This window comes from Natator depressus, chromosome 15, assembly GCF_965152275.1.
Source record: "Natator depressus isolate rNatDep1 chromosome 15, rNatDep2.hap1, whole genome shotgun sequence".
Lineage (NCBI taxonomy): Eukaryota > Metazoa > Chordata > Testudines > Cheloniidae > Natator > Natator depressus.
The window spans coordinates 13,589,318-13,729,744 of record NC_134248.1 but is presented as its reverse complement, the minus strand read 5'-3'; the positions used below and the strand labels follow the sequence as shown (position 1 = coordinate 13,729,744).

The 140,427-nt window shown below is 48.9% G+C and overlaps 7 protein-coding genes across 10 annotated transcripts; 3 read left to right on the top strand and 4 right to left on the bottom strand.

Annotated features, from left to right (window-relative positions):
- Positions 1–13,432: 13,432 nt before the first annotated feature.
- Positions 13,433–14,056, bottom strand: VPREB3 (V-set pre-B cell surrogate light chain 3). The gene is made up of 2 exons (XM_074973078.1): positions 14,008–14,056; positions 13,433–13,761 (listed from the first exon to the last, which is right to left on the bottom strand). Exons 1-2 carry the CDS (start codon positions 14,054–14,056, stop codon positions 13,433–13,435), a joined length of 378 nt encoding a protein of 125 aa, XP_074829179.1.
- A 7,141-nt stretch (positions 14,057–21,197) lies between these two features.
- Positions 21,198–33,791, bottom strand: LOC141999274 (uncharacterized). 3 transcript variants are annotated; one of them, XM_074972513.1, is made up of 9 exons: positions 33,233–33,791; positions 32,606–32,776; positions 30,091–30,223; positions 29,396–29,565; positions 27,521–27,883; positions 25,852–25,902; positions 23,210–23,299; positions 22,072–22,223; positions 21,198–21,361 (listed from the first exon to the last, which is right to left on the bottom strand). In XM_074972513.1, exons 4-9 carry the CDS (start codon positions 29,454–29,456, stop codon positions 21,242–21,244), a joined length of 837 nt encoding a protein of 278 aa, XP_074828614.1. In that variant the 5' UTR covers positions 29,457–29,565; positions 30,091–30,223; positions 32,606–32,776; positions 33,233–33,791; the 3' UTR covers positions 21,198–21,241. The 3 variants fall into 3 exon arrangements, with proteins under 3 accessions (XP_074828614.1, XP_074828612.1, XP_074828613.1); XM_074972511.1 differs by lacking the exon at positions 30,091–30,223; XM_074972512.1 differs by lacking the exons at positions 25,852–25,902; positions 30,091–30,223.
- C15H22orf15 (chromosome 15 C22orf15 homolog) lies at positions 33,788–43,138 on the top strand. The gene is made up of 6 exons (XM_074972514.1): positions 33,788–34,097; positions 35,839–35,925; positions 36,699–36,824; positions 37,277–37,351; positions 38,008–38,139; positions 42,435–43,138. Exons 1-6 carry the CDS (start codon positions 33,866–33,868, stop codon positions 42,470–42,472), a joined length of 690 nt encoding a protein of 229 aa, XP_074828615.1. The 5' UTR covers positions 33,788–33,865; the 3' UTR covers positions 42,473–43,138.
- CHCHD10 (coiled-coil-helix-coiled-coil-helix domain containing 10) lies at positions 40,699–46,707 on the bottom strand. Of its 2 annotated transcripts, none has more exons than XM_074972517.1 (4): positions 46,558–46,707; positions 45,142–45,349; positions 41,481–41,628; positions 40,699–40,835 (listed from the first exon to the last, which is right to left on the bottom strand). In XM_074972517.1, exons 1-4 carry the CDS (start codon positions 46,602–46,604, stop codon positions 40,816–40,818), a joined length of 423 nt encoding a protein of 140 aa, XP_074828618.1. In that variant the 5' UTR covers positions 46,605–46,707; the 3' UTR covers positions 40,699–40,815. The 2 variants fall into 2 exon arrangements, with proteins under 2 accessions (XP_074828618.1, XP_074828617.1); XM_074972516.1 differs by having other exon boundaries at positions 45,142–45,352; positions 46,558–46,688.
- Positions 46,708–69,091: 22,384 nt separating this feature from the next.
- Positions 69,092–102,801, top strand: MMP11 (matrix metallopeptidase 11). Its single transcript, XM_074972377.1, has 8 exons — positions 69,092–69,199; positions 84,289–84,539; positions 89,044–89,187; positions 90,226–90,359; positions 94,362–94,609; positions 95,512–95,725; positions 99,295–99,552; positions 101,328–102,801. The coding sequence occupies exons 1-8, from the start codon at positions 69,092–69,094 to the stop codon at positions 101,459–101,461; spliced, it is 1,491 nt and encodes a 496-aa protein (XP_074828478.1). The 3' UTR covers positions 101,462–102,801.
- Positions 102,802–105,806: 3,005 nt separating this feature from the next.
- SMARCB1 (SWI/SNF related BAF chromatin remodeling complex subunit B1) lies at positions 105,807–127,224 on the top strand. Its single transcript, XM_074972794.1, has 10 exons — positions 105,807–106,009; positions 109,229–109,340; positions 109,887–109,916; positions 114,078–114,207; positions 115,311–115,448; positions 117,711–117,838; positions 118,529–118,695; positions 119,182–119,372; positions 125,729–125,860; positions 126,883–127,224. Exons 1-10 carry the CDS (start codon positions 105,917–105,919, stop codon positions 126,920–126,922), a joined length of 1,161 nt encoding a protein of 386 aa, XP_074828895.1. The 5' UTR covers positions 105,807–105,916; the 3' UTR covers positions 126,923–127,224.
- A 2,424-nt stretch (positions 127,225–129,648) lies between these two features.
- On the bottom strand, positions 129,649–138,535 carry DERL3 (derlin 3). The gene is made up of 7 exons (XM_074972795.1): positions 138,287–138,535; positions 136,382–136,447; positions 135,590–135,663; positions 134,850–134,943; positions 131,589–131,784; positions 130,824–130,914; positions 129,649–130,212 (listed from the first exon to the last, which is right to left on the bottom strand). Exons 1-7 carry the CDS (start codon positions 138,377–138,379, stop codon positions 130,110–130,112), a joined length of 717 nt encoding a protein of 238 aa, XP_074828896.1. The 5' UTR covers positions 138,380–138,535; the 3' UTR covers positions 129,649–130,109.
- Between the last annotated feature and the right edge of the window lie 1,892 nt (positions 138,536–140,427).

Sequence of the window (140,427 nt, the reverse complement as noted above, 5' to 3'; positions counted from 1 at the left end):
TCAGTCAGACCTCAAGGGCCAGGCAGTTAGAGCAGCATCCCAATATTCTGAGTGGCCAGGCTGAGGCAGCTCGGCAAGGGAACAAACCCAGGCCTGGCTGCAAGCCCCAGCCTCCGAATAAGCCCCAGGTCTCTGAGATCCCCCGGGAGAATCAGACACAGAGCACGTCGCCTTGAAGCAGTAGAGGGCCGTTTCTGATGCGGTGAGTGAGGTCGAGGAGGGTGGTGAGCCTGTGTTTCATCTGACATCTTAGCTGCTCTTTAACCGAGCCAGTGGCTGGCAGGACCCGTAGCGGCTCCTGGGCTGACTTAGCTCTTCTGAGGGGGATTTCAGCACCCATTGCCACAGAGCAAGGCCCACGAGTCGTGGGGGAGAACCAGGGAACTCCTGGTTGCTCCTGGAACCCTACTGGCAATCCTGAGTCAGAGGGGATTTCAGAGGGCCCTCAAGTCACCAGACTCCTTTCATATGTCTTGTAACGGCAGCCCCCAGAGGCAGCGGGCACTGATCCTGTCACCTGACAGACAGAAGTGTTCAGTCTTCGGCCCAGGGGAGGTGACTGAGGCTTGGAAACAAAGCCAGTCTCTTACCACCACTCCCGTGTGTCACACTGCTCTTGTGTGACTCTCAACCTAAGTCAAAATCCCTGGAGAATCGTAGCGGCCACAGCACCATCCCATAGCAACGGCACTGGGACCCATTCCCTTTGCCTGCGTACTTCCGACACTTCAAGTCTTGGGCAACTGTGAGCCGGGCGATTTATTAATCGCCGTGTCCAAACTGCATTTGTACATTATATTGCAATTTGCTGTGACTCAGTTATGTAGAAACCAGCGGTTGGTTAAGACTCGACTGGGCCCTGGCGTTCGCATAACAGTCAGGTTGCCCACACACACAGCCAGATGCAGGGTGCACCAGCCCAGCAGCCATGTCAGAGTCCAGCGCTGCCTCTCCCAGCCCCGGCCCTCAGACGCTCTGTCTGACAACCCGGGCCTATGGGATCCCACGCACATGGCTACCATTGCCCCCGAGTTCATCCCCCCTCCTGGGGTCCTGTGCCAGTAGCAACCTGCTGTGCACCAGGCCACCGGCACTCAGCGATTCACTGCTGTGTCTGGATCCCCCCCAGCCCCAGGGCTCACACACAGCGATCCTGGCTCAGTGCTCCCTTGTAATGAGAGCAGACAGCAAAACTCCTCCGGGGCAAGCAGCTCCCAACGGGCCAGCAGCCAGCACAGAGTTCCCCTCCCAAAGCCTCATTCCTGAGCTTATTTTCAAAAGGGGCCTCTGAGTTTGGGCGCCCTACCTGAGACACATGTTACAGCCCAGACGTGGGTTGTGGAGTAGGGGGCTGATAGCCTACCACTCGGGTGGGGGCAGAGGGGTCTCCTACTGATCAGGCAGGGGGAGGGGTGCTTGACCCCAGCAGGTCTGCGAAGGCAGCATTGAACACCTGCTTTCAATCCTCTGTGGACCCGAGAGGGTGATCTACCTTACAGGATTTCCATGCCCAGCCTCGTGTTATTGGCCAGTGAAGAGCCACTGACCGCAGTGGATACAGCGTTGTTCTCAGATAGCCTGTGACCTTATGCACAGCGAGCTGTATTGGGAAACACATGGCCCTTCTCCCAGCGGGCTCCCGGGAGTCTGACCCATGAAACCAGATTCCCCTGAGCCGCAGAATTTGTCTCCATCAATGGAGATTCCACCATTTATCCTCCAAGCCAATGAGCTCTGAGATGCTAGAAAGCAAGTGCCCTGGAGGCACGAGGGAAGCGTGGAGGCAGTTGTGTGTGTGATGCCTTGGCGACCGGGATGGGGTTTTGGTCTCAGTTCCCCGTCAAGCTGCAGTGCAGTGTTACTCGCCACCACTCGATGTTAGACAGTAATAACTGGCCTCATCCTCCGCTTCGACTGCAGAGATGGCTAAATAACAGGTGTTAGTGGAGGCCTCTTTGGTAGCCGAGAACCGGTTGGAGGCCCCCGAGGCCAGCCCTTCGCTGGATTCATCTTTACAATAGAGCAGGTATCTGGGAGGGTTCCCTGATTTCTGCTGCAGCCAGCTCACGTGGGCACTACTGATGCTGGTGCCAGCGCTCAAGGTGCAGGACAGTTTAGCAGAGTTTCCTCGAGACACTGACACTGAGGCCATCTGGGTCAATACAGCCTTTGTGTTGGGCACTGTCAGAAACCAAGACACAAGTTAGCAGTGACCAAAGCTGAATTCAGACTGTACTTCATGTGCCCGTTGAGTTGCGAGAGGAATTACCTGCTAGGGAAAGCCACAGGAGACAGAGCGTTAGAGAAGCCAGGCCCATGGTGCAGGGAGGTGACGGAAGGCGGAACGGAGAACCCCGACGCTGTACTTAGGTTTCTGTGGCTTTGCACCCCAGTCCAACCCCTGACTCTGTGCAATTCTACAGCAGCCTTTAGAGCCCTGCGGACAGAGGTGGGGCTGCCCAATATGCAAATGAGCCCTGAGGGGTGGCGCTACTATGCCACAATCCCACGCCGTACCCTGAAGCAGCGCCAGCACCGCCAGTGGAGCCCGGTGTGCTGATGGGCCCTGGGATCCTGACTGCAGACCTGACCCACTCACACCCATCACCAGGGTCCCCTCTGGGCAACGCCTCAACTCCTGGTGTTGTGAGAGGGGTCACTGTTAGCCGATGGCCAGGGATGTTTGGTGAGGTGCCAGCTATGCCCGTTTATACTATCCGTGACTTTAACCGCTAGGACGCACTGTCCCTTCGCGGCGGGCAGCCCGGGCGAGGCTGACGGATGCCCCAAGGTCCTAACCACCCGTGACTTTAACTGCTAGAGCTCAGAGCTCCTTCGCAGCGGGCAGTCAACACTGACTGACAGGTGCCCCAATGGCAGCACTAAGAGCCTCTCCACACCCGTGACTTTAACTGCTAGAGCTCAGAGCTCCTTCGCAGCGGGCAGTCAGGATTGACTGACAGGCGCCCCAAGAGTTTGCCCCGTGGAGGCGGCACAACTCAACGCTAGGCTCTTAGTACTCTCACCTAATGGCCAGGCTTTATAGCCAAAACGGCTGAGGTTCTTTAATTGTGTTGGCTGCTTCACAGTAAACCAGAGAAACAAGTCAGGCTTATGCATAAATGGTTACCAAAATTTATTAAACTAGATTCTAATCATGTGGTTACAAAATTGCTAGTGCCTACTTATTTAAGTGTAGAGATGTTACACACACAAACAAGTTACAAAACTGAAGCTACAATCCCAAAGAAAGAAAACAAAGTATAGAGCTCTATTTCAAAATATGTGTACACTAAAGATAGGAGATCAGGTGTGGGTGCTTCTTACCCTCCTTGCATCTCTCGATTCCAGCGGTGCCAAGCCAGGATCGGTCACTCAATTCCGCGGAAAGACGAATAAGGGACAAGGCTTAGGGACCCTCTTAGCTGCAGAAGCCTTGGGAGGCTGTCACTTATCTGACCAGCAGATAGATGGTGAAAAGCACTCAAAAATCATGGTGCTGTAGGTCCCCTACTTATACCTCTGTACTCCTTTATTCTCTTTCTCCTTTCTTATGCCAAATTGGGGCTGGTCTGTCTGGGCGACGCCAGCTCTCGCAAGAGTAGTTTACACTTGCAAGGGAGAGAAACAATAAGTGTTGACTACTGGACATTCCTTTTATTAGGGTAAATATTTTCCCACCTAGGATGTTGGTGTGTGTGCATCATGCTATTTAGTAGGGGCTAAGAGCCATGTCTGTCACAGTGCCTCTGCCTGCTGTGAGCCTAATCGTTGTATATGTTCCCAGAGGCACATTGTAGCAGCACACCTGTGCTTCTCACAGCTTCAAAGGCTGTGCTGGAATTCATGTTAAGTGCCCTGTTCCGTGTGTTCCCAGCAATGCTGGTCTTGGGGGGGGGGGGGGGGGCTGTCTGTCTGGCTACAGTCACAGAGCTTAATGCAAAGGTCTACCTCAGTACGGGACACAGCAGCGCCCCCCGCAGTAACAAAACCACCATGCAGGGCCCTGGTGTGATGAGTTAATCAGGTGACACATTGGTTTGTGGCCAGAAGTTTACTGAAAGAAAATGCCAAGAGACAAGGTTAAGAACAACTCTTTAATCCCCGATCAGCCGTGTAGGTGCCTTACAGCCCTAAGCACTATGTACGTGTGCAGCATACAAACTGATGGGTAGGGCCCCCTTCCACTACAGCACTTACACACACAACTTTAACCCCGTGCTTAAAATTAAACAGGTGCTTAAATGCTTTGCCAAAATGAGGCCTAATTTATTAAGTGCATATTAGTGTGTGAACTACATGTGTCAGACGCATTTTAATGGTTCTATTTCCAGTTCTGTTTCCATCAGTTCAGTGACTTGTCCACTGAGATTTCCAAATGTGACTGGGGGAATTGTGGCTATGTCATGTATGGAAAGGAGGCTCTCTATAGCCATCCTTTTCCCTCTCCACTCAGAGAGGAAGCAGACAGCTCCTTGCACTGACGCATCTGGCTGTAGGCTCACTGTTCTGTACATGTTTCAAGAGAGAAGATCCAAATGGGCTGGAACAGCACCAAGGCAGCCTCTAAACTGGGTCCCATGCTAAGAAACTTACTAAAACATTACTAGTGCTGCCTATTGAACAGCTGTTCCCATGGAAATTAATTAGTACAACTTGCACATTACAGTAAGTATTTATTTTGTTACATAAAAACACCCTTATCCCATTGCTCTGAATAAATCGCCTCAAATTTCTGGTCAGGGATTTACTTGGCACTATTGAAAAAAGTTCATTAAGAACAAATCACACTACAAAACAAATCATGATTTTATAACTCTAAAGACTTCTTCCCTTGTGCCTCACATTGGACAAGATTGTCGGTAACGTTATTGGGCCTTCTCCTATGCTGCCCTCTGGTGGTCATTATCTGTCTCTCTTCTCCATACAATGGCTCACTAAAGTTCCCGTGTCAGTTGCATGCTTGCAGTGCTGCAGTCCCAGTGACTTTCATGAGAGCTGTGCACAGACAACTGACTGGTGCATCGGGCCTCGGATATGTAAGGAGCCTTGTCTGCGTCCCCTGCTAGTCTCTCTAAATGCTCATCTGTTTCTCAGCATCAGTGATTCTGCTCACAGCTTCTTTGCTTGTAATGACTTTAGTCACAGTGCACAAACACTGGCACTATGAAGGAATCTATGTAAGACATCACTGTCTGCCAGGGCTTCGCTCCACAGGATTTCCCGTTAAACACAGATCATGCTAATTTACAACAGCACATCGTGTTAGCTTGCACCTGGTGGAATGCAGGCAGAGGATACCAATTCTACAAGGAACTTCCAAAAGGGTTCACAATCTGCTTCTTTAGTGTGTATTTCTGTTCTCGGTGATGGCCTCTCTTGGGGTTTCTGTGGTTTGGGCTCCAGGGGCCCTAGGGTGCAGAAGGTTTTTGTCTCAGTTCCCTGTCTCAACGTATCACTGTGTAAAGCATTGTTGTGCCATGTACCACAGCAATAATCAGCATCATCCTCTGCTTGGATCCCAGTGATGGTTAAATAGCAAATGTTGCTGGAGGTGTCTTTGGAAGCAGAGAACTGAGCAGGGACCCCAGAGCCCTGGTGCTTGCTAGATTCATCTTTGTAATATAGCAGATATCTCGGAGGGTTCCCAGCTGTTTGCTGAAACCACCGAATGTATTAGCCACTAATGTTCATTCCACTACTCATGGTGCAGGAGAGTTTGATGGTGCCTCCTGGGGGCACTGACTCTGAGGCAGGCTGAGGCAGGGTTGGCTGTGCGCTGGCAACTGTCAGAAACAAAGACCCGAGTGAGCTGTGACCAAACCAGAAGTTAGCGAAGCTCAGTGACTAGAACAGGGGTCGGGCAGTCAGGACTTCTAGGTCCTGCTCCTTGCCCTTCCAAAGGCTCCTTTGGATCTTGGAGAAATCACTTCTGCTCCTCCGTTGCCCACTGGGGATAATAGTCCCCTGTTTGTAAAGGGCTTGGGGACCCTCGGCTTGAACACAAAAGGACATTTTCAAAAGCACCTACGTGACTTCAAGGCCCATTGAAAGGCCCTGAGTCCTTATCAGGGAGTGTTATCAGCCAGGTAGGGGCGCGTTGGGTATTACAAACCCCTGACCACTCACCTGCCAGGAGAAGCCCCAGGACACAGAGAGTCAGGGTGGACCGGGTCATGGTGCAGGGAGGAGATGGAGGTGGATAGGAAGGAGCCCGATTTGGCAACTCTGCTTATGCCTGTTTGCAGCTTGAGCCCTGGCTCTGGGCAACCCTCCAGGCACCTTTAGAACCCTGAGGGGCAGGGCTGAGACTGGCTCGTATGCAAATGAACCCCAAGTGGTAGGGCTCTGTGAGTCTATTGGATACACTGATCTCTGCTTATTACCATTACATTTTGCAATGCAAATCAGCCATATGGCCCTGCGGGAAGACCTGATCCCCCGTCCTTCCCCTGATCCCCCATCTCCCTGTCGGACCTGCCCAGGTAGGCAAAGGTTAGAAACATCCAACTGGAAAATTCAAATGCAGAGAAGGGACTAACGGCAGCACAGATGGCAACGGAAATGCTGCAGAGCTGCTGCGCCATCTGTATCACAGCAGCACAGCTCCCTTGTCTAGAATCACAGCATATTGAAAACCGGGAACGAAAGGAGAGGAGGAGTAAAGAGAACGGGAACGACTCGGACTGAGTCTCTCAGTGGCCAGAGCTTGCGTGTACTTGCGGGTAAGAATTGTCACGTGGCACCATTGCACCATGGGAAAATCCAAAAGGAATCAGAGAGGCGCCTTTTACAAGCAGCCACCCAAACACACACACCAGTGTGGCTGGAGAGGGAGCAGGGACAGGGCAACAAAGGGGATAAACATGAAGAGATGGTTTCTTATCCAATGAGAGCTGCATTGTAGAGAGAGAAATTCTCTATAAACCCCTCACTGGTGTGTCGGCAAAAACACTTGGGCACTTCTAGACCCCCTGCTACTAATTCTAACACTTGCACACACTCTTTAAATAGCTTAACACCTGCGTGAAGGTAAGGGTTAATATTTGGACCTGCAAAGCCTATTGTCATACGCACAGACACAGACACACACACGCAGACATGGGAGTAATGTCTTGGGAGGTATCTCTTAAAACCTCATAATCTGCTGGTCATTATTGTCCTGGTAAAATATGTCTGGAAACATTGTATGTAAAGTTATAAGATTCCACTGTATGGTGTTATTAACACATGTTCCAAGTCTGGGGAGTGGTCAAACCACTTCCTCAGAGATAAAGGGCAAGCGCACACCTCAGCCAGGTGTAAACAAGACCAATGGGCCATTACCTGCTAAGTGGCTATTCATTGTCAGGAAAAGGGACAAGAGTGAAAAAGAGTGAAAAAATCTACATCTTAGCAAAGAAACAGCATAGAGTTCCCATCCACACAGTCTGCCTGTTGCCAGGCTCCCAGCTGGAGATGCTTCTCAAAGAGGGGAGAGGACTATACAAAGAAAGGGGAGACACCCAAAACACCCCTTCCTCCTCTCTCTCTCTCTGCCCATTGATTCATTACCTCAGAAGGAGCAAAGGGAGCAGCCATTCAACTGGGGATGGGGTCCTGGCCTGAGATGTGTGGCCACTAAGAGTCTGTTGAGAGCCGGAGATGAGAAAACTTTGTTTTACATTTAATATAGTTATTGAGTTAGGCACTAACTGTGTTTCATCTTTTATTTTCTTGTAACTATTTCTCATTTTTGTGCCTCATTACTTATACTCCCTTCAGATCTCTCTCTTTGTAGTTAATAAACTTGTATCTACTCTAGTGTGTTTGAACTGAAGTGTTTGGGAACCTCCATTTAAGGTAATAAGTTGTATGCATATCATCAAATAAAATGACGGACTTTACAGAAGCTTGTATTGTCCAGGAGAGGGCTGGGCAGTGCAGGACATACATTCCTGGGGGGAAATCAGGGACAGGGAGTGTGTTGGGGTTACCCTGCAGTATAATTCAGGCTGGTAAGAGCCTAGGTGTGGCTGGCTGGCTGGCGCACACACAGAGACACAACTGGGAGTGACCTACATGCTGGAGGCTGTTTGTGAGCAATCTACGTTGGAGGCTACAGCAGCAAGGCATTGTACAGGGCACCCCAGGTTGAGGGCAGGGGTGCCACAGCTACTCAGTAGTCTGGATTGTATCCTGGACATGTCACAGATTTATGGATGATAAGTGCTATATTAGTGCTACAGGATTCTCAGTATTCTTCAGCGTATCCCAGCCTTAGCAGTCATGTTTTCTGCTCTTCTCCACCTGTCTCCCACCAAAGGGGAGAGGCTGTTTCTGCTCAGGCAAGAGCAGCAGGTAAATACTGTTTCCGGCTGCCCCTCTCAGTCCTTAGAACTGCCTTGGCCATGCTGCAGTAAGTGTAAAGGATTCTGGGTGTCTTTGAGAGCTAAATGTGCCCCCCATGCAATGGTGCCGGAAGCAGGGCCCTCAGCCGGAGGAAGGTTGAGGCAGAGCCGGGAGGGGTGGTGGGACGAAGGGAGCAGGAAGGAGATGGCAGAGGCTGACTCTCCTTGTTGCCTAGGTGCCCTGCACCAGGGGCCATTTTAGGCCACACGTTATCAGGGGCTTCACTGAGCCTCCCTTGCAATCCACCCCCGCCCTGTCAGGGCCATAGACCTGCAGTAGCTGCGCTCTGCTGCCATCTACTGGGCAGTGATGTGTCCGTGCTCTGTGGGGCTCCCTCGCACATTTCACAGAGGCCCGGAAGGCCTGGTGGACAAGCCTGTCCGGGTCCCATCTTTTCCATGGGGCGCGGACTTCGCTCTTTGTGGTGCAGGAGAATGGACGGTGTTTCCCGGGGACCCTGCCGCCGAGGACGGCTGCCTCAGCTTTTCAGCGACAAGACGACTATTGGAAACCGAGAGACCCGTGAGCAGTGACCGGGCCTGAACTCACAGGGTATTTCAGTGCTAAGGGTGTGTCTTCCGCATGAGGAGCGGTGAGGGGAGCAGGAGCCAACGCCCCCTGTGTAAGAAGCAGGCTGGTGCTCAGAGCAGGTGTAGCCTTGCCGCAGGGCTGCAGTGGAGTGAGAAGGTTTTTGTCTCACTTCCTCATAGGACGGTAGCACTGTGCAAGCACTCCCAGTCCACGTAACACAGTAATAGATGGCGTCGTCCTCTGCCTGTGCCCCAGTGATGGTTAAATAGCCAATCTTATTGGAGCCAGAGCGAGAGCCAGCGAACCGGCTGGGGACCCCCGAAGCCATGCCTTTGTTAGATTCAGTGAAAAAATACAGCAGGTATCTCGGGACGCTGCCCGGTTTCTGCTGTATCCAAACAACACGGTTGGCACTGACGGTGTAACTGCCCTCTAGCGTGCAGGGGAGCTGGACAGTCCCCCCGGGAGACACGAACTCGGAGGGTGGCTGAGTCACCTGAGCGTAGCAACCTGCAGAAAGCAAAGAGCAGGGGGGTGAGCACCGCTATTACTGCCACCTTTTCAGCTGACCTCAGTTTCAAGGCGCGGTCGGGCGTCAATCTGCTGTAGCCGTTACCTGTCAGGAAAAGCCCCAGGAGATAGAGAGGCAGAGTGGGCTGAGCCATGGTGCAGGCAGATGGGGAGAGGTCACAGGAGCTGGGTTTCTGCTGGTTTGCAGCCTGTTCCCTGCCTTTGTGAAACCCTGGGGCAGCTTTTAGAGCCCTTATGGGCAGGGGTAGGGCAGACACGTATGCAAATGAGCCCTCCAGGGTCAAACTGGGGCAGCCCACTATGCAAATGAGACTCAGGGGTGGAGGTCAGACATCACGTTCTTTTCATGATTCAGACTCCCTCAGTTCTCAGATCTGCCGCCCCGGGTCAGACCAACGTTCCAGCCACTCCGGTGTCCTGGCTCCAGAAGTGGCCAGAGTAAGGAGTTCCACCCCCTTCATGAACAATTATGCAACGATCCGGACGGCCTTTTGTTCTGGATGTGTCCCTGGGAATGGATCAAGCCTCCCTCTGAGCGTGTGGGTGTGGGGCACTCAGCAGGATAAGTATCTGGGTACATCTCACTTAACTATTTCCCTGCTACTGGTGCACCTCCATCCCTCCTGTTCTCTGCCTGCAGCACAGACTAGTCTAGTCTCCCGACGGCTGGAATACTTTGGTCTATTTTGGTTGTTGGGCTCCGTGTGCGGGTGCTGGGTGGGGATTAGTGGCCTGTGATGTACAAGAAGTCAGCCTAGATGATCTGATGGTCCCTTCTGGCCCTTCTGAATCTAAGTGAGAGTGAATGACAATGACAGGGGTAGACAACAGAAGGCACCTTGTAGAGAAGGGTCATAGATTCCAGGGCCAGAAGGGACCATTGTGACCACTAGTCTGGTCTCCTGTAGAACTCAGGCCATAGAACTTCCCCACGCTAATTCCTAGAACAGAGCTTTTAGTAAAACATCCCTGACGGAGACTCCACCACGATACTGGGTAAATTGTTCCAGTGGTTAATTACTCTCACCTTAAAAATATACACCTGTTTTCCAATCTGAATTTGTCTAGCTTCAGCTTCCAGCCAATGGATCTTGTTGTACTTTTGCTATATTGAAGAGCCCATTATTAAATATTTGTTCCCCATGTACATTCTTATAGACTGTAATCAAGTCACCCCTTAACTTTCTCTTTTTGGTAAGCTAAATCGATTGAGCTGCTTGAGTCTATCGCTATGAGGCATGTTTTCTGATCCGTTAATCATTCTCATTGCTGAACCCTCTCCAATTTATCAACAGCCTTCTTGAATTGTGGGCACCAGAGCTGGACACAGTATTCCAGCAGGGCCAAATACAGAGGTGAAATAACTGCTCTACTCCAATGCAAGATTTCCCTGTTTTTGCATCCCAGGATTGCATTAGCTTTTTTGGCCACAGCAATACACTGGGATCTTATGTTCAGTTGATTATCCATCACAAATCCCAATTCTTTTTCACCCAGGTGAATGAGGCACTTTGTTTACCCTCTCTCATAATACAAGGGCAAGGGGACATTTAATGAAACTGAAAGGGAACAAACTTAGAACCAATAAAGGGAAACATTTATTTTTATTTTCCACAATGCATCATTCACCCATGGAACTCATTGCCACAAGATACTCCTGAGGTCAAGAGCTTAGTAGGATTAAAAAAAGGATGGGACATTCAAATGGGTAGTGAGAATGTCCACAGTTACATTAGACAGCAACAAATGTAGAAGGGGTATAAACCCTCATGCTTTGGGGCCTAAGGCTTGGCTAGGAAGAAACTTCCCCTCTGGGCAAGATATTTGAGAAACATCCACTATGAGGTTTCTTGCACTTTACTCTGAAGCACCCAGGCTAGGCCAGCATCAGAGGCAAGCTACTGAACATAGGGGGACCATTGGTCTGATCTGGTCTGGCAGTTCCTCTGTCCCTAATATATACAACTGTGACCCTAAGAACCCCTCAGTGCCAACTTGCTGTGTTGCGAGAGGCTGTTGGCTTCAGGCAGCCGAGCTACAGCCGGCACAGACAAGATCACTTCAAACTAAGGGCAGGTAGTAGTGAGGTGCCTCACAACCCCAGGTGCCCCTGGGGAGCGTCACAATAACCAGGCAGTCTTATATTAAGACCAGCATCATCAGTAAAAGAGCACTAACTCTGTGTTGTGTCTGGACAGATGGCAGCGACGCATCCAGCTGCAGTTTTGAAAAAATAACAATTGGAAGAGGTTAAAGAGAGTATGTTCCAAGTGTCCCAGTAAACTCCACACTGCACAGGATACAAGTCACGCAGCTAATTATTAGCATTTATTGTTTGTATTGCAAAATCTCACAAAAGCTTCAACCAGGATCCAGCCCCCATCACGCTGGGTGTTCTGCATAGCAAGTTACACACAAGGGAGAAGCGTCACATCATCAGGACGTTGCTGGACATGCCCTAAGGGCAGGACACAGCTAGATAACACTGACAGCTGAGTCACCCTCCGCGGGTGTCCCATACACCAAACCCCCCAGTGTACAATGCTAGAGTGAAGAATGTATTACAGCAAAGTAAGGCCCCGAAAGCACAGGCAGAGATCTGAAAATCGAGCCCTGGGGTTGTCAAAACAGGCTCATTTTGGCCCCAAACCCGCACTCCCTTAAACACTGGCAAAACTTTCCTCTCCTGAGCAGCCCCGTTGCCGCTAATTCTGGGTTTCATTGATCCAATAAAAGGGGCCTCTTGGTGGGCTGTTTTTCTCTGGTTTGGACTTGGGAATACATTGAATGGAATGCCCCGTGCTCAGCAATTGTGGTGGTGCTCAGAGTTAGCTAATTCCCTGGTACACACCAGAGAGAGCGGTTGTGCCCAAAGATTGGCAGGCAGGTCCGCTGAGGGCCCCAGGGCCAGGCCGACTGTGATGGAATGTTATCATTCCTGTTTATTATTTACCCAGCACCAGAGTGTGCAGGGCACTCGCTCCCCCTGCCCAGCCACGCTAACAATCTGTCTGAATGTCTCAGCTGCTGTGTTGGCCATGGCTCATCAAGCTCTTCGTTCTTCCCGCAGGGTCCTGTGTGTCTGAGCTAAGGCCTTGTGGTTCTACCCCCCGCACCATGTGCATGCTGCTGGCTGATGGCCACGGTTTCATGGTGACGTGCTGCCACCTTCTTGGGAAAAGCTCCCACCAAATTCTCTCTCTCTCAGCCCCATGGGCTAATGGCCTTGCAGAGAGCCGGGATGAGAGACCAGGAATCTATTTGTCTTCCCATTTAAACAAAAACACTTCCTCAGAACCTCAAAACTGAGAAAGAAGGCATCAGCAGCTGGCAAACACTTATGCTGAGTGTAAATCAGAGAAGCCCTGAGTCTGCTCTAACTTACACCAGGCACTGGACAGGGCCCTGAATACAGGAAGTGCACAGGTAGCTTAAAGGGACTGCCTCTCTTCACCCCCAGCAGTACCCTTTGTTCCTGTCCCAAGCTCAGAAGCAGAGTAACTAAGAACCCGGCCCGCTGTATGTAGGAAAGGCATATAACATACTCCTGAACATCAGAACAAGTGCTTTAGAAATCTGTCTTTGATGTCAAGCTGTACTGGGTGCCCCACATGCAGCTGACGGGGATCTGAGCAGATGCATGGGGCCTGCGGGCAGGAAAGACCAGCTCCATTCGGTAGAGTCTCTGTGCAGTGGGAGCTGCAGGTGCCCAGCACCTGGCAGGATCTGGCCCTGCGTGTCTCGTAGCATTCTGAGCTCCACCAGGTGACATCCGTCAGACAGGAAGCCACCATCCGTCACAGCTCTCTGAGCATAACCGACCAGGGGGCCTCAGCTCTAGGTTAATTCAAGGGTGGAGAACGTGAGCCGTTTCTTTTTCCGTTCCTTATGGGGCTGCGGTTCCTTCAGCACGAGGCTCTGCAAGCGGGGGCTCATCAGAATCCCCCTGGGGGCCAGCACAGGTTTTGGTTCCACATTTCTAGAGATAGTAGATGGGATACGCGACCGAGCAGTAATAGTCAGCGTGGTCCTCAGCCTGGACCGCGGCAATGGTCAGAACGCAGGCGTTGCTGGCGGGGTCTTTGGACGCAGAGAAGCGGTCCGGAATCCCGCAGGGCTTGTGCTTGTCCACCTCCGAGTTGTAATAGAGCAGGTACCTCGGAGGGCTGCCAGGTCTCTGCTGGTACCAGAAGACCCCGAACTCCCTGATGTTGTACCCACGATTCAGGGCACACGAGAGTTTCACCGTTTGTCCCGGCAACGCTAAGATGGAGGCCGGCTGAGTCAGCACCGGCTGTGCCCTGGAAGCTGAATGAAACAAGGGCGCGGTTACGGACGGAAAGTGCCGATCCCACCCCCAGTGGCTGAACTGTTACATTATCCCCTCTGGCATCGCCTCCACACCAGCTATGGGTTAACCTCCGGCAGCCCGCCTGACCACGCCTGCCTGCTCCGCCCGTCCCTGTCTGCAGCACAGCGATAGCTCAGCCCAGGAGCCTCGCCCTTCAGTCCCTCCCTCTGCAGAACTCGCCTCCACCTCCCACGAGAACGTACCTGGCACCAAAACCCCTGGGAGGAGGAGAGCCAGGAGGCGCAGCATCATTGCGAAGGCCTTGGAGGGAGCCAGAGGGAAAGGAATCGGCAGCTGCTGTGCAGCAGGGCCCCTGGCTTTCTGCACACCTGCAGCAGCTTTAGAGCCCTGGGGCGCCAGACAAGCCAAGTGGGTCTATGCAAATGAGCCCTGGGGCTCAGGGACTCCATCAGCTGATCAGGTGGCTATCTGCTGCTCTCTGTGCTATTCAGCCACAAGGCCGACACGATGAGGATGAAGCTTCAGTCACCGCTGGGAAGAACGGATTCAGGGCTGACACCTCGGCTGTATTTTGGGCTATGGCATTTGCTGCGGAATCTGGCCTCCTCCTCTTGTCTGCCCCGCTCACACCTGCAGGTGCCGTGCGTATGAGACACGGAGCCGAGTTCTATTCCAGCTCTGGCCACAGACCTTCTGTGTGCCTCTTGGTCACTCATGTCCTCTCTCTGGGTCTCCATTTTCCCACTTATAAAGCAGGGATAATAAAACCCACCTCCCCCACAAGAGCTGGGAGGCTGAACTCGTCCGTATTTGAGAAATGCTCAGATGGAAAGTGCTAGGGGAGGAGAATCTAAGACCAGGCTCCTTTCTGGGCAGAGCAAGCCGCTTTCCTCCAGAGAACTGGAGATCCATCCAGAGCCGGCCCCTGCGCAAGGTGTCAAAGTGCAGGAGCCTTTCCCCAGGCTACTGTCTAATCACAGACACTAACCACAGAAGGAACCCGGGGCTGTTCCTGAGACTAAATCACTGTGACAAGAGCTACTGCTGCTCGGCCGTGGAACACAGGGGCAACCTGCCCCACCTTCTGCCTGGATGCCAGCGCTGGAGCAGCCCTGCGGCAAGTGTCTGTGGGAACAGAAGGTCGGTTGAGGAACCTGGCCTCTCTGCTATGGCTGCTGCTGTAACAATGGCAGCACGTAAATATACCTAGGGGCACCCCCCAGGCCTCCACTGAATCCCTCTGGCTGTGCTGGAGACAGTGACGTGGAGAGTGTCTGCAGGCTCTGGAACCTGAGGAGAAAAGGGGCTGCTGACATCACATATGATGAGACACATCCCCAGGCACATCATGCCCCAGAGGGGAAATCCTGTGTCCTACATGGTACAGGCCCAGAGAGAGACACCACAGCGACATTCTGCAGCAGTCAAAGGCCAAAGCCCCACCGCTCCAATGGGCTTTAGAGTGACATGGGCGATCACTAGGCAAATTAGCTCCAGGCCCGTCAGACGTTATTGGACAGGTCAATCAATACGGGAATGCTCACTATGGTAATTCAGAGGATTGCCCTGTAGCTTCATGCAATGATTTAAAGACCACATCTCAAGTATCAGTGATGCACTCTCTGTACTTGCAGGGTAAGGACCTGGATAGAAATTACTGGGCTTGCAAATCTTTTAAACAAAGGCCTCAGCAGAGGGCATGCCGGCCCGCCAGGGATCTGGATGTAGAGGGGAAGAAGGTTTGATTGAGGGCCTGGCTTGGCCGGACCAAAGAAGCTTAACTGGGGATGAGTAGACCCAGGAGTGTGGGAGAAGGTTCTGATGGACATTCGTGGGGAGAGTATGTTCTCGAGGGAAGAACAGAGGGAGGAGGGATTTTCACAGGTCTGGAGGTTCGGATAAGCACCCACATTTAAAATGGAATCATCCAGCATTTTGGGGTGTGTCTCCTCACTACTGCCAGGAGATGCTGGTCTAGGTCTCTTATGCCACACCATTTGGCACAGCCAGCAGTCTCCTCAGGAGACCCCAAGACTGAAACAGCAGCAGGTGCTGTAGGTCAGGATCGGGGTGCGTTGGGGCAGTTGTATATAGGACGTGTGCGCAGGACCTGCCCGTGTGAGGAGCACGTGGAAACAATCAATGAGCAATAATGCCAGGGGTCAGTGAAGACCATAAGTGAGTCCCGGCTGGAAGGGAGGCTCAGCTCCCATTTGCTGATATGATTGAATCGAATTCCCCTCTTGACATCAAACGAACGTCGGTGAGTCAGTGGCGGCTCTGGAGATCGCAGCGCTGGGACGCCCGTGAAGGGCATCACTGGGGAAGGGAATGGAGGGATTTCCAAGCCTGCAACAGTGATTCGGAGACAGAAAAGAGAGAGGAAAATGTACAGGATGGTGAAATGGGATGAGACGAGGACAGACGCCATTGCTGGTCATGGCTGAGGGGCTGAGCACCGTCCTTCAGGTGTGTACTATGAAGCTTCTAAGGGGTTCCCACACTGGTTCTCTATGGGACTATAGCACTGTGCACTTTGTGGGTATCGTCCCAAAGTGAACAATAATAATCAGCCTCATCCTCGGGCTGCATCCGTGAAATGTTTAAATACCCTTCATCAAGGCTGTGATTTTTGGAGCCCGAGAATCTCTCTGAAACTCCCTCTCCTCTCTTTAAACCACTTTTTGCACAATACTGCAGAATGAAACTGGGGGCACTGCCAGATTTTTGCTGGTTCCAGACAACACAAAAATCCTTGAACTTGATCCCACTCATGACACATTTCAGAGTGACTGATTCCCCGGATGCGATAGACACCGAGGGCTCCTGAGTCAGGACACACTGGGACTCTAAGTCTGCAGGAAGCAAAGACAGTGTTATGGAGGCTGCTAGTTGGCAAGCAATGTTGTCAACTGGGCTTGCAATAGTCACCTAACCAAAGCGTTCTCCAATTTACTGCATCAGCCCCTTAATCTGGTGTAGACCCAAGTGGCATAACTTTACTAAAACTCCATACAGATGGGAGGCAGAGCTGGCTCTGCCCACTGGGAGAGGGTTTCCTCTGCAAGGTTATAGAAAACTCCTGGCATCACTAAGTTAGCAAGACTCAAAGAAATATACCAAGAACTTACGTGCTAAAGAAAGCACCAGGAGTCCCAGTGCCACAGGAAGCTGGGGAAGCATGACAGTCCTCCACCAAAGGATTCGAATGAACAAGAGCAGTGCAAAGTCCTTCTGTCCTTTGGCTCTGCTACTGACCACACGAGCTTTGCTGGGGCATTTAAAGCAGCCCCACAGCAGGAGAGGGCCAGGCAAATCTGCCACTCCCTTGGGAGAATTTACGTGGGGAATTGGTTTTCACCACAGCACCAGAATTGGACCCGAAACCCTCACATACAAACAGAGGGGCCTGAAGAGATCAGCTGGAGTGGAAGCCCAGCAGCAGCGACTGGTGTCAATAAGCCCTCGCAGGAGGCTGCGATGCCCCAAGCAGTGCTGATATACCTGGTCTGGATGCACTGTATTGTATTGTACACTCCGAGTGCCGCAAGGGATTAATAAGGCCAGGAGCTCAGCAGGATTCAGGGTTTAGCCATGTATAAAAGAACGTGAGCGATAACTTGTTGTCTATGTACTATGCCTTTAAGTGAATACTAGTCTATGCCCACAAAGTATTACACCTATAACTGGAAACTATAGAGCATGGTCTCATGCCCTGCGCCCATCCCCTGACCCGTGTACGTACACTGCCAGGCCAGGCCAGACTGATGGTTCATCTAGTCTGGTGCCTTGTCTTTAGCAGGGGCCAGGACCAGGTGCTGAAGGGGAAGGCGTAAAACCCCCAGAATGGGTAATTATGCAGCATTCCAAGCGGCTGCTTGACCGTGATGTCGCCCTGGGATCAGACAGCGCCTAATGAGAGGGAATAACAATGATTGCTGCTTCATCTAGGGTGACCAGATAGCAAGTATGAAAAATCAGGACAGAGTGTGGGGGGTAATAGGCACCTATATAAGAAAAGCCCCAAATATCGGGACTGTCCCTATCAAATCGGGACATCCGGTCACCCTAGCTTCATCAGAGCAGTAAGGGTGAAAATCCCACTTGGCGGGCCCCACTCAATCAGTGCCAAGGGGTTAAATGGTTTGAATTCAGTTTGAAACGCTCGGCATGTGTGTTCACACCGTGCCCTGCACAAGGGGGCTCTGGTCCCGACTGGGTCCTCTGGGCACGAATGCAATCCATCCTCATCATCTCCCATCTCTGAATGCAGCGGGGTTGGGGCACAGCAGCATGACGCCAGGTGTTGAAATGTGCTGCCCTCTAGTGGGGACTGGGTGCTATAGCAGTGCCTGTGTGCAAGCCTTGCTGCGTGAGTGTCCAGTTTATAATTCCAGTACTCTCCTGGTAACAGGAAATGAGCAATCGCCGTAGGGACACACTCGGCCCCTGTGCAGTATGTGATCATTCCGCCTCCTCTGGCTTCTCTCATGCGAATGGGCTGGAAGGGATTTTGCAGATTTAAGGCCAGGCAGCCACACAGACAAACACAAACTGGGCTAACCCGCCTGGATGACGCCTTTAACACCCTGAGGGCAGACATGCCAAACCCGCGGAGAAAACGCAGAAATTGGGCTTGGTTTTTGCTTAACTGGCTTGTGAGTTGCTTGTTGGCTAGTTTTTCCTTGTTTGGCTTGCAGCTTGTTGCTTCTTTTTTTTTTTAATCTTAGGGATTGGCTTGTTTTGGCCTTGTTTTGAAATGGGATTAGCTTGATTTTTGGCTTACTGTGAAAGTCGGGGTACTTATTTACCACAGGAAAGTTGGCAACTGTGCTTGAGGGCCAGACAGTGTTAATTACACTCCTTCCCCTGGTCCTGGCCGCACCGCACCCGAGGAGTCTGGGAGGGACTGTGCCTCCTCCTTCCAGAACTCCTTCCCTGGTGCACAGGGGGACTATGCAATCTGCACCCTCCCTTAGCAAGTGTAGCCTGCTCCCCCCAGCAGGCCTGCCAGCTCTGCGGGCGGGTGCTGACAGGGATTGGGGGTGCATGGAGGAAGCAGTCCCTGTGCTCCCCTGAGCCCATGGACTAATATTGGCCCGCCCTTTGCTGGGGGTGGCAATGCTCTCACCAGTCACCCACACAAAAGCAAGGCACAGTCTGGCCCAAAACATCCCACCTGAAGGGAACCTCCACCAACCCCCACAGAGCATCCAGCCCCCGGGCAGGCCTGCAGCCCACAAGCTGCATCCAGCCTGTACAGAGCACGCAGTCCACAGTGACCAGTCAAGCCGCACACAGCGTTTGGCCCAGATGGAGTCTGACTCAGCCTGAACATCTGCAACACACAAAGGATCAAACCCACCAGGAGCCTCCAACCCAGACTAACTGCCTCTGCCTAACCCCCCTGGGCCAGTCTGGCTCTCCCCCTCCTGCCCCCCAGGTGTTTCTGACCTACTGAGAGTGTTCTGCGGATGTAGCTTCACATTCCAGACCCAGGGCGTGCTCTGTATGAGGGTTTGGACATTTCCTGTTCATGGGAGGTCTCCACTACACACAGCTTGGAGCTGTAATGCAGTTGGCAGGGAAGAGGGATAACCCGATACAGCCAGGCCAACATGACCAGCCTCAGCCACCTGACCTTTTTGTGATGCCCAGTGGTGGCCTCTCAAGGTACATAGGGAAAACCAACATACAAAGATTTGCTCAGAGCCAGTTTTAGAGCAGGTAGAGAACATATAGGGTTTGATCCAAGGCTCATTAAAACCAGTGGAGAAATTCCCATTGGCTTCAGTGGGCTTTGGGTCAGCCCGTGCAGAATAGAAGTAGGTAATGACTGGGGTAGGGGGTGGTCTTGAAACATCCTGATCATGTCTGAGAACTATACACTCATAGTCTGAGGAAATGCAAACTGTGACTCCTCTGCATTTCAGTGACCATCTCTTTTCAGACTCAGACATAAGCTTTGATGTGGGAATAAACAGTGAGCGACCACCAGGTTTGTGTGTGAGAAAGAGATCCACCCTCCCACGCAAACCTAGTGTGAATGTCTGCTCCACACAGACCTGGTACGATCTCCCTGTGCATTGCTCTGATGCAGTATAAGAGCAGAAGAGGTTCCTGTTGCTTGAGCGGCTGAATGAAAAACCATGACTCTCTTTTGCGTGTGTGGCTTCACACTTCATTCTGCAGGGGAAGCAAAGCCGGTGGAGGTGTGAGCACATCTCCCCCAGCAACAGCTCCCGAGCCTCATCACCAGAGCAAGAGGTCTCTGCAGAACCTGCCTCCGCTCTGCATGGTTTCCTCCTTTGTGAGCTCTGAGCTGTTCACACCTTGGAAGGAGCAATGATGTGGCAGCCTTTGGGGGCTACCACAAGAGATCATGGTGCTGTGCAAAGGTGTGATTCCATACTACTCCGTACCAGCTCTTCTTGAGCGGTCACATGCATCGCTGCAGAATTTCACTTTTAGTTTAAATGTACAGCCCCTGTGGGTGGGAAGAAAATCTCTAAACAGGACCCGCTGCAGCACTGTCCTGAGTCTGCAGACAGATAGATTGAAACACTGCCAGATTCTGACCTTAGTGACACTGTGAATAACTCCACCAAAGTCAACAAAAAGCAGTTGAGTTACTCCACACTGATAGCGTAACTGAGATCAGAACATGGGCAGATAGCTGTCAGAGAACTGTGAGCTATGTGGAGCTGTGTTTAGCATTTGGGGATGGGGCAGAGCCTGAGTAAAACACCAGCGCTATTTCTGACCCATGGTGAGTAGAAATTATTGAGAATCTGGGGTGATTTAGGAAAATAACAACTGGCTTTATTGGGGATTTAGCTGAACTGAGCTGAAAGGCCATAGGCCAGCTGTGGAGAGAAAGACTCTTCTCCAAGCTGGAGAGAGACATTTCAGATGAGAAATGCAGGTATGTGAAGCTGGGCATATCCAGCACTGTGACAGTACGAAAGACATCTGTTCCCAGAGCATTCCCAACTCCCTGCGCCACAGATTGATTTCCTTGTGGCCCCTATTTTCGGTCTGTGTCATGTAGTGTTAATGTTAGTACCACACGTTGTGACATTGCACTCCATATACTTTATGAAAATATGCTTATAAATCTGAATATGATGTAACTGGAATATGCTTTATGCAAAAGGTCTCTTTTAAGGTACCATTACAAAGCTTATCATCCCTGGGTGAGTGGCAGAGAGGAAGATGGCAGAGTTTGTTACAATACAGAGACGGGGAGGGGAGAGAGGGACCTCAGACCCTTCTCACTGGGCCTCAACAACAAAGGCCAACTGGACATTTCATAGCAATATTATAGGGGCCTGAGGAATAGTGTAACCTAAAGATCAGCTTCACCCAATCACACGACTTTCATCAGTACATTTATTACATGCCAGAGCCACACCACTGAAGAAAAGGGGTGTTTGCTGGAGACATTTGTGGTACACGAGACGGAGGGGAATACATTCACGGTGCCTGAAGTATGGCATACACAGTGTCCATCCCTGGGTCACTGGTCCCTGCTCTGGGCTTCTTCTTTGTCACTGGCTCGCCAGCATGAGCGCTCCCCGCTGGAGAGGACACCATCTGAAAACAGGCAGAACCCCAGATCAGCACAGGGAACAGTGACATTCAGTGAGCTGTGATCCACAGCTCAAGGCAGAAGAGGCTGAGATGAAGTGAATGAGGCAGCTCCATGTATCAGCCACAGTGAGAGCGGGCTGGGCCCGAATGCTGGGCTGCCCCACGGCCCCCACAACTGCAGCTGCTCTTCAGTGTCTGAGCTGCAATTGCAGCCGCAGTCTCTCCACGCCAGCTGCAGGGAATCCCAGGCCCCTGGATTCATGTAAACATGAACCTGTGTCACTTTCCCCTGCCCTCCAAAAATGGGGCCTTCCAGGCTGGCCTGGCAGAGCCAGTTCAGAGATCTGTCTCATGGTGCATCGTGCTGGGTAGACACCCCCACGCGGCCACTCAGCCAGTGGATCCCCTGCTCAGTCCCTATGTGGGGCTTAGGAGGTGCAGAGGCTTTGCACAAGCCCTCTGCACTGGGGTGAATTTCACTCCATGACCTGGGGCAAGTCAGCTTATGCCTCAGTTTACTCATCGGTAACTATAAGATAGGAATATCCACCTACCTCACAATATACAGTGCGGTTTGTAAAGCACTTAAAAAGCCTCAGATGCTACAGAAGTACAAACAGTTACAGCTATCATCATTTACATTTGTTCTCCAAATGACTCCGCTGGGACTGGAGTGACATCTGAGCACTTTCGATACAGAGATCAGCACTTACACTGCACTCGCTCCACTGCAGTTTTGAATAGATCATTTCATGGCTGACGGGCTGTGTAAAGGACTCTCTCTGGGCAGGGGCAGGGGTGCTGCAAATGGGATCAGACATTTCCAGGGAAACTTCCGGTTTCTTGGCCTGGATTCGGCGCTTTACTAATATAAAATACAGAAGGACACATGCATATTATGGAATGACTTGGAATGCAGGTCTGAGGGGAAAGGCTGAATTCTACCTCAGTGTCTCTATTTATAGGCTGGGTTCTTGCTTTGTAGGGGCTTTCAATTTTTTTCTTCTGTTAATTTATTTTACATCAAGAGGGCCTGATCTAAAACCCCTTGCAATTAAAGGGAATCTTTCCATTGATTTCAGTTGGCCCTTGAGCAGGCTCTCGCAGCTGAGGGGCTAAACACTCACTCTGATCCATGCTCGCAACTCCTGTTAACATCACTGGAAATTCTGCCTGAAGTGTGGAAGCGTATCAGTGAGACCTTGCGCTGGAGATATAAAGAGTGTGGAGACTTGGTGACCATCCCTAGCTGTTAAGTATTAAAACAGGGGTGGCCAAATGGCAGCTCCCAAGCCACATGCAGCTCTTTTACAGGTAACGTCTGGCTCCCGGAGCCCACCAACCCATCCCTCGCCATTCTCCGCCTAACAGGCTGGTTGGGGGGGGAGCTCGGAGCTTCTGCCCTGGGATGGGGTGGTGGGACTCAGGGCAGAAGTCTCAAGCCGCAGCACTGTGCTGCAGGGCTGAAGCCCTGAGCCCCGGCTGGCTCTCAAGGTTATGAAGATTATCATATGCAGCTCAGAGGGTAAGTTTGGCCACCCCTGTATTAGAACATGGCTGCTTTGCTCCTGCCCCAATCACACCCTGTCATAATGAAGAGGTTTCTTATCTTCTCATTCTTTGATTTGAACTTAAAAAATGTTACAGACTTGTTAATAAAGAAGAGAAATAGCATGGCTCCATGCTTGAATTCAGGAAAGACATCCTGAACTGGTCATTTCCCAGAAGATTTGCTGTACCTCACTGAGACAACAACAGTAACTTAAAACAAACCATGGCTGCAAAGTGTATGATGATGCCTAAAGAGAGGCAGGGGAGATTGTTTGCACGTCTTTACTAGCAACTACTTACATGTAAAATACAAGCCCAAAGCAAGGAGGAACAGAAGTAGCCCAGCAGTCAGACTGGGGATCAGCAGAACATTCACTGGGTCTGGGGTGGCTACGAAGGAGAACAAACAATATTTGTGAAAAGTCAAAAAAAGAAAAGAAAGGAAACTGAATCCCTTCCATTTGCTCCTGTGCAAAGCCTCGGGCGATATTGCCCCTTCGATTAAGGATGAGAAAGGTGCTCAGATACTATCGTATAAGAGACACTGAATAGACTAGAAAGACAACTCCAATAAACATGCAGGACTGCAGCAAGTCTCCCAGCCAAACCGTACTTAACATTCCTGATATTTCAAAGGTAAAACACAAGCCAAAAGCCCCTTACAAAAGTCCTTTTTCATACATGTTAAAAGAGGGAAAAGAAACCCACAAACCCACTGCTGAAACTGTCCTTCACAGGACCCCTTGAAGTAGATACTTATCTTTTTTTGGCACTGTTCCAAGACTGAATAGAGCAAGTCCTAACCTCAAAACAATGTGATTTTCACTCCCTGTTCACATATTTACCAGTACAATCAGCTGTGAATCAGATTTACCTCCTCATAAATTCAACCTGCTACCTTCATAACTTCATCCCTTGTCCACAGATTTGTTATGCAGTAAACGCAGTGAGGATTGTCTCAGGACAATCTTTGTTAGTTGGTATCACACATTACTTCACTGTTACCTAAAGGAATTGTAACACTAGCTCTATATCACGAGTAATCAGCAATACTAATCAGCCACCAATAAGTCACCTCACCAGCAGTAAACAGCCTCAAATACACAACATAAATAACAGACACACTTAGGTCAATATCTGTGTGAACAGGTGGTGTGTGTTTGTGGTTTTGTAGATGCTTTAAGTTTTTCCGTTGATTGATCCCCAGCTCTTTTTCTTGATAGCAATCACTGGACTTGCAAAACCCAACATTGCTGCACTTCAAAGGGTTTCTTTTTTCAGCCAGGCACCATAAGCAATGCTATTATACAGCCATGCTGCAAATGGTCTCTGTGTGAATACTGCAAAGCTTTGAGAAGCATTTCCGGTTAGGCTAAAGGCGCTGGCCAGGCAGTCTGTGTGGACAGGAACTCCATGCTGTGTCTTTGCTAAAATGCAGATTCTTTTTGCCCCTGCCCCCTTTCCTGCCAAAACATAGCCACTTAGCAAGCAATGGCCCATCAGCCTTGTTTACACCTGGCTGAGGCATCAGCTTACTCTTTTGTTTCCCTTCCTGCTGATGACTCTGTTTATAGCTTAAATGCAAATTAGGCAGAGCACACATTCCTTGGTTTGAGGACAGACCTGTTTGCTAGCTTCTGTTTGGGCAGGGCTGTGGTTTGGAACATGTGTTAACACCACCATACAGGGGCATCTTACAATGTCACAGTGTTGCCACACATATTTTACCAGGACAATGTTGACCAGACAATTATGAGTTTTCAAATGATACCTTACAAGACATACCTTCTACAAAGATTATTACAATAGTGTGTGGGAGGTGGACGCAGGGGTACGTTCTATCACAGAGAGTGACTGGTTTCTTGGGACTGAGTGTAACCTGAATATGTTGTGATTTTTGGTGGAAGCATGGGCATAGTTTTGGAGGGCGGGGGGGGCGTTGCCCCCCCCCCCCAAACTGCAAGCCTTGGACAGTTGCTGAATTTCCCCCATACACACACACGTGGCCCCATTGGCCTGACTGGAGCTGCCCCCTCAAATATAAAAGTCAAACTATGCCTATGGGTATAAGTGACCATTTATCATATAATCCAGCTTGCCTGGGTGGCAAGATAGACTGGAGAGTCTGAGCCTTAGATTCTTAAGGGGACAGAGAGTGACTCCCTGGTAAGACGGTTACAGTGATCTAGGAGTTCTCATTTGTTACTCATTTGGTGAAATCTAATTATAGAACATACCACCAGTATGGGGTGTCTGCCCTGCTTTTGACAGTCAGCCCAGAGGTAGGCACTCACGATCGTGAGCTGTCATGAGCCACTCCAGACAGTGCGACAACGATCACTGTCCCTACTTCTTCAGACACACAACTGAGTGTCTGTATTTTAAAAGTGCCCTGACGTGTTTCTAAAATATCCAAAGAGGGTAAAGAGCAAAGGTTTTGCTAATATGTAAAAAACAAGAAAATCCTTTGCAGTTTTCTTGTGCAAGGAATCTGAATTCTCAATTGTTTGATACAATCCAGTTCCCGATGCATTAAAGTATGAACATTCAGCCAAAACAATTAGTTTAATATAAAAATATGCTTAAAGAACAAGGGAAAAGAGAGGGAGAAATAAGATGAACATCTTACAACAATCCACAGGAAATGAAATGTTGTAGGGATACTGCTAATGCTGTAATTTTTGTTGTAGTCAATAGTCACTTGGAAATTAATATTAAAACATGCATTAGGTTCAGGAACTGTCATTGAGTTTTACTGGGGTTTAGGTGCCTAACCCTGTTCAGCGCCTTTGAAAATCCAACCCTAAATACTGACTTATTATAACAGTGTTTATTTATAAATTCATACACGCCTTAATGATTATAAAAGAATCTTTGCATTACAGTTAATTAATACAGTTAATTAATTCAATGCATTAAAATAACAGCACATCATTACTTACATTTAAGAGATGGTGTTTTATTTGTGGAAGAAAAATGTTTACCTCTTGTCCCTGAATCATATGTCAGGAAAAAGACAGACGGAGATGCAAGGTCAATAAACTCTACAATGCATAAGGCAGAAATTACGTTTTTAAGGTTAATTCCCATGATTGAGAACTGGGGAATTTACAGATAGGGCCAAATCCTTCTCACCTTACTCATCCAGATAGTGCCTGATCCAAAACCCATTGAAATCAATTGGAGTCTTTGAATTAGATCAATGATCCCTTTGAAAAGCCGGGAAAATATTAAGAGTAAATAAACTCTGTTCAAAATACTGATGGCTCTTTCTCAAATGTAAAAAACCATCATATTTCTGAAACAACTGACAGTGGGCCATGTACAACAGAAGGAGCGCGGTAATTTATTTAAAACCTAGGATATATTAAATATATTTGATGATGATGATGACTGTACCCATCCTGAATTAATAGATCTAACAAACTAGATTCTAGAAAATAGATCTTGTTCCAGCTATTAAAAAAGTCCAATATTAGAAAAATCAGCAGATTTCTATAGACCATTTGTTTTTAGACTAATATAGTTATTCTGTTATAAAAGCAAATTTAAATTCCGTAACTCTGAACTACTTTTTTATTTTTTCAATTTGATTACTATTTTATAATGGCAGGTTTCAGAGTAGCAGCCGTGTTAGTCTGTATCCATAAAAAGAAAAGGAGGACTTGTGGCACCTTAGAGACTAACCAATTTGCCACAAGTACTCCTTTTATTTTATAATTGTCCATTAAAATAGTCTAAGATATTATTATAAATAACAAAGATCAGGAACACTTTTTTTAAAATAAGTTTTTTTATTATGAAAATATTCCATAAATATATTTAGATTTAGCACAGCTAAATTAGCAGGACATTTTTGAAAACAGAGTAAGGTTCTGTATAATGGTATAGGGGAGACAAATAATTACTCTGTCTCATAAATTCAAGGAAGGAAATACAGTAGGTATAATAACTAGAATTTATAGTATACTTTTTGCCTTAGGGATGGAAAGTATCTACTAGAAAGTCTACCATTGCTATAAAATACGGCAAATTTGCCTTTTTGGTCAAAATTTGCTAATTCATTTGCAGAAAATATACACAAGAAGCCATGTACATATATGATTTTTTTTGTAAGCAAACTGCAAATTTTTCTCCCCCAATCCTCAACTATACAGGTTATTATGGAGCCATCTCACACTATAAAATATATATGTATTTTAAATCAAACCAGTGTAAGCTCACAAACGTGTCTTGGAGCACATTAAGCTCAGGGGTTCCAGATAGTCCATGCATGGTGTGACATATTTAAGAGAATTACGACCAATGTACAATTTCCCAGCACTAGAGATGGTGACATGCAAGTGACATGACTGGTTTGATAAATAAGCTAATGTTCCGTGTAATGTTCAACTAAAGTGATGCAATGGAAATATTGACAAGAAAATTGCTATAGTTGAAATATAATTGCATGGTCATATGTTGAAGAAGCTTTTAAACAAGTCATAAACATGCTTGCATCATAAGTCTTATTTCATAGGAAGCAAGAGAGCTAAGATTTCTCATGCACACGCAGCAGAGTGTCCGATAGAAAGAAAGAAACAGGAGAGAGAGAAAAAGAGAGACACTCACCCGTGACAATGAGATGAGTCCCGTTTGTTCTTGATTTAACAGGGAGTGGCACTATGATCACTTCGCAGTAATACACGCCACTGTCATTCACCCGCACCTCGGGGATGAAGAGAGAGCTGGTATTCTTTTCAAAGTCTAACTGACCCCTAAAATGGCCTTCAGTGACTGAGACCGGGACACTGGTATTGGGACGAGTCATCCTAAAGGACAGGATCCTCTTGGACACATTTTTATGGGTCATCTCATACATCCAGATTATCTCGTAGAATGGATTGCCAATAGCAGGGGATCCATCAAAGGAACACTCAAAGGAGATGGGTTCCCCTTCAGTTACCGAGATCATTGGAGGGTTTTCCCTAGAACCTAAAACAGAAAAGTGTAGTTAAAAGCAGGCGTCTCAGCAAACTCTGGACCTTGCTGTTTTGTAGGGAATGACATCAGCTACTTCAACCTACTTCCATTTTATTTGCTGTTAGTTTTTGTGTGTGTGTTAATTTACCGCTGGTGAAAGGTGCCAGACTGACTACCTTGGAGAATTAATTTCTCTGTTTAGCCACAGATCAGACACAGCATAGACAAGTCTCCAGTGTTACAAGCTTCCATCACATTGTCCAGCAATATGCCTCATTGCTGACCTTGACTTTAATCCCTGTGGAGTCCTTGGGGGTGCATCATTGTTACATTTCTGTTACTGTGTATGATGTGACGGGGTTTTGTGTTTTTCTATCCACTGAGTTAATTGTACAATCAGATACTATTGGGAACACCACCTCCATCTGATGCTCTGTGTGTCTTCTGTTCAATAAAGTAATCTTATTTAGATTGAACATAACTTTATAGGATAGGCAATATAAGTGCCCTAGGCTTTCATTCATCTCAGGGGAACTGTCAAGGATTTTACAAACGTTCTTTCTTAAATTTTTGGATATCAATAAAGTCTAGTTTGATACACAATAATGCCCTCAATTTTTAACCTGTTCCCCCAAATATTTTATGCTACTTAGACAATATTTCCTTATCAATTATATTACTCAATTTACTTTTGTTATAAATGCCAAGAACTAATTATTTAATCTCATCATTCTAGAGAGCCCAAAGGAAAACATGACGGGAAAAAAACCTAATTAAATTCAATTAAATTGTTTCTTTGTATATAGGAAAAGGGATTTTTTTCCATTTCAAAGCAACTGGGTCCCATCTACTTTCCATGTTAATTCTCCAATTTATACTGCAATCATGAGTTATATTTGAATACTAAAGCATAATTACATAGACATTGCAATATATATATTTTCATTTGAACACAGTTCAGAAGCAAACAACACCTGCTATTCATCACAAAAGCATTTTTATTCACTCATTTTTCCATCTATATAAAAGCAGGTACTCTTTTTGGTGAATATCTCATTGCTAATCGGGATTCAGCACAGTTTGTATGTCAAGTTCCATAAAAAACAAAATCTGAAAAGAATAATTCTCCTTTGATGCACCAGAAATAATATAATTCAAACAACGTATAAAGATTGTCAGCAAGAAAACACAGCCCTAATTAACAGAGCTAGACCTGGTCCACAAAATTCAATTCAAACCCAGATTTCAAGCCCTTTAGAGATCTGGAGGTGTTTGGATCTGGGGTTTGATTTAGCTCATTAGAGGAATGGGCCAGATCCATGTTTGGATTCTGAGTTTCTCCAAGTTCAGGGCAGTTCTGATCTGGGTTTAGGGTTCAGGCTCATCTTTAATATTTCATCTTTCCATTTTCCACTGTAAGCCACCCCAGCCCCAGTACTGCAGGTTTACATCTGGCTCTTCCACTGAGCAAACTTCCCAAATGCCCAAAGCAGGAGAATACCCAAGTGGTGCAACTCTGCTTACCTAGGGAAACGAACACTTCCTGCAAGAAGGAAAGCACCAACATAGAAACGAGAAGAGCCATGCTTATCCCATGTCCTCTTGTCTCTCTCTCTATCTCCAAAGCCTCATGTTGCTCGTAGAGTCTGCAGACACCATTAATTGACAGTAGAGGCTGCAACCTGGGCGTGCGTCTGAGTAGGAAAGAGAAAAAAAACTCTCACCTCACTCAGGGACGTAGTCTGCAGCGTGCATATGACGAAACAGTGTGATAAGTAACCCTAATAATAACCCTGCTCTGCCCCCACGGCCTTGCAGGGAAGACAGCCCAAAGCACATGCTTCAGAGGAGACATGTCCCACATCAATGCAACCCCAGCACATTGACCTTTTCAAGAAATAACAACAGGGGAGAGTGGATAATGGAAAGAAGATGATCAGAGAAATTAATTGCCAAACTGAAATGACCTGGATGGAAATTTCCTTGTGCTGCTTCCCCTGGAGGAGGAGAACTCCCAGTTCCCTGATGGGACCCCATATTAAAAATGACGTTTTGGGCTGGAGAGTTTCCTTCCCCCTCACACTTTGACTCCTGACTCTTCCTTGCCTCACAATCCCTTATCACCACTGTCCATAATGTTCAACTTTTACACTGTCCCATCTCACCCAGCAGCCTCACCCTCACTGCCTCCCTTGGCCTCCAAACCCGGATCAGCTCACCCTCACAAACACGGTCCATCCATCAGGCCTTCCTAGGCAGCGAGTGTTGGAGTTCTGCTCTGGAGATAGAGGGCTGGCAGCCCTTGTCCTAGGTAGCAGGCGATATTCTTATCACACTTCAAGCTGAAAGCCCCTATTTTGAATGTGAAAATCTTGTGTTACTAATATTATGAAGTTTGTGGTGTTGTTGTACTGTGTTGGGCCCAGGATACAAGAGAGACAAATTTCAGAGTAACAGCCGTGTTAGTCTGTATTCTCAAAAAGAAAAGGAGTTCTTGTGGCACCTTAGAGACTAACCAATTTATTTGAGCATAAGCTTTTGTGAGCTACAGCTCACTTCATCGGATGCATCCGATGAAGTGAGCTGTAGCTCACGAAAGCTTATGCTCAAATAAATTGGTTAGTCTCTAAGGTGCCAAGAGAGACGAAGTGGGTGAGGGAATATCTTTTACTGGACCAACTTCTATTGGTGAAAGAAACAACTTTCGAGCTAAACAAAACTTTGTGTAGCTCAAAAGCTTGTCTCCTTCAGCAATAAAAGATGGTCCAATAAAAGCTATTACCTCACCCATCTTGTCTCTCCAACATTATGAGGAACCTCTACCGTAAATGACAGTGATGCAGAAGGTAGAGGGAGGAGAGTCTGATGGACTGAAAAGAGGGGAAGAAAGTGGGTGACCGTTACTTGATCACCTCAGGGCAGCAGGATGGTGAAGAAAAGGCCAGTATAGGCAAGTGCAGCTGTGGTGGCAGTGTCCATCAGTGAACCGGGCTGCACTGACTGAGTGTGTAGGGTTGGATGGGAGATGAGGGATCGTGGATGGCAGTGAGTTTAACGGGGACAGAGCAGCCATTCCTGGATGAGCTGAAGGGGGTGAAGGAGGAGGGGGGACTAGGGATGAGGCAGTCAATTCACAGAAGAGGAGGAGATTCAATGTTAAATAATGAATTCATTACTTAGAGAGACAAATAAAAATGGCAGTTAAATCAGTTAATGAATCAGTTCGATAATTAATCATCAGGTAGACAATTAAAGCTGCCGAATAAGCATGATGGGCCAACTAGCAGGTTTGGGTGGGCAATAGGGAAGGCGGCCAGATGGGCGGCAGGCAGTGGTGCAGGAGGGTCCGTGGCCAGTTACCAAGGAGCAGTTCAGCCAGCTGAGGGGAGACATCAGCAGCAGTCTCTGGAAGTGGAAAAGGCTGCAGAGGTCTCTTTCCCAGCACTGCTGGTGAGAGGGGCTGGACTCCCCAGGGCAGGGGACAGGCCAGAGAGGTGACAGCCATGCAAGTAGACAAATGGCTGGAATTCGAGCATGACACTGGCACAAGCAGCCCTGCTCTTACCAAAAGTGCCATGCGGTCTTTAATACACCGGTGCTCAGAGCCTCGATTTGACATCTCATCTGAAATACAGCACCTGTCCCAGCTCAGTGTTTGCTGATGCCACACTGGGACCTTGCATTCAGTGCTGACTGACTGGGACCCATGTCACCTTTTGAGTCCCCGACACCACTTCCTTGAAGCCTCTTGAGTTTCCCTTGGGGAGCAGGGCTTAATTTGTAATGAAAGAGGTGCCGGGGCGCCAGCAATTAGGTGCCGGGGCTCCAGGAATTTTTTTACATTCATAACTGATGCAGCAAGCCCAGAGGTGCCGGGGCTATGAACTGCCAAGCCCAGAGGTGCCGGGGCTGAGGCCTGGCAAGTCCTGGCACAAATTAAGCACTGCTTGGGGGTCTCCAAGCCAAGGACTGACCCTGCCGACTGGCTCACAGCACAAGGTGCAATGTCTGCGAGTTGTGTGTTTCACCATAAACAAATACCCCCCTCAAGTGGCGGCTCAGTGGTATTTACGTCTTTGCATCTGGAAGGAAACCACTGAGATCAGTGAAAGTAGCGTCATCTCTGAAATAGTAACACAGAGGTTGGCGTGCTAGTTGTTGGGAATGGATCTGTTTTATGGGGAGGGGCGAACTGGGTGTTAATGTTGAGGCTGACGTCAGAGTTGTTGAGGTACCCTTAGCTGGTGATTTCCTTAGCTGTAATGTTTGAGGTTGGGCTTGTTCTGTGGATGACTTCAATGACCCCTCTTCTCTTAAACTTTGCTTAGCGACCGTAACCATCAACCAACCAGATCCTTTGTTTCTGGATAATATCATGAGCTCCGTAGCTCTGTGGTATCGGCCCGGATGTGGGTCTAACCCATGCTGCCCCTGTGTTGTAAACATGCCACCCACCACAGTGAGGCCTGGGACTCCCCTGAGAGGATTCTGGGCAGATTAGATCAGCTCTGCCCCCCTCTTCCCAGCTCAAGCTGAGGATGAGAGAGTTTAGCCATAACATGAGAGTTTGCATCCGATTTCCCAAGATACACCAATCCTCCCCACCACCCCACACCCTCAGCCCATATAAGGCAACCTTGGCAGCTACACACAGGTCTATAGCCATGAATACACAGGAGAGGCTGTGTGGAGATGACGCCACTAAAAGGCCCCAAGGGACCAAAATATAAATACCTCACTGTTTGCCTGGCAACCATCGCCATGGGGACAGTTTGCAGCCTCAAGTGTTGCATTTCGGGTTATATCCCCGCTCAGAGGTCTTCCGGTGCTTTGTGTTGCCGTGGAAACAGTCCCAAAGCCAGGACGAGGCATTGGGCCCCTTGCTGGGAGAGGAAGAGCCCGCCACTGTAAATAAATGGATTGATTGAAGTAGGAAAGGCCTGAAGGGGAGTCAGCATGAACCAGAATACCATTCAAACTGGCATTCCCAAGTGCCTCCATGCCAATCCCAGCTCACCCACTAACTCACTGGGTGGCCTGGGCCGTGAGTCTCAGTCCCTCTTCTGTAAAATGGGGATAAATGAGGCTTTGCCCATGGTGGTCGTGAAGCAACATGCATTCCCTGCTGTTTGTAAATGGCTCAGAAGAGGCACTGTGCTGGCTAAGCACTAGGAATGATCACCATTCAAATGGAGGGAAGGAGGGCTTTGAACCACAAAGCGCAGCAACGGCTAGAAATGCAGCCCTGTGATCGTCTTGCTTTGCCAGCTTTCCTCATGCCCATTGTATCGAACATGCTCTGTTTACAGTACAGTTATCCCCATGGTACAGATGGGGAGACTGAGGTACAGAATGACTTACCCAAGTCACCCAGCAGAAGAGCTGGGAATAGAACCCCCAGCTGCTGTGTCCCTGTTCAGCGCTCTATCTCCTGGACCGCACAGCCCCTCTGGCCAAGCCCGGCCTGGCTGCCAGGCCAGACACTCAGCCCTGTCTCTGGAGACGCAGCGATCTGCCAGTTCTCAGCACCAGCAATCGAGACTGCGGAGTCAGGACTGGGCTGGGGATTCGTTGATGCAGCAGACAGCCGAGACCAGAGGTGCCATTTGTGCAGTTAGCCTGGCTCTGCAGTGCTGATAGCTTTCAGTGGTGGTTGGTTCAGCTGAGCTGGAAAACATGCAGGCAGAACATTGCGCAGCACCGGGGTTGCTGAGGCCCTGAAAACAGATGGGCAAGGAATCCTCTGAATCCAAAGCAGAGGCCCCGGGATTGTTATTCGGTGCTGATGATGAGACAGTGGCATCAAGATGGTCTGGAACCGTACAATGCCCTGATGGGCTGGGCAGCCCTCCCGGATGCTTCTGCCTGCTTCAGCACAGCCCCTGCCCCGGCCCCTGTCAGAGCTTCGCTGAGGAGCTTTGGAATCGGCGGGAGTTATTTCCCCGTTGCTGGGAAATCTGGTTGTTGAAACCAATAAGAGCATTAACAAGGGAAATGCTCACCCCTCCCCCAGGCTCTTGGCAGGCTAATTATGCCAGCCTTAATAACAGCCTTTTGTCACCAAGGCTGCCTGCAAGTCTGCCCCAAAACACAAGGCAGTCGGAACACCATCAGCAAAGTCCTCTGGCTTGGGGGAGAGGGACAGCAGTCTCGAGGAAGGGGGCTGCTGAGGAGGTTTGGGCCCAGCAGAGTGGAAGCACTATGTTCATTACAGTGAGATATGGAGGTAAGTGGGGGAAGCTCAGACTTTGCCCTCTGGACCCAGCTTCTCCGAATCAGCTGGTTTCTCTGATCACAAAACCTGACAGCATACTTTGTGTTCCTCTTCCGGCCACCATTCAGTGGTCCTATCCGTTTGCCTTAAGTCAGTGGCCTGGCCAAGTGTATTGGGGAGACTGTGTTGTCTAGTGTCTAGGGAATAGATCAGGGAGTCAGGAGACCACTGACTCACTGTGTGAGTTCCCTGTGACTCAGTTTCCCCATCTGTAAAATCATGTATTTCACCTCCTTTGTAAAGAACTTTGAGATTGAGGGATAAAAAAACTTAAATCAGAACTAAGTGTTATCTGGTATTATTTGCAGACAGACCTCAGACCATTAAAGGTGACTTTACTCCATCTTTCTAAGGGAGGTTAGTCACTGCAGACTTTTACTGTTCTGTGGTTTCAGGACCATACAGCGTAATGAAGCAATTTGACAAAAGACACCTGATGAAAACCAAGTTCCCGTGTTTTCCAGCTGCCCCTGCTCCACAGAGGGGTTTGTGTTTCTCTGAAGTGCAGCTCCTGCATCCTCAGCAAAGTGACTGTGCAGAAATGGCATCTCTGCTCCATGTGTCTGCGGAGTCATCGCCAATCACATCAGTGACAATAGTTTTTTTATTCATTTGTTCTCCTGAGCGCCTTAACCATGTCCCCCTCCTGCTGAGTCTCACCCGCCTGCTGGGTGACGCTGGCAGCTTAGGGCCCCTGGCAAAACAGGGGCTGGGGGCAGCTTGTATCACTGCAGACCAACTCCCAGCTCACTTGCTCCAGGTGGACTTGCTGTGACCCAGGGCCCACGGCCTGGGCACCAGCAGCAGAGTGAAGATAGCCCACTGACTGACGGGCTGTTTAGCTGCAGAAATGGCTCCCCTGAGAACATGATAGTTTGTCGATTTGCTTTGTAGAGTGCAACCTATTGAGTGCTCTTAAAATGAAGGGTTGACAGCTCAGGCGAGGCCCAGCAATAGCATGAGCGGGCACCGTGCAGGCCTTACCCAAACTCAGCTAATGGCCCTCAGTTGCGACCTACAAACTCTGCTATTCAAGCTCTGAGCCCTCCAACATCTCTTCTAAAGCACTGCAGTCCTGACCTGCAGATCCCCCTGCTAGCCTACCTCTGGACCCCTGTCCCCAGTCTGTTACTGCACCTCCATACTGACCTGCACCACCCCTTGCTGTTCATGTGCTGGGCCTCTCCAATCTCGCTCAATTAACAAGTTTTTGAGGCAAATATCCACTGGTGACTAAGCTGAGACTCCCAAACTCAAGTCACATGTGACATTCGTGGGTTTGCAGAGGGGAAAGCGAAGGGCCCGATCACACCCGAAGTTCCCTATTTCTTCTATTTTATGAGACCAAGTTTAAAAAACCAAACTGAACCCACAAGCATCTTATGAAGCAGTGAGACGTATTCCTAAACCACCAGAATACTCTGGATGCCTCCTGGTCCGGTTTGATTGTGGTTCTAAGGACCAGGGAAGGAGGAGCACAGGTCTGTAGCCCCCCAGGTCTGGCTATGACACATTCCCTTCTGCAGTAAAACTTACCCTCCTTTTCTGTCTGCCACATTCGCTGACATGAGCAGATAACGTCTGTCTCGTCACTGCACTTGAATCACCCACTGCGGCTCATTGGGTTATGCAGCTCCTAAACTTGGGGAAAATCTGTCTCCTCCTCTGCTGATTCCCTTTCCCTGCTTCACAGCTGACTGCCAAGAGATTGTGAACGTGCATTGCCGGGTCCTGACTCTCACCGCACACCTGAAGAAGAAATGCCAATGTCGGCCAGAAGGTACCATGCCTCCATCCCCCTCCTAATGGGAGTGAAGGCCACCTGCCTGGGGGACAGACACAGATGCTCTTAAAGTATCAGACATGATGAGGGAGCTGGTGGAAAGGTGAAAAATGGGTCAAACTGGGATTAAGGGGGTGAGACTGAATTGCAAAAAGGATGGGGGTAGAGCAGATGACGTATTTCTCTCTGTCTTGTGTCGTAAAGGGTCATAAAGTTTGTGATCAGTGTAACATACTAAAAATAATGCACTGGAAAATACATTCATAGAACCCCATGGGATCCCAAAGTCCTTTACTAAGCAACAGGCAAACTGCAATGGTTTGCTAGGTGTTTCAATGACCTAAAAATATGGATGTTACAAAATGTGGGGGCATAACCACTGGGTACCAGAGCAGGCAAGTGAATTTCATGTCTCTGTAACCAGGTCACTTGTCAGGGTGGAGTCTCTCACTGGCTGTGCCAAATGGGAGTAGCTCCACACCTGTCATGGACAGTGCAGATGAAGCGGAGGGCTGCACAGGACACTCAGGAAAGTTAATCCACTCAGGAAAATTAATCCTAATGAACTAAAACTGTGAATTTAAACTGGATTATTTAAACTGCACTAGGTGGTTGTGTGGACACTCTTATTCAGAATTAAAGTGACCTTAATTTGGTTTAATTTAAGTCACTTTCCTGAGTGACCCTGTGTAGATCAGCCAACTCTAACTCTGTATGAATTGTAGAGCTGGGGGTACATAGGAACTTCTTAATCCAATCTCTCTCTCCAGATTGCATTGATCTCCTAGATGAATTGGGGACCCTGATAAACCTGAGCGAAGTGGAGAATCCTGCATCTGAGCTGGCCAGTAAATACCTCCAGGAGAGGCAGCGCTACATCCTCCTCAGAGTCATTCGTAAGTTACTTGCCAAGACTCTGCAGGCTGAGAATGCTGCCGTGCTCCCTCCAGAGCAACGTACCCCATTATAGGAAGGGATCCCCACTCCTTCCTTCTATAGGATTTCATTTGTTCTACACAAAGATACATGAACAAAGTTAGTGGGATATTCATCCCACTATGTAGAAATGAAGAGAGCAAAGGTACAAGCAAACAAAGGAAATGCTCAGTGTTCACTGCAAATGGACACCGCAAAAGAGTGTATGGGTGTAGGTAGGTGGATAGATAGAAACCATGCAGCAATTGTATCATGACAAACTCCCAACACCATGTGTCATGCTAGTGTGAAACAATTACTTCTTCTTGAAGTGACTTAGCAGAACTATACAAGCTAAAGCAGGTCTTATGGCCCAGTAAATTTTTCCAGGATATGAAATGAAGGAGCATGGTTCTGCTAATTCTGTTGGCAGGAGGAGAAGGCTCGGAATCAACCTACTACGAATCCCTACTGGAGAACCTGGGAAAACACCACCCTGAGCTGGCAGGTGAGAGCTGGGGTCCCACTGCATCAAATCCCCATAGGGAGACCAGTGATATAGATGTAAAACATCAGACATTGTCAGTCAAATCCCTGCCATGTCCACCATCATTAGCCCCTGCATTTCATAGTCCCTTTTGCAGAATTTGGCCTGAGGTTGGTTTGAGACTTTTTCCAGAACTGACTTGGCCAAAAGTTGTTGTTGCTCTGGCTAAAGGAACAAAAGATCCCAGGAACAGGGGTGAAAAAAAGGAACAAAACTAACAAAGCCAAAATGTGTATGTTTAGCTTAAGTCAGGAAGTATTTCCCATCCTTACTACATGCAGCTTTCCATCTTCAGTGTTTTGCAAACATTGTCTTACTAATCCTCATTACATCCAGGGGTGGTGGGTAACATACCAACCCCATTTCGTGCATGGGACAACAGAGGCAGAGGGATGAAGTGTTTTACATTAGGATAAAGAGGGACAGATGGTCAGAGCAGGGATTAGAAAGCACAGGAGTTCCTTGTCTCCTAATCCTGGGCTCAGGCCACTAGACTCCATCACTCTTTCTATTGCCATATTAAAAAAGGAAGGAATCAGTTAGCTGGCAGAATCCCTGGTTTAGTAGACAGGAGCCTAGCAAGAAACTAACAGCTGGTTTCTGGGTTTGCTTCCCAGAGCGGCTGCAGAAGTTATCAGCACACCCTCAGCTGAAGGACAACACGAGGAGGAGTTCCACGCAGAGAAAGTTTCGCCCACTGAAGGAACCACCCCAAGGCTCCCCAGCAAAATTCAGAAGCACACAGCAGAGTAAGAAAGGCTCCGTTCCCTCCAGCAGGCCCACCTAGATAGGGTATCATCCCTTGTGGGAACAAGGCCTCCAGCTATTTGGAAGCATCTTTGAGGGACCCTTCACAGGGTGAAAGACAGCCAGCCAGGTGGAGTCAAACTGTAGGGCAGGATGCAAGAAGCCACTGCTTTACAAGCAGCATCCTTATCACAGCCAGACTGAGCCATAATCAGAGACCCACCCCTTGAACCTTTTTAAATGGAAGGCTAGCTAGGCTTATGCCACCATCTGAAACAGAGTTCAGACCTGTCAGGGATAACAGACTAAAATGTAGCAGAGACTTTACTTTTGGTACTAGCAACTCTGACACACAGCAAGCAGGTCTCTTCTGCGAGAAGGTGCCACATCTATAGTCACAACCCAACACAAGCCACAGTTAGTTCCAAATGAAGTGTACAATGGTAACACCTAACCACCCCTATTAGAAATAGGGGAACTTTGTGATGTGTCAGTGTTCTCAAGCCTACTTGCTGCAAGCCATTTCTCCAGTACTGTAAACTCCCCTGCCCTCCCCAGGCTAAGGGCAACTAGTACATGTATACTAAAAAAAGTAATCTATTGACATTAGTGAGAGGCAAATGTGGATTACTTTATTCCTGTTACCACCACACTAGATATGGGAGAGCAAAGTGGATTGTATTCTGTCTGCTTCATCAAAAGCAGTATTTACATTCCAATGGGAGGCTCTTTATGACCGATCACGCACAATCCAGAAAAGACTCAGCTTGACTTTCATTTGCAGGTTGAGGTTGTAGGGCTGGCCATCAAAGAGAGAAATATAGTCTTGGAAACTGAGCAAGTCTGATATGGAATCCTTGCAAGGCACCCAGCCAGGAATCCCCTGGTGCCTCTTTCACAGTAACTGCTCTGCAAGTGGCCTTTGTGAAAGCCCAGTTCCAACATCTCCTGCCCCCCTCAGGAACAGCTTCACCTTGTACAGTGGGGGGTTTTTTTGTGTTTTTTTTTTTAAACACTGATTAGGGAGAGTGCCTCCTGGAGGAATATTTTTATGAACCAGACTAGAATGTAATTCATCAAATACTAAATACATAGAATAAAACAATGGTTTAAGGGTTGTGGGAAATGCAGTTTTGTTCAGCAGGGAACTGGTTTCTTTCACACATGCATTAGCAAATGTGCAAACCCTGATCCAATTTTGAGCTCATTTTCAGTATGTATGTTTGGAGTAGCTGTGACTCCTTAGTTATTCCAGATTTATATTGGTGTTCCCAAGATCAGAATCTCACTCTGTATTCACAAAGCAGCAAGACTTTAAAATGTCCTTTGTGCCTAGATTTTCCTTGGTACACAGCACATGGCAGTCTGACTGCAAGCCATACACAGTTCAGGAGACACTAACTGCTGCCAAAAGTTCAGGTCATGAAGTTTTGATAGGGGAAGAGGCTTTCATTGCAAGACTGGGGTATATCCACTATTTTGTTATTTTTTTAAGAGGAGAAATACTCTTTCCTGTTTAGCAGAACTGGAAAGTTGTAACAGAACTGCACCAGCATAGACTGTTACCAGCCACTTTCATTCCTTGTCTGAATCACAAATCCATACAATACTGTCCAGTGTTCAACAGCAGCTAGAGAGCAATGACAACTAAAATAACCAAGAGAGTTAAGAGATTTTATCCATCTGCAAAGAAAATCCCAATATTAGTATGCAAAGCATTCTTTTCCTGGTCACACGGCAGCTACATTCCTTCCAGCTGAAGCCTGATGACTGTTAACAGTGTCAGTTTCGACTGTGGAAAGGTAACCCAAGTTGCTTCATAGCCAATAAAACTGAAATTGTTGGCTTTTTGCAGAGCCAGATCTGTGTGGAGTGTCGAACACATTTCAGTTACTGACTAGCTGTAACTGATTGTTAGATGAGGCCTTGCAGCTCCTAGTGCAATGTTAAAGCTGCATGTGGCACCAGTGAATTTAACCTGATGCTAATCACCTTCAGCATATTACTTAACCCACTAAGCCAAAACAAGATCAGCCAGCAGTGTTCTTAGTCATGCAATTGACCAGGTCACATTTTTCTTCCCACACCTCTGTCCCCATCATGTCCATGAGCGGAGAGGATTTTGAGATTTATAAAAATCCCAGTCAATGAAGCACTTGCAGGGCAGTGCTCTTAGAGATTATCTCTGCTCTGGCCTTCCGAGCAGACAAAAATAGTACAGCAGTGGTCGTATACATGTCCTGTGAGAGGAAATCCAGCCCTGGCCTTGTTTGGTTTGGTTTTGCTGAGTCATCCAGCTACATGGATTTTAAGGATTCTGCTCCCCTTGTTTGGGGAAGAGGGGAAGAAAACACATTCAGAGATTAGAATGACAGCCTACAGTTTAATCTACAATAAGAAACACAAACTATTAATAGATTAAAATAAACCATCTCCTTTTATTACATATTTCACTGTAGCAAATTAAACGAGATCTGGAGTCTAAAAGCCCCATCAAATTCCAACCATTGTTCTTTCCTGGCAATTCTAGAAGTGTGTTAGCTCTAAGTGGTTCTTTCCGCTGGTTGGACTATCGTTCCCTTCAACTGGTTACTTTGGTCACTAGCTGTCCCTTCCAGTCTCTTCCATTCTTGTCTGTACTCCAGGCTCTTGTTTCCCTGTGTTAGCGCTGAATTTCTTCACAAGAGGGAGGAGACACCTACAATAGGAGAGGATGGAGAAGCTCAAGTTCAACATTAGGCAGAAGGGACCCTCGTATGTCAAATGCCTGAGTGAGGCAAACTCCCCATGATTAGCCAGAACATGCAAACAGGAGTACCAGTTCAACCAAGCACACAAGGGAGTTTTGTCTACTCATCACTTAATTTATTTAGTATGTTGCTCCAGGAGAAGGATACCCTTCTCCTCTGGCAAACAAAGAAATACGGAACTGGTTGGCAGTGTTCTGGGAAGGAGTAGGCTCCCCAAAGGAGCACCCAACCCCTAAAAAAGGGATCTCCAAGCCCACTATTTGGACCACCATTTTCATTCTGCTAAGACATGGACCAAAGGTGTCCCTCTTCCCCTTTCCATGATTCCTGAGCATCTTTATGGAGAGGACTACACTACTGAAATGGCAGAGACGTGAGACTTTGAAGTCACTTCAAAGAGAAGGACAGCAACCTCTTCCATATTTAGGGGGGTTTGTTTCCTTAGGAGGAACTATTAACAAGCTGCTGTTCGAAAGCTCAGAGCCCTACCAGACTAAGCCACACTACTCTTTCAAACATTAGCTCGTCAGTCCCAGATTTGACAGCTTCCCATGTCTGCACCCTGCAGTGAAACCAAGCAAAAAAAACCTCACCATTATTATATTTGCACTGCTTCAGTGCCTCATTGAAACCCTCACACAAGGTCAAGTCACTCTGATTGGTAGCACAGTCCAAGAACTGCTTCATCTCATAGTGGCAAGGTCCATACTGCGGCTGCTGGTACGCAGGCTCCCTGGGCTCCTACAGACATCCCAAGAAGAAGAAAAACATCCCAGTTTAGGGAGACAAGCTCTGTATTAGTCTTCTGTCCCAATGATCTATCCTGTCTAGATTTTCCTGTTTACCTGCCAGTCAGGGCAAATGTGTGACTAAGCTGAGCTCACGTCCCATCATCTTGCATGGTTTTCAAAATAAATTACAGTCCTAAATTCTCAGTGCATAACCAAATAGCCAGAAGCGAGGGCCATAACTGAAAAATAAAAACCTTTCCTAGACACCAATATTCTCACATGAGCAAAAGGAGCAGTCCAAATGAAAGGTTAGAATAGCATTTTCCCCCATGCAGAGCAGTAATGGAAGCTTCCTTTATGCTGTTCAAGTTGTTCGGATGTATACACGTAGGAGGAGGACTATGTTGTGATAATTCAGCCTACAAATTTGCCCTAATTGTGAGCTCAGCTGAGAGAAGCGACTGAAACTTCATCATGTCACAACAAATGTTGACTGGAAAAGGTGCAAAAATAGGGTGACCAGACGTTCCGATTTTATAGGGACCGTCCCGATTTTTGGGTCTTTTTCTTATATAGGCTTCTATTACTTCCCACCCGCTGTCCCGCTTTTTCACATTTGCTGTCTGGTCACCCTATGCAACAAGGACAGGCTGAACTAGTCCAAACAAAAAAAGGCCTACAACTATAATTCAAGGACTGTGTTAAGATCATGACTAGTAACAAGAAAAATGCACCAAAACTGGTGTCAGATATTAGGCCTAACTGGTTGACAAAATAACTTGGGGATGGGCTATTCTACCCATTACTCCCTTTCAGGGTCCTCAAAGAAAGATACTTTGGGGAGGAAAAATTAGCTACTGGAGTGAGCTTCACCATCAGGGCTGGTACCCCTACCATCTCCTGAGACTCCAGGCCTCATCATCCTGATACGGAGAGATGCCCTGACCAGACCAGGCCAGAGAGTGGGACCCAGATGACATCACCTCTGGCTGAATGCCAAACGTCATCTGGGATAGGAGACTTCGCCTCAGGACCACCACTACTTGGTACTCTTTTCCTTCCCTACCTTATCTCTCTCTTTTCTCCCCTTCTGTCTAATAAGCAGCTAGCTCATCTGGCCGGGACTGCATATTTTGCAACAATGCTATAAGCCAGTAACCAGAAAGAGGCAGCTAAAAGTAATACCCCAAGCAGCCCAATGCCTGTACAAGTTTGCCAGGTCTCAGAGTGCTGACTGAACCACGTGCTATGCCTGTGTTTTCCCAGCATCGAGGTTGCAAATGAGAGTCAAAACTAGAGACAAAAGCTCTATTGTCTATCTTTGCTGTTCTTCTCTCCCCCTCATGTTGATCTCGTTAAGTCTAATCCTGGATCCTTTGAGACAAAAACAGCAGCAACAGCTCCAACCCACCTCAACTAACATTCTCTTCTCCCCAAAAAGGACAGTTACCTTTGATACAATCTAAGACTGTCAGACAAGAGGGGAGGGGAGTTCCTTCTAAAAACTCTCTCCAGCTAAAGGGAAAAAGAAGGCCTTAAAACTTTACATTTCAAATGCTGTAACGGTCTTTCATTCTTTTCTGTATCTTTGAATAAAAAATTAAAGGATTTTTAATGGTGCATTTGCCATGGTACTAAGCAGGCTGAGGTCTCTGTATGCCAAACCCCAGACCTTGTTTAAAACGGTTTACTGTTGGAAAGTGACTGAGTTAGGTTAACACCTTTGGCTCGTTGGGCCCATACATTCCATGTAAATTACTAGACCAGCGACCAACGTTCAGCCAAACAATCTACAGCTTAAAACGCCAACCACATTTTATGTTGAGTTCCAGTGGGTTCCTGTGCTGACACTTTATTCCTGCAGGACAGATGGAATTTGGAGGCTTCTGGACTTGATCCGGCTATGTAGACTGCACGACTAGACACCAGGGCAGGGACTCTTATCTGTTTTCCCAGTGGCTAGGACAATTGGACCACAATCCCCATTTGCAATACTCCGGTGCTACCACAACAGAAATACAGACTGCCTTATGTCCCATTTAAAGACTCTCTAGAGAGGGCAGTGATGAGAAGCAGGGAGGCAGAATGCTGGGGAAGGCAACATCTCCATCAGTCTATACTGGGGGCCTTTTAGGAAGCAGCTCCACATCCAACAAGTAACCTTGACTACAAGAGTCCAGACATCACAGAATATCAGAGTTGGAAGGGACCTCAGGAGGTCATCTAGTCCAACCCCCTGCTCAAAGCAGGACCAATCCCCCATTTTTTTTTTTTGCCCAAGATCCCTAAATGGCCCCCTCAAGAATTGAACTCACAATCCTGGGTTTCGCAGCCTTTGCAGAAAAAGCCTTTCTAAAGGAGATTCGGGCCACAGCCTGCCTTCCCAGCACCTAGAGATCTAGCTAATCCTTGGGGCAGGCTCAGTTTTATGTAACAGTCATGCCACAGGTTTCACTTTGCTAATAATTTCTACTTTTAGATGCCCCACATCTCTCCAAGGGGGCAAGTGGATCCTAACACTGCTTCCGGGCAGAAAGGAAACAAGATCTGCTGCTCTGCATCTCCACATGCTCTTTATGGACCTCATTAATCTCCAACAGCCCGGTAAAACTGGTCAGGATTAGTCTCACTTTACACAGAGAAAGTGAGGCAGAGCAATTCAGCAACTCCAGTGCCAAAGAGTAACCATTACCAGGGGCAGGATTAGAACTAGCAAATTCCTGCCTTCCAGTCCCAAGTTTAGACTCAGGACCAGTTCAAACAAATGGGGGCCCAGAAAAGTCATCTAATTGCCCCTGCTTTTAAACAGCAAGGCCCAAGGCTAGTGTGCTCTGCCCCAACTGGCTAGAAGGTTAATCTCACAAGTGCAGGGCTGGAGACCAAAAAACAAGTCTGGCACTTTGTGAGTTTGGAATGACAGTTTATGTAAAAGGGGGTGGAAGTTTCCTATTAAACATGAAAAATGGGGCACAAAACATGTCCCCCCATCAGGGCCAGCATCAGCTTCTCCAACTAGGAGAGACAAAGGCAGGTTAATGTCAATGATTTATTTTAATCAAACTCCTAAAGCCAAGGCAGGCTTTCAGAAATTAAGTTCAGCTAGTTTCAAAATACCTATACCCACTGATTTTTGATAAAAATGACAGTTTTTACTGTGTAATAAAGGCATTTTATTAAGTTTAAAGCCAAACTGACCAGCAAAGTTCAATAAATCAATGTTCCAAATCCAGAGAGATAATACACACGTGGCTGTTTTCTCTACAGACTAGCATCACGTTCTGTTCTCTTGTCTCCACTTAAATCACAGGTTTAGCCTGACCAAACTAGTTCTAAGCACAAACACGCCCCTACACACAAGGCACCTCAGAGGTTCCTTAGTAATAGTGGGGCTTAAAGTGGATATTGTTTGTGTTATCTTGGAGTGTATGTAGGCGCTCTAGGACACCAGATAACCAGCCCTGCTTCCTGGACTCCATGAACCTCTGAAGAATAGTTTCTTGATGAAACCATGGAGCTGCATTACCTGGACAGTACTGGCTGGTTTCGCTGGCTCAGTGCTGCTACCACCACTGAATGCCCCAGTAAGAGCACTGCCAACCACATGGCCCACCGCAGATCCAACAGCAACCCCGGCAGCAGTGGTAGCCATCTGGGCCATCAGGCCAGGCTGCTGGGGCTGACCTGGGGCTGCAACAGCTGAAGGTGGAGGATGAGCATGAGCTGGGGCTGCACTGCTGAGTACAAGGGAAATGAACAAGGAGAGGAGAAAGAAAGATTTTAGTGAAATTTGTAAAGGAAGGAGCTTACACTAGATAACTACCATAGGAATCACATACCCCAGCAGCTTACCTGCTTGTGGTCCCACCCAGGTATATTCCAAGGGTGGGAAAGAGGGAGAATACAATGTGTGGTATTTTTCTGAGACGGATTTGCAGCAAGTGAAAGAAAAGGGACCCCAGCTGCTCAGTTTTCACAGAAGTCAGCTCAATAGCTTTGTGGTTACAAATCTGGCACTGCCACCCCAAAAAAAGGGTTTTATTTACTTCCTCCCACACTTCTGTGTGCACAAACTCAGGAATTCACTCCACCTTCTAAACATACACCTACTTCCAGTCAAATATGTCAAGATGACACCACCATGGCTAAAGTCACCTTGAGATGCCCATCCCTCTCAACCAGCCAAGGACACTGGTAGGAATGCAGCTGGCATTGTACTTTCGCAACTGGTTAGTAACCAGTTGCAGAGCAGGGTCAGGATCCCAGAGGGTGAGGCTTGTCTTTCCAGCAACAGGAGGAGGTACAGCATGTATAGCTGGTGTGACTGTGGGGAGGAGCATGTGGACAGTCAGACCAAAGGTGACCCACTGAGCCCCCGCCCCCCACAGCTGACTTGAGGAGTCACTCCAGGTGAAGCCCTCCTTGGGGTGATCGCCAGGGCAAGGGACAGCCCAGGCTGGAAACCAGGGCACCGCTAGCCCATTACGGGGCAGGGATTAGTACAGTACTACTCTGGAGAGATTCACCACTTCACCAATGGTCCCTCAGAACGTGGGCGAAGGACTCATGCTAACCCAGCTGTTTGGCCTTGTATTGCGGGGTGAGGCTCAGAGCCCCTTTCCCAGGCCCGAGGAAGAGCTCTGGGTCTGACCGACAGAAGCTGGGCCGATGCCACCTCAACCCACCCTGTCGCGCTGGAGAGAGGCACGGCTTAAGCACAGGGCACGCTAGGAGCCGGAGCCAGCCCCAGGCTTGGGGCGCAGGGCCAGCACCAGCTCATGCCCGCACCTTTCGCGAGGGCGGATCACAGAGGAGCCCGGGGGGCAGGGGCTGGGCTGCAGCCCACGCGCGCTCCGGAGCGGGAGCGGGGACTCACGCGGACTCTCACTGTCCCGGGCAGCCCCTGGAGCTCGGGACCCTGCACCCACCCCACCGCCCCCACCTGGCTGCAGCCGGCCGGGCCGCCGCGCTCCTGCTCCCCCTGGGCATCCTGGGGCCGCCGCCTCCGTCCCGAGTCTCCTTGAGAGCGGGTGCTGCGCAGCCAGTTTAAAGGGCGAGCGAGGGAGCCCACGTGGCCAGGCTCTGCCACTTGGCTGCTACTGGGCATGCGCCCCGTGACGCGCGCATGCTCCGTAACAGCACGTGAAGCCTCTGCCCTCATTAGGTCTGCCATCACTTTGCTCTCTGCGCAGGCGCCCTCCTTCCACGTGGCCCTAGGCCAGAAACTGGCTGTCCCAGAGCCATACATTTGACCTTCAGCTGCTTTCCAGAGAGTGCTGGTGGGAGCCAGGCAGGGACGGGCCTTGTGGTCAGTGCAGGATAATGCCCAATGAGGGCGCCTTGGCCTAAGGCTCCAATGCCACTGGGAAGAGTCATTCCCACCAGATTGGTCTGTGTGTCCATGAGCTCTCAACCCTGCCGCTGCATAGCGTCATCCTGGCCCGCCTCCCTGCCTTTCTCGTAATGGGGGAGGGGGGGGGAAATCCTGCAAAATCGTTTTTGAGGTAACTTGAGGTCACGAGTGGAAAAGGCTGAAAACCATTGGTCTGTCCTGTCCCTGCATTTCTAAAGCACCCACCATGGTATATATATGAAGAGACGTAGATGAGTGATACAGAGCGCTCCTCGGTATATTTCTCGCACGGCCTGCGGCTGCATGGCTTGGGCCGTGAGCCCATCACACCCCAGCAATTAAGCAGAGTTGGTTCTACTGGCTTCTTGGATAGGGCACCTCCAAGGGATGCCCAGTGATAGCGATTCTGCCTGAGGCACTCTTGCTTAGTAGAACTGAACTCTTGCCCTGGTGTTGTCGGAGGGAGTGCTGTGCTGTGCTCTTGGAGGTGTCCGCTGCTTCCAGGACAGTCAGCCTGCTCCCTCTCCTGGCCAGGCAACATTGCTGGAAACTAGTTGTTTGTCTCTGCACACCACTGATCTCCAGGACAACATCTTTAGTATATCCATAGCATTCCCATTGTTGTTCCAGAAGACACATAAATTACTGCCATGGCAATTAGTTTTCCCAGGGCTAACATTATCATAATGGCAAGTTGACATATTTTTTGGTAGAGTCTCCTGTACCTGCTCACTAAGAATAGATATAATTATCTCACCAGAATTCAGTCCGTTTAAAAAATGACTCTCACGGTGTCCTTTTGTCATGAGACAAACAACCAGTGTGTCACATGGTTCAGTAACCAGCCATGTGCCCACCAGAGGGTGCTATCTGACTTCCTTTAGCTGCACTACCATGAAGTTCAGTATGGCGGGTGGAAGATATGCGCACGCACGCACGCACACACACACATGCACACAGCTGAAGGTGCTCCTTTTACATAATCTCTTACAAAACATTGTTCAGCTGTCACGGGAAATCAGGCTTTTAATATTTGTCTATCAAGTATTTCTAAGGCATCTGTCACCTTAGTATCTAAATCAATGCACATTCAAGGAGCATTTTACCCAAAACAAGGTTTATCACAGTTGAAGAAGTCGTATATTGATAGCGGTAGGTTTAAGTTGAGAGGTAGGGTGCTGGCCTGGGGCTTGGCATACCTGGTTCAGTTCCCTCTTCCGCCCCAGAATTTGTGTTTGATCCTGGAGAAGGCTCTCTGTACCGCAGTTCCTTGTTTGAAAATTGGGAATAATAGCATGGCCCTGCCTCACAGGGGCGCTGTGAGGATAGATATATCAGAGACTGAGCGGAGCACAGATACTGCAGTAATGGGGCAGGGTAAGTACCTAATTCCTGGTCTACACTACGGGGTTAGGTCGAATTTAGCCGCGTTAGGTTGATTTTAAAATGACCGCGTCCACATAACCAACCCTCTTCCATCGACCTAAAGGGCTCTTAAAATCAACTTCTGTACTCCTCCCCGACAAGGGGAGTAGCGCTAAAATCGACCTTGCTGGGTCGAATTTGGGGTAGTGCGCACGCAAATCGATGGTATTGGCCTCCGGGAGCTATCCCAGAGTGCTCCATTGTGACCGCTCTGGACAGCACTTTGAACTCCGATGCACTAGCCAGGTACACAGGAAAAGCCCCGGGAACTTTTGAATTTCATTTCCTGTTTGGTCAGCGTGGCGAACTCAGCAGCACAGGTGACCATGCAGTCCCCCCAGAATCACAAACGAGCTCCAGCATGGACCAGAAGGGAGACACTGGATCTGATTGCTTTATGGGGAGAAGCATCTGTGCAGGCCGAACTCTGATCAGAAAGAAGAAATGCAAATATATTTGCCAAAATCGCACAGGGCATGGTGGAGAGACGCTACAACAGGGACACACAGCAGTGCCGTGTGAAAGTTAAGGCGCTCAGGCAAGCCGACCAAAAGACAAAGGAGGCAAACGGTCGCTCCGGGTCAGAGCCCCATACATGCCGCTTCTATGATCAGCTGCATGGCATTCTAGGGGGTGACCCTACAACTACCCCACCACTGTCTGTGGACACCTGCAAGGGGCGAGTCTCACGCAACAGGGAGGAGGATTTTGGGGATAAGGAAGAGGAGGAGAATGCGCAGAGGCAAGTGGTGAATCCGTTCTCCCCGGCAGCCAGGACCTTTTCATCGCCCTGGAGCCAATACCCTCCCAAGGCCGGTTCCCGACCCTGAAGCCAGAGAAGGCACCTCTGGTGAATGCAGATTTGTAACTAGAGTACAGGGTTTAAAAGCAATTGTGTTTAATGTTTGATTTGCCCTGAAGAATTGGGGTGCTCTCCGGGTGGTACTTTGAAAGGCTTTGCGGAAGGTTTCTGGGGAGGGCTGCCTTATTTCGTCCTCCACAGTAGGACACTTTCCCACGCCAAGCCAGTAGCAAGTAGTCTGGAATCACTGCAGCACAAAGCATGGCAGCGAATGGTCCTGGGTTTTGGTTGCATTCAAGCAACATTCAGTCTATATCTTTCTGTGTCAGCCTCAGGAGAGTGATATCATTCATGGTCACCTGGTTGAAATAGGGGAATTTTTGTAAGGGAACAGTAAAAGGACCCCGTTCATGCTGGGTTGTTTGCGCTTGGCTAAAGGGATCATCCCAGAGAATAGCCACTCGGTGGGAGGGACGGGTGAAGGGATCATCCCAGAGAATAGCCGCTCGGTGGGGTGGGGGTAGGTGTGTGCTGCACATCCACCCGAAAACCTCTCCTTTTAAATGTGAAACCCAACCCGTTGCTTGCTCTGGGAAAGGAGGGCGCTGCAGTCTGAAAACATTCCCACATGTTAGGAAGGCGGAAGAAGCCAACCCTGCGTACCAAAAGGCTTACCATGGCTGCCTGGAAACCGAATTCTGTTGCCCAGCCATGTGTGATGTGTCACCATACCGGCAGGCGCTCAATGTAAAAGGCAAAATGCGACCTTGTACCTAAAGCACATGTGCTGTCTGCTGTGAATTGCTTGATTCACTGTGAAAGAGTCTCCTTAACACACCAAGGAGGTCACAAGCTACTGAACTGTGCCCCATATGTGCTGGTGTTCCCCTTCTCCCCTGAGAGCCCAGCCGACCATCCCACGACTCTCTGAAAATCAAATGGAAAGACACTGCCCCAGAACCAGGGATTTCTTCCATTGGCTGCTGAAACCTTTTCATTATGGCAGGAGCGGGGGAATGGAGAAAAGGCACCAAAAGCCAAAGCACCGTAGGAAACCTCACCGTCTTCACCACCAAATTCCAGAGAGCTTGTTCACCAAGGCAGGAAAGTGGAGATCTTGTGAGCACAGCTGCAGGTTCATGACATTCTGCAAATAGACCCAGTTCAGACAGGCTGACTTTGTTCAGGAGTAAGAGCCCCAAACCGTAACAGAGAGACGGGGGAGGCACCACATCCTCCGGAGTCTGACTAGGGGAGTTTCGTACCTCTTTCCCTATTATTGTCTGGCAATTGCCATCCCTTTCCGTCATCACATGCACCATTAAGAGAGGATCTTTGCAATGGGCCGTTGTTGTTTCTTGCCCAGAAGCTACTGCAGGCTGCAGGGAGGTGGCTGAAGCAGCAGCAGGCTAAAGAGAATAGCACATTCCCTGGGGAGTTAGTGAGGCTGGGGAAGCACTGAGGGTTTTTGTGGAAACCTGCAACTGAGGGAGAATATCCTAAGCTGGACTCAGATGTCCATATCTGTGATGTTAGGAGTAGCCATAGAGACTGGCAGATGTCCAGAAGCTGCTTCCTGGTTCAAACCACAGTGTCCCCAATCAGCATGGAGGCTTATGCTTGTCAGCCCTGGGCAGCAATGTCCGGGAGTGATACCGACAAGGCTGTGCTCCCAGTATTTCGTGGACAGCAGGCTGTGGCTGGTTGCTTCAGATCACCTGGCCTGCGAAGTGTCCACCTTTGGGGCTGTGGCGGTTTTGTTTTGGATAGCTTCTCAAAGGTGAATTTAGTGCTAACAAACATGCCGCAATCCAGGTGTGGCCTAGGCACAAGTAGCCATGCAAGCTTCCCTACCTCCCACCCTCCCTCGTAACATCCTGTCCTCAGGTTCCGCCGATCGATCGCAGCTCCCGCTGGCTGCGGTTCGCCGTTCCAGCCAATGGGGCTGCGGGAAGCGGCAGCCAGCACAGCCCGTGCCGCTTCCCGCAGCCCCCATTGGCCTGGAACAGTGAACCATGGCCAGTGGGAGCTGCGATTGGCCAAACCTGCGGACGCGGCAGGTAACCGGCCCGGCCCGCCGGCGGGTTTCCCTAATGGGCCGCGTGCCAAAGGTTTCCGATCCCTGGCCTAGATGCTGATACTGCCAAAGAAGGCACCCGCTGGTTCTGACAGCACGTGCACCAGGAACTGGACTGAGTTGCAAACTCATGTCGGGAAGGCCACTGAACAATCCTCAGACGCAGAATTGGCTGGGCTGTTCTCTGCACTGACGCCGAGGTGGAAGGGGCTCAGTATGTGTGATCTGCAGTTGCTGAGGTATTTGTTACTCAGCCTTTCCAGAGTGTGCTGTGCAGTGTCCCACTGAGTCTGGTTTTCCTAGATTACCTCCCAGATGCTGTGCATGGTGTTATCTGCAGGAACACACTCAAAGCTGACAATAGCCAATTGCAGCCAGCTTCACATGCTGCTAGGGAAGCCGGAGAGTTTTGTCATGTCTGCCTCAGTATCTGATTTTCAGGCCTGACCCTCCCTTTGCTTTATCTGGCCCCCTACAAACTGTGATGATGACCCTGTAGTTGTGAGATTCAGGTTCTCAGAGGTGAATGGAGAGGGGTTTTATTACAGGGGGGAGGGATAGCTCAGTGGTTTAAGCATTAGTCTGCTAGACCCAGGGTTGTGAGCTCAATCCTTGAGGGGGCCATTTAGGGATCTGGGACAAAAATGGGAGATTGGTCCTGCTTTGAGCAGGGGGTCGGACTAGATGACCTCCTGAGGTCCCTGATAATCTATGAACCTTTTCTCTCTCTTGATGGCTTTTACCTTCTTATGAAGCAACCCACGAGGGGAAGGGAAGGCAAGTGAACGCAGAGCTCACACTCTGTCTGTTTTGAATTTGCACTTCAGTTTCTATAGCACAGCGCTGCCAGACAGAGACAACAAAAAACCCTGAGAGGGCAAACCATTCTCTTAAAGTGCTTGGATACTTAGCTTTGTCTTACTACCCCAAACAGACAGTATCTCAGGGATTAAGTGATACGGGACAAGCAGCTTTCATCTCTGGACACGTCTGTCCAAATATGCCTGACTGCATTTAGCTGGTCTCAGTGTACTGGGCCACATCACAAAACCACCCCACAGTGTGGCATGGCTAGCCACAGTCTCACCCGCGAAGGCCAGGGCAGGATCAGCCGGGGTGCAGCAGGTCAGAAATGAGAGGGATGGGTGGAGCTGTGTAGGGGAAGCTTTCACATTGCTTGTCTGCACTGTGCCTGGCTCTAACCATTGCTAGCCCTCTCTTCGGAGAACACAAAATCACTGCAAAATGAGGGAGCCTCACCTGCCAGTGAGACTGGATGACGCAGGGGATGGCTAATGGGATAAGGAGCCTTGCTCTTAAGTTGTAGGTCACCGGCCCAGGCCCCAGTCAGGTCTGTTATAACCAAAAATCCTGTTGGAGGGTTGTGCACATCCCAAGAACACTATGACTGGTAGAGAGGCCAAGAACTGAACATGGCATGGGGACTAGCTATCTATTTTAGGTACTCATCTGACCCCATCACTGTCATATCTGAATGCTTCACAATCCTCCCCACGGCCCTGTGAGGTAGGGATCGGGAAGACTGAACTCTCTTCCCCGTCAGGGTTGAGACGCATTGGCATGGCAACGTGAGGGCAGCCTGTAATGCCAATCTGTGGACAGATCCAGGACTTCTGTCTCCAGGGCACTACAGCCACTTTATAAGGGTTTAATGGTAAGAGGGCATTGCAATTAGCGAGCAGAACAAAGCTACTTGTTAAAGAGCTGCAGATAAGATGTATGTGAAACACAGTATGTGATTTCAGTGGGATGAGAAATATCCTTAGCTGCTTATTTATTAAGCTGTTCTTTGCAGCAGCCATTTCCCGAACTAGATTCCCCAGAGGGGGCGCTCCTCCGCTCTGCTCTCTCTCTCTCTCTTCTCTTTCTTTGATCCTTTCCTCATTCTCTTGCCTTGGCTTTTGGTCTTTGCCCTGGAATGGAGATGGGGAATCTAATCTGTCAGTGCCACCCACGCCCCTTGCGGATCAGTCCCAATGCTGCACCTTGCGGGAATAATTCCTGAGAGACAATGAATCATCGCATAGCTCAGGCCACACCACAGCCCTCCACAGATGTTTCCCTTATTCCTTCAGCTTCGCCTACCTCTGTGGTTATTTCTCTCTTAGACCACATCCCGTAGTGAACTCCTTTCCTTGCTGGTGTTTTCACTCACAGCCCGTGTGCCACTTTCTCAGAGACCCAGGGAGTCTCTCATCTTCCCAGAACCTACAGGCTGATGGGGATTAGTGCTAGTGAGACTAGATGACCACTGACGTGTTTATCGGTTTCATGCCATGCACCCCAACAGTAACTTACATGTAGCAAGCCTGCATTCACAGAGTGCTCACAGGTTCCAGTCAGGGCAGCCTGAGATGTTGAATAGCGTTTACTGTGTTCAGCTGAGAATTTTTATTTACCCCAAACTGAATATTTCTGAAAGTCCGTGCAAGCCGGGGCAGAACTAGAGATCAGGATCTGAATGCTGCCCAGTGGGCTGGCAAAGGCATTCAAGTCTTGGTGGACATTAGACATCTGAGCTTTGGGCACAACCCTTGAGAGACTAAGACCCTGAGCTGGCTTTCTGTGCCTACCTGCACTGGGTTATGGGGGCAGCTCCTGAGAAGAAGAATCTGAACTGGCTTTCTATCTCTATACTTCTATGGGCCCCATGGTACCTGAGCGCCTCACAATCTTGTGACATATTTATCCTCACAGGACCCCTCGGAGGTAGGGAGATGCTATTACACCCGTTTCATGTACAGGGGAGTGAGTCCGTCAGTCACATAGGAAGTCTGTGGTGGAACGGGAAATGGAGCCTTGGTCTCCCAAGTCCCAGGCTAGTGCCCTAACTACTGTACCATCCTACCTCTCCTCTGTCGGAATCTGGAATGACCGAATCCAGCTGTGAGGAGGAGGACTCAAACTGGATTTCAGGGCCTCCCTGGAAGCTAGCATGGATTCCTGGCACACAGGGCTGTCCTTAGGCATACGCAGCGTACGAGCACCATGAAATTTGGTGCCCTACACGCTCACCGGCGGTGGGAAGCGGAGCAACGCGGCCCCAGCCCGCTCCGCTTCCCTTGCCCCGGCCCCGGCCATGTCGCTCGGGTTGGGGAAAGGACCGCCCCCGGCTCTCACCGGTGGCGGGAAGCAGAGCACCGCGGCTGAGAGCTGCCGGAGTAGAGCGGGCTGGGGCCAGGCGAGTGGGGGGCGGGAGGGAATCCCTTCCCCTGAGCGACATGGCTGGGGCTGGGGCGAGGGAAGCGGAGCGGGCTGCTCCCGGCCCCCCCACTAATCCCCCAAAAGTGGCCCCCCACAGCTCCTGCCTCCCAGTCCCTGGGGTGGGGAGGCCTGGGGCCCCACAGAGCCCCCCCTGCGGGGGCGCTGCATAGGGCACCCAAATGGCTAGGGACGGCCCTGATGGCACAATGCAGCCCTGGGAGGAAATGAATCGTAGAATCTGTGACATGAGAGGTGGAGGAGGTTTGCTTTCTCACCTAGCCCATCCCTTACCAACGCAGTGTGTTTTCTTGAACCCAAACCGGAGTTCTGTGCCTGCCTTTGGTTGCAGGCACAGAGTTTATTGCTCCTTCCAGTTTTAGTGCCTGAAACTGGCTCCCTCCAGCCTGTGCAGCAAAAGCGATTTAAAAAGTAAACAAGAATCAGGAGGTTGCCCTGCCTAAAAAAAAATACCGCAGCTATGTGACGGCTCCGGGGCTGTGTTCATACATTCAGTATCTTATAAAAACTCCTCTTTTGGCTGGCTTCGGTGACTGGCAGGAATTAGAGGGCAAAGTCAGTGCTGGCTTGGTAATTAACTGCTGCATAAATGTTCTTGTCTGCTAATGTTCGAGCGCTCTCTCTGAGGACACAAGAGCGGAGACTCAGGAATTTAGCACACATTAGGGCTCCCAGGGTATATTTCCCACAGTCATACAGAGTGAGGAGCCCTTCTTTCATGGGTATCTTTCTGCTCATGTATTCTGGCAGCATGGCCCCTTTCCTTGGGTTACTCAGTATTTTTATGGTAGCCACTGGTAATGGTAGATTGCCATATGGTTCCACACAATCCTAATCCACATGGCTGCATATGGTAATTGCATAATGGCACTGGGCATTGCATGGTTTCACACAGCACAGCCCTCTGATGCATCATTTGCAGGTGCTCATTGAGTTTACTTTCTGCCTCCTGACATGTTTGCACATGGAATCACCTAATTACCATATGCCTGGGCAGATCTGGGCAGGGCAATGCACTTTTGCCCTTCTTCAGATGTTTGGCTGCGTGTAGTTCGTTGGCACATTATATAGTACAGTCGCTTGCTGAGCTGGACAAACTATTCAGATTAATTTAGCCCCTTGTTTGTGAATTATCTTCCAAAAATCTTTGATGTTTACAAACGTGCTTGTTACTCAGAATGATTTCATGACCGAACATATTTCACCCATTGAGTTCCGTGTCCTATTTTCACTCTTATTTTATTATTCACCACAACTACTGCTTGGTATATGCACGATTTATAACCCACTATTTGTGTCAGGTGCTTGATCACCAAAATCACATCATTTTAATTCTACTCCCTGATTGGATGAGTCCCAAACACACAAGGAAATGTCAAAGCTGGTGCAAACACTTCGGAAAGCAATACATATGCAAATATCTAGCTGCATGTATAATCACACTTCCTTTATCCCATAAACGTTTTTGCAAACAAAAATTCCCTCATTTGCTGGGAGAAAATCTACAGGGTGAATCAAAATGATTTCACAGGATTTCTTGGAGCAAATGAATACACTTTTTGCAGTATTTGTCCATCTCAGGTTGAATAATGCATGACTTAGCATTGGATGGTAATGACATCATAATAGCATGGTGACATGGTAATATATCGAGAACAGAGACATAACATGGATTGTCTTTTTGTTCTGTGTTTGTACCGCACCTAGCACAATGGGGTCCTGGCCCATGACAGGGGCTCTGACCTGCTGTGATAATACAAATAATATAATAATAAAAATAACAACATGGACTTTTGAAGGTACTTCCTCAGACAATGAATTTCCTGTTACCTCTATCACACCTCAGCCACTTCTGATTTGAGGGTTTATTTTACTGCAAAAAGACAAGCGTTAGAAACCAGAAAAATGAGAAATAAAGAGAGAAAGCCCCTGAGAGGAAAAAGGAACGTCAAAAAGGCCAGGGGACAGTCAGGTAGGCATGATGGAGAAGGAATGAGTGCAGTGGGTAGGAAGATAGCAAAAGGAGAGCAGCGTTTCAGCTTTCAAGTCTTGAACACTCAAGTTTTACATGCCATTTCTTGGATGTGGTTTACCCCGAGGGCAAACTGAACAGCTGTGAAGTTTCAGCAGATGAACAATGTAGTTTTCAATAAACTTCATAAAGCAAATGAAAGGACTTTTAACCCATTCACGTTGGCCCAGTTTCAGTTCTGTAGGTTGTTATCCCCTGGTGATTGACCTAAAACGATAAATGTGACATTTGTTTCTTGATTAACCGCTAGGAATTGATTCTCAGAGCAGACAGACTTCTGGTATATACAGAGTGGGTATTGCTGAACAGATTGCTCTGCTCTCTATCTTCTGAAGACCGCCCCCGCCCCCCAAAGGACTCTTTCACAGCAAGGCCCAGGGATGGTACAGGGGGAATAACCACATTACTGTAGGGCTTTCTCAATGTCCTTATTCAGAGTCTGCTGGGTCCACGGAAATCCATTGTGAAACATTTGGGACTTGTCAAAGCTTGTGGTCTTCTGCCTCTGAGTTATTGTTCAATTGCCCACATGCATAAACATTGTGGACGGCTCAGAGGCTGGCGATTCTGCAGACCTGGAGAAGCTTCTTATCATTAAACTATGTAACCACAAACATCCAGTCCGTAGGAAGAGTTTGTCCCTTGCGATGTGGTGGGGAAATTCCCAGATCCCCTTGTCATCTCCAGTGCCATCAGCATGTCATAAGATCAAGACAATGGCCCAGTTCTGGCCTCCATTTTATCCACACCATCAAAATTTTGCTGGAAGAAAATTTTAGATAAAGGCTTCCAGCTTTGGCCCATCTCTGGCTGTCCACAGAAACATCAAAATCAGTGTAAAATACAAATAAAAGTCAATCCACTTGGCGAAATAGGATGAGGAATCCTGGGGTGTTTTGATGACCACAGCAGTGTGCCTATAGCATATACAGTGAGGTAATGCTAGCGTATTATTCTGTAAAAATAATAATATTAAGAGGCTAGATATCTACAGCTATTGTCCATGGAATGATGCTGACTTACACCAGCTGAGGCTGTGGGCCCATAAAGCTTCTCTCTGAAACCCGTTGATGAGCTATCAGTCTGCAAGGAGAGATCCATTGGCATGGTTTTGCTGTGGATAATGTGTTACGGAGATCCTCCAGGGCTGGTGTCTGTGAACTGAGCCACTCGGCGTGAGCAAAGGTGACAGAACTGGGCCTTTTGTTTTTTAATGTCCACTGGATTAATGGGGATTAAAGTCAATGGGGGTTTTGCCTGAGTGAGGACTGAACAGAAACTGAGCCAGGGCCTCGGGATTTGGATTTTGTAGAAGCGATTATTTGATGCATTTCCCCTTTTGCGGTGCGGGGAGTCCAGGACAATGAGGGCTCAATCTTACCGCTACTCTAGCTGGGAAAGGACTGTGGTGCCATTTGATACTGAACTCACCCTAGCTCTGCAGGGAGGTAATGAGTCTAAACAAATCCCTGAAGGCTTTTCACATCCTTTTCAGCATCACTTTTTAAATTGAATATTGCTTTTTAGCTCATGCCTTCAAAGCTTCTGCCTCATCCAAGTGCTAAGGACTAAGTCAGGTCCCTCCTCTACCATCGCTCTGGGTCCTGCCCCTATTTCCCTCCTGGCTCAGATGTATTGCACACATACAGGAAAGGTCCCCCAAAAGTGCCTGCATCATTTACCAGTGGGGCTAGACGGGCTTGGTGCCTGAGCCATACCAGGGCCTGGCGGTATACTCATGGCAGCGAGGTTACATTTTCTGGTTACGGTAGAGCCTGGCTTTGTTATGCTACAGGGTGAGCTGCAAAGCCCATCTCTTCCCCCCAGGCGTTTAGGAAGGGGATGGGCTGTCTATTACATGGCCCCGTATGACTTTGGATACACTAATTTATGTGACGGGCACCCAACACAGGATGAGAGCTAAGAGAGTGTTGGTACGGCAGCCAGCACGCTGGGGTCCTGGTCCAGGACTGGTTCTCCTAGAAGCTACCATAATACAAATAAATAATAATAATAAATACAATTACCTTCTTCCCACTCACTCCCTGAGCTTCTCTCTCTCTCTCTCTCATCCCCATTATCTCCTTTGTTTTTCTGCCTAATCGCTAACCTCCCTCCCCTGCTGTATCTGCCTGTCCCTCTGCTTCATGAGCTGCTGCTTTCATGTGGCTTGCTTAACCCAGCGCATAACCCCTGATTGAAATGAGATGGGAAGCGCTGAGCCCTGCCTGTTTCTGCCCACCTGGCATCAATCAAGGCACCGCTTCGCTGGGGAGAGCCCAGCCGCCCCTCTGGCGCTAACAAGACTCGGGGAGCACTCCGGAGGGTGCCTGGCACTTGGCCAGTGCCCTCTGCGGTTGCTACTAATGACCTCGGCTTTCGAAGCTGGCCTGGGCATCTTGAGGCCCTCACACCTTCCACTTATCAAAGGCAAAAGCGTGCCCTGTGGGGGGCAAGGAGGAGCCTGCGCTGAAGAGGGACAGGGGCTCAGACGGCAGCCCCCCCCCCCGACACATGGGTGTACCTGCTTCACGGAGGAGAATTCAGAAGCGTTTGGGGGGGAGGGTGACGAGGAAGTGCTGGGAGAGATGAAAACGGTATAGGAGGAAAGCCATGCCTCCCTCCCCCCCCAGCTCAGCTCATGGCACCACGGGTGGGATGAGAGGTGGGGGGCAGCAGTACCTCGCCTTGCAGAGCCTGCCTACCTCTCTCTTCTCCCCCCCGCTGGATTTTATGAACACAGCCTCCCTACGGCTAGAAGGAATAATATCCCATCCGACATTCCATTCTGAACGCTGCCTTTCCAGGGGCTCAGAGAGAGGGAGGGAGGAGGGGACATCTCACCAGCCTGGGTTTCCTTTGTGGGGAACTGGCAGGTTGGAAATGCTGCAAGACGGCACTAGCAACCTCCGTATCCGCGGGGCGAGTCGGAGGCTCTGCAGCGAGCTCTGGCTGGCACACGCTCCCTGCTTCGGCTGCCCTCTTGCGGAGCAATGATTGAGGCCCTGTCCAAAGGGCAGTTGGACAGCGAGTTAGCGGTGCCGTGGCTGCACTTGCTAGCAGGGGTGCAACCACGGCATGGACACTACCGGGCTGGAAAAGTCTCCGTCAGGTCACGGCTTCCAGGGAGGGAAATAGGCTGTGGGCTCTCACCCCGCTGGGGAACAGCGTTTCTCGGCCTGCCCCTTTAACGCCCACTCCGCACTGGGGCTCCCCCAGCTTGAGGACCCTTGTAGTGAGGCCGGCGTGTGAGACCGGCTCCCCACAGTTCTCTCTCCGCACAAGTTGGGGCTGAAACATTTTGCCAGAAAGAAGAAGTGGCTCCCAGGCATCTGGCTCCCGAGGTGAATTGTGGCATGTGCTGGGTCTGGGCCAGGAAAGCGCCGGCAGATGAAACTCCATCTCAGGCCCACAGATGCGCAGCTGAGCGTGTTTGCCTTCCCCAGCCTGGCAGGCAGGCAGGGTTTGTTGATGTTTGTGTGCGCACTGCCCCTAGCGATTTGATTAGACGGCATCGCCGTGGTTCACCTTCCTGTGCCTGCGTTCAGCCTATGGAGAGCCACACGCTGAATACTGGGCTACTGGGAGCTATTTGCTTTGGGGCAAACCCAGTCCCCGCCTCTGAGACGCTGGAGGAACCTTGACCGCGTAGCCCATGCAGTTCTGCTGTGCAAATGCCTGGAGAGTGCAGGTAAAGGAGTCACACGGGGCCGTGCAAGGTGGAGCCCTGCCCCGTCAACCCTCCTTGTGTGGCTGTGTGCAGGTGTGGGACATGGCGAGGCTAAGGGAGGCGCAGGGCTGGAGGGTCCTACTAGTTCACAGATTCCCCCCTGCGCAGAAGGGCGACATAAGGGCCCACAGAGCATACAGCTCCCACTTGCACCTCCCCTGTTCAGCTCCTCAGGCCTGGCACTGGGCTCTAGCGTGTTTTTCTTTTTCTCACCCATGTTCTCTTCTGCCTGAAGCTTAATGGGTCTGATTCTTCTCTTACACTAGATTTACACTGAAGTAGCTCCCACTGTGGTCACTGGAGTTATTCCTTGTTTACACTGGTCAGACAGGAGTCTCAGGCCCACTGTCTTCCTCCTGCATCCATCTTCTCTTCTTCACTTTCTGTACCATCCTCTTTGCCGGGAGTGTTGGGGCAGGGCTGCCGTCAGGGACAGCTGGACCAAACTCACTTCTAGCAGCCACCTCGGTCTGTGCCTGTTCTCACTTGGCCCCCGTGAGCGAGGGTCTGTGATGGGAGGAGAGGAACATGGGACAGAGAGGCGTTCGGAAAATGAAATCAGAGGGCGAGAGCCTTTTTCTTGAACACCCCTGGCTGCATAGCCAGGAGCTAGTGAGGCACATGGCACTCTGATAATAAGCCTTGCCTTGTTTCCACATCACACTCGATGGGAAGGCTCATGTGACCCTGCTGACACAGGTGAGGCTTGGTTTGTCCTTACCGAGCCTCACTGGTGATGCTGAAATTGGGGATTCCCAGGCAGAGAGTAACTGTTGCTGTATGTGACATGGTAGAGGATGAAACATTCTGGGGAAAAGGCCAGCCCAGGGCTGGAATCGAGCTCAAAATTCAGTCAAATGGAGATTGTCCAGAAGAGCGGAACAGTGGTTGGAGAAGAAGAGCAAGGGGTCTATCATGATCAGGCAGAAGGGGAATCTTCCAGTCTTGCATGGATACACACACTTCACTTTTCCAAAGACCATGCCGAGACCACGTCATCCATTTCACATTCCCTGGTACAGCACCCTTGAACCCAGGTTTTGCCCCCCACCCTCCTTGCAGAATTCAGCCGTAATTGGAATAACCTTGACTCCTGGTGCTGTGCGATAGGGTAGAAAATTGCTCCTGGTATTTTAGCACTTTCCCCCCCGAACTTCTTTTGTGGTGGGGGTGAGCGAGTGGAAATGTAGGAGGAGCCGTAGTTACTTGGAGCCCTCGGTGGGACAGAGCTGAGATGCTGACACCTGGTGTCCCTAGCACGGCAGAAGTCCTCCACCATCACCATCCTCAGGCTTATTTGTACCACGCCGTAGGTGTGCACAATGTGCTTTTCAGGCCCCTGCCCCAAGGAGCTTGCAAGCATGATACATGCACAAGGCAGGACACAGCACATGAGAGTATGGGCAACAAGAGGCACCGCATGACCCTATTGTCCTCAGCTGAACACACTGCTCCCGTTAGCTGAGACTCTTTAGTGACCCTGGAATGAGTGTCGGTCTTTTCCAAACCAGGCCCCTCGTCCCATTACCTTTTCCACAGTGGGTCCCCTCTCCCATCTATCTGGGCTCTAGCCAGGGCCCCTCTCCTGTTTGGGAAGGGGAGGGTGGTCGCGAGCCCCTGACACCTGCTCGAGAGACTCCTGTTATGTTGTATTTGGTGAAAATAGATCAGTTAAACAGAATAACCGGAGGGAGCTGAAGCTATGATTCACAGCTCTCCTGCGCTCTGGGCTTCTGGCAGAGCCAGGCGAGCAGCCAACAAGGATCCTAGCCTGGGCATGCGCTTGCCAAGCCCTGCCTGACATGCACGTGGTTGTGCCCCAGTAGCCAGCTTGTCTCCTGGAGTTGGAAGTGGGGCAGTGGAGGATAAATCCTATCTGTCTACCTAGGGGCTTACAAGTCCCCCATCACTGTAGTGTTTGAGCTCCCGAACAGCCCTGCCTCCTTTCAGAATTGGTGGGAGAGCAGAAACGCTGGCTGGGAGGATTGGAAAAACACTGGCAACTCTCTGACTTGTTAGGACAGGAACATGTCAAGACAGTAGCAAAGCAAGAGGGCTCAGGTGCGGCGGGTGCAGTATTGCTGACGTGTCGTCCATGCTTGTGGCTCAGGGAAGGCTGCAAGGACTCCAATGACCTGTCTCCGGCAAGCAGTGGCAGCCAGGCTGTCTGGACCCAGTTGCTTGGGAGGTCAGTCTCTGGCCATTTGACAACCGGCAGGTCTCCCAGAGATTCCAGGCCAGTCCCTCTGCAGAGGGATGCCAGACCTTCAGTATCAAGGTGGCCACAATGCGAGCCCCTGAGCTAAGCTGCCAGCAGCCTGATTAAATTCATCAGGCTAAACCTCTGAATTATGGGTAAGTGATGTGTGCATGGCCATGACGATTAGCTGAAACCCACCTGTCTCTCCCAGTGGTGGAGGGAGGGATCAACACCGTTCAGAGACCTATCTGCCTACCTCATACTTATGGCCCCTATCATAGTACTGCCTAGCTGATGAAACCGGTTAGTTCAAAGGAGCATCTTCTTGTTGGTAAAAAGGAACTCACTCCGCGTGCTGCTCTGGGAATTCTTATTTTAGTCAGCGACAACTCTGAAATACACAGTGCCATTTAGGTCTGTGTAAGCGTCTTTGCAGGAATCTGAGCTTGCATAACTCAGACTCATCTGCAATTCTCCAACACACAACAAAGTGTTTCTCTCTTTAAAGGGGAGCCCCTGCCTGCTGCTAGTCCACACAACTGCGGGAGGTGTATTCCCTGCAACACAGGTGAGGGTCTGGTAGTAGCTTATCGCGCTCCTTCCAGACAGCATGGGGCTGGGGGAGCGGATGGCTAGGTAACCGATTCGCCAGCCATTCAAAGGAAAAAGACAAAAAAAGGAAAGGTGAGAGAGACAGGAGGACTTTTTCTCATTGTAACCAAAATGCCTGGATCTCCAGGTAAGACCAGCCAAGGTGTGACTGCTTTCTGCCTGCAAACCCCAAACATAACCCTGTCTAGAGAGTAGGAGCTTCCCCAGAGGAAATCACAGGAACTCCATCTTCATGTGCTCTGGACAGAGCCAGGATAGTAGGAGAAGCCTTAATTCTGCTCGCTAAACTCTGAGCCCAATGAAAACCGGTTCCTTCCTTCTCTTTGGCATCTCTTGCAGTTAGCTCCTCAGGGCTGCTCTAACCAGGCTTTGGACAGATGCAGAGATGAGGTAAACTAGACTTTGGAGGCAAGATAGTGGAGTTGTGCTTGATGCCAGGGCATTCATCTGTCCAATTAGCAGGGTATCAGTTTTAGATACATTTTGGGGGCAGTGGATTGTTCACGGAGCTGGGAGTTAAGAGACCTGCGCTGATTCCTGACTCTGCCAGTTCCATGCCATGTGATCTTCGGCAAGTTATTTCACTTCTCTGCCTTGGCTTCCCCTGTCTGTCAAATGTTTGTCTCCTCTGGTAAAGGACTTAAGGATCTGTGGGGAAAATGCACCATATCAGTATTGTCGTCGTTCTATTTCTTTTTACATCTGTTAAATGTATGCGGTATTTACATTCTAAATATGGTTCACATCAAACAAAATGTGAACAATACATCACAGAAGTGTAAATCAATAACGTAATACTGCATGCCAGGAAACTTTACTCTCTCCCTGCACACCAGGCAGAGATCAAAGCTTTGTTACTTGCATACATTTCTTGAAGCAATTTGTAGTCAAACTCACAGTCCACACAGGGGATGTCGATAAAGACCAGGACTTCTCCCATATAATGCACCCAGAGACAATACTGCAATGCCCTCCCTGGCTTTGTCTCCAAGCTGATTCAATCCAGAATTCGCAGTCTCCAAAATAGACGTGGATGGCTTCCTTTCCCTATCTCCACTGCTCTCAAGTGGTGAATTAGATTGGGCATGGGCACAGGTAAATGAATGGTAGTGTATACACAGCTGACTTCAGAACTTTCATTCACACAGTGCATGTGGCATGAAAACACTTTGTGCGTTAAAATGAGACATATATCCATCCTCCACCAGGACTGAGAGGTCAGGAATTTGAGTGGAGGCTCTTGCTTCTAAGAACAAGCATCTGCTTGGTTAGAGAGGGTATGCAAATACGAAGATCATTGCGGGAAATCGCCCCCACCCAAACACCGCAATCCACTGCCAGAATGCAGCAGGACATATGTGGCAGGAAGGCAGATGCCTGGATTATGGTGCTGCCAGCTGATTGCGCACTTGATTTCTGTTGTAACTCCTCATGATAAACTTCCCTTCTCTCAGTCTGATCTGGGATGGCCGGAGCAGTCTGTATGAAACAAGGACCAGAGCAAACCCCTTCTCACAGTGCTGCCCAACCTTATAACACAGGAGGGCCACATAAACCTAAGCACAACCTTGTGTGGGCCAGACAGAATCTACATATTTTAATAAGATTTAAAGTCACCTGGATTGATTGATTTGTATTTTAAGTTCAGCTTGTTTTGTATGTATTTAGACAGGTTGTTTCTATGTACAGTTTTGTCTATTTACACACTTGTGTAAACTAAAATGATGTAAACATAACGACAAAATGCTAATGAATTGGCCATATGATTCTATGATTCTATGATTAGTATATTGTGTTGAAGCAGGCTGTGGGCCTTATGAAATGCTCTGGGCACGCCTGCCTTACGAGGTGCAAAACACCACAGTTGATTCTTTTCAACAGGTTAAAACCTTGCCCACCTCAGGCCCATTGTGTTTTCAGCCGGGAGCGGGAGTGGGGATCTGGAAGTCCTCCGAGGGGAGCAGTTTGTGCAGAACCCCCAGCCCTGGCGGAAGCAGGAAGGACTGGAAATAGCGTTAGAGCATGTTTTGTGTACGCAGTCTGGACCATACCCTCTGACATTGACTCTGTGCAGGCTGGTGACCTGTTTACTCACCTTTGGGGGCAATGAGGGATAAGAAGAGAGTCTTGGCCACATTTTGCCATTTACATTAATTTTCTGTTTACTTCACTAGCAGAAACTCTGCTATTCACTTTAAGGGGACCTGGGGATAGGCCCTGTATCTTCCCTCCCCTTGTACAGATGCATTAGTTTAACTAAAGGTGTGATGTTAAAGTGATTCAGTTAAACCAGGGCAGCTTTTAGGGAGGAGGGGGAGACTTACATGCATGTAAACCCGGGTTACATGGGTTCAGCTTGCACCTCTAGTACCTTGTGCGTGCACTGCAAGCTAAACCAGCTTCAAACCAACATGTGTGCGCACTCACAGAGCTGCACTGGTTTAATTAAAACACGCTCACATCACGCCTTTGGTTAAACTGGTGCAGCTGCTTTGTGTAGAAAATTCCTGAGTGACACTCATTGGAAGAAGAAGCCTCCTTCCCAGCTAACAAGCCCTGGGTTTAGTGTCCCTAGTAAAAAAAAAAAAAAAAAAAAAAAAAGGCATTCCCAAAACAATAGCCAACGCCGATTCCCCGCTGGCCCCTGCTAAGAGGGTGAAATGTGCTCTTGAGAGAGGGACGCTCTGTTGGAAAGAACTTCTTTCCCCTTCATGTTTCGTACTGCTGCGCTAGCTACTCTGGGAGGGGGGACGTAGGGAAGTAAAACAATTCTTTAAATGGAAAATTGGAGTATTTTGGATTTAGATGAAGAAGAACTGAGGGAACAGCTGATAACAAATAGCAACAATTAACAAGTAATAGTTTACATTTCGATGTACAGCATCATTAATCCCAACCTATTACATATTTGGCTTGGGGACATGGGTGAGATCTCGTCTACACTACAAAATGGAACGTGCTCCAACCATGTCAGGAGACATTAACAATTTTACTGCTGCTCTTTGCAGAATCACCCGTCCAGGGCCTGATTCTGCAGGGTACTAATGCACATGTCTGACTTTAAGCATGTGAGTTGCCCCAGTGACTTCAGTTAAACTCAGCATGTCTGCTCATATGTTTCAAGTTAGGCACATGCTAAACCAAGGCCCTATAGGGCTTATCCTGTGTGGCTCACTCTCATAGACATTGGAGATGGAAAACCCCACAAGGGTCATCTAATTCTAATCCATCCTCCCTCACGCTTGGAGGCTAGATCATGCCTTACAGCCCATATCAGTGGTTCTCAAACTTTTGTACTGGTGACCCCTTTCACACAGCAAGCCTCTGAATGTGCCCCTCCTCCCCATACATTAAAAAACACTTTTTTATATATGTAACACTATTATAAATGCTGGCGGCAAAGCAGAGTTTGGGGTGGAGGCTGACAGCTCGCGCCCCCCCCCCCATAAAAACCTCGTGACACTTGAGGGGTCACGACCCCCAGTTTGAGAACTGATGAAGTGAGCTGTAGCTCACGAAAGCTTATGCTCAAATAAATTGGTTAGTCTCTAAGGTGCCACAAGTCCTCCTTTTCTTTTTGCGAATACAGACTAACACGGCTGCTACTCTGAAACCTGTGGATATACTCTAAGTCTGCATCTAAAATGTGGACCTGGACCAATGGTGGGAGCTGTAGCATAGACAGGACTGAGGCATTTTTACCCCCATATCTAACCCTGCTCTGAGAAAATCTCGATCCATTTTGATAGCACCACAATATGAGTGGATGAAAAGAAAATGCATGAGTAAAGTAATTGATAGACTGTCTCACAAAACCCTACTCTCCACATTAATTCTATTACCATGCCACAATGCTGTGGCCTGAAAACTGGCAAAAGAACTGTCAAGAAAAGCTAATTCAATTTACAGTGCTAATTTGTCGAGTTCATGCAGTTTGCCCATCCTACTCCCTCAAGGCGCATCAACAACAACCTTCAAAAATACATGCGAATATAACACCGCAAATGAACGGCATTGGCTACTATAGAACTGGGGAGGTGTCAGGTAGGATACCATGCAGAGGTTTGGTTCTACTTAACATCTTCATTGATGATCTCGAAGAGGAATAAACAGCGTGCTAATGAACTTCACAGATGAATATACATTGGGAGGAGCTGCAAAGAGCCGCGAGGAGAGAGAAATGAGACAAAGGGACCAGGAGAGGTTTACAGACATGGACGGAAAATAACACGGGGAGATTTTCCTTGGTAAAACGCAAGCTAATACGTCTGGGAAAAGTGATCCACATCAGTCATGCAGGAGGAGGCAGAAAGCTGGAAGCAGGGGAGGAAGACCAAGAGGTGAGCCAAGGGACCATTAGATGTGAATTTGCAGTGGAACATGGCAGCTAAAAGGGCCTGTGCAATCCTGAGTTCCATACGCAGACACTGCCCGATGCGGGCGGGGGTGGGGGGGGGCTTTTCTAAACAACTCTGGTGCGACTGCACCTGGAATGCTGCACTTAGTTTTGGGCAAATGATCAAAAAGGCTATAGGCAAACTGGAGGGAGTTTAGAGAAAAACAACCCCAGTGATCAGGGCCTGGGAGGACCAATTGATCGACTGACTGACAAGGGAAGATGTAAGGAGTTAAATATGTACAGCTTGGCTAGGCCATGACTAAGGCCTCGGTCCTCCAGGCTGTTCCACCTGTGTGGCCCCTGATGCCCAGGCAGAGCACCACTGGCCTACCGCAAGATGTAACAGATCATGGAGGTCCTGGAGGCAGAGGGATTGTCAGAGATGGCACAAGGGGTGAAAGCAATAAAAGGTGAGTGTCGACTGACTCTGAGGTCTCTGGGGCAGATGCTGCCTTTGTGTTGTTTGTACCACAGTCCAGTGAAGAGGGACCATAAGAATCATGCGATCTACCGGCCCGGGAGGGACCAGTGTGTCCCAGGGGAAGTGGCAGGAGCCCTGTTTAAAACGAAACATTAGCAAATGCATTGTAGGGACCAGTCTGGCATGGCAGGGATGGCGTGGGTCACCCAACCGGGACCGATCCCATCATGGCCCCGATCCTGCAAGTCACAATGCCTGGGCAGCCCCTATGCCTGCCCAAAGGGCCGTGGACATCAGCGGTTCTGTGCAGCCAGAGGGGCCCGCCCACACTCACCCTGCAGGATGGGGGGGCCCCAGGATATTTAAATCCTTGCTCCAAATGCTGCAACTTTCCAGGGACTTCAAGAGGGTCAGGAACCGGGAGGGACACAACCTCCATTCAGACGAACGACTTTATTTGAGCATCAGCTTTCCTGCGCTACAGCTCACTTCATCGGATGCATGAAGCTGTAGCTCACGCAAGCTGATGCTCAAATAAATTGGCTGGTCTCTCAGGTGCCACAAGTCCTCCTGTACTTTTTGCGGACACAGACTAACACGGCTGCTCCTCTGAAACCTCCCTTCAGCCACTGCAGAGCGATGGAGGCTCCCAGGGCACCCGAGCGAGCAGCAACGGGCCCTTCTCAACCCCCCCACGGTGACCATGCCCCCTAGCAGCGCTCCCGGGGATGGCGGTGGGAGACCAACCTGCCCCCCCCCGTCAGCTTTCCCCCCAGGCAGGGCTGATTTCCTTCCTGCCCAGCCAGCGGGGTCTCCCCCCGTTCCCGTGTAACGCTGTGGCCGGGGGGGGGGGGGCGCTCCCCTGCGGGGGGTGTGTGTGGGGGGGGTCTGCCTCCCCCCGGCGCGGAAGGAGTTAACGCAGCCCCTGCTCCTGGCTCCAGCCGGGCTCCCGGGATTCCGCCCCCCGCCGCCCCACGTGGTGCCGCCGGGATGTGTCACCTCGGCAGCCCAGAACCGTGTAATTCGAAGAGGGAGAACAAAAGGCAGGAGCGCGTATAAAAGGGGCTGCGGGACATCCCCGGCCCCATGTCTGCGCCAGGCAGCGCCCGGCCCCGGCACGCTCCGGCCCCGGCCCCGGCCCCGGCCCGCCTGCAACCTGCGCTCGTCCCGGCAGCGCCGGGGATGGCTCGGGCGCCGCTTTCCGCCCTGCTCGCTGCCTTCCTCCTGCCCTGGCTGCTGGGGGGCCAGGCGCTGCCCGCCTCGCGGGGGGCCCGCCGGCACAAAACCCTGGTGAGTACAAGCGGCGGCGGCGGGGGGGTCTCCCTGCGCCCCGATCTCCGCGCCAACTAACCCCTCCGCTGCCCGGGCCCGCTTTGCCTCCGTGCGGCTCCCTCCGTGCCCTGGGTCGCAATCTCCCCTCTCCCCTTCCTCCAGCCAAACGCCGCCTCCGCCCTCCCCTCTCGCTGTGCGCGGGGGGGGGGGGGGCTGGACGGACAGACAGACAGCTGGCCGGAGCCCCCACTCGGCCACACCGGTCTCACACAGGAGCCCCGCTTCCCGGAGGGACGGCACCCCTCGCCTTGTTTACATCCCGCTGCCCACTGCGTGCCGGCTGCGGGAGAAACCCTGCCCGGGGCTGGGTGAAGAATGTCACAGCCCCTCTGGCTGCACGGGTTTGCTTTGCTGCTCTTGTGTGGGCCCCCCCGCGCCCCTTCGGATTTCCATGCTCTTTTTCTAAAGACCTAAAGGGTTTTGCCTTTTGTGCGTTCCCTTTTCTTGGGGCATTTCCTTGGCAAACCCCTCCCTGCTCCAAAAAAGAACCTGGAAACTTTTGGTGGTGGCTGTTCTGCTGGGGGAACAAACCCACCTCTCTTTCTCCCCTCCCGGGGAAGCGCCTCCAGTTGTCCCCCCAGCAGCAGATGCTTGTTTGTTTTAGAGCTGGCACTTTACTGTTATGTCAGCTGCCTCCTGCTTCGTTGCAGGGCAGTGAAATCTGCATGCTGGCTTTTCGCATGTCAGGATGCAGTTTTAAAACGTGCCCTCTTTTGTGGGGATTGCTGTAATTCTTGTTTAGAAGATGACAAGGGATCCTTCCCCTTAAAGGTTCGGTGGCATTCATTGCCTGGTAAGAGCGCGTCCCTCACGCTGCGATGGCAGTTCCAGATGAAAGCGAGAAATGTTAGGGGGGACACAAAACTAAACAGATGAATAAAACCTGCAGGCCGGGGGGAAGCAGCAGGCAGGGCTCTCCGTCACCTGGGATGGGGCTGTTGGCAATTGGAGGTGCTGATGCCTGGGTGGGGCGGGGGGTTGGGGGACTGGGGAGGACGGAGTGCTGCCCGCACTGGGGCTGTGCGTGTAATTGGGTTATTATAGGCATGTGTTTTCCTGATGCCTAAACTGGTGACGGAGCAAGGCCCGGTAGCACCACTGGGGATTAGTGCAGGTCCTGTCGATGGTTTTATTATCAAGCTCTGTCATCTGAGAGGTTTATAACTTGGCTGTTAAATCTGCTTGGGGGCTGGAGCTTGGTTTAAAAATTCTTGGCCTAGGAAGCACTTTTATTATTCAAAACAAAATGCCATTGAACTCATCCCAGCTGTGCCTCCATGAAGAGTAAGGCAGCGCACATGCTGAATGGAGATGCATTTCTTTGCACACCCCCAGCTGTGTTAGGGCTTCAACTACATTTAGCAACTGGTTGATCCGTAGCTCTGCCAATAAGCCACAGTTAGTAACTTACAAATCTGGAGCCCTGCTCCTTCCTGCAGAGACATGAAGTGGTATGGGGGGGAGGGAGAAATGGGGAGAGGTCCTGAGCCACCCCATGGTGTCTCTACATAAAGAAACCCAGGAATCCCCATTCTCGAATGGACCAACGGTGCATCTAATCTGGGTCCTGAGACCAGCAGGGGTCCATGCTGGCTGCTTTGTAGGAAGGCAGTGCTAGCCCTAGTTTTAAAGTGTCCTGTGTAAATTAAGGTTCCCATATAACTCTGCCCAACTGAGACTAGTCCCCCCCACACACACACTCTTATACCCATGATCCCCACTCACTGCCGCCAAGGGAGTGCAAAGGCTGCTGAGGCTTATACAAACTAGCCAGCATGTCTGGAGCACAGCAAGGAGCGGGGAGGGAAAGAGCTGGCACAGTGCCTTGGTAAGACAGAAATCCCATACCAAATCAGGCCAGTGGTCCGTCTTGTTCAGTGTCCAATACCAGATGCTTCAGAAGATGGTAGAACTCTCATAAGGGAGTGAGTACAGTCCACCTGGCCATGAGAAAAGCTTCTCCTTAATCCCAGGCAGCCAGCTCTTGATTTATATTCTGAATCCTGATTGCTAACTACCCTGAAATAGCAAGAGTAACGCTGGATGATCTCCATATTATTCCTAACCAATAGCTACACCTTTTCAGCATCCTAATAAGCATTTGGTTCAAGAGCTTCTTTTGGCAGCTTCTTTTTGGCAAAAAATAAATTTACTTCCATGGTTTCTAAAGGGACATCGGCAATTTGGTCTTTTTAATCATCTGCTATTTTTTCTAAAAATCATTTTCTGGTAGAGCACCCTCCCTCACTAGCAAATAGTGTGTTCCCTTTCCACAAGGATTTTCTGATCTCCTGCCCATGTTTATAAGGATCTTTCCAGCAAGCAAGACACCAACTATGCCGTGCAAACAGTGACCCTAACTGTACAAGAGGTGCTCTCCTATCTACCAAGTAAAGAAACTGAAATAGGAGGCACATCTTTCCACCACTGATGGCTTTCAGTCATTGAAGATGTTACTTATAACCATAGTAGGTCCAGAATTTCAGAGAAATGTGATTCTTTTTTTCCAAGTTGGTGTCCATTTAATCTTGTTGCCATTTAATTTAATTGGATGCCACCTGGTTATTAGATTAAGACAGGGTTACCTGGGATTTCTGGATTGACCTCTTGATGGAGGGCAAAAACACTTCACTACACCCAGACAATGTACAAAAACATACCATGACATGTTGGAAGAGAGGGTGCTGGATTTCTTCCTGACCTCAGCAGGTCAGTTTTTAGTCCTGAAGCATGAGGTTTGATAGCTTTTGATACACCAACATTTACTGTTGGGGTGCTCAGGGGCTAAGGTTTGTTACAAGGTAAAACTAGGTGGGGGAAATTTAGAAGTTAGCACCTGAGGAAGGCAAGAATTAGAGCAAAAGCCAAGCCATCTGCAGTGGTTCTTTTAAAACCCCTAGAACTAAAATCTCAAATTCTCAGGGCACTGCACACAAATGGAACACCTGGAGATGGCCTGGCTCAGGCCCCCTCTGGGAAATTAATGTCAATGCGTTTCACTGAGAAACTAACCTTGCGGGGGGGGGGGGGGGGGAGGGGGAACTGGTGGCCTCATGCCTAGTTGGCTGGTGTAATCCAGCCGTATGGCATTTCCTGGAGCTCTCCCCTCTCCAGAGCCAGCAATCCTACCTGGAATGCACTGTGCTTCCTTATAGCTGCATGACATGCAGCTACCTGGGCCAGGAGCAGATGGGAGTTACTTTAGGAGGAGTAGCTCGGCCCATGCAGGCTCCTCCCTCCCCATGCAGACCAAGTTTACAAAAGAGGTTGATATATGCTGTTTGTTTTCACTCTTTAAATAGTGAAATGAGCATTCAGGATAATTTAGACATGTTTATCCTCCACTTCAGCAGGGAATCAAGAGCACATGTAAACATTTACTCCAGGGTTGTGTAGGCTTTGGCAGTGTCCACCTCCCCCCAGCAAACTGCAGTTCTTGAAGGCTTTGTGTTAGCACCTGGGTTCTCGCAAAGTGGACAGGAAGGGAGAGCTTGGGGGGTGTCAGAAGAGAGAGTAGGAGTAAAAGAAAAGTAGCGTATCCAGGTGTTGTGCCCCATGCTCTGTCACATCTGCCGTCCTACTGGGAAGGATAAAAATAACAGCAAAGACCATCAAGCCTCATGCTTCCTCATGCAGGAACATGTTGTCAGCTGGGGTCTGAAGAGATTCCTCACCTTCCCTGGCCCTCTCCTCCCTTTAACAGAAGTAGCATAAGGAGAGGGGCTGGTTTTCTTTGACAATGCTGACAGGAGTGGAGGATTCTCCAAAGGCTCAGAGCGGTGGGTCTGATGAGCAGCAAAGATTGGTATCCAAATCTTATGGGCTTATCCAAGCCTCATTGGTCTATGAATTAGACTGGAAACTTCACAAGAACAAGCTTTCTCTTGAGGTTCAGGTTCCATCCCATTCCAGCCAGGACAGTGAGAAAGGTTGTTCTTGTGAGATCTGGGCATTTGGACTGTGGGTGTGGCTTAAACCAGAAAGCAGAAGGCATATGGAAATGAAAGTCACCTGAGTATTTGCAACCTTCAGAAAAGCGTGGGTTAGGTTTGGCTCAAGTTTAGAGGGAAGACTGAGGCCAAAGGTCTGTTCTAAGTGTATTCAAACTGCAGCAGACATCCCTAACTGTTTAGGCCACTGAGGAACAGATGGAACAGGTGGTGTCTAGGGAGGACACATGGTGGATTCCCTGGAGAACCCATCAAAGGGCTTTGCTCTGTCGAGAATAAATGAGAGAATAATCAGGCTTAGGTAGAGCTTGTGGAGTTCTCAGGCTGTTGTTGTGAGCAGAGGCTCTGCGGCTGGTTTATTACTTACATTTTCAGCCAGCACTCTGATGCACCATCTGTGTGTGTCTGCGTGCAGATTTCATATTGTTAATCAGCTCGGCAGTATAACATCCTTGCTGCGCTTCATGGAATTGCCATACTGAAAAGTCCACCATGCAAGGGTAAAATAGAAACCTGTCTGTCAGGAAGATGCTCTGAAATCACTGCATATTTATAGAACTCTTGAGCCTTCACAGATGCAGCTCTTCATTCCATCCTCCCAGGAGCCTGAGGATCTCCACATGTTGGCCAGAGACTTGGGGGTGTCTCTCAGCATATGCTCAAAGGTCAGGGGCCCCTGGCCCAAGTGGGTTCTGCTCCTGTAGATTGGGGGATCCCAGTCCCTGGCCTGGGCAGGCACGTCCTACCCATAGATAAGGGGTGCTGGTCCCTGGCCCAACTGGTACTTACTCACCATAGGTTGGGGGGTGTCAATCCCTGGTCCAGGCTGGCACATGCCCCTCATAAGTGGGGGAGGGGGTCCCTGCACATGTTCCCCCCTAGGTCAGTGGGTCCCAGTCCCTGGCATGTACTGACAGCGGATGCTTCATTTTAGCTTTGACCTTACAGATGCATAAAAAACAACCCTACTGTGACTGGACTGCACAAAGTCCCGGGAGGGTTTCTTGGTTTTCAGGGGATTCCTGCCTCATCAGACTAGGGGCTCGTGAGATCTTTGTCCAGCCAGGCCTCCTGGGGTTTATTTCCTTGTACCTGGTGAGTACTCTTGCCTCTGGTTGTCCACAGGCTTTCGCTGTGTTGCCTGCTCAGGAATGGTGCCACTGGTGGACCAAAGCCTTGAACTATCACATAACCACTGTTCCCTCTAAGCCGTGCACGTGTGCCCGGGCACACAGATCCTAAACCCCACGCACACGGCGAAACACCACACGCACAAACATTTGCACAGAAGAAATTTTTTGCGCACACGGCCTGTCAAAAATTAGAGGGAACATTGCACCTAACTAAAACGGCTGCTAATGAAAATAACCCTGAAGAGTTTATTAATTTGCCCTCCCTCTGCATCAGCTTAGGCCGTCACTGGCTCTGTGGGCATAAACATTTGCAGTTCTCAGTGTTTCATGTTTCCTGTTGCTTAGGAAAAATAAACATTTTCTTTCTTCGTTGCCAACAACAACCACCACCAGATAAACGGGAAACAGAGTCTGGTCACAAGGAGATTGGACTTGAGGATTCCTAAGGCGAATGGCAGGAGAGGGGCCTTGGTCTGTGTGTACAAGGAGCTCTGTTCCTGCATCTTCCCCTGCCTTAGCCCATCTTCACATTCCTGGTGGCTTTCTCTTCACGTTGATCAGAATGCAGCCCAGAGGACATGGGCTGGTCCTGTGATGAGAGTGCTCTGTGTCTGTGTATATGTAAATAGTTAATAGATTCGGTGCCAGAAGATGGCATTCAAGAATATGCATTGTTCCGGGTTTTGTAAGATCAATAAAATATCTTGTGCTGACTTTCTTTGTGCAACTCTTTACATCAGGGCCTAACAGGTCCCACTGGGCAGAGCTACCAGGGTGCTGTACACCACAAAACAAGCAGGGGCTGGCCTACATCACAGAATAATGGTCCCTTTCAGCCATGAAGTGGCTATGATTCTCTGGTAGCATTAGCGAGCATGGACTCTGGTACAGTGCCTGAGATGCCCTGATTCGGTGTGGAAGTGACTCCCTTTGAGGAAGCAGAGCTTTACTGCTAAACAGTAGCTTCAGAGCACTTTGGAATCCCAACCCGCTCCGGGTTAGAGGAAGGGCTTGCTAAATCCAGGGGGGCGAAGGTGATCAGTGCTACTGAATAGGAGTGTTCTTCTTTTGAATCAAGGCTGGTGCTGCCACTCCTCTCAGGGAGCAAGAAGCCGTGCACACACCCCAGGAATGAGGGGGAGGCAGCTGTCCTGGAGCAGAACCACAGAGACAAGAACCTGGGCACGGATGGCAGCAATTTCTTACCCTACAGTGTGGGAGGAAATAGCTTTACTTGCGAGTGTAAAGACACAGGGATCTTTCCCCTCCCCTGAGAGAGGAAGGAGGAGGGTGAGTGCAGAAGTACAATGCCCGTGAGTGTGGACTGTTTGGTCCTAAAGGAGGAGGATTTTGCCTGTGAAGGTTTGCCCCTCGAGAGGCCAGAGTATCCATGGGATCAGTCAAGGAATCAGCAAACACTGGGTCAGCACAGACCGCGTGGAGGGAGAGAAGGGGGCTGGTTGAGAACGAGACTGTCCCCACTCCCACAGGGAAAGGAGCAGCAGGAAAGACCTGGACTGCTGTGATGGTTTGCAGGGCAGTGTCACAGGAAGCTCTCGGAGAGTGGCTGTCGTTCTGAGTCCTGCAGTGCCTCTCCGTTGTAGGAGAGCAGGTGGCTTGGGCCGCTGGGAAGGGATCAGTGAACTGCAATGCTCTTGTGGCTACTGAGCAGCATCTGTGCCGTGACGAAGCCCATCAGATGAGTGAAATGACAGAGGGAATTGCTTTGAACTGGTTATCCCAGAAGGCTGAGCTCTGCGTGCTCCACACAGGTACTTATATGAGCAGCGTGACACAGAGGCACTAGAAAAGGGCAAATATAGTACTTGTCTATAAACGGGAATAAGGACAATCCAGGGAAATATAGAGCAACCAGCTTAACTTGGGTCCCCAGAAAGATAATGGAGCAAATAATCAATCAATCAATTTGTAACCACCTAGAAGAAACTAAGGTGATAAGTAACACCTTTACAAATCAGCAGGGATTTGTCAAGAACAAGTGTTAAACCAACCTTATACCTATCTTTGACAGGGTAACAAGCCTTGTGGATAGGGTGGAAGTGGTGGTTGTGTTATATCTCGACTTTAGTAATGCTTTTGATACTGCCTCTCATGACCATCTCAAAAACAAACTAGAGAAATATAGTCTAGACGAACCTACTATAAGGCAGGTGCACAACTGGTTAGAAAAGTCTACTCCGAGTCATTATCAATGGTTCACAACCAAGCCAGAAGGGCATATCAAGTGGAGTCCCGCAGAGATCTGTCCCGGGTCTGGTTCTATACAATATCTTCATAAATGATTTGGTTAATAGCCTAGAGAGTACACTTATACAGTTTACAGATGATTCCAAGCTGGGAGGGATTGCAAGCATTTTGGAGGACAGGATTAAAATTCAAAATGATTTTGACAGACTAGAGAACTGATCTGAAATAAGATAAAATCCAATGTGGACAAATGCAAAGTGCCACACTTAGGAAGGAATAATCGACTGCACAAATACAAAACGGGAAATGCCGGCCTAGGAAGGAGAGACAAGGTGGGTGAGGTAATATCTTTGATTGGACCAAACTCTTTTGGTGAGAGAGACACATGTTCAAGCTTACAGAGAGCTCTTTAGGTCTGGGAAATTTATGTCCAGTGTCACAGCTAAATACAAGATGGAATAGATTTTTTTTTTTTTTTAGTGCAAGTAGTTAACACATCTTTCAAGGGACCATTCAAGGTGAAGTGACCTGTTAACACCCCTCCAGTCATAGGGAAGAAAGGAGGGGGAGAAGCAGATGGGGGAGGTTGTTAGTGGGTTATCAATTGTTGTAATAAGCCATAAATCCACTGTCTCTATTCAGTCCATGACTTTTAGTGTCTAGCAAAGTTATGAATTCAAGCTCCCAGGTTTCCCTTTTGAAAGTTCTGTGCAGGTTCCCTGCGACAATAAGGACTGATAGGTCAGTTATAGTGTGATCGCTTTGTGAAAAATGTTCACCCACAGGTGGGGCAGTGGTTTGCTTTTCATCGCTTTCCTGTGTGAGTTAATTGGAGAGTGCAGTGATTGTCTGGTTTCACCTACATGGTTGCTATTGGGACATTTAGTGCACTGGATGTGGTAGACCACATGTTGTGATAGGCATGTGTAGGACCCGTGGATCATGAAGTGTGTGTGTGTGTGGGGGGGGGGGGTTGTTTATCATTGTAGCACTGGAGCTGGAATGCTTGTTTCTTTCACCAACAGAAGTTGGTCCAATAAAAGACATTACTTCACCCACCTAATATCCCGGGACCAACCATGGCTACAGCACCACTGCTGAGGAAGGAGTACTGCAGAAAAAGATGTGGGGGTTATAGGGGATCACAGACTAAATAGGAGTCGTCAATGTAACACTGTCACAAAAAAAAGCGAACATCGTTCTGGGATGTATTTGCAGAAGTAGGGTAAGCAGGACACGAGAAGTAATTCTTCCAATCTGCTCAGCGCTGATGCGGCCTCAATGGGAGTATTGTGTCCAGTTCCGAGTGCTGCACTTCAGGAAAGATGTGGAGAAAGTCCAGAGGAGAGCAACAAAAATGATTGAAGGTCCAGAAACCAGGACCTGTGAGGGAAGATTAAAAAAATTGGGTTTGTTTAGTCTGGAGAAGAGAAGACTGAGAGGGAACATGATAACATCTTCAAGTATGTAAAAGGTTGTTATCAAGAGGAGGGAGAAAAATTGTTCTCCTTAACCACTGAGGACAGGACACGAAGTAATGGGCTTAAATTGCAGCAAGATTTAGGTTAGAAATTAGGAAAAGCTTCCTAATTGTGAGGGTAGTCCATGCTAGGAAGTGAAGTATGTCAAAAAAGGCCAGTATGGAGGCTGGGCAGTAGGAGAAGTCTCAGGTTCCTTGGATGAGGGTGAATCACTGGGTTTTCCACCTTGAAGGTGGGATCACAAATGTAAGTGATGGAGGGGAGGGAGAGAAACCAGCTGAGTCTGTTCCCCTGCAGGGCAGGTTATAGCCCCCCAGTAGGAGTCGTATCCAATATTAAACGGATCTAAGCCAGGATTGCAGCATAGTTAGCCCTTCTCAGCTGGCTGGGAACAAGGATGTCAATGTGTTATCTGTGTTGTGGTGGCACCTGGGAGCCTCTGTCATGGCCCAGGGTCCATTGTGCAAGGCGCTGTACAAACCCAGAACAAAGCAATGAACGCTGCCCCAATGAGGGCAGTCTAAGTAGAAGACAGCCCAGTGGGAGAGCGCAAGGAACCAATGAGAGGGTGTTGGTCAGCAGGCCGGGCAGTGGGCTTTGCACACCAGTAGCCTCATTGTTGTCAAGTTTTTTGTTGACCGAAAATGTCCTGCTTTGCTGCTGCTCCTGGGTCTCTGTGGCTGGGCTGCCCTGTTTGCAGCCTCCTGCCAAGCATGGCGTTTGACCTCCACACGCAGAACGCTGGGAGCGCTACACACGCAGGAGCCAGCTCCGGGACAATTGCCCTGCCCCTAGCTGGAGAGGTTAAGGGTCCATTGCAGCTCGGGAATGTGGATGGGACACTGACCAGGGAGCCTGGCTGTTTCCCACGTGGCCTCATGTGATGTCTGTCATGTTCTGCAGTGTGCCCGGGGTGATGTCCGTGCGAAGCCTGGGAGAACGGAGCAGGCAATCTAGTCTGTTCCTTGCGGGGCTGTCTGCTCTCCCCTGGGATCAGACCTTTCCCCCTCTCATTCCGGGCTGGAGTTTCACAGTCAACCAGCTGCCTGCTGGGAATCTGCTCATTTTTCAGAGGCCGCCCTCCCAATGTGCTGCTTAGCCCTGTGTGTGTATCATTCCAGCCTGCCCCAAGAGGGAGAAATACCATCGGAAGGGAGAGACCTTGGCTCAATAGTGTCCCCAGGGCTTTTACTCGGGGCTTTCGTCAGTATGGGATAGACAGCTGGATAGTCACTCGAACTCCATATTGCAAATCCTTTGTCTTGTTCCCTTGGCTGGGAGACATCAGTTCACAAACCCCAGGCAGTGAATATCCCCTTCTTAGCGGGCTCTTATCTGTGCTCCGTGGGAGGGTTTGGAAAGTCCTATAAAAGCCAATGAGAATTAGCTGCATAAATCCTCCCTCCATGTCCTGAGCAGGACAGACTCCTGGGGCCACCCTGACAGTGAGAAGCAACCTATCCCATGGGCAGTCAGCAGGACCATTAGCGGAGTAAGGCACTCCCCCAGACATGAGTAAGGGTCTCACAATCCAGCCAGCAGCCCCACGGGAGGGAGGATTGTGATGCTCGCTGGCAGACATTGCTCGAGAGTGATGCACAGTCCTCCCTTCCCCAGACTGATTTCCATGGCCCCAGGCTCCACCTTCACAGGCTCCAGGAGCAGCTTTTGGCTCCTCAGCTGTGATGGCCTCTCTTTCCTTTTGGCCCATTGGAATTTTATCTCCCCTCCAGATCAGGGAGGGGGAGGGAAGGCACCGACACAGCTAAGTAGTTAATGCTTTTCTTCGCAAAAGTGAAGCCGCCAAGACAGGCTTTGGCAGCAGCATTCCAGCCCCAGCACTCACTCCTAATGGAGCTGCAGATCAGGAGGAGCGATCATGGTTTACAGAAGAGGAGACAGGGTGACATCAAAGCCAACAGTCGGGTCTTCTACCCCATCCCTGCTCCAGTGCGCAAAGCGAGCCCGGCTGAGCCCATACTGCCCGGCACATGGCTTCAGTGCAGTAGGGGGTGGAATCCAACATCGACAAGCAGGACATGTTTCCTGAGCCACCTCTCTCCCCTGGAGAGGCTCCAGGCCAGGGATGTGTCTCCGGTGACCAGAGCAATGAGTCCAGCCAAGTAGGTTCTTATCTCTGGCTAGAAAAGTCTCCAGAGAATTCCGTGGCAAATGGCATCAGCCTCTCGGCCAGCCCCTGGGCAGCTTTGCGTGTCTGGCTGTGGCTAATGCCGGTGGTTTCCAGGGAATTTCCGATGGTTGTGCTAACACGTGGGCAGCTCCAGCAATGGGGCAGATTGGCTGTGGCAGTGAAGTCTCTACCCCTTCTATGCCGGTGCATAGGGAGCCACCCCGCACCAGGGGCCCAGATACCATGTGCAGAGCCAACTGTGTCAGCTCCGTACTGCTTTTCGGGCCTCCCTCGCTCAGCAGTGCAGGGTGCTCTGAGGCCTGGAAGAGGTGCACAGGGGGCAGGTTGGGGTGGGGTCAGTGCCGGGAGGGCTGGGGCAAGGCTGGGGGCAAGCCCAGAGGTCCAGTGGCTCTGGATAGCTGCAGTGGCCCATTGCAACAGGGCACAAGTTAGCCAAATCAGCCCCGGAATAGGGGAGAGACAAACTGCCTCCTCTCGGTCTCTGGACCGGCACCAATGTGCATCTGGCTGATAATGTCGACAGGGCTCAGGTGTTTCTATCCCCACATGGCTCAGGGCAGGATGATGGCCTCCACCAGCATAGGCGGCGGGTATAATAGGCCAGGGCAGGCTGAGCCTGCCGTGGCCGCTGGTTGCGGGGTTTGCAGGGAAGTTTTTGCTTATTGTTATGCCCCAGGCAGGATCCGGGGAGGCTGGGGAGGTGGTATCTGCTACTCAGCTTCCTGGGATCATGAATGATCTTCCTGGACTCCAGAGGGATTACTGATGAATCCAGGAAGCTAAATAACACACACCGCCTCCTCAGCCACCCCAGAACCTGCATGGCATATATAAAAAGCTCAGGATCTTTGGAAGAGCTCGCGGAGCAGCTTGGGGCCTTAGGAGGGGAGCCGCGGCATGGCGGGGGGGGTCCAGCCAGCCCAGGGCTCCTTTGTCCTTGGGGAGGGGGAGAGGGAGCTCAGGGTCCCAGCTGGCCTGGGGGTCCTCCAGTCACGGGGCAGGCGGGGCAGGGTTTCTCGGGGGGTCCTTGGGAGGAAGGGGTGGGGTGGGGGGTGGGCTAGCCTCCCTGAAGGGGGGCTCCATCCGCCACCCATGTCCACCAGCACGCAAAAGTGGAGCTAACAAGATCCTGCCATCGAGAGACCCACCAGCTCCTCCAGCAAAGCCAGGGCAAACCATGGGGGATGGTCCTAATACGTCTAAGGTTAAAAAACAAAAAAACCAAGCAGGTGGGAAAAATTCCAGGCCTTCTCTGTATGTCAGAAGGGCACAAGCCCAGTTGGGTAAAACTCTTTTGCGGGTCCCTCTTTAATCTAATCAGCCCATGACTGCACATGTCCTCCAGTCACGAGGGGCCCTGAGGCCAGAGGCCACTCCCCACCCACCACTGGGGCTCATTTCTGTTGTGCAATCCACTGGCTCCCCCCTTGCACTTGTCCTTTGCCCCAGTCCCGTGGATGCTCCTTGCAGGGTCCCTTCTGGGCCTGTGGAATCCAGACACCTCCATCTCTAGCTGTCCTTGCTGCGTAGCAGGTCCTGCCCCGGCGGCTGAGGTGAGCACCCTTTATCTGGCGCAGCCTGCACGGTGCCTGACAAAGAGAGAGCCCCATCAGTCGGGGGCTGTCCTGGACTCAGCCTCAGAGTCCTTAGTGTGCATCCCAGGTGAGCAGCACAGCGATACTCTGACAGCTCATCTTGTTACCAGCCTTGCTGTAAAAGTCTGGGAACCTCTTATTCGGTAAGGCTCTGCTCTTGTGAGCCGCTGGTGTGAGAGGAGTGCCCAGGGGACAGATCAAGACAGGCCGCACCTGCATCCCCCGCCTCCTCTTTGTCAGAAACCGTCTAAAAGCTCGACTTGTTCTTGGTGGCCTGGGCCTAAGTGCCGTGCATAGTGTTCCTGGGTGCTGTTCAGCAGCTGACCTGCCGCCTCCCGGAGCTGGGGCGATTGCTATAGCGTGCAAAGCGCTTTGGGATGTAAGATTGATTAGTTCATTATGAGACCTGAGTCTGGTTTCTCAGACAAGGACAGCAGGAGGTGATCGCCACCGGGCTAGAGGAGCGTCTGGCTGGCTGCGACAGGGCAGGACGGGCTGGCCGAGTAACGCTAGCAATGAGTGGCGAGACTACCATGTGCCTTCACGTGACCTGCCAAAGTTCCTGTGTCAGTCCCTGCAGCCTGTCCGGACCGGAGGGCACTGTGCTGTGATCTAGATGTTAGCCATGATAGCGGAATTAATGCCAAGGGCTTCACACTTCATTACAGCCCACATGAATGGAACTATTGTGCTGGAACAGAGATGGCAATTTGTGGGATTAAACTGCAGCTCCATCCGTAGCAACCCAGCCAGCGCCGCGCCCCGCTGACCGTAAGGTCCCTGGCTGGGTGATGCAGGGGGCTGGCCTGTCTGCTGGCACCTGCGAGACCGGGCTGCGCGAGTCTGTCAGCACAGCGAGGTCCCATTTAAGTCACAGGGAACTAGAGAACTAAAGGAAACAAATGAGCCGAGCCTGGCGGCTCCAATGACCCCGATTCCTTCAGGGTAAAGGGAGCTTCCCTCCCCTCGGCATCTTGCCCCGACTGTCTTGCTTCTAACGTGGCCAAGGGATATCTCCCTTACCCGGTAACTGCCCCTGGAGGGAAGAATCCAAGCGTCAGCGGCCGTGAAGGAGTTTGCTTATGCTCCTGTGACACCAGTGGGCTTTGTACTACTTTTCTACTGGACTACGTCAGCTATAACTTATTAGCCACTGCCTAGCCCAGCTGGGCTGCCAGGGACCGAGCAGGGTGTGCAGTGGCTGGAGGAGCAGGGCGGTGCAATAGCCCGAGCCTCCACGGACTCCCTCTGCCACGTCACTTGGACCAGCATTTTCAGATGTGGATGCCTAAAATGAAGCAACTGCGTCCACGTTTGGGCAGCCGAATTACGCAGGCTGAGCGCTGTGTAACTCCCGCTGGCGGCGCTGTGGGTTTGGGTCGCTTACTTTTAGGCAGCCAAGTTTGAGAATGTTGGCACTGGTCTCTCTGCGCCCCAGCTGACCCTCCTGTGAAATGGAGAACTGCAGTACTGATTTAGCTCTCCGGGGAGACGGCTGGCTTAATCGGTGGGACTAGCTGTAAACCGCTGCTGATGAAAAGCGCCACATGAAAAGTTAAGTATCAATCACCGCATAAGAGTAGTTCATGACCTTTCCCATGCCAGGACCCACCCCACTCCTGGCGCTCCCCTCCCATCTAGTTGGGACCGTCTCCCTCCCATTTAGCAATATGGGATGGGCAGGGTGGTCTTGACACCTCTTGTGAACCCAGGGGGATGAGAACTCCTGCCATAGGACACAGGTTGGGGGCACTTCATTACAGTCACCAGGGTCAGGGATCACACAGCGAATGCTCGCGCACTGAGCAGGGGCTGCCAGGAGTCGTGTTCCGCAGATAGGGGCAGATGCTAGAAACGATAGGAAAATTATGAAGGGGGAACAAGGGGATAGGAGAGACCAGTGCGGGCCCCCCATTCTCCCTCTGAATCCACGTGTTCTGCTGCCCAGCCTCTTGCTTTCCACAGGCAAAGCAGAGGTTTCTGCACCCCCCCAGCACAGCACCCGGACTCAGAGATGCTTCTGTCCCAAGTGCAAGGGAGAGTGAGGTGCATAATTAAACCATTGCCCGAGCACGGTGTGCTTGGGGTTAACGCCAATGAGCAGCCAACTGGGAAAAAGACGCGGCTGGGGGAATTTACTGCCTAGCAATTCCCTTCTTTCTCTGAGGGTCTGGGTTCCTGCCCAAAGCCTTTCCCGCTGACCGGCTGCCAAGGGAACACAGACCAGGAGCTGCTGTGGCTTACTGACATTGCAGCAGGTGCACCCCGGCCTGGAGAGCAGCAGAGCCCAGTGGAGGGAGAGCACGAAGACCGGGTTGGGTTTGCTGCACAGCATGGTGGGAAGTAAGGAGGCTTCTCACCTGAAAGAGTGTTTGGGGGGAGCCGGTGTAATGGCTGGAATGCAGCTGGAAGAGACTGCGGCAGGGTTGCTGTGGCATAGGCTAGAGGACAGGTTTGTGTAGCTGTCTATATGCCATGCTTTCTCCTGCCATCCGCACAAGTTACAGCTCTGTCTGCCTTTTGCCTAGGATGGGGCTCGGAAACACCATGCCTGGAAGGAGCAGAACCCCTGGATTTCCTCCTCGGTTAATACCATGGAGACTGGAGTCCCCATTAAGGGCTTCTCCAGGGGCACAGACGGGCCGGCAGCAAGCTGGAACCCACCTCGCTGCGGCGTGCCAGACCTACCCACCCTGCCAGACGGCCAGAATGGGCGGAACCGGCAGAAGCGATTCGTCCTGTCAGGAGGACGCTGGGAGAAGACGGACCTCACCTACAAGTAAGACAGGCCCAGAACCAAAGTCACAAGCAGGGAGCGAGTCCCGGTCAGGATCTCCTTCCTAAAAGAGTTTCCGTTCCGTGCTTTCGTTCACTGAGCCTTGCCTATTACGGGCCTGTCCAAGGTGGGGAACTTGTTCAAGAAACAGGGTGCAGGACGCTGGGGTGACAAGGGTATATACCACACACACCAGTTAGCCCCACGCTGTCTCACCCACATGCTCACCATAGACGTGACGGCCTTCACACCCTCAGCCACTCACTCACCCCACCACCCCCACGCTATTCACACACCCACCTGCTCCGAGCACCCGTGTGCGCCCCCACAGTCACACACGCTCCTTCCCTCACACACACAACCACACACTCATTAACACACCCACGCTCACGTATACACCCACTCGCTCAGACTTACAAACACCCCGGCCCTTATCTCCGCACACCCCACCAGGCACCAGTCCCACATGCTCACACAACACCCTCCCTCCCCGAGGCTTCCCTCCGCATTTATTTTAAATAGCCCGCTCTAGTCATCATTTAGTGAAGTGCTTACAAACATGGCCTCAGTGTCCCCGAAATCACACCACATGCTCTCTGATAGGAGTTTGCTGGGTGTGGTTAAGGGCCAGGGTTCTGCTGGCTGATCACACTCCATATTCTTCCCTCAGTGCACTTCGGCAATTGCTGTTAGCCTAAGGGAGTAAGAGGCACATGTGGAAAGGAGAACTTGCTCCTGTGCATCTTGATAAGGCCCAGAGAAATATCTTCACCGGGTGTGCGTTTAAATGACCTTAACTGAGCACAGGGGATGCTGCCATGCCAAGAGCCTCCCAAGACTATCAGGGTAGTGGAAAGGCTTCCTCTTATCCCTGGCATCAGAGGAAAAAAACTTTGCTGATATGAACAAGCACCAACATTGTGCCGGGGAACTAAAATCCTGCTGCATCAGAGATTAAAAACATCACACTATCCAAAGGCAGAGTTACAGGGATGTGGGATAGGAGGGGCTCATGCACCAGTTAGTGAAACAGCATTTCCCTTCAGCATGAGCCAGATGCTAGGAGCTGAAAGCTTTTTCCGTAGCTTTGAGAACTCCCATGTATACGTGAGCACACAGGGTAGGTATGTCCATACACTAGCTCAGAGATATGCTGGCAAAGGTGTGTCTAGGAATCTATTTAGACTGGTATCCGAGCGCCTCACCACACTAGAGGTGTGCACGAAGAGTGTGCACATATACCAGAGTTCTCCCTCTTCTCCCGTTTCCCGGGAGCTGGCAACATGTCCAGAAATATGTCTTCCCTCTGCTCCCATCCAGTTCTCCCCTCACTACAAGAACCAGGGAACAGCTGATGAAACTGAAAGGTGACAAATTCAAAACTTGCAACCAGTGCACAATCAGACTCTGGAACTCATTGCCACATGATGTTGTTGAGGCCAAGAACTTTGCAGGATTTGGAGAAGGGTTAGATGTTTCTATGGGCAACAGGAGCAGGTAGAATTCTAATAGTACATATTAAAAAATAAAGCAAAGCTTTGGGGTGATCTTTAACTACTAGGGCTGAGGAGGACATTTTCCCTGCGGGGCAGGTTATCCCATAACTGCCTCCTGTGGGGTTTTTCTTGCACTTTCCTCTGACACATCAGGTGCTGGTTATTGTTGGAGCCAGTACGCTGGGCTGGGTGGACATTGGTCTGGATCCGATATGGCAATTCTTTTGTTCCCCCTTTCATAGCTGAGCACATCTGGATGTGGGCTTGATTCACCCCAGGCAGTACATGGAGGTGTAAGCTGTAGCTCCCTGTGCCAGCAGGGCCTACTGCCATTTAGAAGGGATCTGTGGGAGAACTGGCAGGGAGGGGGGCGTTTGGCATAAATGAGGGGTGCCTTAGCCGGGAAAGGAGAAGCAGAATGTCCTTAACAGAAAAGCTACCCACCTCAGACCCATAGCTACTGTCCTGCAGGTTCTCTTCCATACAGGGGCAGTTTGTTCTGTCTCTCACGCCGTTACGCTGGTTTTAGGTGGAGGACGTCTCATTCGCCGATTGTTCTCGGCCAGACGTGACTCCGACACGGAGCAGGTTTAAATCCAACATGGAGGCCAGGGTAACCTCTCCGGTGGGAGTGGTGGTGCTGCATGACTTGTAGCCATTCTAACCGCAGTGTCATCGCGCTACGGTCAGGAGCGGGGAGTGCAAGTTAATGGGGAGTCCGGGGATTTCCAGGTGATTAGGGGACAGTCCCGCTTGCAGGGGCAGTTCCCGCAGGGCTGTAGCGATTGATGATGCTGGCAGTGATTATGCCAATGCAAGCGATGGTCAGGGTAGGGGACCAGTGGCGTTAATGCCGACGGTGCTGCTGGTGACTTTATCGGTGATTATTGTGGTGATGAGTATGTTGTAACATTGATGGCAGTGGTTGTGCTGATGGCCAGACTGAATGTTGGTAGGATGGGTTGGCTGGGACCCCTTCCTAGGCTTTGAGGAGTCAAAGGTCATTGGCAAATGTTCCCTGACTTGTACCCAAGCCTTCGAGGCACACATGACCTGGCTGGAGGGAGTCGTAATTTAGAAATGTTTAGTGTACTACCTCCTCCCTGAACTGTGCTCTCCACTAGAATGACAATCCTGTCACTGTTTACAGCAGGGATGCTGAGTTAGCGTCTGATTCCGGGAGCCTTACTTATACCGCAGAGCAGTGACTCATGAGCAACCCTCCCCCCATTGGCGTTAATAGGGCTGCTCGTGAATGTGCTGTTCACTGGGATAACGAAAGGGTCGCAGGTTCAATCCCTTAGGGATCAGGATGGTCGCTTCGGTGGGGAGTGGAGGGGACCAGCTGACATCAACAAGCACCAACCTCATGGGAATAAAATGCCTTTGCAGCAGAGATTAGAGAGAATCAAATCACACCATCCAAACAGAGTTATGGGTGGGGGTAGACTGGAGGGGTTATACCCCCTCCTAGGTACTGTTGCGGCATTTCACTCCAGCACATGCACCAAACAGCTTCCCTCTCCTCCTCCAAAGCCCTCCTAAAAAATACATGTCTACAAAGCTGTTCCAAAACCACCTCTGCAGGATTCCTTGCACCACCTTGGCCTCAGCCTGGTATCTTGTATGCTAGGACCTGAGCTATACAGACTGTCTGATCTAGAGTGTCCTCTTCTTGTGGCAAAGCCCAGGCCTGTTACTGTGCTTACATGGCCCCAGGCGAACCAATGTTGCGTGGCAGGTTGTTAGTAATAATGGAAAGCTGATGGTGGGATTTGTGGTGAGGACATTCCCTGTTGTCTCATGAAATTGTGATTTGCAGCCAGTGTAATGATGACAGAAATTCAATGACTCATTAGTGCGGATTGTAATGATGATGGACATGGTGGCATTTACATTAATGGCCATTCTAATGCTGGTTGTGGTGACAACTAATGCATTGCGGTTCACACTGACACTGATTTGCCGGTGAGATCCGGACTCATTACACTGGTGTGGGGCTTGCTCCGATAGTGATTATGTTGGCTGAGGTGTTCTGATGTTCACAGAAGACGGTAGCATCCCTTTTTACGATAGATGGCACTCCCTGCTGCTGCTAATGCCCGTGATGACACCGCTCATACCAGTGCCAATCTGACGCTGACCATTGTGTGATGTTGGGATGATAGTTCTCGGAAAACATCCGGTCAGTGTGCAGCGGCAGTCAGAAAAGCGAACAGAATGCTAGGAACCATTAGGAAAGGAACCGATAATAAAATGGAAAATATAATGCCACTGTCTAAATCCATGGTACGCCCGCACCTTGAATACTGCGTGCAGTTCTGGATGCCCCATCTCTAGAAAGATATATTAGAATTGGAAAAGGTACAGAGAAGGGAAAGAAAAATTATTAGGGGTATGGAACGGCTTCCGTATGAGGAGAGATTAAGCACACTGGAACTGTTCAGCTTGGAAAAGAGACGACTAAGGGGGGATATGATAGAGGTTTATAAAATCATGACTGGTGTGGAGAAAGTGAATGAGGAAGTGCTATTGACCCCTTCACATAACAGACGAATCAGGGGTCATGCAATGAAATTAGTAGGCAGCAGGTTTAAAACAAATATAAAGAAGTACTTCTTCACACAACACAGAGACAACCTCTGGAACTCGTTGCCAGGGGATGTTGTGAAGGCCAAAAGGATAACTGGGTTCAAAAAAGAATTAGATAAGTTCATGGAGGTTGGGTCCATCAATAGCTATTAGCCAAGATGGTCAGGGATGCAACCCCATGCTCTGGGTGTCCCTAAACCTCTGACTGCTAGAAGCTGGGATTGGACAACAGGGGATGGATCACTTGATAAATTGCCCTGTTCTGTTCACTCCCTCTGAAGCATCTGGCCGAACCGGCTACTGTTGGAAGACAGACTACTGGGCTAGGGGGACCATTGGTCTGACCCAATATGGCTGTTATGTTCTTATGATGGGCAGTGATCTCTACCTCTAAATACTGCTTTTCTACTGCTTTTTAGAATTATAAGATTCCCATGGCAACTTGTGAACACGAAAGTGAGACGGACCATTGCGGAAGCGTTGAAAGTCTGGAGTGACGTGACACCACTAACCTTCACCGAAGTGCACGAGGGCCGAGCTGACATCGTTATTGATTTCACAAGGTAAGCCTGGAAGGGGAAGCCGTTCTAATCCAAAAGCAAACGCCCCTCTTCCCACTCTGGGCTTGGTGTGAAAAGGACAGATCCCACCGCCCCCACTGGAGCTGGTCCAACTGTTGGCAGCAGATTGTTTATTCGCTGAAGTTAGTCCCATGTTCTGTTTCCAAACTTAGGTTTTCTTATTTAGTAGAAATAAATAGTCATAGGAGGCTGCCTAGGCAAGGGCTATTGTTTTGTTATGTGCATTACAGAACCTAGCGCACTGGGGCCCTGATCGGGTGCCACCATACAACAAAGAATCATTTATTTTACTAATTGGTTTATTATTGAAAATTGTTCGCCGATTAATTTATGTTACCACTTGTCAGCCAGGGATCTTTGACCAAGTGTTTGTTTTGGCTGCTTCCAGCTCTTCAGTCTCTCCCCGGATTGAATGACCTGACCTTTTGCCCCAAAATAAATTTAGCTTCTTGGTTAAATGAATCTTGACTCCAGGCCTGCACTTCACTTTCTGCAAAATATTTGCAGGAGCAAAACTTCACTCCAGTGAATGTTTGCTCAAAGCTAATAAAAGGGATTGTGGATCCCATCCAAGGGAGGAGGATGTGGGCTGTATTCCGTGTGTTTGTCTCCACTTCTCTGCACTGTTCACCTCTCTCCAGGGCTTCCTCAGTTCACAGGAGTTTGGCTTGAGTGAGGACTTGAGGATTTGGCCCAGGAAGTGTCCATGTGTTCCTCACAATTCAGTTGTGCTGCCTTAATGATAGTAGCTTGATCAGCCTTCGCCTGAATTTTACAGGCTTGATGAAAGCTGAACAGGGGAAGGAACAAACACCGATAAGAAGCTAATAGCGTCTGTGGCCTGGTGTGAAGGCACTGGGCTTGTGTGAAGGTTCGGCCTCCCTACTTAGAACGAGGTTTGCAGGGACACGAGGGACGGCTCGAAGTTGAATGATACAAATAGGCTTGTGGTGCTGTTCTCAAGGCTTACCCTGGCTGCCAAGTGCGGTTTCACTGAACTGCCATGTGCTTGCCCTCCAGGTACTGGCATGGCGATAACCTGCCCTTTGACGGGCCTGGAGGCATCCTGGCGCATGCATTCTTCCCCAAGACCCACCGCGAGGGAGATGTCCATTTTGACTACGACGAGACCTGGACCATTGGGAACAACTTAGGTGTGTTGTGGATTCAGATGGAGGCCTGGGTGTGTTTGGGGAGCGGGAGGCCACTGATAAATGTAAAAAGCGTTTAATTCAGAGAGAAGAGGCCTGAACAGGCTTGTCCGCACACCAGGGCAGGGCACTTCACATGGTCTGTGTCCTTGTCTCTTTCCAATCACAGTTAAGTGGGGTTCTAAGACCAGGTCACTCAAAGAGCCACCGCTAGAAAATAAAACAGGGGAGAGATGAAGGGAAACTAAGCCCCAGACACTAGGGTGGAGTGTTTTTCTGCCAAAGTCCTGTATAATTGGCAGGTCTCAGTCCCAGTCCCCATTGTCCACCATCTGTTTCCAAAACTTTTCTTCTTGAAAGTCTCTAAAGGGAAACAACACAGGCTCCCAATCTCTCACTTTGGCTTGGGAACACGCTGACCCCCCCCCCACAACATCTCATGGTCAATATAGGGGAGCAACTTGATTTCCAGATCAAGTAAAAACAATTTTCCTAATAATAGAGCCAGGCTGGTATCACTGTGGTGTTCAGGAATTAATGCCATTACATCTCACAAGATACATATGGTATCTTGAGATCTAATAGGATCACTGCCTAAGGCCTCAGTTCTTCTGCAAGATGCACAGATAACAACTCCCATCTATCCCCTTCCTCCACCCCAACATGATCTACAGGGAGAAGAGAGGGGGAAAAAACCAACTAAGCTAACACCTTCCCTTCAGGGTCTCTCTGTACAGCTTGTCTTGTGTGGGTCAGTGTTTAGGGCCCAGTCCTGCACCCACTGAAGTCCATGGCAGTTTCCCCATTGACTTTTACTGACAGTTTATAAACTCCTTGGGGCCAGGGACTGTCTTTTTGTCTGTAGAGCATCAAGCACACTCCAACACTGGATAATAAATAAACACCAGTAACTTTTCAAATATCTGAGGTACTTCCCACCAGTCTTGCAATGGGAGACTCTGGGAACATCTGCAATCAATTTTCACCACTCTCTCAGAAGTTAGATAAGCCATTTGAAATATTTCTTAATATATTCCTCTTCATTAATCCTGTATTGGAGGAGAGCTTGAAAACCTGCTGAAACTGACCAGGCCAAGTTCCATCATCGTTCACTCTCTCTTTTTCATATGTGGCTTCAGTAATAACTGGGGATAATCACACTTAGCATGTTCTTCCAATTTAATATCCTCTAGAGCTTTGCAAACATTAATTAACTCTTGCAAGCCTTCTCTCAAGCAGGGAAATATCCTTATCCCCATTTTACAGGCAAAGAAACCAAAGTTCCTGGAGGCATAAGTGACTTGCCCAAGGGTCACACAGCATATCATTGTCAGAACCAGGATTAGCCCTCTGGAGTTCCTGGCTCCATGCTCTTTTATGGCTCTTCCCATGCAAAGATTTTTGTCGGATGCGCTGTTGTTCAGCTCCCCATAAAGTTGGAGCACAGCACTGTGGATCTGCCAATACTGGAAAGCAGAGAGTGAGGAGCCTGCCAATCTAAACAGGATTTTTCGACAGTGTTTAATAAATCACTGAGGTAGAAATCCCGGATGCTCAACTGACCTAGATGTGATCACTTCAATTGTGTCAGTGCTGAGCAAACTTGACACATTTCAGGGGGCTGCTCATTTACAGAAAAGCCAAGTTCACTTCTCCTCTCTATCAAACTTTCCCAGGTGTTCGTACCACATCCCACTGGAATATTCTGCAGCATGCCCGTGCACTAAACACACCAGCTCAGTTAACTACAGGGTGGATTTGAGTTAAATCACTAGTCAGGAAGACTCAATTTAATCATGATTTTCTACATAAAAGTGCATTCTTGTTGGTTGTTATAATCTTAAAACATATTCTTCACAACTCAGAGATAGACGTAGGCTTCATTTTTAGAAGGTACACACTATACATTTTTAAACAGTGATTTATTCTGAAAACGTTTCAGATTAGTTTTACAGCTACATCAGAAAATGAATGAGTGTTTGGTTATTTCATTTACCAAAGGTAATTGAAGTAGATATTTAAGAAGTCACTGGGAGGTGAACTATGTCCAATTCAACAGGCTAATCCTTAATATTTGGAGGATTTTCTTGCCATGCTGTGTTAGGAGGAGAACATCACCAGACAGACATTAAAATTGTTTTATTTAACTAAAACAACAACGTTAAGTATTCTGGATTGTTTTCTTCAACAGCGAACATACAATATTTTAACAAAAAAGGATATGTCCCTCACTTCTCACATTTATCTCCAGACTTCTTCTCCTTGTCCACATTTATTCCACCCCCAACAATCTTCTATTCATTGAACTTTTTGAAACTTTGCACTTTTAGAGAGAGGTAAAGGATTGACTCTGTGTACACAGATTTGCAGAGGGACAATAGAGTTGAGGTCTGTTGTTTCTCACCTCTATATAGTTTATTTATTTTATTTAAAAACATTTTTGCTGTTAACAAGCATGTTACCTCTGGAGACACAAATCCACAGTTTGAGAACTGCAAAACTAAGCATCTCTAATGGTATCTTCTAGACTGAGCACTGAGTCCCATTGGGTAAATGAAAAGATTTACCTAAATAATCTTAACAGAAGCCAGTGGAACCCCAGAAGATTGGGTACCTAATCCATAAACTGTTAGAACTCATTTACAAAACTTTTCTTAAACATTACATTAATATATTGTCTCATACTATAGAATTAGAATTTACAATCCCTATTCCATGATGAGATCTTTGACCTATAATGTATCTTAATTAAAATTATCTTTAGATAGCATTTTTCCGCAAAAAGCATTTTATAAAAAAAATCCGATTTAAATAAAAAAATCCAATTTTTAAATTTTTTTTTTAAATCATTGATTTTTATCCACCCTGGTTAGCTGACTCTCTTCTTTCCAATGGGGCTACACCTTGGAGATTTCTGACTGAAACCAGGGAAGAATTAATTGCATTTGGGCTCATTAGGAAACAACATTAGGACTCTTCCTCACAGTCTTTGTTGCTTAATTTGTTCTTTTAAGCTCTTTTTCTCCTACAATTTTAGAACCTGAAAGCAATCAGCAGGGAGCTAAAGGAGATCTCCCAAGTGTAGTCTGTGTTTCTACATACCTGAATCCCTTTATGTTCCCTTTAAAGATGCTTTCAAATAGTTTATGCCTAAGCATGTCCTCCCTTAAATCTATTAGAGTCTGGGTGGGAAGGGCTGGATAAAACATCAGAAGTGGTTTATTTATTTTGCCTTTCATGTTCTCACGACAAACCAAAAAGCAATATGTGATCGCCCCCTGCTGTCTGTGTGGCACCATTTGTTTACCATTGCTGTTCTCAGAGTGGTCCTGGTGGCATGGTTCTGCATCACACCAGATGTTCCACTGGATGGTGTCTTGCTGTGAACCCCACTATGTTAGCTGCCAATCAAGGAACGATGCTCCCCCTTTGCAAAGCTGATCTAACTGGATACCACCTTAGTGTCGGCTTCCTGTGAGCCAGATTCCCACAGATGTGCCAAAGGCAGAACCTTCCCCCCAAAAGTAGGGGGAAGATTCGATTGGGAGCTGGGGCCTATGCTGGTGACATATGCAGAACCCACTGGAGGCAGAATTGTAACTTGTTGATATGCGCAGGCTAGCACATGGGAAAAGGTGAAGACACTCAGTGACCCAACTCATGCCGTTCCAAAGCCCTGGCTGGAAAACCAGCCCACCCCCACCACTTTGCACGGCTGCTGGGATTGCCTCCTTTAAAGAGGCCACAGCATCTAGCACTACAGCAAAGAGCTGGGAATCAGGAGGGTCCTGAATTCAACCCGCTGAGATGCTCGCTCACTCTAGGACATGAGGCAAATCGACAGACCCCTTTGGACTGTGGTCAACTCAACTGGACCTCCCTGAAAAGCAGATTCCCTCTTGCACTGAACTTTTTGTGGTCCCACCATATGAACAGTGAGGGCCCTGCCCATTCTGGGTGTCTTTCAGCACACTGAAAAATACCTGCACCCTCTTCCCTTTGCAGGGACTGACCTACTGCAAGTGGCTGCTCATGAATTTGGTCACGTCCTGGGCCTACAGCACACTGCTGTCTCCAAGTCACTGATGTCTCCCTTCTACATCTTCCGCTACCCGCTGAGCCTGAGTGAGGATGACAAACAAGGCATCCAGTACCTTTATGGGAAACCAAAGACCGATCCGGTGCCAGCCCCGACACAGAAGGCAGAGCCAAACCCGCCAGACATGGAAACAAATGAGATCACCAATGTGGGGGTGAGTGACCAGCAACGCTTGCGTCAAAGCCACTATTACCAAGTGCCCCCATTAGTACTAAGGCAACCCCAACTTTGTTCTCCTAGAATCACCCCCTGGTGAGGCTCTGGGGAAACCACAGCAAAGAAAAGAAGGAGAATAGGGGATTCCTTGGGAATCCCACTGCCCTGGGAGCTGGCTACACCAGGCCTGGGTTAGATGACAAGTGAAAGGGGTTTGATTGCAGTTGAACCCCTTTCCACCTCCCAGCTTGGCACACGTTAGCATGATTGGCAGTTCCTGGTGAAGAGGAGTCAAAGATTTTCCTTGCAGGGGCAATGAAGGTCAAGGCAGGAGTGTGTTGGCAGAGCTGTGCAGGGGCCCCGAGGACTGCAATAGTAACAATATCTAGCTCTTCTACAGCACTTTTCACTGGTAGATCTCAAAGCACTGTGCAAAGATGATCAATGTCAGCAGAGGTGGGTAGCACCAAGCAGAACTGGGACGCACTGGCAGAGCTGCGTGGGGATGCTTGCCCAGCACCTGTGCGTGCAACCCCTGACTGTAGCCAAGACAGGTTACCTGTCACGTTAATAAACAAGTCAGTGTGTATATAGGCACAGAGCCCAGTTCACCCCGGGGCAAACCGATAGGCAATGCAGTAAGTCAAATTGCCTCCGACAAGCAATGCAGTAAGTCAAGTTCCTCCTCACTCCCAGGCTTCTTGATTCAAGCACTTGTCTTGATCCGTGAAGCATGGGCAGGATTTAAATTTTAGTTGGGAAAGACCCTATTATCTGCAGTGACTATCTACAGCCTCCTCGGGCGAGGCACCGGGCCAGGGCAGGGTGACCCCCTGAGTTAGACATGGGGGCAGGGTGCCCCTCGGAGCTCAGCACCTGACTGGCACACGGTATTCTCAGTCTGTGCAGCCTGACGCCTGTGACACGGATTTTGACGCCGTTTCCACCATCCGGGGGGAGCTGTTCTTTTTCAAGTCACACTACGTGTGGCGGCTCAGGAATGGGAAGCTGCAGGCTGGCTACCCGGCCCTGGCCTCTCGCCACTGGCAGGGAATTCCAAGCTCCGTCGACGCGGCCTTTGAGGACTCCCTAGGAAATATCTGGTTTTTCCAAGGTAAGCTAGAACAGAGACGGGATTGGAGGGCTAGAAAGGACAAACTCCTGCAGTGGGCTGGGGGACACAAAACCCAGTAGGTTCCAGGGCATGAAAATGTTCTTGGCAGCATCAAAAACCCACCCCCCTAATATAAGGATCCCTTTTGTTTGTTTTCCTCTCTCCTTAGTTTTAATATTTTAACAGATGTCGGGGTGGGAGGGGGGGGTTCACTTTCATTTTAGACAAAGCCAAATATCAAACTTTCCTCCTTTGGAACATGAGCACTTTGCTTCCAAGTCTCTGCCTGGAAATGTGCCTCACTCGCAGATGAGGAGTGAAGGTAACGCTTACCGCCTATCCTTTTGGGATGAAAATTGGTGAAGAGGAACAGGCCAGCTCTTCTTAAAGTGGCATTGTCCAGCTGGTAAATATTCCCACCTTGGTTACTTAGAGGCAAAAGAGTTTCCCGAATCTAGTGTATTGAACAGAAAGAGTTCCAATTGATTTTTGCACTATTTATGGGTATTTGTTTATTTCTGCATCTCATTCAGCTTGGACATTGAAATCAGAGGCCGGATTGACTGGTTTTACACTGGTGTAACTCCACTGACTTCCATGGAGCTATTCCTGATTTGCACCTGCCTAAGTGAGATCGTATAAAAACCTTAGCTTGGTCAGGATTACTTTTTATAGCCAGTGGCCCCAATTCTCTGGTCTGGCCAAGGAGTGCTTTAATGTAAGTTCTGAGCAGGGGCAAAGATGGCTCACACCTGCAGAGACTTCCATCATTGTCCCAGCAGTCTGGAGTTCAGTCAGGTGCAGTGACGCCCTGGCATCCATCTGGGCACAATGGGACAATACTTACTTCAGTGCAAGGACTCAAAATTGTGCAGTGCAATCTGTCAAACAAGCACAAACTTGTTTCAGGAATCTAGTCCTAGGTGTGTTTCAGGAATCTACACACCTAGGACTAGATTGCAGCAAGCCTGTGTGTGTGGCTGTGTGGGAAAGGAGAGGAGCATTTCCCCCCTCTCCCTCCCAACCGTGTAAGGGGCAAGCCACAGGTATGGTCATTGTGCTTCCAGCACACAAGCATCTGACAAACACTAAAGGTAGTAAGGCCATGGCCCTACCACCCACCTTCTGCACCAGCCATCAGAGGAAAGATGGCGCAAGAAGGGAGTGCATGGTGCACTTTCAAAGTTCTCACTCTAGCTGGAATCCCTGGAGTCCCTGCAGCCATGGCAGAACATCTGCACACCTTATTCCCTCTTACAATGGGGACTGTGGTTGCAAGAGCTGGCCCAGAGATTAAACAAAGCCCTGGCATTCCTAGTGCCGCTGCCTGGAGCCAGATATGCATTCTCTGGTAAATGCGGTGACTTTAAAAAACAGTGTAGACACCAAATTTGTTCCTAAGGATCTCTGGAACCCAAGAATAATAGTTTACCCTGTTTCACCCAGATAAGCACTCACCGTTTTCTTTAACTCTCTTTCCAAGTCTAAATTACGTAGAGAAAATCCAGAAGCTGGTAGGATACTGTTGCCCAGTTTTGTGTGTGTGTGTGGTCTCTGCATCATTACTCAGTATATCACACAGACCATATCAAATGGCTCAGCATCCAGAATTATCCTACATCCTGCTAAAACTGGCAGGATTTTAACTAGAGCAGTGCTATGGAGTGTTGCATAAAGAAACCATTAAATGTCTAGGAGTAATCATGAAGATTGCAATTTTAATCTAAACTCAAAACATTATTTTGGTCTTTATTTTATTTTGACCATTTCTTGCTCGTTTATGCAGATCCCCCATTTAAACACACAGGCACACTTACGGATGTCAAGTACCAGAGGGGTAGCCATGTTAGTTACATACGTACGGATGTATTATTAATCATGTTTATTACCATAGTGCCTAAGGGCCAGCCAAGAACAGGGCCCAGTTGTGCGAGGCACTGAACACACACAGCGTAGAAGGTGGTTCTTGCACTGAACAGCTTGCAGTTGGTCCTCCTTTCCTCCACCACAGCCTGAACACCATCACCTAGACAATCTCTCTTAGCAGTAGTTACAGCCAGAACGGGGTACGTTGTTTTGTGTTTCCACAACGCAGGCAGTGCCAGGGAGCTAGAGTTTTTCAGTGAGTGACATGGGAATAGAGTGAGGCTTTTAAAAGAAAGCAGTACTTTCTGCTGAAGGATTCCCAGCTACATCCAGCAGTTAAATAAACAAATTAAAAGAATCCTCTCAAGGACTCGTCATAATTTTAAATGTCATTTCCATTTTCCACACTTTACAATACTGCAATAAGTATAAACATAAAATGGTTTTTCCCCACTGATTTGGTCTTTTTCCAATTAGCAAAAATAAAATTTTTTTTGGCCTTCCTGTGTTTCTCTTTCTAGCGAAGTTTGACATTAACAGGGCTCCTTTGTTTGCTTGTTTAGGCACCAACATCACTGATGCCCCCACGTGGACAGCTCACTGCGGCGGGAGCGTGAAGCACCCGTTCGTTATATGTGGTCCCACAGAAATGGATGTTTAATTTCAGTCATTACAATACTGTTTGGTTTAGAGCTACATTTTCAAATAATGTGCATGCAGCTGCAACTTAGTTTGTGCAATTACAGCAGTTGCATATTCAGTTATCATAATGGATTGTGCAAATGACCAGTTACATGTCTGTCATTTGTATGTGCCAAAACAGTAGCTGGTGTGCACAATTGTAGGTGCATAATTGCACAGACATTTTTGCACATGCAGTTGCATATCTAGTTTTCTCTCTATTTAAGGCTTAGACTTCAAGAGCATGTCACTCACACCTCAGTATGCACAGACTCTCCATGCACAAAGACCTTACCCCTCACTTAATTCTCTCCCCCACATCAAAGGTGGCCCATTTTTCTTCTTCCCTCTCCCCACATGGTAGCCTCAGGCTCTTGGGCAGGGAGAATAAAAGAGACGCAAGGTGTGGATGAGATGGGGATTATGCTTGCCAATGTTGCTTCACGGATTTCCACACACCCCCTCCCCGCATGTTGTCTTCCTTTAGATTAAAAATGAAACAGACTCATAGATGTCATGGTGGTAAAAGGGTTCGAACCTCCCTCAGCGCATTCAGAGCAAAATTCAAACCCCATTCTTTTGTATCAGCCTACCCACAATAACTACTTTAAAAAACTAACCCGCTCTCGGCTGTATATGTACACGTCCCCATTATTGGAGGCACTCCCACACTAGTGATGGGCACCATGTAACAAGCTAGACAGACTGCCTGACTGCCCTAGAAGATGAAGCCATCTATTCATTCAAGGAACAGATACAGCAAAGGCAGACTTTCTCCCTGGCGTCAGCCTTGCTTAGAGGTGAGATGAGAGTTTGTTCTCCCCTGTCCATTTGATGCATGGCGTCTCAATGGTCATCAGCAAGGGTGCCAGGTGTGCTAGTGGTTTTTTTGTCATGGACACCTGTCCATTGGGACTGGGCTGAGATTTCAGGTCACTTCACACAGGTCGCCATACGGTCATTAGACAGTAAACAGCTTGTGGTCACTCCTGTCATTCTATATTCTTTTGCCCCATCATCAGGTTCTCAGTACTGGATTTATGATGGCGAGAGACGTGTGACTGGCCCTGCTTCTATCTCGGAGCTGGGCCTATCTGCTTCTCCTGTCCAGGCAGCTTTGATGTGGGGGACAGAGACGAACAAGATTTACTTCTTCAAGGGAGGCAGTTACTGGCGCTTCAACCCTAGCACCCGCCAGGTGGAGACCATCTACCCCCGCAGGATGGCCGACTGGCGTGGCATCCCCCAGGAGATTGATGCTGCTTTCCAGGATGAGTTTGGTGAGTGCAGATCGGAATAGAGGCCTGTTCTTGTGTGGGCTTTCTTGATTATTCTCGCATCTCAGGTGCAAAGGGAATCAGCAGGATTTGGACATTTATTTTAGTCTGGACTATTAATAGTGAAGCACTTTTGCAAATTTTCATCCCTAAGAAAAATCGAATAATACATGTATATAACAATTTGTACAGAGATCATGCAGTTAAGCTTGCAATGGGTGTGTAACAGGTATTTATCATCCATTCTGTAGAAGATCATGTGATTAAACAACTAAAACCCCGATAGTACCATTCTCCCCTTAAAGGAAATACATGTAGGACATTACAGATGCTTTTTTTTTTTAAGGGGAGAAATGGAGAAACTCCCCAAACCTCTACTAATAGGAGAATGGCACAAGGAAACCTGCTCCTGTTACACCCTCAAGGAAGAAAACGAGGCACAGGTGACAGAACTACAGACAACATTTCACTGCTTATAATGGTGCTGGGAATATAGACGACATTCTACCATTCCCCCAGACAGGGCTCCTTGCTGAAAATGGCACAGTGACACCACACGGCCTCATCATCCAGTGATACATCGAGAACACTTGACAACAGATGTATCAACCCTAATGCCCTCCCCTTCCAAGGGATTCCTTTAGAAATGTTGTGCATTAATGTAGGCAATCCTTACAGGTTGGGGGACTCTATCCTGGGAAGCAGTGACTCTGAAAGTTTGAGGGGTCATGGTGAGTAATCAGCTGAACATGCGCTCCCAGTGTAATGCTGTGGCCAAAAGAGCTAATGCCATCCTGGGATGTATAAACAGGGGAATCTCGAGGAGTAGAGAGGTTATTTTACCTCTGTATTTGGCACCAATGCGACTGCTGCTGGAATACTGTGTCCAGTTCTGGTGCCCACAGAGCAAGAAGGGTGTTGATAAATTGGAGAGGGTTCAGAGAAGAGCCACGAGAATGATTAAAGGATTAGAAAATCTGCCTCATAGCGATAGACTCAAGCAGCTCAATCGATTTAGCTTAACAAAGAGAAGGTGAAGGCCGTGAGACTTGATTAGCCTACACAGGGAACAAATATTTAATGAGTTCTTCAGCCTAGCAGAGAAAGGTATAACACTAATCAGTGGCTGAAAGTGGAAGCTTGACAAATTTAGACTGGTAATAAGGCATTAATTTTTAATGGTGGGAAAAATTAACCATTAGAATAATTTACCAAGGTCTGTGATAGATTCTCCATCACTGACAATTTTTGTATCAAGATTGGATGTTTTTCTAAAAGATATCCTATAGGAATTTAGGGAAGTTCTATGGCCTGTGTTATACAGGAGGTCAGACTAGATGATCACAATGGTCCCTTCTGGCCTTGGAATCTATGAAAATCTATTACATAAATCCCAAAGAAATCTCTTGGCAGTAATAGACTCCTTTCAGCCATAGCCTACACCTATTCCATCCAGTCCTTGCTGTACTGATAAAGGGCCTCATTCTGACCCCTCTACTCTCACTGACCTTTCCACAACGAGGCCAATTGCTGAGTCACAGAGCTGGGTGGAGAGGACATGAACCTTGCAGCATCTCCAGCTTCCTCCTCATCCTTCTTTGCTAGTTAGTGAACCATCCTTCATCATGGGTCTTTGCCACCCCTTTGCCCACTGGCAAATTGAGCATGAAGTCCACTATGGGACATAAACACAAGGAGTAACAATGCTATAAAATGAAGAGTCCCATAAATCACATCTGCTCTGTCTCCTTTGACACTTGTCTCTGTCTCCTCCACAGGTTTTGCCTATTTCTTGAGAGGCCGGCTTTACTGGAAGTTCGACCCAGTGCAGGTGAAAGTGCTAGAGGGTTACCCACGCCAGATCAGCCATGACTTCTTCAGCTGTGCACCCTCCTCCAATTTCTTCAGATGAAGAGACGGGTGTTGGCGTCTTCCAGATTCCCCTCCCATCTCCCCATGTCTCCACCTGTCACTTTGAAAGATGTCATGCTCTGAGAGAGAGAAATCTCATATGCATTCCTGGCCTCTTGCTGTGCCCATCACCTGACACAATGGATTGTACAAATGGCTTGAGGAGACCTGTGGCTTGTGGCAGCCCATTTTCAGATTCCAGGGGCCCCCAATCACAGCTTGGTGTTGGAAATAAGGATGCAGCCTGATTGCTGTTGAGTGGCTACTTTAACGCTTCCAGCACTTAGATCCCAGCGGCCAGCCTGGAATGGGTCATGCTTCCAAAGTTATCTGAGCCCCATCCACTTAGAAAATGGATCCCACTGGTATTCCCTGTGTTAACATTGCCCACAGCACAGCCACTATTGTTGTTCCTGACATCAGCACTGTTGAGAATGGATTCCACTTAGGGCCACTTTCCTAGCATTGAAAGGGGAGTTTTAACTGTTCCCAAATTCAGATTCAAGACATGTGCCCAGGTTGCTGGGGCTGCTTCACAATGGTAATAAAGGTGAGTTTGGACCCCTGCCTTTCAGCATCTTGTCCCAGGTCTATTGATATTTCTATTTTTGTTTTGTATTGTCACTAATCATAATAATTTTGTATTGATTTGTAAAAATATTCTGTTTGGGTTTTTTAAAGGTGCTAGGTTTCAGTGCTGGACACTGCCCTATATCTCCATATATTGTTACTAACTCTGGGATCTCACAGGACACTAGCTCACCACAATACTGGCCAGGTGTCTACAACTTTACCAGAATTTTAGGTGAAGTATATCCAAACTCAAAACCAGTGTTTGTGCCTTGTTTCACTTCTTTATCCTCTACCTATTGCTGAAAATCAGTACACAAAAGAGGGTCATGCATTTTTTCTTATCTATTCCTCACGCATCTACCTTCCCATCTTTCACCTCCTTTCCCATATCTCCAATTGAGCAAAAATGTATCTGTTTCCAGATCTCATGGTTTTTGCTGCATAGCAAAACTTTATGTATTGTAACAATCCTGGTTAGCAAAATAAACCTAGGGTGGCCCTTTCTGATTGCCCAAGAAAGGGAGGTCAAGGGAGGGTAGCAACTTACTCAGTTATCCTTACTATTTATCAGCTTTCCTTCAGACCTAGTTAGCAGAGACAAAGTGGGATTTAAACCTACCCACAGCAAATAAAGAGAGATGGCTCAGTGGCCTTTATCATCCTTAGGCCTGCATGTTCTCTCTAAGCATTAAAGTTTTACCTCATTCAAATTTCAGGTCTAGGTTTTTTACTGCTTCTCAGTGTTTGTTTTTACAACCATTCTTCTTCAAAGCAAGTATGTAAATGTTTGTACAATATGTATAAAACCTTTTTATATATACTGTGTGTGTGTGTGTATATATATATATACTGTGCTCTATTAATAAATGTGATTTTTTTTCTATGCCCTGTTTAGTCTGAATTTCTTTTAACATAGTTTTCAACCACAACTTTAAAACCGATCCCACCTACAGACCCTTATCTTGAGCACTGTCTATGCTGTAAGTACAAGGGTGTTGTTTGTAATCCATTTGTGACCTGGTCACCAGACCCAGTTGCAACAAGTATAGATGAGTTTGGGTCATGCTATCATTATTGAACTTTTATATTACAGTGGTACTTAGAGGTCTAGATCAAAACTGGGGCTGTGAGAAACATTCCCTTCTCAAGAATAGGAAAAGGAAAACTATAGAAAGAGTAAAGATCATTTTCCCTCAGGAAGTATAGGAAGCACAGCAAGGAGTTACTAGTTACAAAATGGCTACTTTAGGGCTGCAGCTGCTTGACTCTGCAGTATTTAAAGGGACAGACACAGAAAGGCATGCTGGGGGGAAAAGTTCATATAAGAGGGCAGCATTGGATTTGGGAAAGTGGGTAAGGCTCAAATAGCTATAAAGGAAGGGCTGTGTGTTGCTAGTGGCTTGCAAGTGAGTTCTATACAAAGGCACAGCCTCTGCCTTGAAGAGGTTGCCATTTAAGAAGACAAGTATGTAAGAAAGGTGTGGGGAATGCATTGGAATACATACAATGTTCATATACAATGGTAATATAAATGTTTAAAAATATCAATAGTATAACTAGTTAACCTTATCTACCCTTCAGTCTACTGGTCACTGATTGCAAAAACAGGTCTTGAGAAGAGAGTCAGTAGCCTTACAGATTTAGTGCCTTGTGTGTAGCATAAAAGGAGGGGAGGTGTTTGAGAAGCTCATAAACTGGTGGTTAAAGTGGATATTATGACAGAGGAAGAGCTAGAGGCTGAGATTAAGGTGAGAGCAGAGTTGTGAAGGCTCTTGAAGATGAGAATAAGACTCTTGAACTTGGTGTGGTGATATAAAGGGAATTGGAATTCAAAGAGGGAGGTGATAGGGTCAGAGTGACAGGCAACAAAAATAATTGGGACAGCTGTGTTTTGAATGAACTATAGAAGATGATTATGTGGTTGTCAGGGAGTTGTAGAGAAGGCAACAGGAGTGAAGATGAGAAATGCTGAGAAGCTGACTGCATTTTTGGCTTTCTGAATAGAATTAAAAGGTCAAACATTATGGAAGAAGCAGCTGCATAACATGGATATAGCTTGGGCGTGTGTGGAGGGGGAGAGAGAGTAGAGGAAGACTCCCAGGTTGACTTGTATGACTGGGAAGATGGTGTTGCCATTAATACTTTGGAGAAAGATATGGAGTAAGGGGTTCATACTGGAGAGAGGGGCTGAGACATGGGACTGGACAGAGGGAGATACCTCTGCAGTAGAGAGGGAGAGCTGAGCCATCTATGCAAAGATGGTGGTTGAAGTTGTGTGAGCAAATGAGATTGCCCAGAGAAAGGGTATAGAAGGAGAAAAGTGTCAAGGCTGGAGCTCTGTGGAACCCCTACAGAAAAGAAGAGGAGCTACCATTGAATGTACCTGAAGGAACAGCTAAAGTGGTAACAGGTTTCTTCACAACATAGCCATGTTTGCATATCTGCACACACTATGTGGCATACCCAGGGTGGTATCTGTGCATCCTGTGAAATTCTAAGCAGATATCCCCCGGAAGGAAATAGTGTACCTGGAGAAGGTGAACACAGCTGCATGCGAGGTAGTGCTGTCTGGGATATAGAGCTGCACAGGGAGCTGGGAAGACTGGGTTGGCTAATCTATTATGCAAATCCTCTCTATATGGCAAAGTAAGCATCTTTAGGAAGACAAGAATGTCTCGGCCTATACTGCTGGCTAGGTCACTTATGCCTAGACGCCATGATTACTAATCATGGTGTGTGGACATAAATCATGTTTATAGCCAACAATGCTATAGAGTGGCAACAACCCAGCCACCATAACATCAACCGGGCTTTACAACTAACACCATGCCAATGCTGGCCTCAGCTCTTCCTTGAGTGAGGCCTGGTGCAAGAGAGGTCTGGCTTGAAGTAGCTTCCATTATATAGGTTTCAGAGTAGCAGCCGTGTTAGTCTGTATTCGCAAAAAGAAAAGGAGGACTTGTGGCACCTCAGAGACTATCCAATTTATTTGAGCATAAGCTTTCGTGAGCTACAGCTCACTTCATTAGATGCATCTACACAAACTGTTCCAGCACCTGTGGGGATCTGCTGCCCTTGCTCCCAAATATGTTACCCCCATGCTGACAGCAGGGTCAGGCCAGGACCAAAGGTGGCCGCAGGGCTCTCTGAGGCGGGGGTGGACTCACTCCCATGCACCAACTGGGGCAGGTTCAGCAAGGGGTCGGACCCATTCAAATGCAGTAGCAGATCAGCCACTTAGCTAATGGGACCTGTACCGGGGGGGGGGCTGGAAAAAACAGGCACCTCCTGGCAGAAGTGGGGGAAGCCCCCTCACCTTACTCCCCAGCAGGAGTGGGGGGGGCAGGGGTGACTGCAGGCAGAAGGGGTGGGTAGGAAGCCGCCCCCCCTCCCCCATTTGCTCTGGCCCAGGGCCCCCCCAAAACCATAATCCGGCTCTGCTCAGAGGGCAAGTCCTGCCAAGCTGCCCTGGCTCTCGCCGTGTAACTAACAAAGGCTGAGGAGGGGAAGCCGAGGGCGAGCCCCGGCCCCACCCCCTGCAGCGCCCGCAGGGCCCCAAAACGCCCCTTCCTCCCACCTCCAGAGCCCCGGGCCTGAGAGCCCCCCCGCACCAGAGCCAGGCACCGCAAGGGGCGGGGGGGGCGGCGCTCGGCGGCGGGGCCCGGACCGAGCCTGCACGTGCCCCCACGCGCCGCTGGCGCCCAGTAAACGGGGGGGGGGGCGCTACTTGGAGGCGGCTCCTTTAAGGCCGCGCCCACTCCGGGTAGGGGCTCCCCGAGCCGCGGCTTCGGCGCATGCGCATTGATCGGGCGGAGTAGGCCGCAGCCCCCCGCTTGCTTCCCCTCCGCGCCCGGCGCCCCCCGGCCCTGCGCCCGCCGCCGCGATGATGATGATGGCGCTGAGCAAAACCTTCGGGCAGAAGCCCGTCAAGTTCCAGCTGGAGGAGGACGGCGAGTTCTACATGATCGGGTCCGAGGTACCGGCCCGCCCGGGGGCAGGCGGCGGGACAATGGCCCGGCCGGGCCCCGCTCTGCTGTGGGAGCCTCCGGCGCGGGGGCGCGGCGGAGGGGGCGTGAGGGGAGAATGGGGGGAACGGGCGGGCTGGGGGGGGTTGGTTGGGGCCTGGCCGGGTGGGGGGGAATGGGGCTGGCAGGGGTCGGGGAGGTGGAGGGGGGAGTGTTGCGTGAGGCCTGGATGGGGGGTATCGCGTGGCGCCTGACTGGGGCGTGGGGGTTGCGGGGGGGCTGGGTAGGAGGAATCGGGCTGGCGGGGGTGGGGAGTCGGGCGGGGGGTCTGACGGGGGAGGGGGGCTGGGTAGGAGGGATTTGGCTGGGTGGGTGGGAGGAATCTGGCTTATGGGGGGGTGCAGGGAGTCTGGGGGGCTGCGGAGGGTCTGCCTGGGGATGGAGGGGGGTTGGGGAGGTGGGGAGTCTGGTGGGAGAGTGCAGGGGGTCTGACTGGGGGAGGACAGGGGCTGGGTAGGAGGAATCGGGCTGGCGGGGGAGGTGGGGAGTCGGGCAGGGGGTCTGGCTGGGGGAGGATGGGGGCTGGGTAGGAGGAATCCGGCTGGCGGGGGAGGTGGGGAGTCTGGCTGGGGGAGGACGGGGGCTGGGTAGGAGGAATCGGGCTGGCGGGGGAGGTGGGGAGTCTGGCTGGGGGAGGACGGGGGCTGGGTAGGAGGAATCGGGCTGGCGGGGGAGGTGGGGAGTCGGGCAGGGGGTCTGGCTGGGGGAGGATGGGGGCTGGGTAGGAGGAATCCGGCTGGCGGGGGAGATGGGGAGTCTGGCTGGGGGAGGACGGGGGCTGGGTAGGAGGAATCGGGCTGGCGGGGGAGGTGGGGAGTCGGGCAGGGGGTCTGACTGGGGGCTGGGTAGGAGGAATCGGGCTGGCGGGGGAGGTGGGGAGTCGGGCAGGGGGTCTGACTGGGGGAGGACGGGGGCTGGGTAGGAGGAATCCGGCTGGCGGGGGAGGTGGGGAGTCGGGCAGGGGGTCTGACTGGGGGAGGATGGGGGCTGGGTAGGAGGAATCCGGCTGGCGGGGGAGGTGGGGAGTCTGGCGGGGGAGTGCAGGGGGTCTGACTGGGGGAGGATGGGGGCTGGGTAGGAGGAATCGGGCTGGCGGGGGAAGTGGGGAGTCGGGCAGGGGGTCTGACTGGGGGAGGACGGGGGCTGGGTAGGAGGAAGCAGGCTGGCGGGGGAGGGGAGGTGTTGCGTTGGGCCTGGCCTAGCAGTGATGGGCTACCGAAAGTGGGAGGTTGGGAGCAGGAGGATCCATCCTGGGGCGAAGGGGATCTGGCTGAGACAAGCTCCCCCTTACTGTGCGAGCCCCCAGGAGCAGGGGAGAGGCAGCCCTAGTAGTGGCATCATGCTCCCATATCTCTGCTTGGCCCCCTTGGAGCTGGGACTGATCCAGTAGGCTGAAGTAGCTGTTGTTTTCCCCAGATGCTGTCCGAATCTCTTTATCCGGGAGGGGCACTGTAGTTGTTGCCCCTCTTTACGGCAGCCTGGTTCATACTGCCTTATAACAGGGGCATCTTCAACACCCACAGGGTCCGGTTGTGCTTCCAGCACCTGTGCTGTGCTGGTTGTGAAGCTCTGGCCGGTGATGTTTATAGCTAGGAGAAGACTTTAGGAGGTCTTCAGTTGGCATGGTTGGGGGAGAGTGACAGCATGAGTGGGGAGCGGGATCTGAATTAGTGGATTTCAGTGAAACTGGTTATATACACAAAGTTAAGCTTGTTTAAGTGTTTGCCACACTGGGGCCTAAGACTCAACCAAAAACAGAAACTTGTCTCTGTGTTCTCCAAGTCCTAACTGCCTAAGCATCATCACACTTCTTAATGACATGATATATTGTGGATATCTGAACATTTTATTTTAGAAAGATGTTGAATGTCCAAAAACGGCCATATGATTAATTTAATTTAAATGATAATTTTAGGTCCAGGCTTTGGTGGCCAATAAGGAAAATCCAGTTAATGCTCCTACAGTTCTCATTGACTCCCTTTGGGTTTTTAGCATAGTGGAGTAACGATTTGCAGAAACAGTGCTTCTGTCAGTCACAGATGTTGCACTACCTCCATGAATTGACTCATTTGAGGCAAGAACCTTTGATCGTCTCAACTGTGTTCGAGATCTGGTTATAGCTTTAAAACAGAAAAATGAGTATTTCAGCCCCATTTGATAGGGGAGAGGAGTCTTGAATAACTTAGATTTCCAAATGCATATTTTTAGCAATGACAAGGCCCCAACCAATGGCAATTCTGAAAACTGGGGAGGTTGTAAAGTGACAAAGCAGAGGTGTTACTCTGCAGTTCTCTAACCATCAAAATCGCAATCTCAATGGTGTAGAAGGAAAATACTTCATTATTCTCTTAGCCACCAGCTAATTTCTAACCCTATTTACTGATTAACATCAAATAACAAAAAATAGTATAAGAAAACCAGAAGCTAGAGTTAGAACCAAACTGGGTGTTTTCTAATCTAGAAGAAAACCCCATTGTATGACATTCTGCAGGCTGCTGGTATGTTATTGCCATAAATGTTAGTTTCATAGTCTAGAAATAGCCTCATTTAGTGCTTAGATAAAATAACACAGGTGTGGACATTATGCCAGGAAGAATGAAACTGCTTTACAGATGTTGACTGAATTTTAAAAGGGATTGTTGTCAAGTGAGTCATGAATTGATTTGTGTTTGAACTCTGCATGTTCCTCAGAGCATTTAAAACACAAAATACAAACCAGGTCTTAGGTTACTAGGTTCTGCACAAAGAAGAATGTTGGAAACAGAAAAGGTTCAATATAAAAGATGGTAGTGGGGGTATAATATCAAAACATACTGTACAAACCTGCAGTGGGAGACCTGGGTAATTCCAGCCGGAGTAAGACTAGGAAAGGTTAGATTGTTAAGAAATGATATAAAAACTACTGGTGGTCTTATTAAATTGAGGATTGTTAAGATGGGGTTCTTTCTCACCAGGCTGGTAAAAGAAATGTTGGTCAATATAAGTTTTGTTTCCTGTATTGCTACAAAAGTCTTGGTGTTATCTCAGAAACTGTTTTGTTGCTGAAAGAATCATCACTGGGTGCCCCACTTCACCAGCACAAAGGAATCAGTGTGCCTCAGATTCCTGCTGGAAACACCTTCCATTTGAGCTGCGTCCCTTAAAACAAATCTCCTCCTTTTTGCTTGTAGGTGGGGAACTACCTACGTATGTTTCGTGGCTCCCTATACAAGAGGTATCCCTCCCTCTGGAGGCGACTAGCCACAGTAGAAGAGAGGAAGAAAATAGTTGCATCTTCACATGGTAAGAAAATTGATAAATATTCCTGATGTTTTAAGTCTGAAAGGATAGTTTTTCAAAAATGAAATAAGTACATTCTTAAAAATACCCATAAACTGTGATTTTCATTGAACCAGTTACATGTGTTGAATTGCAAAAGATTTATACATTTCTAAATTAATTCCATTCAATTTCATTTGGCATAAGAGGCTTCTAGTGTGTGTGTGTATGTACACACACAACCTTTTTGTGATGTTGCAATTTTTTTTTTTTTGCTTGAAAACGAGGTGTTTTGTCTGACCTTGGTTGTCTCTCAGGGAGTGGAAAGAAAGAGATTCCAGAACTGGTATTGTTCAATAGTTGTATCAATAGAAACAGAAGAGAGTAAGAATCTTGTTATCTTAATAGAAGTCTCCTTGGCAAGAGAAGCAAGTAATGAAACAATTTCCTTTTAAAAGATAACCTTACAAGCTACAGGGCTGGAGCACAACAAACCTGACATGTTACAGATTTATGTCTACTTCTCCTCTGAGTTTTCTGCTGACTTGTTGCTTTTTATTTTTTCAACAGAGTCTCAGCGGAGTCACAGCCCCAGAAGATGTAAGTCTTCAGCTTACATTGTTCTTACCTTTTGGTGGAGAAAGAATCCCTCATGTGGCCCCTGCTGCTATCAAATATGTGTATTCAGATGTTTAATTCTTACTAGGGTCTGCCCCTGCCACTCTCCCAATTTTTGTTCTTACAGTAAAAAGAAAAGGAGTACTTGTGGTACCTTCGAGACTAACAAATTTATTTGAGCATAAGCTTTCGTGAGCTACAGCTCACTTCATCAGATGCATTCAAGCTTATGCTCAAATAAATTGGTTAGTCTCTAAGGTGCCACAAGTACTCCTTTTCTTTTTGCGAATACAGACTAACACGGCTGCTACTCTGAAACCTGTTCTTAGTGTTTTACAGACACTAATTCTCCTATATGCTGCAATGGAATCAGGCCTTCATTAATAAAAGGAAGACTTGTGGTACCTTAGAGACTAACAAATTTATTTGAGCATAAGCTTTCGTGAGCTGCAGCTCACTTCATTGGATGCATTCAGTGGAAAATACAGTGGGGAGATTTATATACATAGAGAACATGAAACAATGGGTGTTACCATACACACTGTGATGAGAGTGATCACTTAAGGTGAGCTATTACCAGCAGGCAGCGGGGGGATGGATGACGGACCTTTTGTGTAGTGTGTAGTGATAATCAAGGTGGGCCATTTCCAGCAGTTGACAAGAACGTCTGAGGAACAGTGCGGGGGGGGGGGGGGGGGAAAACAAACATGGGGAAATAGTTTTACTTTGTGTAATGACCCATCCACTCCCAGTTTCTATTCAAGCCTAAGTTAATTGTATCCAGTTTGCAAATTAATTCCAATTCAGCAGTCTCTCGTTGGAGTCTGTTTTTGAAGTTTTTTTGTTGAAGAATTGCAACTTTTATTTGCAAACTGGATACAATAGCTCACCTTAAGTGATCACTCATTACAGTGTGTATGGTAACACCCATTGTTCCATGTTTTCTGTGTATATAAATCTCCCCACTGTATTTTCCACTGAATGCATCCAATGAAGTGAGCTGCAGCTCACGAAAGCTTATGCTCAAATAAACTTGTTAGTCTCGAAGGTGCCACAAGTACTCCTTTTCTTTTTGCGAATACAGACTAACACGGCTGCTACTCTGAAACCTGCCTTTATTAATGTTTTTGATAGGTCTGTTGAGTGACTCAGTTCTGTGGTTAACCTTTGTCACCACTTTCTGACACACCATTCCAGACCTTTATGCATCACAGGGTTCATTAGTTTCTGGGATATTCCTCCCATGCTGAAGCAGGTACTCAACTGTGTCACTCCGGATGGCTCCAAGTGCACATCAGAGCTTACAGCTGAGATGGCACTTACAGATGTCTGTAGCACAGGGAAAGAAAGTAGAGTGCTATTGTTTTTCTGCCTGCTCAGCCCCTTTTCATTCTGAGTCAGGGTCTTGGCTCTAGAAATGTCTCTGCGTTGTTGGTGGGTTATGGTCCTGAGTCCCAGAAAAGCAGGTTAGTAGGATTTCTTGTGTCTAGTGGGAATTCCTGGCCAGAAGTCATATTTTTAATAGACTGCACCTTAGATGTAGCTCTGACACTTATTTTAATGAGGACCTGGGGATTTCTGTGTAGTTTTTTTTCTTTCAGGAACACTGAGCTTTCTTCTTTACTAAAATAACCTGGAGCTCTTCCTTTTGTCCTTCAAAAAAACCTGCTTGATGCTGTAAATAATGGATCGTAGTCTTCCGCTGTGGAAGCGCTGGGTTCATGTGTATTTGGTAAAAGCCTCAGTCTGTTTTCTGTGGACTCTTGTCCACATTATGGAGCCACAGCCCAGTTCTTGGTCTGCTCATGATGCCCAGCACTGCCTAGCAGAGTTAGAGTTGGTTATCCCTGAGGTACATTGGTAGGGATGTGTGAGGGGAACTATCACAGTTCCTGCCCGCAGCACAACTAGCCCCTTCTTTCTTTGTAGCAGAGTCTTTACATAAGCAGTTGTTTTAGCACAAGCGGTTTTGCTGTCATTTGTAAATGGTGCCATGCTGCACCGTCACTAACCAGCCCTTCAAACCTTTCACTGGTCTTATTTTCTGGGTCTTATTTCCCTATTTCACATCATAGGGGGGTTGCAGTGTCTTCCCTGTGGTATATTTTAATAAGATCTACTGTGACATTTTGGGGATCACCCAGACCAGGAAGGGATTCTGTCAGCACCTGCCCTGCAGCCTTGGGTGCCTTAATACTCTGCTGCTATGGCTCAGGGTACGTCTATACTGCAGAGAAAAACCTGTGACATGGTGTCTCGGAGCCCAGATCACTTGACCAGGTGCAGAGCTAAAAACTGCAGTGTAGCTGCTGCTGCTGGAGCTGCAGCTGCGGCTCCAAAACCCTCCCCCTTGCTGGGTTTCAGAGCCTGGGCTCCAGCCTGAACTCAAACTCCTATGCTGCTATTTTTAGCCCTGCAGCCTCGGCGCTGGGAGCCAAAGTCAATTGACCCAGGCTCTGAAACCATTGCTGCAGGTTTTTCTTTGCAGTGTAGACATCACCTCAGAGCCCTAACACCAGTATCCGCCCTACAATCATCAAGGTCTTGCCCTGGCTTCTACCATCCTAGTTATTCCTTGCAGGGTGACCTCTCCAGCTTTCTGGGCCTGAATCTTCCCAAATCCATCTACACCAGGTTCTTAACTACCAGACTCTTGGACTCTTCCCCTCTAGTTCGTTGCCCCTGACTGAGTGAAACATGCTCCCCAGTTATCAGTTCATTGTGTGGAGAATGTCCCCCAATGTTTGCACTAGAGACTTTTTGGGGGTACAAATAGAAGGTTTGCATAATAAAAAAAAAAAAGAGAGAGAGAGAAAGAAATAGCAAGGAAAAGCAAACACAAGTTGCACAGAAAATAAACATAAAGGTGCAGTTTCAGGTTTACACTTCTATATTAGCTAAATTCCCATTTCTAATACAGGTTACCTGTTGCCTCTGACCAGTTCCTCAATGTGCCCTCTGGCCTAGAAAGGAGCCAGTGTTTCACCCACAGGACCCTGCTTCAATTCTGGCCCTCAGTTTTTGGTTGCTTTTTACTTAACCTTGCAAACGCTTAAAAAGAAAGAGTATTTTCCTTTCAGGGCTTGTCTACATTTACAGTGCTGCTTCAGTGAGGCCACTACTTATGCCAACGGGAGAGATTCTAGCTACCTAAGAGGTGGTAGCTAGGTTGATGGGAAAATTCTCTCATCAACCTAGCATTGTCTACACCGGAGGTTAGGTTTTCTTAACTGCATTGCTCATATGCATTTTTCGCACCTCTGAATGACTTAGTTATCCCAACGTAATTTTCTAGTGTAGACCAGGCCTCAGACTGGTGATTCATGGTTGTCCAGACCAAGGGAATCTCCCTCCTTAGTTTTCCAAGACTGGGGTTTTCTTTTTCCATTTTAGTGTCTTTCCACTAACTTTAATAGTCCACCATTGTCACTTCCGGGGTTGTACAAGGGTAGATGCTTGGACGTAGTCTCATCTGGTTAAGGAGGCAGCGCCTCCCTGCCTGATTAACCAACTTCCTGTTGTGAGCTGAATGTTGTAGCACAAATTATGAGTACACTTTTATATTTGCAAATACATAGATTCATAGCCAGTCTGTATACATATCTCAAATTACCATCAAGGTCAGAACCTTACAGGCTTTAATAAAAGACCTTACTTGTATATAAAAATATGACAGTAACATTATATACAACCATGTGATTCAGTTGTGTATGCTTTGGGGTTCAAGCCCCCTGTTCTCCCCTTTGGGGGACTGGGCCTGGTTGTCACACTACGAAAGAAAATCAAACTTGCCTCGCCTGGCTGAACTGGCCCCAGAACTAGAATGTGTATTCTTTGGAGCAAGGACCATCTTTATGTTTGTACAGCGCCTAGCACAATGGGGCTGGGGCCTCTTGGTGCTTCTTGTGGGCAGGAGTGGACCAGCAGAATTTCACAACTCCCTGTGCACTGAGTGCTCCAATGACAGGTCACACTCCTCTAAAATGAAGTGCTTTGAAGGGATAAGATGAAGGAATCCAAGCTACTCAGTTTTTTTAGAGGCTCTCAGCAGAACATTGCCTATCCCCAGCAGCAGAATCATTAATTAGTACCACGACTGACAATATTTCAAAGGCTCACCAGTTATATGCTTTCTGGTCACAGATCATGGTTATACGACACTAGCCACTAGTGTGACTCTCTTGAAAGCCTCTGAAGTGGAAGAGATCTTGGATGGAAATGATGAGAAATACAAGGCAGTGTCTATCAGCACAGAGCCTCCCACCTACCTCAGGTAATAAACATTGCTGAGGCCTAGGATCAGAGTGGAAGTGATTGGAAGAGCTGTTCTACCCTGTCAAACTATAAAACTCGGGTATTATTTAGTGAGGTATCTGTTGCTTTCTGTGTTCCCTAACATTGCTAATGTTAATCACTGTTTCATTAAATGAAAATCTTTATTATGGAAGAATTTGATTTCTGGCATACATGTACCTTGGAACTTGGTGACGTTGCTTACCATAGGACTGTTTCATCCCAGATTCTAGTGTATGTTCTGGAGAAAAATACACCCACATTGTGCACCGTCTGGGCGTAAGACAGACACAGTTATACACTCCAGAGGTCACTTAAATGAACACAATCCAAATGTTGTTCTGGTATTTAAAAATGGTGCATGTGGCTGTAGAATTTCTCTGCTAGGGGAAAAAATAGAGTATAGACAATGATAGTCTCTTAATTAAGGGAAGGAGTGCTTCCTAATGGTTAGCGCTTGGTGCGCTAAGAGTTGGGACTCTGGGTTCAACCCCTGGCTCTGCCTGACCTTGGGCAAGTCACTGAACCTTTCTGTGCCTTAATTTCTCTATCTGCAAATTGACTTGCCTTTAGAGGGGTAGTGTAAGGATATAATTTAAAGGTTGTAAAACATTTTGAGAACGGTGGATAAGAGGCATTGTAGAAGGGCAAAGTAGGATTACTTAGGCAGTAAGTCCTGTCAATGGATTCTTTGTTTGGCAAAAAAGGACTAGTGGGGATAGATTAAAACAAAGAGAGATCAAACAGAAAAAGCTGGCCAATGAATTGGAACAGTGGTATATGTTAAATGAAGTGCTGTGAGCTCGTCTGAGGTGAGTACTGTAGAAGGGCCAAGTATCATCAGATGGCTAAAACTATTTTTCCAGAAGGCCAGCCCCACACTCTCCCAGCTGTGGTGGGGATTTCTCCACCCAGCCAATTGGAGACTTATGAATGGAACAAATGCACCATGCAGCTTTCAGGTTACCATTGCAGGAGCCTGCGATCAGGCTTAGAGCTGTATATATGACCATACCGTAAATAATGACAATGGAAATATTTAGTGCTGGAACCTCAAGTTTAACACTAAATCTCCTCCTTCAGAGAGCAGAAGGCAAAAAGGAATAACCAGTGGGTGCCAACCCTACCCAACAGCTCTCATCACCTCGATGCTGTGCCATGCTCAACAACCATCAACAGAAACCGCATGGGCAGGGATAAGAAGAGAACCTTCCCGCTCTGGTGAGTCAGTCACCTGCTGTTGGAAACTGCTGAGTTTTTCTGCATGATGACAGTTGTCTAGAGGATGGCTCTGAGGCGGCAGGGATGTTGTATTGACTTGTACAGGGTTTGCTGATGCTGTTAAAATTGTACGTTATACTTAGTGATAAAGACCCAGCTGTCCCAAAACTAAGACACTCTTGGTTAAACTGGGCTACTTGAAGCTAAGTACTTATGCCCCCTGGGTGAAATTTGCCCCTTCGGAGTACATGAGGCGCCATTCATTAGGCCTTTGCACCATTTAATGCCTCAGGAAGTTTGAGTGGCACATAGGCCTTGCACTGGCCTCTGCATGGGGTGAATTTCACCCCATATGATGAAAATTCAGTGGCAGCAGAAAATGTGTGTTCCCTGGTTTTTAATATTTCATGCACTTCTAGGGGTGACCTCCCTTGCTGGTCTGTGTTTCTACCACTGCTGCCTGTCTCAGAACTGTCAGGTCTGCAGCCGTCCATAGAGACAGAATGGTGTTCTGAAATGTGTGTGGAGCCCAGAGAGCTAGCTTAGCATTCTGTTTAGCAGTAACTGAAAGAACCTATAGGCCTGTATCCTGTAAGGCATTAACTTAAGTTAGCATAAGGATTTGAGGCCTATGAACTTAAGCATAAATAAGTGGCCCCACAGTCCCCCTGAGTTTTGGGGAACTGGGAATATTGTGCTGGGGGAGGGGGGGAAGTCCATGCAAAATGATAGCTGGTAACTGCAGGGACATTTGAACTAGTACTAGGCTTGTTTAGTTTAGGATCGAAATGTTGGCAGATGCTTAACCACAAACTTGCTTTGGCAACAAATTGGTGTATGTGATGATAGTTAATATACTGCCCTATAGGATAAGGAGACCCCAGCATTATTGGGGTGAGGAAGTCAGGTACGGACAAGGGAGGCTGGGTATTTGTATGAATATTCATGACAGCCCTTAGGCCCTACAATAGACCAGACCACCATGTATGTAAGGTGAGATTTGGACCGTCAGACTTGTTTGACATGCCAGGGACAGAGTAAGACCCTTGTAGGCAACTGCCTGTCTCTTACCACCAGATCCCAAGAAAGGGTGTGAGTCTTTGTGACGTATGATACATGATACCTTAACTCTCTACTGTTGCTCTTTTTATTTGTGTCTTCACTTATTGTGCTAATAAAAGTGCATAAAGTTTTGCTTTGCCTTTGGCGTGAGTGCCTTCCTTGTGCACATCAGGGTTCCCAACCAGACACTGAAGTGGATAACCTTGATTCTCTTGTGCCTGATTCTGAAACTAGAACCCTACAGTTCCCAGCTCTTTATAATTGATTTTCAATTAATTACTAATTAATCAATAACCACTAAAGAATCAGGTAACATTAATTTTTTAAACTTGTTTAATCTAGTGCTCATGGAAGGTGCTGGATTGACAGCCCGGGATGCAAATCTACTGGTTTTTGATAGGACACTGCACAGGTGGCCGTGCAAGCTTTCCCATGCTGCCCCCTGCTATACCTCAACCCTGTCTCAGGAAGGGCCATCCTCAGTAGTGAGGAGTGCAGCTCACTCTCATTTCCTATCCACTCCTTGGTAGCTGTGCTAAGACTGTCAATAAGGATGCCAATTGTGGTGGTGGTTGTGAGGTGCACACCTGTTCTCTGGGCACTGGACTGAGACTACTGCTCAATTCACGTAGGCCACTAACCAGCCACATAGTAGTAATGGCCTTCATTTGCTAAAGATGTGTTCTGAAGTTGAACACCATGGCCTAGAAGAGAGGAGCTGTGTATCCCACCGAATGATCATTAATATCACATCACATAGAGTCATTCTCCAGCTGCTAGATCAAGTCAAATTGTGTCCCCCTACATCGTACTAGATATGTATTTTACTGCCTTTGTGCAAATATTTCAGTAACTTTAATTTCTCTGCAACGTTGTCCAGCTGCTATGACTCATGATGATTTTATATCTTCCATAGAAGACTTGACCTGAAGAGTTCAGAGGGAGCCAGTCATGCAAATTAACTCGAGGAACTTCCTCACTGTATTCTCTAGCATATTCTTTTATCTCAGACATGTTAAAGGTGAAAATGAAACCCAAGGTCCATTGTTGCTTTGGACGTGTAAGCTTATGTTTTAGAACCCACCCAAAGGCTGTGATTATCAGAGCGAGGTACGCCTGGTAAATCCTGTCTCTTCTCCTGGATGCTAGTGTACCTTCTACCAGTGTTGAATGCTGTGTGTTGTCATGCTTTGTTTTCAGCTTTGATGACCATGACCCGGCAGTGATCCATGAGAATGCATCCCAGCCAGAGGTTCTGGTTCCAATCCGATTGGACATGGAAATTGATGGGCAGAAACTCAGAGATGCTTTTACGTGGAACATGAATGGTATGTAGGCAGCCAAGTCTTGTCTAAGGAGCTTGGAGAGATTCAGTTGCATCCATACAATAGCATTATTTATTTGTTTGTTTGTTTGTTTATTTTTGAGAGAGATCCATCCATCCCCTGCCACACAGTGGCAAAGCTGTCAAGGCCTCACATTTCACTGGGATTCCATTTGTCATGTCTCATCCTGTATCATGTGTCCTTCCTGCTGGTTACAGTGAGCTCTAGGGATGTGTGCGTAATTTGAGGCCATCTTTTGTAATTGGCCTGTTCTCCTCACCTGATTCAGTCATGCCACAGTCCAGCGTCTCTGATCTCATGTGGTATTCAGATGAGATACAAATATAAAAGCACAGAAAGCCTGTATCTCCATAATCTCATTCACCTGTGTATTGTATTAGATTGCAGCTACATTGTTTCCATAGGAACAAATAGTAAATGTTGTCCATTCCTTAAGTCAAAGTTTGTAGATTGTTTATGTCCTTACAAACCAGAGTCTAAAAACTTCCTTTGACTCTTTCTAGTAAGAGGTTAGATAAGATTTCCCTCTGCATGGTAGGTTACAGCAGAGGCCTAATGCCTTGTAATCAGTTAGTGAGAGGAAGATTCTAATTGCTGTAAGCCCTGACTGAATTAACTGGGAATACTGGCTTGTTCTAATTAAATTGGTTTTCCTTTCTTCATCTCCATCAGAAAAGCTAATGACCCCAGAAATGTTCTCAGAGATTCTCTGTGATGACCTGGATTTGAATCCTCTGACCTTTGTCCCTGCCATTGCCTCTGCAATTCGACAACAGATTGAGTCTTATCCAACTGACAGTATCCTAGAGGACCAATCAGATCAACGAGTTATTATTAAGGTAATAAAGAAGGAAGGCATGACCTCGGTTAACTTACTTTGTAGAAGGCTGTTTGGGGAAGGAAAAGCATGTGGGCTCCTCAAGCTAGGAGTTCCTGGCTCCCAGTCCTGTGTCTAGATCACATCTCTGTCCTCTGTGTTGAGGCCCTGGTGGCAGACTATTGAACACTGCTGTCCTGTGCCAGGAATTGAGATGATGATGATGTAATATGAGTTCCGTGGGGGATGGAACAGTGTCACATTTTGGGGAGGAGAGCTGGAAGTCCTCACACATTTGGGTTTCCTAGCACTAATGGCAGTATAGAACCCAAATACAATAGTTCTAGAAATGCATGGAATTGGTTCAGCCTTTTATCTTCTTTGCCCCTGAACTTTACGTTCTGCATTAAATAAGCATGACCATGACAAGGTAATGCAAGAGATTGGTATGCATAAGAGCATTTGAGATGCAAACAAATCTGACTTGTGTTTATGGCATTGTGTCCAGCTAAATATCCACGTGGGGAACATTTCCCTGGTAGACCAGTTTGAATGGGACATGTCGGAGAAGGAGAACTCCCCGGAGAAGTTTGCACTGAAGCTGTGTTCAGAGCTTGGGCTGGGTGGGGAATTTGTCACCACCATCGCTTACAGCATTCGGGGACAGCTGAGCTGGCATCAGAAGACTTATGCCTTCAGGTACAGAACACTGTAGTCTTATCTGTTAAATAGCTGCCTCCTTGTGGAAGAGATTCTCTGGGAGACAATCCTGCTGATGTACCACACTCTGGTTCCTACTCTGCTCTTCTGAAGGATGCTTGCATGGAAACAAGGTTTTGGCTTCTTGAGCTCATGTGGTCCTTCTGTCACCTGAAGCCCTCCTCACTTTGACATAAGTTAGTTGCTGTGGAGAGGTTTATCAGAGGAGGAAGAAGCAAATGAACTCCTAAGCAGTGAAGATATTCCTTTCATGTAAATGTCTTAGTAACACAAATCAAAAGAATTCCCAAAAGCCAATATTATGTAAAGGCCATTTCCTGCGTGGTGGTGGCAGCTCCTTTATGGTCACCTATTGGGAACCCTGCAGAGACTCTTCCCTCTCTCCCACTTTCTTGTGTGGTTCACAGGCTGCGTTGCTGGGTGGCTGGGAGGGCAAGGTGTAAATGTGCTGAGGCTGTTTGGGAGAGGTGCTATTTCAATGTCGTCCTCACTGATGTAAGCTAATTTCAGAATTGGTGCCTGCATTGGGGAAATGGAGCATAGCCTCACTTGGATGTAACGTGCAGGCTGACTCTGGAGAGCATGGAGTTTAGCTTTACTGGGGCTGCGAATGGGACCAGTGCAAACACCACAAACTCTAGGGAAGCCTGGCTCTGCATGCTGCCCTTCAGGCCTGTGTCTCATTCATACCCTGAGGCTCTTGGTGGTTGGCTAACTTGAGGAATCTGCTTCGCCCATTCAAAACATCAAGTATCTTTTGGTTTAAAATAGAGCCAAAAGACTAGAAATGGCTGCTTCATTCCCTGAGTGCCGTTTGCGTTGAGATGCTGGGGTGTTACGTACAGTTTGTAACTGTTCCAGGCAATACTATTCTGTGATGCTGAAATATCAGCTCTTACCACATTACAGCCTTTTGTTATAGCTAATGGGTAACAGCTATTGTTTCATCTTCTTCATACAGAAAATATGTACCCTTTAATCATGTTCTCCTTTCATAACATACATACTGATACCGTTTTCAAGAGGCCTCCAAGCCGTTTGTGTTCCCTGTATCACGTTGACTCATGAACCAGTCTTAAGTATTTTCAAAGCTTAATGTTGATTTAAACAGCAACTGTAATGCCCTGCAGTGGCCAGAATAAAAACTGGTGTGATTCCAGACCTGCGTTTTGTAGCTGGGTTGCAGCATGTACAGGATATACTTATCACCAGGAGACAGGTTATGCATTCTGACAATAATAGGTTCCAGTTGTATTATGCAGTGGTCTGTGGTGAATTAGTATATGGATGGTTTTTATCGTTAATGTATTTCATTATAATATATTACAAGTGTGCAAGTTGGGAATATGCATTAATGAGCTGGTCTCTGGGCTGGCCTGGCAGACTAAACTCTGTGCATTGTGATACTTTTTGAAGGTGAGATGATTTGCGGGGCCAGCAGTGGCTGGGGGAAAGGACATGCCTTGCTTTGGCTTTTAGTAATTCCCTGTGGCCATTTCAGGCCATCACAATGGTACACCCCAGTGGTTGGAAGAGAACTGCATCCAACCCTTTATTGGAGGGACGGGCAATGCTTAGAGGTCGATCCTGGCTGGGGGAGGGAGCATAGAAGCAGAAAACAGGAGATAGATTTATGGTAGAAGTAGGAGGCTAGTCCATAGAATTACTCTGCTGGCACTTAGATTGCAAGTCTGACCTGTTTATTGTATAAGAGGCAATCCTGAGAGTGTGTAGGATTATTATAGTTCACATTGTGGTTTAATAAATTGCTGTAGTCAGGAGTTAGCAGTCAGCTTTCATTATTTTAGAAGAGCCCCAGCCAGTTAGCACTCTTGGCACCATGAGCATATGTCTGTATCACTGTAACCTTCTGTCCTTTGCTCTGCCTTTCTCCATGGTCTTCACGACTGTCCACAACCGGCATCATGGCAGCCTCCTTTTGAAATGGAGCACCAGAGTGCTGTAGGCCAGCTGCTTTTTACTCCTCATCTGCCCCTTGGCACTTCTCAGTTCGCTTTCCTTCAAGAATATACCCCAGTGGTGTCCCCAGAAACAGTGTAATTCCAAAATTATCACCAAAGCAATGTTTGTAAGAGACTCAGTGTAAACCAAAGGTAAACATAAAATCCTCTCTGCTTAAGTGTGGAGAACTGCCTCTCTGGAGAGGAGTTTGTAGTTATGGATTTAAGCAAGAGTACACTCTCATTGTTAGAGCTTGTGTGCTTGTCCTGCTGCCGGCGTTTCCTCTCTGTTAGCATCTCAGGGCGTGACTTATACCTTCCTTTGTCAGTGAAAGCTGATTGGTATCTCCTGATGTGGTTGGGGACCAAACCATTTTTGGCGCCATTGCCAAAAGTGCTTTTAGTCTTGTCCACACTAGAAAAGCTGAAATATGGACCGGAATCTAGTGTCTTTCCCACTATCTTCTAACCCTCTCTCAGTAGAGTTGTATGACATAATGGAAAAAATGCCCTAGGCATGTCTACACTACAGCCTCCACCAATGCAGAGTCACAGGTGTGTTCCTAACTGTAGGTGCAGTCCCTGAGACTGGGTGGAAGTGCGTCTCAAGCTCTGTGCAGTGGTGCTGGGAATAGTTTTATCCTGGCCACACTGGGGAGTAAACTCTTTGAAAGCAACCAGGGTAGGGGGACCGTTTGCTGATTTAGCAATATGTGCTGGCGAGCACAGCTGGGAGTTCAAGCTTTCTTCTCAGTACCTCCCTCCTGGCTTATACTTGTGATAGTCCTTGAAGTAAAGAGGACTATCTCGTCTCTGTTGGACAGAAGTCCTCTTTTGGATTAGCCCAAACACTACTGCTTCATTCCTTATGAGTAAGTTTAAATTGCCTTCTGCCCACCCCATTACAGTGTATCCCATATCCAGTGGAGACTAGCATTCCTAGATGGTCACTCTTCCTAGTTCTTGTCCCTTAGTGCTTCAGAGGGGCCCTATGAACCTGCATAGGTACCAAAAGGCTTTTCTAATATACCTGTGTTTTCCCCGTTTATCACAGATGACCTGGTTAGGATGGAGGCAATTTGCAGGTAGATAGATAGTTTTTTCCCTCAGGAGGTTGCTTGCATGATATGAAAATCCCTTCTAGTCATCCCTTCTAGTACCTCCCTTCTAGTCATTTTAGCTTATAACAAATGCTGTTCTCTCAGACAGTGCTTAGTTTGCCATGGATGCTCTGATATAATACCAGCCTGTGGTCCCAAGAGGTGACTTCACACCCTGGCTTGTTAAAGCCAGTTTACCAAGGACTTCTGCATGGCCCTGATTATTAAGGAGAGTTTGCACATAGAGGGTGATTGCAATAGGTAGACTTCAAACCTGTCAAAGATAAAGGAACCTTATTGCAAATAATGAAATCAAAGTGCTGGCTGCTGGTAGGAGAGGAATGTGGGAAAGGAGGCCCCAGCAGAACAAAGTAATCATCAATACTTAGACATCATCTCTTGTTTAAAAAACCACTAATTAAAACCTTGTTTTGTTTTTCTTAGTACAAATGTCCTCTTCCTTCTGCTTCTCCTCCGGCAGAGGAGTGGCTTTGAAACCTTCTTGTGATTAATGATATTTGGGTTCTGTGGTTGGTTAGTTCCTGAATTCCCAAACCACAGTAGTGGTGGTTGCTGAAGAGAGACATTCCAGTGATGTAGGAGAAGGGTCTGCTGTAGCAGTATCAAAAGAACAGCCTTAATATCTCCAGGGACTGCCAAGAGTCTGAGGAGTCACGCAGATCTTAATCATCTGAGGGAGAGCTGAAACCATGTAATTCGGTGGGATTCTGCTTTTGCTGGTCAGCACTGTCAGTGCAAAACAAGGAGAGAGCCAAGAAACATGATATAGCAGTACAGGGCTGAGAGCCACTATATAGAACTATTTCTATAGTAAGGTATATGAAAATATTTTTAAGAAGAGGCTGAAATGGGACCCAACAAGTTCTCCTGTCCCCATGACTTATTCAGTATATAGTGACCCTATACAAACAAGCTCCCTGGCCCAAAGAGCTTCCATCTGAATATCTAACGGAAGGAGATGATTTTACCAGACACCAAACACTCCATGCCTTAGGGGTCATCCTTGTGTCCAGTAGAAAGTGTCACCCTGCTCAGCTGGCTGTATGGACCCTGCCACATGTGAATGTTACCTCGGCCTGTCACTTGAGGGTTGGACCGGGGCATGGGGAAGGTCAAAACTTCCTCTCACTCCACTAAAAATTATGCAGCTGATGGTGCATTACACAGGGCCTCCTACACTGGGAGTATCCCCTCTGCCACTCCTCCAGCCTGGCAGCAGCATTGTGCCCTTGAGAAGTTGAGGTGTTGTCACAAGAGTGTAGATTCCCTTCCTCTCTCTCTGACTCCTGCCAGTCCATGGAAATGTGGGATCCAGTTTAAGATTGTGCTGAAATCATGCTCTTAGGCCCAGTCTTGCAGCCCCATTGAAGTCTGTTGACTTGTGCGGGTGTGAGCCGGAATCAGGCCCTCAAATTGTCCTCTCACTTGGTAGCACAAATGTATTTCAGGAAACTTCATCTTACCAGCCCCAAAGGGGTAAGTGTGCGAGAAAAACAAGAGCAGTTTAAACATCTAGTTGAATACACAGCTAAGATCTAGCAGGTGGCCCTGGAACACACAGCAGTGCTCGCAGGCTGGGCTGAGGTATGTATTCTTGGTGAGTGGCTAAAATGGGCATCAGACATACCAGAAGTAGATTCAAGTAAGGCATCCTCCCAGGAGGCCTTGGATTAATTTCTTATTGGAGGGTTAGCTAAAGGTTTGCCATTCTCGATCAACAGCTTTGCTGCAGACAACCCATTTCCATGGTGATCAGCAGTTGAATTATGTCCTGTGAATCAGAGAGCTAGGATTAGCTGCATGTAAGTGACAGGATCCTACCCTGTGTGGTGGTGTCTCTGTGGGAGGGGTCAGACATGGCCGTGTGCACCTGTGATAGCCCCCCCCCTCCCACACACACACATTTTTTCAAAATTTGAACCAAATATTTACACTGAGACTTGCCTGTAGCTTCGCTGCATTTCCAGCTCCTCCATATTTAGGAAGCCACTCACATAAGCACAAGGGGCCGTACCAGTTAATTCTTAAAGGGATAGTGAAGTGAAGACCCCTTTGTAAGCATGTGATGGTAGCTGCTCACAGCAGACTAGTTTTTTAACTTGCACTAGCAGACTAAGCTCTTTGGGTCAGGGACTGTCACTTATTCTGTACATTTGTAGAATACCTAGTGCAGTGGAACCCAATCCATGACTAGGCTCTCTAGATTCAATGGCAATAATGTGTTGCTCTTCAGTGGAAGATTGGGAGAGTTTGTTGTTGTCACCAGGTCTTATGAACCTAAGGAGTTGCCAAAGGCTGTGAAGAAAGAGCATTTGTACTAGGCAACTCAGAATTACAGTACACCACTTGCAGTTTGCATAGCCTGGGGCCTTGTCTACACTATGGGACTAACTTGACCTGAGTTACGCTATAACTTAGGTCAACTTACTGCGGTGTCTACACTGTGCTGTGTCGACCGGAGACGTTCTCTGGTCGACTTACCTTACTCTTCTTGTTCCGGTGGGCTACCGGAATCAACCAGAGAGCACTCCGCAGTTAATTCAGCGGGTCTTCACTAGACCCACTAAATCGACCCCCGCTGCATTGATCACAGCAGCCTTGATCCCCGGTAAGTGTAGACATGGCCTCAGAAATGCTGGCAGGAACCTCAGGAAGCCACATTTCTGAGCAGGCAGGGTACTCTCCCAGTTCATGAATGTCCCCTTGGATATGACAAAGCTTTCAGCATTCATAAACTGGTATGATCTTTTCCTTAGTCTGTGATCACTCAGCCTGAATGTCGTATGTCCATTAGCCAGTTACATAGTGAGCCTTCAGAGAGGGGAAATCTACTGAGACTGTGGTTGGCATTCAAAACCTGCGTGGCTCTTTAAACTGCAGTCTTCATGTTGTTATTAATATTGGTCATATGCCTCCTGACGGCCAAAACTTTCTAAAATAAGGAGGACTTGTTCAGCGTTTGCTTTGACGAATCCCCTTACACTGATGCGTACAAGAGACGATGGCTTTGAAATAGTTAGATTCATGGCAATTCCAGGCTCCAGGAACCGTAGCTTTTCTGTCTACTGGGCAGGAACCAGACTGTACCAAGCAGCTGTAAGAATGAGTGCCCAGCCAGAGTGGAGAACCATTGAGTACCCCTCCCATCTCAGCTCTGGGGCAGTGCCCAAGGGGAGCAAAAGGTCTGTGTGTCTTGGCTGTTGCAATTCAAATTTGGCTGAATTTTGTTTTTTGTCTTGACCTGGTGCTTTAGTGAGAACCCTCTGCCAACTGTAGAGATCGCCATTCGCAACACAGGTGATGCTGACCAGTGGTGCCCTCTGCTCGAAACCCTGACGGACGCAGAGATGGAGAAGAAGATCCGAGACCAAGACAGAAACACAAGGTGCTGCCCGTTCATACAGTTTTCATTCTGGCCCCTCTCTAGGATAGAATTTTTAAAAGCTTTGATGTTTTATTTTTCTCTGCTGAGAGCCAGCTGGCAGGATTTCAGATCAATACACCAGAAAGAGGATTTCTCTCTCCTTTTGCTTCAGGATATTAAACTGTTATCACATCACTCTGCAAGTGTCTTAACATTTTCATTTTGACCATCTCCTGCTCAAAGCTCGCGCCTCTCTAGTGCAGTAATATTTGGGGTCTCGAAGAGTCTTAAGACTAAATGCCACATGCTGCCTAGCATCCTGACAAAGCTTCCCTTTTATGCGTGGAGACGCACTGTTTGAAGTAGGAGTGACGTTCCAAACCCCAGCCTGGTTAACTGCACTTCTGCCTATTGGCTGGCACAGGTAGGAACACTGTTGTGATTACAAGAGCAGCTTTTGCCCCTGTAGGGGGAGACCTACAAAGCAGCACTGCAGGGTCAGCTTAAGCTGTTCAAACCTGTATGGATGTGAAGTGAAATCTGCCTGGTTTATCTCCCCAAGATACTGTAGATAATAAAACTGAGAGATTCTAGTGGTTCAAGCAACAGCCATGGATTGCTCAAAACTATGGAGTAAACAAACCGTCTCCCAGTTATTTAATACTCAATTTGATAAGACTGTGACATTCTGATACTCAGGAGCTGTAAGCTCTTGCAGTAAAGCTGAACTGTCAATGGCTGATGGATGCTGAAACACAATTCAGGCTGAAAGAACACATGGAAATGAGTAGCCAGGTTTCTCAGCAATGGCAGAAATGCCATACGCTCTTCAGGAGCTGGGCAGATGATAATGTGGTTCAAGTCATTAGTACAACCAGGCTAGGGTGTTAACTAGCAAGTAAGTTTGTCTAGCAGCCCCTATGACTGTGCAGTAACTTGCCCTTTAGCATCTGGGAGGGCTGTGTGCTGCCATTCCAGGCAGATCTACTAAAGCATAATTTCCCAATCACTTACTGTGCCTTTTTCTCCCTCACTTCCTACAGGCGCATGAGACGTTTGGCCAACACTGCTCCAGCCTGGTAACCCTCCCTGATATGACAGTGGTGTTCATCCTATGGACTCTGTCTCCACTCCTCTCCCCCAAAAGGACCTAGGAGATTGGCAGGGGTTTGTCTTGAATCTTTTTGGCCCAGAATGAGGACATACATTCCACTTGCCAAGCAGTTCAGGGTACTGCTGACTCCCACCCCTGCCCCCACCTTAACGCCATGGGCCGAGAACGTTGCATTAGCACGTTATCCATCCGAGACCTGTGGCAGCTGTCAGAGCCCTCATGTACCTGTGTGTGGACTGAGTAAAGATTTTTTTTTTTTTTTTTTTTTTTTTTTTTTTTGGTATACGTGCAAGGTGCACTGTTAAGACAACTTTTAAAATAAAAGGAATGCATAATGGTTGGTTTGAATCAGTAACTTATATGCATGGGAGTCTAGCTCCCATTGTTTGGGCTCCTGACAACTGAGCCTTCCGATGGCCTAATGCTGGAGTTGTTGGAGCTTCATGGGTTGTTTCCAGCCCTTCTTTTCTCCCCAGGTCAACAAGAGCTGGATGTTCACAGCTGGTAGGGAGTCCTGTCCTCTAGCTGCTCATTTGGAATAGATCTAATAAGCTTCAAAGGGAATCCTGCCCAGGCCTTGTCTTTTACCAGAGGACTGGGCTTTGTGACTCACTGGGGTGGGAATGGTGAAGATCATGAGAACTACACAGAGTGAATGCTGACGCTGTCTGGATCATGAAGGAGCTGTTTGTTTAGTGCACTCAGGGCGATCAGAACTAGCTTTGTGTCTGTAATTATGTCTCAGTGAATGGACCATGGCTGGTGAGCTTGGTGAGCATGGTATAGTCCATGGCTTCAGGTAGGCTTTGAAGTTCATCTCTGTCTAGTGTCAGAGTGTGTTGGTTGGAAGCCAAAGTTGGGGAGAATACCTCAACTCCCAGAACTGGTGGTAAGACTACAGACTCTCTGCTGAAATTGCATCTTTCCTTCAGTAAAAAGCTGCCACTGTGCATGATCATGTGCAGTCAGTCCTTCCCTTGCAGCTAACGAATTAACTAAGCTCTCACCAGGAATAAAGCTGTATTTGCACATGTCATTAACACTTTGGGGCCAGGATTCTGTAAAGCTGGTGAGAATGCAGAGACCTGCCCTTTCCCAGGAGGAGTTTAATTTGGCTGTTTTAAACAAGATACACATGGTCAGCTTTTTATTTTATTTTTTTAAATAGAATCAAAGCCAAGCTGCTGGCTTGTTGGCTGCTTTGCTGGAGCTTGCACTCCTCCTCCTCCTCCTCCTCCTCCAGGAAAACCAAGAGAAAATGTTGCAAGCAGCACAGATTACATTGACAATCTGACACTGGTGTGCTTAAAGGAGGCTGTAAAACCTATTCCAGCATAATCAACCCACGCTTCTAGCATTGTCAGAAATCTCCTTTTAGCATGAGAATTATCGTGCTTTGTCTTGCACATTGGCAATCCCAGTTCATAGAAACCTGTTTGCTTTCAAACAGCTGAGTCTGGGAGGAGGGAAGAATACAAATTCAGAGTTTGCAGAAGCCATGAACTTGCAAACTCAGCAGCTTTATCACTGCAGCCTTAACCCTTACACTGATCAACTGCTAGTCTTTGCCTCTTACCTTTCATCAACAGGTTATTCTAACATGGGGGGAGTCCCACAGCCAAAAGCTGCATTTATACACAGCTAAGCTTAAAATGTAAATGATGAGTAAATCTCCCTGTCTCCCCCCTTTGAATGGAGCTTGATTACAATGGATTTTTCATTTGGTGGGTACTAAGACTATGCCTACTTTGTGGTAAGGAGGCTTCAGCCTCTCCTCTGGGAGCAGCACTTGACATAAACTGCAGAGAATTAAGTGAAGGGCTGAGCTTCCTGAGCCTTAAGGCTCCTGCACCATTTTGCTTCTGCTAACTTGATACTTGTTACTGTTTGAGTCTAGTGGCTCTGGTTGGTTACAGGCTTGCAAAGCACTATGACACAAGCCAGCCCCACAAAGGTGGCTGCATAATACAAACTTTATGCTTTGAAATACTTAGGCCTGGTCCAGACACACACACTATTCAGCTTTAAGTGGTTCAACTTGGTGTGGATCCTTAGTAGGTTAAAACTATTCAGCTTTCAGATGTAATTCACAGGCACTTGCACTGGTATAATACAGTGGGCTTTTAAACCAGTGCAACTTAGTGGCTGTAAATAAGGCCTAAAAGTTATTGCTGGGCTGTACAGGGGCAAACCTTGTCACTATTAAATTTAGTAATTTAACATGAGCCACTGTACCATGATTAGAGGAGACTGGAAAACTTTCAGCTCTGAGCAGCTGTTTGAGTGTTTTACATTGAGGGCCTTGCTGCTGTCTTTCAATATTCTGCATCTTCTTCAGCCTATCTGGCACCTGCATTGCTTGTTTCCTCTCCATGCAGCACTCAAGCTCCCATCTGTCCTTGTGGTGGGCTCTCCTGTAGCTGGGCAAGTGCACTAGTCTACATCTTCCCTTTGTTTGAGCTGAATTTGAAATAACTTAGGCCCTGACACTCAGCAAGGGCTTCATTCCTAGGTGTAAGTAATAACCGTTCTGCATAACAGCCCTGGGTGCCTCTTGCCCTACCAGGCATAGCTCAGCCTTTGAAAAATATAAACTTTAATGTAAAGAAGCTGGGAGAACGGAAGGGGAAAGAAGAGCAGTACCAAGGCAATGAACCATTCCCTGCTGTGATTTTCCAGTCCTAGGGGGTGCATACATTGCTACAGCTGAGTAATACCTAGAGCATCAAGCACTTCCATGGCACAAAGCAACAACTGGAGCCTTTTGGGAAGGAGGGAGTACCAGGGGCGTACCAAGGAGAAAGGTGACTTGGCACGCAGCATGGCTGTAGCAGAACTAGACTAGGACGATCATTTGAGGCCCAGGCTGCTGTGGGATTTACTGTAGCCAGGGGCTAGCCTCTACCCCCTCCCTACACCACTTCTGTACACATACATCTACATAATTCCATTCAGTTTGTAAATGACACTCCAAGGAAAAACTTGTGAAACAAGTTATCCCCAGGGAACAGTGATACAGACTAAAATTAGTGACTGGAGCTGTTCTTCAGACAGCATCTGTCCATGGCAAAGCTTTCCCCCTACCCAGGGCACAGTATCAGTCCAGCAGGAAGGAGAAGAGTTCAGTCACGTGGGGGAAGAGCAGGTTCTCCCCCACTATTGAGGCGGCGGCTGGTTCTGGTCTTGGTCAGCAGCTGGCTGATCATCAGGAAGGGGGTTGTAGTTTGGATCTTCTTCAGGAGTGTCAAATACCAGCTTCCTGGCAGGGAACAGGCCCATCCCCAAAAGAAGTGAACAGTAAGAATTAGGTCTGAGGGATGAAAGCCACCCCATCCCTTCTAGGAACCAAACCTACTCTCAGGGACACCTACATGTACTGCACCAGGGGGGTTTCCACAGTTCTCAGCTGAGTCAGGGAAAAAGCCTATGCATTGCTGTCTACCCTCCAACGACTTGATCCAGTTACCCATACGCTGTACTTCAGTTGTCAAGCCTGGAGCTGCCCTTGTGCCATAATATCTTATTGCTCAAGTGTCCAACAAGGGCCACTTCCTTCCATGGGAAGCTTGACTCCCAGTAACAAGGGGGCCTGAGCAAAGCATTCAAGCCGGAGCAGAACATGTACAGATTGCCGGTTAGGACAGCAGTTTGAGGCACGTGGCACTTTCCACAACAGACAGGGTTGAATGTGGACAGCTGTCAGCGTTTGCACTGCCTGGTTAGTAACCTGCTCCGAGACGTGACCAGCCCGAGTGAGGCTGAGGTTGTCTCCCAGCACTGAGGCAGGTTAGCTATTTTGTTTTGGAAAAAAGCCCTTGGAGGTGTAGATGATACATTGGATCCAGGAAAGATGACTAGAATTTCACTTACAGGAAGTCTGGAGTGAGCAGCAACTTCTTCCCTCCAGGCTGGTTGGGAAAAACATCTTCAAGGAAATAATAAATATGACCCACTGCAATTCCTGTAGAGAAGATGAAGGCAGAAGTGTTACCCTCAGACATGCCTCTTCCCTGGGGGTGGAGGGCAGCTAACTAGCTGCTCGCTGAAGTTCTGAGACAGGAAAAAAGCTACCTGTAAGCAGCTGTCCCAGGAGACAGCTGCATTGCCTCTACATACCCAGCTGGGAGAGCCCTGTGAGAGTCACCACTCTGTGTGTGAGGAGGGTGGGGGGTGTCGCCTTTAGCAAAGGCCTGGCTTTGAATGTACTCATGCTTTATGCTCCAAAGTAAAGCATGGCTGCAGAGAACTCTTGGGGTATGGACAACAAAACAGAACTGGGAGGGCAGAAGGAGTGGGGCATGAGTGTCAGCTTAGAGCTCATTTTCTTCCCATCCCCATTCCTGAAGAGCCAGCTCTGCTGTGGATTCATAGGTGGCACCATCCCAAGCTAATCGTTGGTGCCTCCTGGGCACAATACACAGGTGCTATACAAAGTGCACTTAATTCAACAGTGAGACTGAACTTGGGTGTCTGTGGCAATCAATCAATCAGACTAGGCCAGCTGTTCTCTGAGAAAGGGCATGCCACCAAGGGTGAACCCAGGCCATGTGATGTAAACTGCTGGGGTCACAGTTGGGAGATGCACACACATGCATCAGACACCACCCTTCCAAAGGGTACTCAGTGTCTTCTTACCCAACAAATCAATGATGATAGAATTGCCCAGCAGCAGAGAGAATCCCATCAGAACCCAGGGCAGGAAGGGAGCCTGGAAGTTAAGAAGCCCGAAGAAGTTCATGCGGATGTAAGGGTTCCTGCGGCTCCACACATACACCAGCATGATGGTGAAAGCCTGGCCTAGGAAGAAGAGGCTTGCAAAGAGGCCGAAGAGCTGAGAGCTACAGAGTCAAGGAGAACAGACCATTCTGCTTATGCTACAGCCCAGAGCAGCAGGACAGAAGATGGGACAATCTCATAAGCCCCTGACAAATGCCTGAAGTTCTGACACATTAGTTAGATACTTGGGCAGCTGCCTAAGATTTCAGTGTACTGGAGTCTGCAACATAAGTGAGAGAGATCCCATGCAACTTGCAACTCCTTCCATGAGGTCTGGGACACACCAATCCCTCTGCCCAGTGCTGCATCCTCACCTTCCCCAGGTAGCAAAACCTGCACTGGATCAGTGTCATTTACACCTCAGCTACATTGTGCTGCCTGGGGTGAGCCTGTGGCAAGCAGGGGCTGTGCACCCTCACTTCTGCAGCACCCCTCCCCCGCTCCACTTTCCCAGGACACTGGCCTCCCCTGTAGCAGAGGACAATATTCCTACACTGGACATAGTTTTTCTTTAATGAACTTAGAGAAGTGTTCCATAGCCTGGAAGAGACATGAAACTGCCTGGTGCAATAATTGAGGCTTCATCACTAGATGTTAAGCTTCCAGGGGTGTTAGTAGTGTTTTGCCGAAAACCTCTGTGCAAGATGGGAGATTGGACATGAGAGGTCTCCTTAGACCCAGGCCTCATATGAATCTGTGAGCAGGGCCTGTCTGGATGCAGCTAACTTGGACAGCAAAATGAGCGGACAAGTCACCAGCTTTATCCTGCAGAAGTTCACCCCTCTCCTGTGCATGGAGACAGCCCCCATACTCATCCCTCCTTGCACCCAACCCTCCGTAACAGTGGCTGCAACAGGAATTAGTCAGCATGCCGTTCTGCTGAGGAAGAGCACGTTCCACCCCAGGGCAGGCATAGCACAAACAGCGGTTATTCCCTTGGAAAACCACCTGGCTCTTCAGGAGCAATGTCCAAACTGATGGTTATTGCCACTATGGTAAGTGTCCAACCTGCTCAGCTCACAGGAGAACCCTATTTTGTTAATTCTCTCCTGTAAATCTACAGAGCATGAACTTAGTGCTAGTGGAAGCAGCCTGACTGACAGCAGGGAGCCCCAAGCCCTCTATGAAACCCTTAGAGGCAGCAGTAGGGCCTGTTCATTAGCCCCTCACCATTGCTCTGAAGGGAGTGGTTTTAATATCGCCATGATTCAGTACTTCAACAAAAGAGCTCCAAGCTCTTTGTAAGTAGAATGATCCTGCTTTCCCCCAATGGGGAAGCTAGCAGAGAGAGGTCAGCTTGCCTAGGTCCCAGTGAGTCAGTGCTAGATCCCAAAATAGAAGCCATCTCCCCCAACTCCCTGTACCATGCCCTACCCACAAGACCAAGCTGCCTTCCAAGGCTGTGAGGAGTAGGTAGGTCAGTATCCATGGGAAGCCCTTCCTTGCTCTTTGCTGAGGATGCCAGTTAGTGCGACACGGTAGTTTTCATTTCATGGACACTGGTCGAGTGGGATCTGGACTGAGAGGAAACTCATCTTCAGAGCTCTGAGGATTATAACTACTACCCTGGGCTAGGTCTGAATGGCTGCCCTACAGGGAGAGAGATTCTGTATCCCATTACAACGCTTAAGAGCCAGCCAGGCCACTTCTTAAAGTTAAGTTTCATGTTTTGAGCACAAGAGGTGGACCTGACATTTATCGGCATCCAAGCCACTCACACTTGTCCTCTGCAAGAGAGTTCTGTCCAAGATAAACCATACCCTCTTCTCAATTAGAGTCCTTTCCCTGGAAGGGAGATGGGTGGTTTGTTTCTAACATGCCAATGGCCCTAAGGCCTAACTGCAGGTTTGCAGAGGTGAGACTCTGGGCTTCCCAACCATTTCCCCTGCTGTGCTCAGGGGCTCTGACTCAGTCTTGGCAGGTCAAGAGTGTGGACACCACAGATGCATTGGCATTTGCCTAGCGAAGCACTTACAGACACTGCACCTGGATGTCGGAGTCTGCTCAGCATTTGCTTATGAAAATATACACAGCTTTAGGGAAAGTGCATCTTTTGATACAGCTCGTTTCCATCTGGAGACATGTTTAACACCCTTCTCTGAGTGCACCTTGCAACAGATGGCAGCAGGCTTCTCTGCAGAAGGAGTTTTTTGTCCTTCCCAGACATGTTTCTCTTACTTTAAAATGGTTCCAAAGCTTAAAACAATGTTCACACTAGGTACAAAAATCAGAAGTAGCCCTGGTCATGCCCATGAGCTATACCATCACGGTGCAGAGACTTATGGTATGCAATCTGCTAAAGACTCAGGGCCAAGCTGCCTTCAGCTACATGCAGGCAGCTCCTTTGTCAGTCCCACGCACTCTGGGAGCTTGGAGCTAAATGTTTTAATTGCTGCTGTTTTCTCTAAATTACCCATATTCCAGTCACTTAGACACTCCAGTGTGAGCTGTTATTGGGCAGTAACACACCCCCGCCCCCCCGCCAAGATGACAGCATGGATCAGTGTAGAGATATGGGAATAGGAACCTCATAGCTCAGTAGGGTTACTTAAGGCTCCATTTCCGGCAAAGCCTACTGATTGGACAGCTTCCTGCATCCCTGATTACACAACATCCTGCCCCCCTGTCCAATTATATGTGACCCCTCCAGATACATCAGAGCTCCTGTGGTCAGTGGAAGAAACAAAAGTTAACTTTTTGTAGCTGGAGCATAAATCTTAAACGAGTCCTTTCAGGGCCTGGGGAGTACGAACAGACGTGTACAACAAAAGGAATTAGCCTGTGGAGTTGCCAGTCCACCATTTGAGAGCCTGCACAGACAGAGGCTGCTGTACATGAGAAAAGCCATCGCAGGAGCAGAGACTGCATCTGTCAGCCTGGTGGCTCCAGAGTTTGTCTGCCTTGGGAAACATGAGCCTCACATCCTGCAGTCCAAGTTTTGCCACTCTAGGCAGCCACCTGTCCTACTTTATGGGAAAGCCAACCAGAATGTAGAGAGGCATACAGAAGACCTTAAGAAGGTCCTTGGTACAAGGAGTCAGTGGACTAGCAGCCTATTCACAAAGTATCATAGGACAGCAGCCCAGAGGGCCTTGACCAACTCAAACAAACAAAGGATACTGTCATGAGAAATCCCCCGAAGAGAAACATGAAGACAAAGTCTGCAGTCCGTCCCCGAAAGGAGCCTTCCTCTAGCATTCGGCAATATCTGTACCTGAGAGCAGGAAACGAGAGGGTTTGCAGTATAGGAAACTTAACAGCTGGCTGCCCTGCATCACTGGCTGAACCACAGGGGTTTGCCGACAAGCTCCCACAAGAGGTTTCATGAGAGGAAGCTGCCAGCCAGCTGCCCAAGTCCCTGAGCCAGAGCAGTGAGATTCATCTTTTGTCTTGTGTTACCAGACTCAGGGAAAGAGTGAGTCACCTCTGTCCAGCGTGGCTGCAGAAACCACACTGCACTGGCCATGGACAGCACAGTTCCAGGAGCTGGTATGGCTCTGTAGTCTCTGGTGGCAGCTAACATTGCCTGTCTCACTGATATCACACTAGGCATTCCTCAAGGGGGGTTGCCCCAGCCTGACAGGTACTTTGGATGGCAGATTGAATGAGTGATGGGCTAGCTGGATCTCTTCAGCAGTGAGCTTGGCCATCTCCCATCCCAAGGCACCAACAGGCTCTGGAGCGACCCTGTCTGGGAATTGACTTCATTTCAGACTGGCAGAGACTTGAGGAAGGGGAACTCTACAGCCCAGCCCCGCCCCGCCGATGATACAAGCCAACTAGATCGGGAAGGTGGGCGAGTGGAGAGTCACATTTAAAACGAAAAGGGAGCAGAAAGTGCTGCTGAGACCAAAGGATACAAAAATATCATGTTGAAAAAGAAACTGAATCCCAAGGGCCCAAAAAAGAGGAAGTTCGTGATCAGCCTCCAAATCTGTAAGAGAAGAGACAGGAAAAGAACGAGATGGACAGCCATATCTCTTCCCCAATTTGGAAGGTCCCCTGCACCTATGTGCTTCCATACAGCCATTTACCCTGTTCGGTAATCAGCCCCACAAAACTAGATGCTTGTCTTACCCACCTCCTATGGATTCCATCTACCCTCTCAGAGCCAGACAGTCTTTCCTCCTTGGTGAGTGATATTTCCACACCTTCCCCAAGGGAAGAGACAATTTATGATCCCACCACCCAAGGCAAGACTCCTTCCTAAAGAAGAGCTTCCCCCATCCAGCCTCAAGAGACTAGATGGTCATAAATCTCACCCAACCTTCTTCTTGAAAGGGGACTGGATTGACAGTCTTAGTAGGATCTGAGTAAAACAGGAAAGGGACCTAAAGAACCCACTGTGGCGTGGGGCAGAGAAGGGTGGGGAAAACACTACTGTCTGACTATAGCCACAACTCCAAACTTCTGCTAGTGGGAAAAAGTCCCACAAGGCCCAGCGGCCACTTTCACCACCAGACAGAGCACAAGAGAGTATCTGGAATAAAGAAGCTCCTCTAAGCTAGTAGGGCTCCTTGTGATAAGGAAATAGGGAAACTGGGCTGGCCTGCTGGCTCCACCTCCAGCTCATGAAATCTCTGGATTATCAGGCTAGGAAGAGAATGAAGGACTCAGTGGAAAATTAACCCCTTGTAAGAAAAGAATCTCACCTGGAACTTTCTGAAAATCAGATCTGGGTTGAAATACAGCTGGAAAGGGGTGATGAATTCTAATTGCTGCAAGAAACCAAGAGAGCAACCATTTAACCTTGGAGTGAGACATGAGAAGCAGGTCATGCTGCCCATTGTGTTGTTTATACAGCACCCAGAGTATGCCAGACTTTGTACCAAGAAACCTACCACTTAATTTTACACATGATGCCATGAGTGAGAGCATTAAGTGATGCAGAGAGGGATGGGGAGGACAAAGGATACAGCGATTAGGTCGCACAGCTACTCAGGGTTGTTATGTAATAGTATGATGGTTGACAAACCAACGTAGTTTTTTATTTTGGGGAGGGTAGAAGGGAAGGAAGTTGGCATACAACATCAGGCAAGGTTGGAAGCGGGAAGCTTGAGGGAAAGAGGAATGGGGCCAGGACAGACACAAAGCAGCAGAGGAACAAGGGAAAGGATCAGCAGACAAATGCCGGTGGAATGGTCAGAATCTATTTCAATGGAAGGATCTTAGTCCAAGCAATTTGGAGACAAAGGTGGAGTTTGCTGGAGACACAAAGAACCCTGTCACCGGGGGAGTGGAAATGTATGAAGTGTTTTTAGTGGGGAATGAGCCACTTGCTGCATAAATGGAGCAGTCATTCTCTTTTGGTTTTTTGCCGTGCATGCTGCTCAAGTTGTATCTATTGCTTCTCTGAGCCCCTTTTTATCATCCTCTGATGCTCTTTATTCAAGCAGGCACCATTTGGTTTTCTGATTTTGGGTGAACACTGTGTCTGTGTATAGAATCGTAGAACTGGAAGGGACCTTGTGAGGTCATCTAGTCCAGTTCCCTGCACTCATAACAGGATTAAGTATTATCTAGACCAGCCCTTAGAGGTATTTGTCTAACCTGAAGTGTGTGAGGGGGCAAAAACATCAGCCCTCCCAAACCCATCCTACCTGCCATCCCATGAAGGACATTAAATGCAACCTCTGACAATACTGTTCATTCCAACCCCTACCCAGCAAGGGAAGAGGTGGTGATTTGCAAGGATGGTTCAGGGAAGACATGGTGAGCTGCACGCAGGACTATTGAAGCATCTTACTCCTAGAAGTCTGGCCTCAGAGAACATTAGATATTGCACCCTGTCTGAGACCGGGTCACAAACTTATTTCACTGCTAGCTGATGGTGGGACAGAAAGAGAGTGTGTGCTTTAGAGAAAATTAGAGCAAATTATGCAAATGCTGAGAGCCAGAATGCAAGCCCACCAATTCCACTATTCGCAGAATTTAGCCTCGAACTAGGGAATAAGCGCTAGAAGAAAGCTGAAAATCTTGTTGCTCTTGTTTGAACTATCCCATTCCCTGCCACAGAAAGGAAACGAGGAGCAGGCAAACGCACAGACCAAATGTCCAGCAGGTAGGTGTCCCGGGCACAGCGTCTGCCTCCCTCCCTAGCACTGAGGAGCAGAGCACAGGGTACAGGACCAGCCTCAGCCCAAATCCCCTCCCGGTGAGCAGGGCAGAGAACACCCAGCAACGTCCACTCGAAAGGGGCCTCCGAGGGGTCCGACCCGGGGCCGGCTGGAGAGAGCCGGTAACCCCTCGCGTTGGGCTTCGTCCTCAGAGCGCCTGGCACGGCCACGGGCTGGCGGCGGGAGCGTTCACACCCCGACTGCCCACCTGGCCGCCCACAGGCTCCAGTCCCAGGGCACCGGCCGGGCCCGGAGGGGCGGGGCTGAAACGTGTCAGAGCCCGCGTCCACACGGCAGCGCGCACGTGGGCGGGCGGCTGACTGCGGCTTTATGCCCCCCGCGGGGAGGGTAGCTGGCCGGGCCGCAGCGAGCTCCCGCAGATCCCGGCCGGCGGGAGGCCGCTCGCGGCCCCCTTGTCCCCAGCCCCGGCCCCCCCCTTACCACGGCGGTGGTGGTGAGGACGCAGGCGGTGGTGTAGGCCCGCGTCACGGCCGGGATCCCCAGGTACTCCTGCGCGAAGCCCTGATAGGCCATGGCGCCGCCGGGGAGCCGGCACCGGCCTGCAGCGGCGGGTCCGGGGCGGCGGCAGCAAACGGCGCTACGGCCCCTTTAACGCAGCCATACGGCCGCAGCGACTGAGGCAGGCTCAGCCCCACCCCCCAAGCCTCCGCTCGCCAATCGCTGCGCCAGGGGGAAGTGACAGACAGCGCTCACCAGCCAACCACCCGCCTCCCCAACCCGGAAGAAACTCGCCCTGACTGGAGGGGAATAGAGCGGTCAGCGGCGACAAACCAATCACTGGGAAGCGCAGCTCTGTGGGGGTGGGACAGAGCAGAGAGTGAGGCGGCCCGGAGCCAGTGGGAGCGCACGAGTCCTGCCCCTCTTCTGGCAGGGGTGGTGGTTGTTGTGGCGGGAGGAGAGAGGGCCACGTGGCTGTAACAGGCGGCCAATCAGCGCACCAGAGGGCCCTAGCGTCGGAGCACCTAGACCAATAGGAAGAGCCCACGCGTGCACGGGGTGGGCGTGTGGAAGTGGGCGTGGCCCGGGCCCCCTGGAGGGGTTGGGACACCGCTGAGCGGCGGCTTTTCGCCGGCTTGAGGGGCGCGGGGCGGCGCCCCCTTGAGGCCCATAGGGTGGCTCTGTCCCCCGGGGGGGGGGCCGGCGCTTCACAAGCGAGCCGGGGGAAGGGGCGAGCCGGCAGGTGGCGACGTTCGCAGCCGCTGCAAAACCGCTCGGGACCGTTCAGGCCAGAGCCGAGGGCCAAGAGCCACCCAGGGAGCGCCCGCCACGGGGAGCCTGGGCAGCGGGATGGCGGGGTCCGGAGGAGCGGCCGCGTCCGTCCGTGTCCGCGAGACGAACGGGCGGCCTTGTGGAGAGACTGGCCAGTCAGCGGCGACGCGGATAAACGCGCAGTAAAGCGCCTCGCAAAATAGGATCCCACCTCCCCAGACAAAAAATGGCGGGGGGGGGGTCTATGTCAGCTGCTGCTCATCGAGCAGGGGACGTGGGGCGTCGCTGAGGGTCGTTCGCTCACCGCGCCCGCTCAGCGGCCGTCGAAGGAGCGCGCGGCGTGTTCGGAATCCCGCCGAAGGGGATCCCTAACAAAACAGACTGGCCTAGGGTCCCTCTGTAAACCCATGGTACGCCCAGGTAGTGGGTGCTGCGTGCAGATTTGGTCACCCTATCGAGAAAAGATATATTGGATTTGGAAAAGGTACCGAAAGGGGCAGCAGAAATGATACGGGGTAGGGAGCAGCTTCCCTCTGAGGAGAGATTTAAAAAAGGCTGGAAATTTTCAGGTTGGAAAAGAGGTGATTGGGGGAAATAGGATAGAGGTCTATAAAATCATGAATGGTGTGAAAAACTGAATAAGGAAATGTTATGTACTCCTTCACATAACACAAGAACTAGGGGTCACCCAGTGAAATTAATAGGCAGCAGATTTCAAACAAACAAAAGAAAGTATTTCTTCCCAGTCAACCTGTGGAACTCTTTTTGCCAGGGGAATGTTGTGAAGGGCAAAATTATAACAGGGTTCCAATAAGAACTAAAGTACATGGAGGATAGGTCCATCAATGGCTATTAGCCAGGGTGGGCAGGGAGCCAGCACCATATGCTGTGTGTCCCTAGCCTATGTTTGCCAGAAGCTGGGAGTGGGCGATGGGTTGAATCACTCTACCATTGCCCTGTTCTGTTCATTGCCTCTGAAGCACCTGGTATTGGCCACTGTTGGAAGACGGGACACTGGGCTAGGTGGACCATTGGTCTTACACAGTAAGGTCATTCTGATGGTCTTTTCTAGAACCCAGATGTTTCTGCTCTCCCCCTCCCCCCGCTGTAACCCCCTACATCCCACTTGCCTCCCAGAGTTGAGATAGAATCCAGGCATCCTGATGGGGTTTCCCTCTCTGCAGAGTTAGTAACAAAGTAAGAATAAACATTAAACATTTTAAACCTAACCAGTGTCCCTTAAGTGACTTGCCCTTAAGATGTCAGAACATGTTAGTATTACAGCTGAGTGGGCCTAATATTTATTTCATTTTCTTTTTTACATAGGAATTAGATACAGTGCTTGTGTCAGC

Bases quoted from the DNA above. Each gene is read 5' to 3' on its own strand.
- VPREB3 (XM_074973078.1), bottom strand. From the start codon at position 14,056: ATGATGCTGCGCCTCCTGGCTCTCCTCCTCCCAGGGGTTTTGGTGCCA. The intron at 13,762-14,007 runs GTACGTTCTCGT...TGTTTCATTCAG, and splicing joins CCCAGGGGTTTTGGTGCCAG to CTTCCAGGGCACAGCCGGTG.
- LOC141999274 (XM_074972511.1), bottom strand. From the start codon at position 32,664: ATGCAACACTTGAGGCTGCAAACTGTCCCCATGGCGATGGTTGCCAGG. The intron at 25,903-27,520 runs GTGAGTGTCTCT...CATATGATTCAG, and splicing joins GACTCATCTCATTGTCACGG to GGACAAGAGGTAAACATTTT. The intron at 22,224-23,209 runs GTAAGTAGTTGC...ATTTTATATTAG, and splicing joins TTTGGGCTTGTATTTTACAT to TAAAGCGCCGAATCCAGGCC.
- C15H22orf15 (XM_074972514.1), top strand. From the start codon at position 33,866: ATGCTCACCCCTCCCCCAGGCTCTTGGCAGGCTAATTATGCCAGCCTT. The intron at 35,926-36,698 runs GTACCATGCCTC...CTCTCTCTCCAG, and splicing joins ATGCCAATGTCGGCCAGAAG to ATTGCATTGATCTCCTAGAT. The intron at 38,140-42,434 runs GTAAGAAAGGCT...ACTCCCTTTCAG, and splicing joins ATTCAGAAGCACACAGCAGA to GGTCCTCAAAGAAAGATACT.
- CHCHD10 (XM_074972516.1), bottom strand. From the start codon at position 46,604: ATGCCCAGGGGGAGCAGGAGCGCGGCGGCCCGGCCGGCTGCAGCCAG. The intron at 41,629-45,141 runs GTAATGCAGCTC...GGATGTCTGTAG, and splicing joins AACCAGCCAGTACTGTCCAG to GAGCCCAGGGAGCCTGCGTA. The intron at 40,836-41,480 runs GTGAGGTTTTTT...CTCCTATTGTAG, and splicing joins GCAGTGCAAATATAATAATG to GTGTCTCCTCCCTCTTGTGA.
- MMP11 (XM_074972377.1), top strand. From the start codon at position 69,092: ATGGCTCGGGCGCCGCTTTCCGCCCTGCTCGCTGCCTTCCTCCTGCCC. The intron at 69,200-84,288 runs GTGAGTACAAGC...CCTTTTGCCTAG, and splicing joins CCCGCCGGCACAAAACCCTG to GATGGGGCTCGGAAACACCA. The intron at 89,188-90,225 runs GTAAGCCTGGAA...CTTGCCCTCCAG, and splicing joins ATCGTTATTGATTTCACAAG to GTACTGGCATGGCGATAACC.
- SMARCB1 (XM_074972794.1), top strand. From the start codon at position 105,917: ATGATGATGATGGCGCTGAGCAAAACCTTCGGGCAGAAGCCCGTCAAG. The intron at 118,696-119,181 runs GTAATAAAGAAG...CATTGTGTCCAG, and splicing joins ATCAACGAGTTATTATTAAG to CTAAATATCCACGTGGGGAA. The intron at 119,373-125,728 runs GTACAGAACACT...CTGGTGCTTTAG, and splicing joins CAGAAGACTTATGCCTTCAG to TGAGAACCCTCTGCCAACTG.
- DERL3 (XM_074972795.1), bottom strand. From the start codon at position 138,379: ATGGCCTATCAGGGCTTCGCGCAGGAGTACCTGGGGATCCCGGCCGTG. The intron at 136,448-138,286 runs GTAAGGGGGGGG...GGTTTCTTGCAG, and splicing joins TCCTCACCACCACCGCCGTG to CAATTAGAATTCATCACCCC. The intron at 134,944-135,589 runs GTATCCTTTGGT...TCCTGCTCTCAG, and splicing joins TTTTTCAACATGATATTTTT to GTACAGATATTGCCGAATGC.